We start from the raw sequence: 111,589 nt of genomic DNA on the forward strand, positions 1-111,589 counted from the left end.
TATTCTTGGATCCCTGCAGGTAGTTCGTAATAGCAACAAATACACAGGTGTTAACTTATTTGCATGTGTACCATAATTAAGATACACTCAAGTCCGAATATTTTCTATAGAAAACAAATTTGAATATCAATTCCAAACTTGAAAGAATATAGTTTTACTGCAGATATCGATACTATTGATAGCCTTGCGGTGCTGCATTCCACCGCTGCAGCACCAATGGGCTTCGGGTTCAATTCCTTTTACACAGGGTCCCTGCCTACGATAGAAGGCTTGTCCTATACCTATAGGCTTGTCGTCACCACCCGATCAACGTAGACAGTACCAGATAAAATCATAGAATAAAAATGGACATCGCTATCGCTCGGTGGGTAGTGGGAGTGCATTCAACAGCAAATCTATGTATGCCACGTGTCTCTCGATTGTAAATGACTATTGACTATATGACCGGGACCAACGTAGGCCCCGATATGACCCATATTTTAGCACCATTAAATAACAACAACTATTGGTGTATGAGGATTTGTGTCAACAAGTTGTAATTTACGGCAAATGCTTCAACTCGCTATCGCCACGTGTCGCGTGGTCAACATCCGGGAAATGCACGTTTAAAGACACCGTCTTTGGGCTTATACAATTAGAGTGAAACACGTAGCCGTGCCAACAATGTGAGAACGAGAAAAACCGAAAAAAGAGAAGTTATTATTTCTTACGTAGTGCTGTGAGTAGGTAATCCTTTTTCAGTTGCTATAGGTGTTGGGTCTTCCGTTATCGTATCTGAACTGTTCGTACTACGTATCTCATTTGTCATTTGTTGCAAAATAAGTTTAATAAAGCCTATCTCTAAGTCAGAACAAGAAGATTCACTTCTGAAACAGCGAAGTTAGATATAGGGCGAAAATGATGGCCTAAGAGAATAATCCCCCTAACGGCATTATTAAGGATCATTTGAACGGTTTACGTCATGAATGATTGAAGGATAGCTATTTAACACGGGTGTAGGTCTACAGATATATTGGTAGCATTTCGTTTAGCCACGGTATGTAATGTTGCTAAATATTGCGTAGCGATTGGTATGATTGATTTAATAGTGACACCACGCTTTTGAGACTTTGTGTCAGGCATTCATACCTAAACATATTTCTCGATAGGTTGCGATTGCGTTTAGTTGGTTTCTTTTCATGAGGCTGCATTTCAAATGATGCCGATCAGAATTAGGGTCTTTGTTTGTTTTCAAGTGACAAGAATTAATTTCGTGAGTATACACCTTCTGCTACTGACGTTTAGTTTCTCCCATTTTCGTCTATTCCTTTGGCATAGAATATTTCGAAATATCCGGTGCTATTTTTAGATCATGCAAAGAATAGAATTCACTTCCGCAAGTTCAGTTTTACAAACAGGGCACCGCGAGGAAATTATTTGCAGGCAACTGATTTACCAAGCGAAACTTGGTAAGTAACGACTGATATCCAGAGAACAGTTCGAAACAGTTGCAGAAACTTGCGCGGATGCTTCATTTTTGTGACTTAGTTTAAGGCAGTCAACCCCAATTTCAAGGAAAATGAAACATGCATATACAAGCGACTCCATTTTGTTTTCCGATATTGAGAAATATGCTTCAAGGAATGCTGTAGCTACAGTTGCATAGAAATGTTGACACAAAAAAGTATTCAAATATGATTTTGTTAATACGTTTCAATTAACACATGAACTGGATTTCACGAACATGCAATCTTCATCTGTTCCCACGTATATTTCCCCCTGGTAATTCGATGGTAGCGCCTGCACCTGCGTCCACCAGTTTTTAAAAATGCCGCGTGACTTTGCACAAGCTTAACCGCATGTTCTACTTCCAATGGATTCCCATGTTTCGTGTTTAATATATGATAATGGATATATGTTTAATGATTCCGACTTCACAAAACCGTGTTCTGAATACCGAGAAAAAGTCAATAATAGGCATGGTGTGAACGTGAGGTTCACGTTCGTGTTCTGTGTGTGTACCTCGGAAATTCAGAGGTTCACGTTCAAAAACGAACCTTGGTAGGTTCTGCACTGTGAACCTTTTGCCTGTACTACAATTTTCTCGTCATTATAACATCTTTGGTTGGTAGCATAACAATCAACACGAAACGAGCATGTAACTTGACAATCTCAACAATTTTACCTACTTTGTTACAGAAGTTTGAACAAAATATCAAGCTTAGCTGTTTGTGAATATTTAGCGACTCTCTGCTGTGAGCTTGACCCGCAATCACATAACATCGAGAGCGAAATACGGTACATGTAGGTAGTCAGCGAGTGATACTTATTCAACCAATCCATGAAATTGATATCGTCGTCTGATGTAAAAAATCTAGCAAGCGTATGGGGTCCATCTCGATTTCGAGACCGACCGAGTTCGTCTTCAGAATTCCTACCAAAGTGTTGGAGGTTTATCCAGGTTTATCTCGTCACCTCACGCGTGTAAGCGGTGTCTTACAAGAAGTCTAGAAGTGGGCCGTGCTATTAGTCGGCAGTTACGGAAAAAATGAATAATATCTGCCATATGGATACCACAAAACAAACGAAGTGATCTGCAGAACCGCGTACGCTCACTCGTATATATCAGTTTTATGTTGCTCAGAACTTTTATGAACAGGTATTAGTCGACGATATACTATAGTAGCACTATTATGTCATGGAAAGTCGGTGTGCATATAGTGCATCCATGGCATAACCGCGCGAAAACTTTTAAAAGTTAATGAATGAGTTCGGTCAATACCAATATCACTTGCATATATTGCGGGTCGCCTGTGTATGCCGCTGATGGACTCATTTGGAAAGGACAGGATCATTTTGTGCAAAGGTTTCATCGCCGACATCTTTCTGCAACTGAAGAATGGAAGTCGGATGTTGGACGACACGTTCTCTCATAATTACGAGTATATAGTCAGACTCAAATCCGTAAATTTTCAGGAGGGGGTGCTAAAAGCAAGAAATTGGGTGACAATAAATCGCGCGAAGTGCTAAGAAAAATACCAAGTGACTGGCCCCAGGTTTCGCCAATGCGTCGGAACTGATATTTACGTCATCAACAATCCAAATTTCGCGGTAAAGCTAATCGACTTTTTGGTTGGCCTTGCAAAATGCATTATACATTGCATGGGTAATTTATTACTTCATATTATAGTTAATTTCGGGAATTATCTCGCGGGTCACGGGTTGACCGCCCGTGGCCTATAGGAACGCGAAAACACTGTACTGTAAAACTGAAGCAAAGGTTGTGGAATAGAACGGAATATTATTGGTCTATTTCAGGGATCCACACGCCTGGTCTATTTTCAGTAATGCGCTGAATCCGTAATAAAGATGTCGTGAAATTCGACGCCACTTACCCAGGCGGCCCGGGTACAATTACCACCGACGGAGGTTTATCGGGGCTCCTCTTCCCCCTACGTCGCCGTTCTTACTGCGACAAAAAACAAACAGTGAAAGAAGAGATGAAAAATGTACTCAAGAAGAAGGCGAATGGTAAGAGCGTCTAAAATGGACCGAATAAAGATTAACATAAAAAACTGTGACATCGGGCACGAGGTCGACGTGGATGCAAGATTAAGAGACCGCAGCTGGTCGCTGACATAAATACACGCGCACATAAATGATATATTTACTCTCATGTTACACTATGTACAGCAGGGACGGGCAACATAGAGAACGCGACGCGATTTTAAGCGGCCCGCAGACACTTTCCGGTCTTACTTGATAATGTGGCCAGCGGGTTTACATGCACAATTTCACAGTTGCGAGCAAACATCTACGACCATGAACAATAACAAGACAGAGCTGCGTCCCAATCAAATTGGTCGACCACAGATGTCTCATTGACTTCAACAGCTAAGTACATTACGGTAATAAATTCATGGAATACTGTTTTGGTATGTTTGTTTTAAACTTGAAGTTTACAATACATACGATTTATTCCTTATATAGGTGGATAAATACGCGATTAATGTATAGATTTAGGAATCCGCGGCCCGTCAAGTACTTCATTCTCCCATATACGGCCTGCCGACTGGTGAAGTTACCAGCCCCTGATGTACAGTATGCCTGGCAGGGTCTGAAATAAGTCCACAACACCTTCTAATATTCTGGAGAGAAATATGAAGTTCAGCCGTGGTTCATACTGCATGCGTAAACGGATTTTTCAAAGTCAGTAGTTACAAATTTAGGATCACATATCTTAGGGTGGAGCGATATCTTTAGAATGAAGGAATAAGACTTAGCAATCTGCTATGACAATACCAATGTCTCTGTAGAAGAAAATCCAACGTCGATGGGGGTGAAGACGATTTTCCTCCATTTTAAACATAATCCAGTTCCCAACCTTATTTTGACTTCATGTATAATATATGTGCGTACGACAGAAGTACACGCAATGTCATATCACCAAGTCGTTCTTTAACTATGAATGCTATCAAAGATGTGCATGTATCAGAAAAATTATTGAGCTTATTCACGTCATAATAGGATGCTGTCCATGCTGTAATCGTGATTTGTAACCATAATTAAATACGACGATTACAACGTCTTCAACTGATCGTAATCCACTAATTTTGAAAAATCTAAAGTAGTCTCAATCGATAATTTCGCAAAAATAATCGATTGCTTAGTAACAGCATGATTACTCGACTTCATAGTTTTACAAGGACTATGACATAAACTGAAAAACGGATAGTGCGATGTATCATGTTATTGATTTGACAGTAGAAGTGTCGGATTTGTCAACATCTCTGCTCATGATTACATCATTAATATGACCAACGCATATCCATTGCGTTGGCACGAATTAACCGCACGTAGCCAAGTAGTAGCTATGCATTCGATTGCAAGATTGAGAAAATCACCGCTATGCCATATTCCTGGTCATCAACAGGTAGGCTACCACTACCTCGTATAAGGAGCTTAAAAATCCCCACCTTTTCTAGGTTTCAGATCGCCAGCGAAAAAAGCTGTGTAAATGAATATCTTGTGACGTAACAGCAAATTACTTCCCAATTTCCAAGAGTTAGCTTCCTTATGATAGAGTATCACTTAATTGTTATATTGTCTTCCAATATACATGTATTTTCAATGCTCAAGTCCAAGGAAGTCAAATGAATGTCATCATTATTACTTTTACTTTACTTTTACTATTACTTTTCATGTGATCGAAATCGATACACGTACTATTTGCAGCAATCACAATCTTATAGTCTCGCTTTTCAGAAGTAATCGTATAGTCGATTACATTGAAGCAGTATTAACCGCTACATCGTATTAGAATAAGGTGTATACTGTATATAGTAGTTCAAGTAGCACGCAAACATCAGGAATTATTCTCTGTTCCTATATCTCTATTCGCGCCTTTGTATTCGGAGATCAATCCGCATAAACATTGGTTTACGGCCCCGCGCAGTGTGAGTTATGTACATTAATACACGCATATGATCGTCAATAACATTTAGCATATATGCTTTTGGTGATCACTGAAATGGATTTTAACGAATATCACAATGTTACTATATATGCGTCTCGTAATAATAGCAAGGTGCATGCAGACAATATCCGTTAATCGAGATCCTCCTTCGTGCCAAATACTTCCGATGAATGCATCCAACTATTATGTATTTTTATCTGTGTTGTGTTGACTTTGTGGAATTTGTGATTTGCATGAGGATTTTCTCCCTAAACATACTCGCGAAGTTGACATCGTGAGCCTAATGGTTTTATGCTGGAATTTAGTTTCTCAATGGTTACCAAAATTATATCCCGAAATCCAGCACAATAATGAAAGGACTTGCGGATTCTGCTGCGCACTGTTACGCACTTTCCCTCGATTTGCAATCGATGCTGTGTCATTGATTATATATTGTCACCAAAGTTTTGGAAATTGCAACATGATCCAAACAGTACTTTGTTTTTTTTTTGCTTCCGTGATGTAATGTTATGTGTGTCTCGAATTGTTAGTAATTGCACGATGTAACTGATGGTGAATGCAGGAGTAGAATAACGATGGCTAATTTGAATTCAAATATATATTCTTCCAGAGCAGAGTGTGACGGTTTGATATAGACCTTCTTAATATCTGCGGGTACAGGTATCAAACTAGCGCCACGCAAGTGAGAACGTGAAACTGGAATAATGCTAGAGTATTGTGCGTAGAGGTCAAACGTTGGTGCGTCTACGCAGTACTATTCCAGCGTAGCGTTGCCAGTCGACTACGTCACGAGATGACGTTCACTTGCTCGCTAGCGGCAAGATACTACTTTCCTCATATAAATAGACTATACGTCCGGCTATGGACATCCGGTGATGGAACATAAAGGCAGTGGAGATGTAGTGAAAGTATCAATTCATCAATCGCAGTCCGAAGAGCAACAATTAATGGAATTAATATATCTTCTCACATTCGTTTACTTGGGATTTAGCACTGTCGAATCGGCGGCTATAAAAACCTGCAAAGAGAAAAGTATACGGTTCGAAGTCGCGACTGATAGAAGAATGTATCCATCTGTAAATGATGCAGGGGAGTTGGAGTTGATCCAGTCTCTGCCTGAGAAATGGTGCCGACTGCACACAGAAACGGAATCTGACGGTACTGAAGGATGGATGTTTACGCGTCTCATAGAGAAGGACGACCCAAGATGGGCATGGGCATTGACTGTCACAATGGACCATAAACTGGCCGCAGAACCACTCGACACATCAACGTTGATAGATGTACAGTCCAACACTGTGTGCAACAATCGCACATTATTTTATGTAGAAGATGAGAAAAGGAACCAAGATAAAAGATTCATTAAAACATGCGACGGAAAATACCTGGCAATATCCGAGACTGACCCTGACAATGTTTTCCAGTTTGTTGACAGCGCTCGAGATGCAACTCCAGTTGAAATTGAGTGACATCGTCACGAGCCAGAATACAGAGGCGGCACGCTATGGCGTGAGAGAAAATATTTCCATGTTTTATAGAGACTACAAAGTAATATATTTTACAATATTTATTATAACATGCACTGTAACAGCGATGACATTGTGCTATGCAAAACCTTTATAGTTCCTTATTTTTTCACGTGTGACTGTGCTTCTTTCCTCAAAATTTTATAATTTATGTATTTTACGGTTCAAATGCACATATTTACATATTTATTATTCTATTTATTCAATATCTTTAATATGAATATATATATATATTTCTTCCTATTTTATAAATTATTTATTATTTATAGAAGATTTATACGTTTATAAATTATGAATTTCTCATAAATACTAGTACACATTCGATTTATATGAATATTGTGTGAATTGAGATCATGTGTAAGTATTTTACGGTTCAAATGCACTTATTTACATATTTATTATTCTATTTATTCAATATATTTAATATGAATATATATATATTTCTTTCTATTTTATAAATTATTTATTATTTATAGAAGATTTATACGTTTATAAATTATGAATTTCTCATAAATACTAGTACACATTCGATTTATATGAATATTGTGCGAATTGAATTGAGATCATGTGCAGTGGCGAGATAGCGAGATAACACCAATGGGTGCCAAAAGCCTAGAGGTGGGCCGTGCCATAAGTCGGCAGTTACGAAAAATATGAAGAATATCGGCCTGGTGTAAATGACCATAGCAGTCGAAAAACACCATGAATACCCCAAAACAAACAAACAATTGAGATCATGTAGCGGCAGTTGAGAACATGGGCCTGGCATGTGTGAATTGCTGGTGTCGTGTTTGCTAGGATATTGTAGATGTGGCATTCGCGTAAATGATAATTGAAAATCCATGACAGTTCTAGGCAATTACGGGGTTGTAGGATGCGATCTCCAACAATTGGGGGAGTAAACGAGGGCCAGGCCGAATGACAGCGAAGAGAGTGAGAACATAACGAGAATGACTATGAGATAGGAAGTAATGGCATATTGAGTGTTTATCGCCACAACCGTTAATTCGCACTGTTTGACTCCGTTTATTCTCGATGATAGGCTGGATTTTTCTGAATGCAAATTGAACGTGTAAAATAATTTCCTCTTGCCACAACGCTCCTGAACCAGTAATTGGCAATCAGACCGCTGTCGTGGTTCTCGGCGTCGAAATTGGTACAAATATTGGATATTTGAGGCCAGTTTCAAGTCATTCTCTGCATAGTAAATGCTAACTGTTTCGTTGCAATTCACTTAATGACGACAATTGAAGACGTCGTGCCATTGCGACAGTTAGTTGCAATCTTTCGTCAAACGAATTTGAATCACATCTTCTTCGCAATCTTGGTTTGCAGCTTGTTACTGGCACGCTTTCACAACTCAGAGCAATCAAACAACCTTGTAGTCAAAGCACCTTACAGTCACCGCACGATACAAGTTACTGCATCGCTCAAGATACAAACCAATCATGTCGGGAGTTCTGGAAAAGGTTGATTTGAACGGAGTGTCTGGCACGTGTCCATTGTATTTAAAATACTCGTTTCCTAGGTAGTTAAGACACTGAAAGGAATTTTGTATTTTTAGCACAACACGCCGTTTCAGATAGACCTCACGTTGTGTGAATAAACCAGATTGACGTCATTACGAAATGTTCGTCATTTCATAGCAATGTTATATGGTACTGCCCATAATGCAAGTCATAATGATTGATGGCGATCGCTGTGATGCATTATTTTCCTGCGAATCTAACTAAACGCCTTTTCATACCCACGCAATTGAATGGTTTTGTACCTGAGAGACCCGTGTCTGTTATGTAACCACTATTCTTCTGAGGAACACTGCAAGCCTTCGGGAAACCTCAAATTTTCACTGAATCATAAAAAACTAAATCATACCACAATACACATCTAATACATTACCATAGATTAGTGATGTACAAAACAAACTGTGCATCAACAGAGTGGTAAAGAACAAAGCCATTAAAATATGATTGCATGCAAAACGAAAACAATATAATGAGTATTTATTGCAAATATGCTGTTACCTAGGGTTACCACACTTCCTCCTTTAAGAGGATTTCTCCTTCTTCAGGAAATTGAAAATGTCCCTCTTTTTGGCAAATCGTTTTCCTTCGCAGCTTTTACACCAAGGCTAATGGACAGGGTTAACTATAAACCGGCATAAATGATGCGAAATAAGTAGAACGGACGTTCGAGCGGGTCATTCGGGTATCGAATCATTGAGTTGACATGTTTTTTTTATTTTATTTATTTTTGTTTAGTCAGCACCATAGAGTTATCCCGAAAAGTAGGCAATGCGGGAATCGAGTCAAAGTGAAGACCTTTGTTTTTAACCAACACAACAAAATTCCCAGCAAATATTTCAAAATCAGCTGTTTTCAATTTTGGTAAACTAGCTTCTATGATTTATAAAAAAGTGTCCTCCTTCCCAGGTTGTAAAATATGGTAACCCCACTGCTACCTTTCAGATACCAGTTTAGAAATGCAAAAGGCTTGAGATCTTGGAAAGTGTCATCGTATCGCACGGTCGAAACGCAACAGCGTGATACCAATTGCTTAATTTCAAATGAGCATAAGGATATTGGAGATAAAATTGGAATCTCAGAAAGGAAGGGTTTCGATTTCGTACCCCTGCGTGGCCACTGCGCACAGCGCACCACAACAATAGTTACAATTCCACTGCTAATATCGCCTAATTGCCTGCAACGATGACTAAGACGGGCGCGTCATCACAGATCACATGTCTGATTTGAGCGTGTGACTTGACCTCCAGGGAACCCCTGAGACTGGCTCACGGAAACCCTGGGGTTCCCTGGAACATAGATTAACAACCTCTGTTCTATACACAAATTCCATTCTGAATGCGTGTAAAGAAGATAATGATGTTTATTGGAAAATATATCGCACACCAGTTTTTAAATAGAATTTCCGTGGTTCGCATTCATTTCAATCGCATCCTATCATCATAACTATTTATTAGGGATGGTGTGAACGTGAGGTTCATGTTCGCGTTCTGTGTGTGAACCCCAGAAATTTAGAGGTTTGCGTTCACAAACGAACCTTGGTAGGTTCTGCACTGTGAACGTTTTTTATATATTACGATTTTCACTTCATTATAACATCTTTGGTTGATATTTATTACATTTCAACTGCGGGCCACTACATATGCATGGCCCTGGAAGCATAAGAAATCAACGCTAAGCTTGCAAGCACCTTGACAATTGAAAAATTTTTACTTGCTTTGTCACAAAATTTTTGTCAAATATTTAGTCACTCTCTGCTGTGAGCTTGACCCGCAATCACACAACACCAAGAGTGAAATGCACTACATGTAGGTAGTCAGCGAATGATGCTTATTCAACCAATCAATGAAATTTATCTCGTAGTCTGATGTAAAAATTCTAGCAGGCGTACGGTGTCAATCTTGATTTCATATGTTTATTGCATCATGAAAACCAAATCCGTGCGATTGGTGTGTTGGCTAACTGCTGTATAACTTGTTAGTGGGGAAATATCGGTAGCAATTAAAGAAATCCGTTTTACACTCAATATCAACGTAGCAATACTTAGACGCGATATACATATAGCCCGTTCAGGCCTATACCGGTTCTGGTCGAAATTGTTGGCAAAGCGACGGAAGATATTGATTTTATGGGATTGGTATATCATCCGATTGCCCCAGTTGACACTATTGGCGATGTTTAAAACGTCAATATGTATTTCAGCATATTGGCATTATATGGCCCGATCGAGTCGTCGCTAGGTGTCGTGTACATTAATATAGGCTAACACTTCACTGAAATCTAGGGTTGAAATTAGCAATATGACGTCCCGTGACGTCATGAGGTTCACTTTCGCATTCACACGGAACCCTTTAAAAAGTTTCGCGTTCACACGGACCCGAACCTTACAGAAGTTCACATCATCCCTACTATTTGTGTTGAATAGGGGACCGTCTGACTTACCGGGATTACTGCTTTGATGGAGATTTAGGTTTCAATATCAATGACCTGCGATCTCGCATTCGCACAGTAATGAGCGTACAAATATATGCCGAAACATGGAATGTGGTATAAATCGAATATTGTTATCCGATTTATGGATACAGTTGTTCAAAATGATAACTATATTCGTGTACCCCCTTATGTAATGTTACTCACTATATATATCATGCAAAATGAAAGAAATACCTAAAAGTCATCCAATCAGCAAACGTGTTCTCATACGTATGTTCACAACTGCATTTGCATACTCTTCAGGCGAGCGCTGGAAGCAATTTGCGAACGGATATATATCCTCGCAAGCTGCTATGATTAGGCAAGAGCTATAGAACTAATAGTTACTAACTATATATCAAGTATCAGATTGTCAACGTCATAAGGTTTACGAGCATAGGCCGTCCGTGCTGTCATTGTCACGAATTCGCTGTTGCCTATATAAATATATTTGTGTTGTCTAAAATAGGTAGATGTCCTGTCCCCCTAAACTCGTCTTTGGCAAGGAGCGCTATCACAAGTATTAGTTCGTGCAAAATCACAGAATCACTTACAAAACACGCCTGGTTCAAAGACAAGTGTTAGGGGGAGTCGAGTCGCGTATTCGAATGGCTTGACTTGACCTGCGAAGCAAATTTTCAAGCCAATGTTCAAGTATTCTACTTCGCAAAGCATTCTGAATCTCTCAGCCGCACTAAAAGACCACTCATCGATACTAATCCTATATTCATATGATTACATTTACATTTTAGATATGGATAATTCTGTCAGCAGCCATATCGCGGACAAAACAGCTTCGAGATACCCTAAACTGCCGTCGTAAGGGCCTTGACTATAGCCAGTATATATACAACCAGTATGCATTGCATATGCATCAATTTCTAACTGAGGATTCGCGCAATTGAACATCGGTGTCTCACTAATGATGCCTGAGTCCGTCTTGGGCTATATGTGGGGTTGCGATTTACGAGCACCAGTAATGTGCTGAAGTCTTGGAATAAGCCCCGCAGTTTCGGAACTCAGTTGTTGAATTCGGACCCAAAACTGGAGGCTTATTGGGTGGATTTTGGAGGTAGCAAATGCATACAACACTAAAGGCACAAATGTTAAACAGTCACATGAGTGGTTGGTGATTAAAAAGTAATGTTTCACTAAGAAGTATAGCTGATCCTTGCTTGGACAAGTCGACAAAATTGACGGGTAACAAATTTCTCCTACATTATCAAACATTGTTTCTCGTACCCCTATGACTTCGGCACTGCCTACAGCCTCCATGCACCATCAGTCAATAAACATCGCATTAAATAAAATATACTATCACAAAGTATTTAGCATTGAGTATAGGTATTGAGTATATACTCCGCGAGCAATTTTCTCAGACACATAAATAACCAGTGACTCATATTCTCATAGTTGAGACACGTAACTAGATTTGACGCGGCCTCGCCAATATGCATATTGCATCCGTATCCGCACATTAGTTCAAGCGACACAGACTGAAAATGTTTGGTGATTCGAAATTGGCTCGAAATGGGAAATTTTGAGAGGACTTGACTTGACTCGAGTCATTTTGAGAATTCGCATGACTTGACTAACGATTTGGCGCATATTCATCAATTTAATGTAGGAGAAAACGCTTTCCCGAATTTTACTGAAGATGGAATACATCGCAAAATATATTATGTGCTGAAATATCGTGACGACATATCCATTGTTACGTCAAATGACAAACAAATTATTATTCCCGTGGATATACAGTACAATCGATGTCGTATAGACAAGGATAATGTAGAAGAAACCGCATCGCCCACTTAATCAGCAGTCTACGCCCAAATAAACGTCTTGTGTGTACTGTGTAGTGATCGCGTCATTTGCGTCGCAAGCATCATTGTACTCGTGCTTAGGCATAAGCGTAAAACGTGTCACTGTAGTCTGCAAGGTGAAACTCGTTAATCTATTGTAAACTACTATTTATAGCGAAGTGACTGTAACAGTTTTAACTACTTTATATGACTAACCTTACCGTTGGTGTTTTTCTTGGTCGCATTTATAAACCTGGCTTTTTGAAAATCGAAGTCATTTACTGTTAAATTCCAACCAAGACAAACACAGCATGGAATATGGAAAAGCAATTATGGTGGAAAATTGCACCTATAGTATGGAAGTTTTTCATTCAATTCCATATAAGGATCAGGCTGAAGATCCTAACTTTTTATCTGTGAATAGCATACCCAGCTCGCACAACTAGTAAAACAACAGTCCCATTCACCTCCGGCTGTCACCCACTCCTCCTCAGTCGCTACACATAGGCCGGCCAGAAGACAGGCCTTCGAAAACGAGGTCGGTCTGCGGCACGCATGCGAGGGAAAATCATAATTAGTTGTAATTTCTTCCATGCAGTGAGATATCTGCGATAATGATTTTCAACATTGGGGTCCTTTTTTTCTGGGGTTCGTGAACGTCCAATCTATTTTTCAGCTTCCCATGAGTAGATCTGATCAAAGGTGCTGGCCTTTCAGGCTGGAGCTTACCAAATCTGAAATTGGGGTACGACCATAGAAAAGTTGGGAACCACTGCATTAAGGAGACATGTTGCCCCTGAACGTAAAATTGACAGAGGTGGTCAGTAACGAAGTTCTTTTACCTTTTCGAAGTACTACTACTACTACTACTACTTCTACTTCGTAATATTTTGTGATCTACTTACGTTTCACTATTTTCAGATTGTCAAGTACAAGTATAGTTTAATCCTGCAATCATTAAGACATAGCCTGAAGAATTTCAGAGCTGTTTCACCGAGTAACAACGTTTAATTTTCATAAACGTTAAGTAAAGCCCTGAACTTTCGTCACGCTTCGTGAACAGTAGATATGGAGTGACAAATATGATTTCATGAAAGTATCGGTGAATATAATTTAGATAGTGGGTTGCGTGGTTCTGTTCACACTGGATTGTCGCCAATATGGCATATCTCATCACAGTAGATATGGTCCATGCCGTTTGAAACCACCGTTTCGCAATCTAGCATTTACCCAATGATGGTCAGTAACGAAGTACCTCTACTTTTTGAAGAACTCAAGTAGTTTTCTGCTCATTTCCTGTTACTTCTACTTCGTAATATTCTGTGATCTACTTACTTTTCGCTATGTTCAGTTTGTCAGTATAAGTCGTTTAATCCTCCGAACAGGAAGATAGCCTGAGAAATTTCGAGACTGTTTGCACGGAGTATCAACATTTAATTTTCATAAAAGTTCAATAAAGCCCAGAATTTTCGTCACGCTTCGCGCACAGTGAATAAGGTGTGTCCAGTATGATTTTACAAAAGTATCGGTGAATATAATTTAGGTATCGGGTTGCGTGATTCCGTTCACACCGCATTGTCGCCCGTATGAAATATTTCATCACAGTATATATGGCCCATCATAACGTTTAAGACTGATGTTTCGCAATCTAGCATTTACTTATCATATCGTAATCTAGCAGTCCATGGCGTGTCCTAATCTGGAAAAGTGGTCTCTGACTTTTTTTTTAGCTTTAGACCTGATTTAGCATACTACCTTTTTGTGATGTGGCGAGGTAGCGTTGTGGTATAATCCATAGCTGCTGCACCAATGGGTTGCGGGTCGGAGTCCGACCGAGGTCGGCTCCACAATTCCTATCTTAGCGTTGGATGTTTAGGTATATATACGCTCCTCCTCGCCACGTGATTCTTATAACAGTTGTCTTGTATAAAGCCTAGAAGTGGGCCGTACTACAAGTCGGTAAATACGGAGTCATAAATAAAGTATACCGGCCTGGTGTAAAATGACCAATGCAATCGAAACACAATGAATATCAAAACAACCAACCAGAAACTTTCTGGATTAGAGACATAAAATACATTTTCCGCTTTTCGAATTATGTATTTATATTTCACCTTCAATCCACAGTATCATACTTTGAGTTCTAATTAGTTTCAGTTCTTTTGTCTGGAGAACGTATGACGAAGTTTAAAAGCAATTGTAGTAATGGGTCTATTTTCCGAAAAATAGCTACACTAAATGGCATTTTTACGATCCGCCGTATTCTGATCAACGTATAGTAATCGCGTATCCGATCCAACTTCTCCGTATTTCTCTTCCACTATATTACACGGGCCCTACAATATGGGGGAGAGCGCCATCCCATGACATTCTCTAAAACGGCGTGTTCGAGTAAACAAATGCGATCACTATCGCATTTCCAATTGAATAGTGTATTCATATTGAAATGAACCCGACTATTCTCGGCTGACACACGCATTTCCATATCAATACTATCACATGCATCCCTTGATGTGGATGAATGCTTATGCTGCCGCAAATTGATATCTCGTGGGATGCATCAATATGAATCAAGCTCTATGCACTTTACGCATAACTCAATTTGCAGCTTTCGACAGTCCGTGCGGACAAATTACGACCTTTTTGATAACTTCTTACTTATATTGAGTAGATTTAAGTCAGTAAATTTTATTTCTACTTCAAGTAGTTTTAGGTTTCTTTTAAAAGTGCTATTTCTACTCGTACTTGACAGCACAAATTCCACCAGCCGAGGAACAGGATGCGCCCCGTGAAGAAATTTCGATTTGGGATCGTGTGTGTCTCATGAAGGGAATCTTTTATTTTAATTTAGCGTGATACGTTTGGCAGCTTGCAGTATCTTCTGGCTATATAGCAGACGTAAGGTCACAAAATAACAACACGCAACAAAGTAGTTATCTTAAACACGGTAATTATTACGTGCCGTAAATCAAAAATAAATAGCAATATATGCAATTCCCAATATTCTTGACAAAATTTAGTCACGAATTTGAAAAACTACTTCTAAACAATAAATACATTCTGACATGTCATATATTGAAACTCGAGCTTTTCGTGTTGTAGTGGGAAGGACCGTCGTAAAATGGGGGTATGGGCGAAGCTCCCAGGAGTTTGATTGGTCAGCCTATGGTGGGCTCAGACCAAGGTTTTGTGATGGGGGTTGACGAAGTGCTGTTTAGATCCTGGAAAACGGTATCAGTGTTCCGTCTTTATTGATTCATGGCGTAGTTTTCGCCCTTCAAATCAGATTCTGAACTGATGAACTTCCCGCATGATACCGACTTTTCGGAACATCGTACCTCCGCGCGCGTTTTGTCAAATTATCATCTAAGTGACAAAATGACGAAAACAACTAAATCTGTTTGGTAATTTAACTCGAGTCGCGGCGTACCTGCAAACCTCTCACGTCACACCAACGTGCCACGGACCATCGCTGGAAGAGCGCTGCATTAGGACTCGTGTGACCTCCATGATGACATATTTACATGTGATAATACGCCATTGGGATCAAAACAATTTCAGAGTTTTTCCCCTGCCCTACGACTCGATCTATTTAAAAAATTCGTCAGTATGGTGGTGGAGGTGGTGTTCTTGTTGTTTGTGGTATTCATGTTGCATTTCGACTGCAATGGTCAATTGGTCATTTACACCAGGCCGATAGTCTTTATTGTAATTCCGCCGCTGCCGACTTGTAGCCACTAGCCATGCACTATACAAACTGATATTCCACTATCTCTTCAATATACATATATTAGACATGTGGTAGTTTGTACAGATTGTTAACATAATGCTTCTTCCCAATTTTACTTGTCAAGTTTTGGTAGCAATTGCTCGCATTCCCGGAATTTCAAATATGTATGGATTCTATTGGCTTTTGGTTCAAGACTTCGTTGACCTAAACATTGCCGATTGTCAATTCACAGAAAATAACAACTACACAGAGGCTCATTAAGTGGAAATATCATTCTGGCTACTGTCATGCACTGCGAATGAAGGACAATCCTTGTTGTCAGGATTATGATAAATGTAAACTTGTGATGTATCAAGGCGTCAATATATAATGGCGGAAGCATCCTTCAAATTTGTGTAAACTCTCGGTTTCGCCCACTATGACGCAGTTGATTTGGGATTGATGTATTCCAAAAGTGAATACCGGGAACAGGAAGCGTACGCGACCTACATGGGAAAGCCGTAAAACGCAGTTACGATATTGATGAACTCTTAAGGCGTTCTTTGCTGTACTTGAGAGTTCGGAATCGGAAATTATAGAACGCACATTCATCGATCTCCATACTTCAACATCACTATAAAATTGAGTATCGACACTTCGGCAGTCACGACATTCACAGTTATCGGTATATACATATATGTCGTTGTTTATGTTTTCTCGTTTGATATGACCATATAAGGAATTTCGCATTTGTAAATGCATTAATTAATGACAGCGACTTAAAACTCGACTTCGTATATAGTGTTCCGTGTTTGGGAAATACTCAAGCACGGTTGCTCATAGCATGTTCCGTCTGTATAGGATGATGTAATTTAGGAAAAGCATGGGTGTTGTAATGAAGTTTCTGTTGTGTTGAATTCTAGCCAAAAGCAGCCGCCAATGATTCTTTTGTATATGCACTGCAGAAAACCCTGGATGTTATCTATGTATCTTTACGCAATCTGTTTCTTGGCATGGTTTCGCCACATCGCCCGGAGCTCATATTACATTAATTTGAATGGGCGGTTCATATTGTTGCGCCGCGTCAAGATGTCGGTACACGTCATATGCTACAGGCTACGCGCTAGCGTTCTGCACGGTTCCCCAGGGACAATTTCCATGCAATAAGTGAAATGGTTTGTGCAGGGATATCCCTGGGTTTGTGGTAATGAAAATAGAAAAGCGGTGCACTCCCATTCGAGTTTTTAATGTTTGCTGTGGCGAGATATACACGGGAGCCGTGTTGGATTAGTCTGGTGGTTTGACAAGGGGAGCCGGCTCCACGTGACATTCCTACCTTACGTCATATTGGTTACATATACAATTGCCAAAAAAAGAGATGACTGCATTCACCAAGATTTCCGTGACAAGTGATTAAAATATGATTGTAGAGTATATTCCCTACTTTATGCCAAAAATATAAACTAAAATGGAAAATGTAAATTAGATGAGACAAGGGTATCACAAACAGTAGCACGTGATTTAGGCTACATTATAATACAAAATCGTACTGTCGCGATGTTTGACCGGGATCCAATATAGCCAGGGCCTACTCACACGTTTGTTTGTGGTGTTGATGGTGTTTGTCGACTGCAACGGTCATTTACACCAGGCCGATATTTCTTATATTTTGATTCCGTAGCTGCCGACTTGTAGCACGGCCCACTTCTAGGCTTTTTAAGACACCGCCTACGCCTTCGTCAGAAATTCAGCGGCGCAGGAATTTCTGTGATGGGTGCGTGTATTTTGTGATATGCCGACCCGTCATGTGACGAAGGCACTCCTCGATTATCCTGAGGTTGAAATCGGGATATTGTCGGCTGAATTCGCATCTTCATCGTATAAAGTGCCACGAAGATGGCCTGTGCCACACCTTCATGGCCGAAGAGACCGTCGAACACTTTCTGATTGTGTGCCCAGTATATGCTTCTCAGAGACAATATTTGAAGAGTGCGGCCAGACGGAACCATGTCGACATGACAGTACGGGCCCTATTATCCAGTCCATATACAATTCAGACTGTTATTGAATTCGTATTAGCCTCCCGATTGATCTAATTTTTGCGGATATAATATTTTCGACGTGGTCTGGTGCACAAGACCTTAGTAGTTAAGCACCATTAACCCCACATACAACACACTCATGAGCCTAGAGATGGCTAGGAGGAGCCTAGATAAACCTCCAAAACCTAGGTAGGAATTCTGGAGTCGACCTCAGTTGGACTCGAACCCACAACCCATTGGTGTTGCAACTGTGGATTATACCACTACGTTATCTCGCCACGCCTAATCGCACGATTAGTGATTATATGATTTAAGAATTCTACCCAAACGTGGAAGTTGAAGACTTTTTCAAGTTAGGTTCGGGTTCGACTTTCAAACATATTTCGAGCTTGAATCGGTCCGAATGTCACTCGACTATGCAACGGTAGGAAAGTGTGTACGAGTTCCTCGGCGAAATCAGGCTGCAATCAGCCTTCGGCTTCGTGTAAAAATCCCAGGTCCCGATGGTACCTCTGAAACTAGATAGAATGATAATTCCACCAAATATTTTAGCTTTCATAGATCTACGTATAGATGCATACAGCCCAGCATTCGGTGGAATACCTAGGACCTTCACGTAATGCGTCACAACAGGCCTAAATGCTACGGTTTGAAGAATATAATCGACTACGCCTGCAGAATTTGGAGTAACGTCTCATGCGCTTGGAGTTTTGAGTTGATTCTTGTTTGCTCATGCAATTTCTAGCGATAATTATTTATATTTAGTAAGTAGTAACCATGCAGGTTAGAGATGATATTCAGAGGAAACGTAGCAAATATATTTATAATCTCAGACATTGATAAAGCAAACGGGAAACTGCTGCTTTCCCGTCTGGTTTTGGTGTAAGGATACTTATCTTCGATACAGGTTCACCACACGTTTGACTCCAGTCTCATGTTAATAGCCCACTCTATTTATGGTGCGCATGAAGCAAGCACGTCATCAACGTGATATTTTCCGATTTGAATATAGTGATATGTGATAGTATTGGTTAGTAATAATGTTATTCTTCAGATCACAGTGGTGCTTAGTCTTGTAGTATATATGCTTACATTGTTCCTTCAACTTTTGCCCTTCAGATCACTTGTCGCGTTGCGTGTTTAACTCAACTTCGGATGCTTCCGAGGTGGCGAGATAGGATTATTACTCACCCACAATTTTACTGACGTCAGTCAACGGTAGCCAATCTAAATCGCGCGCGCAATCGCTTGGTAACTTGCCAATGTCATGCATGTATACTAGGTAGAATAAAGCGGCACGTACGGTGATCGTGTGCCGCTTCTGTATTAAATCACCATGAGTTATAAATTTTCACGTAATACTAACAATATAATATAAACAAACTGTATTTATAAGTATACCAACGTTCAAGATATCTGCTTAACATCTGCGGCCTTGGATTCTTGGTTCGTATTTGATTCTTGGTTCAAATGGTGCAATACTGGCGTTTCCATAACTTCGAATCGAGTATCGGCTGTATCGCCCACTGCTCGAGCAAAGAGCTCATGTACCCCCCCCCCCCCACACACACACACAATGAGATTATTGGTAATCATTGAACCATTCAAGTTACCATCAAATAGAAATGAGCAGTATAACATCCGCATGTGTTTCAGTGAGAGCATGCTACATTTGGCAACTGATGAATCCGAACGAGTGCTTCGCGTTTCCACTTAGTTAGAATCTGCGACATTTCTGACCTCTATACCTTTCGTAACCTGCTGTAAGCCAGTGCTTCCCAACGAGTGGGTCGCGAACGCGAATAGGTGGGCCGCGAAGCCGTTTTAAATGTTACACTTTCGTATTCAATTTTCCAAATATTCCTAGCACTTTATATTCTCAAGATTAGAAAAGTAAATTCACATTCCCCTCCTCCAAATCAAATTGTTTTGCGCTCGTAAGCGCGACAGGCCACGTTGCCGTGCTCACAATAATTCGTGAGCCAGATTTTCGTCACAGTCATATTGATTGGAGCGAGAAATCTGACAGTGCGTTGTTGTGTATGCGTATGATTGAAATTCATTCTTTCCGCCAAACGCTTTTCGAACGTTGATCGGGAAATGCAGTAATCCAGCCCGATATGTCGTCATAATCAGCAAACAATTGCCGCAACACAAGCTATCCATAACCCCTTTGCGTTCAACGTATTAGAGACAATTGCTTACACATTGGATACGCGCTTTCTTGTCTGCTGTTGTTTGTGGTGTTCATTGTGTTCTTCTACTACAATGGTCACGGTCATTTACACCTGGCCGATATTCTTTATTATGATTCCGCATCAGACGGCTTGGAACACGGTCCATTTCCACCGCCTAAGCAAATCGGGTGACGAGGAGCCTAGATAAGCTTTTCACGTCTGTAATCATCTGTTACATGCAGGACGTTAACTGCCGCACCGCAACCCGTCAATTGGTGCATCGAGCTCGAAGAGGGGCCAAAATAATCCCACGAGTCAACATACATTGTGGACTATTTGTTTGGAGAATTATTAAACTTCTATCAAATTTTCTTCGCGTCGCGCGCGATTTGACATCTTTAGATGTCTTGGTTGTTTAATAGCGGTAGTGCGGTACCCATCTCCCTAATAAAATAATACGCATACTTTATAGAAATAGGCCTTTCGGTGTCGGCCATTACCGCGCCACGACATACTGTATGAAGTGTCGGCAAACATGCGACTCCGAGAAATATGCTGTCAGAAAGATCGACAATGAGAAAACCTCTGCCCAAAAGGATCGAAATCTTCGGTATACATATATCGCGAATAGTCCATTGACTATAGGTGCCTTAATGGCGCTCTCCAAATATTGATGTCGCCAAAAATTCATAGTAGCATATGCAATTGCCAATATCATTGACCGAATGCCATCATGAATTCTGAAAAATATTCATGCTAGGAGCGACCAGATAACTGTAACGCACTGACAACATAAAAACTGGCGCCCACGAGCAGTGGTTTAAATTTTAGTCGCGAAAGGGCGTCTCGTGGGTCGCGCAATGAAATTTGGATGAAAAGTGCGTCGCGAACTGAAGAAGGTTGGGAAGCACTGCTGTAAGTGAATCGAATTGAGGTCATATCAATCTCCCAGCGATGTCGATAGTCAGCGTCGTTTCAGCAATAATTGTTTGTTTCTTACAAATTGGGGTATCCAATGTCGAAGCAGAAGAAACTATCTTATCAATGAAATGGACACAGTGATATTTTATTGTTAATATTTTCCGATTACACTAATATTCTTCTCTCATTCTTAGCTCGCAACGGATGTATATTTGAATAAATAAAATTAAAATTATTATCAATTCCGCTACAATCTTTTCGCAACAACGAGGGTGAGGGTTGTTTTTGGCCACCGTTTGCGAATTTGAATCGCTATTTCTATGTTGGTCGATTCATATTCATAAATTCAATGTGTGTAAGCTGCATGCAGTATAGATTGGTATAACCCAGGATTGTAACAAGTCACAGGGCTCCGAGTCACAAGTCAATCTCACTTTTATAGTTTTGACTCGAGTCAAGTCGAGTCATTTTCTATTCACCTCCGAGTCAAGTCCGAATCCAAGTCAGCGAGGAGAGGGTCGAGTTCGAGTCATGGTATGATGACTCGAGTCCCAATCCAAGTAATTGCGTAGACTGCTCAGTTTCCAGATGAAGTCTTGTTAAATCCACTTTTTATAACTCTGTTTTTTTATATCGAATGGTTCGCATTTATAATATAATATTTTTCCTCACTTTTCGCAGTTTATGGTCGCATTTTCAAGTACCAGTACCGATAGACGAAATCCCAATAGCGAGGTTACTTTACTATTTTTCGTAAAGCTTTTTGGAGGTACAGAACTTCAATATATATATTTTACGAAATTACAATGAAATGTCGCTCTTGGCCGTCTGAATCTCGAGTCATATGACTTGGTTCGAGTCATGCGCAAGTTGAGTCAATACACAAATTGACTCGAGTCGAGTCGAGTCATTTCCGTATTTTGAGAAAATCACTCGAGTCAAGTCATCAGAAAATCATGACTCGAGTCAGACTGCAGAGAAAAAAATTATACGCCCTTATAGAAATACCAACTTGGAATCATGTGTTCCTCACGAAGGAAATTCGTTTCTGGTACGTTTGAGCGATTCCAATATCTTTCCACTATACTGACATTCCTGATGGGAGGTCAAGAAATAACAGCATGCGACAAAATGACTAATCACCATTGGCCCACCCGAAGATCAATCCGCATTTATAACTAGCCCTAAATTATTTAAAACACCCCTCCATCAACTCTACCGGAGAATCTGATCACATGGGATGCGAAAAGATAAATGTTTGATATATGTGAGACTACTAATATTAAGGACGAAATTCGTTCGTTAATCCCAGAATTTATTCACATGTCCAGTGACCAACTGACCACTCGTGATTTCGGTGCATAGGCCTATACATCAGGGGCGGGCAACATACGAACCGTGGGCCGGATCCGGCAAGCGACGGGATTTTGAGCGCCCCTCAGAGAGTTTCTGACCAGAAAGTGAAATTCTAATCTGAAAGCATTGACAAATTGTATGCGTCACAGAATCAATGCAAGTTTGCCAACCTGAGAGAGATGGTCATGAAACTACTTGTTCTGCTTGCATCGACCTACCTACATACGAGCGAGCGAACAATTTCGACCATAAACATTAACCGAATAAGGCTGCGTTCCAATATAAATACAACTGCTGTTCACGTGCAGTCTTTACCAAGGGTTTTTACACCCGTCATGCAGCCAGAGTTCAAAGAACTTGTTGACAACTTTGATCGACCACAGCGGCTTGATTGACCTCAACAGCTATTCAAGTACACTAGGTTGAAATTCATTAAATACCGTTATTGGTCTCTATATTGCTTTGAACTTGAAGTCTACATTAAATACGATATTTTCCTTGTATAGGCGGATAAATACGCGATTAATGTATCGATTCTATATTCCTGCCCGCCAATACTTCATTTTCCCATGTCAGGCCCGCCGACCGGAGACGTTGCCCGCTCCTGGCCTATATAGTATGCCTATATGGAAAGTAGATTAGCCCGGAGTTCACCGGAAATGGACAATTGGACATGGACACTGGACAATTTCACAAATAGGTATATTTGGTGCCTAGTTAGTGCATTACGGCTATGTCCCGGAATGCAACCGTTGGCTACATAAGTGATCGAAATGTGTCCGTGACTGGCCATCCCAGTTATAAATAAATTGAGTTCAAATTTGTTTTATTACAAATACAATTTTATTTACTTCCGTCGGACACTGTAAACAGGCGGAACGAGAAACATCGCCATAGTGTGTCGATATTAACGACATATACAGTTTATAATCGACGTCCACATCTATATATGTACGATGATAACTATGGAATTATGAAAAATAATAAGCGTGCGCGGATGACGGGTTACACTAGAAATGCTCTCCAACATTGATGAGGCATACTTGCGCTTGATGACGACTATGTAGTGTACAACGAAACAATAGCGGACCAAGTGCGATTGATAATTGGCTACTCTTGGCTTCTACAATGACCTCTATTTTCAGAATCCGTCCAGTGTCCATCGTATGAGAGATATACTCATAACCCCAAGAAACTAACGCAATGAAATCCGTTTAGGGAGAGAAGTAATTTCATGCGATTGCAAAAAGAAACATCAAAAGAAAGATCCAATCGCAGAGTAATAGGATATCGCAATCCCAATTATGCGATGTTCCCGTTCAATTTATATGCGCAGATATCAGCAATTTATCCTTTTCATGAGGGAAATTCTCAAAAGAGTCGGTCGATATACCCGATGTCGTGACCAGAGAATGCAGTTTCGAATTGAACCTATTTGTAATATCCTTCACTCACGACGACGAGATTTATGTATTTCAGTATGAGAAGTTGTCATCTGCGGTTGACTCACAAAAGTGTGCGACGCCTCTTTCCAATCCATGTTTTAAACTTAGTAGATTGATCATTTTTTTGTATTTTACCCGCCATCTCAACCGTGTAAGCGGTGTCCTATAAATGTCTAGAAGTGGGCCGCGCTGCAAGTCGGCAGCTACGGAATAAAAATGAAGAACATTGGCCTGGTCTAAATGACTATAGTAGTCGACAAACCCCATGAATACCTCAAAAAACAAACAAACAAACTTGAAATGGTTTTGAATTGTTCTGGAAATCAATACGTGTTCTTGATTACAGATTGGCGAAATCATATTTACATATGCTCCCGACACTCGACTATCATCGGTGACTATTCTTTGACCGCGCTCCATGCCATCCATCCATATTCAATGCTAACTCTTGAACTATTACAAACTGAAATCTAGTTAAACGAGGATTTTATGCCGCGAAAGAACAGCTGCTTCGCGTTTTGCTACGTGACTCATGGGATCAACCGGTCGGCGGTCGTATTCAAGGCTGTTGTTCGCTGCATGATTTGATGAAATCTAACTTGAGCGATGCAACCAAGTGTGCAGTATTGCCAAACCTTCCAAGAAACCACGTCGTGGACTTTGCTCGGTGGAGAATAAAGACCTGCAACTCGGATTGCTTCCCGTTTGAATATGTTTTGAGGTGTGTGCGAGTGCAAAGGTGTATTTAGGCAAGGTCCCTGTGAGACAATATAGGCAACGTTTATTATGTGTGATTCTGATTTCTTTTAACAAGACAAACCCACGTTCAACCAGCGAACGAAGATCCGTAAATTTGTAGAAAAATATATAATTTTTACAGATCGGGAAGAAGTCCATCGAATTCTATCGGCTCTGCGTACGATTCTTAACGTACGAATAGCGCAACAATGAAATTAATTTTTGCATTAGGGGTGTTTCTTATTATTGTCACTCATAATGACGCAGCACCAACCGATAAAGGTGAGAATTCAAACTGAGAGCGAAGTCGATTAGTTTTGTAATCAAATCTATACATTCCAGTTGACCTGCTTGCACCTGTGATGGGATTTTGGAATTCATTCTAGTAAGTATACAAAATGATAATGGGGTCGAAGTGGAAGAAATGAGATGAGATGAAATTTCCTATAGAACAGGGGTCACCAACCTTTTTGCAACCGAGGGCTACTTTTGCGTAATGATTGAAGCGGCGGGCTACTATTTACTCTAGGCTTACCATATTTTGGAAATGTAAAAAGAGGACATTTTTTCAGAAATTTCTGACATGCAAAACTGGAGAAGAATTCTCAAAAGTAAATTTTTCCCACTTCGTGATCGGTTGACTAAAAAAAAAATGTCTTCTTTTCGCTCAGAGCTAAAATCACCGCTTTTCCCTCCGAAATACCCGCCGGAGCTTCACTTCTGCGGTAATTTGCGGCATATCACTCGTAATTTCCTCTAAATCTGACCTAAATTTTCAAAAAAGAAGACAAAATCTCAAAAAAGAGGACAAAAGGGCGTCCTCCGAGGACACTTTCAAAAGAGTCAAAAAAGAGGACAAGTCCTCTTAAAAGAGCCTAATTTACTCCCGTCGTTTACCCGTACCACACTGAATTTCCGCTTTGATATTCATAGCACTGGCTATGACTGGACATCATGTTATCTGTTTCTATAGCAGTTAGTGGGAAGTCTAGCATTGTATGATATCAACTAGTGCGCTGTACTCTGGTATTTAACTTGATACTGCAATTCTGAGTGAGTGTTCCAGATGTGCATTAATTAGGCGTGTTTTGTGTTTGTTTTTGATGAAGTTCATGTCCGAAACGGCTGATTCACAACGATAAGTTGAACCATAGACGCTTGCAACCTTCATAGCTGCTGCGCATACACCACTGTACTTTTCCGTATCAACAATGCACCAAACGTTTGCTGCAGACTGAGGTGGAGGTCATTTTGCAGTGTTACAATTTCAATCTCCAACTGTTCAGCATCCAGAAATGACAAGATTTCATTATACCGGACAGCAGCAACGATTACAGAAAGTTAGAAACATGGTATATTAAACTGTGTTGAGTGTAACAGAAACAAGCTGTGCCAAAAGATGCAATACGTAATGGGTATTATACAGATATTGAAAATCTGCTAGTACTTCACGGCTATCCGACTCCGAATAGTAATATTGTTTACTACTTTGTCATTGTCCTGGTCGTCGAGCTATCGTAACGGAACCCCCCACCATTTCAAGAAGACCATGAACGGCATTCCGTCATGTCGCCTGTATATAGGCAATGCGCCATATCTTGAATTTCTGGTGATTCTATCACATATATATCCATATAGCCTATTACTAATTGTAATTGAAGATATTTTTATTTTTTTTTATATGTAAGTTACATGTTAGTGTGTTTTAAACAAGAATAGCTGAATCAATCAATCTATATAGGCCTATCTAAAAAGTCACTGGTAATAATCTGACGAATAGTAAATGCTGCTATTCCACCTATTTTTAGAATGGGCTCGCGGGCTACTCATCTTGTCCACGCGGGCTACCTGGTGCCCGCGGGCACCGGGTTGGTGACCCCTGCTATAGAATGTATTGCGTATAGACCAGGGTTGGGCAATTATTTTCCTCCGTGGGCCAAATGGGAAAAATAAATGCGTTGGCGGGCCGAGTGAAAAATTTAGCTATATTCTACAGCGTTTTTTAATTTTATTTCTAAATGACATTGTTAATAAATGCTGCTCAGTGAATGTGTCGATATTAGGTAATGAGAAAGATTGTTCACTAAACTTCGACTTCGCACCACCCTTCTGATGCTTTCACGTCTCGCAGTTCGAGAACCAACGAACTGAAATGTATATGCAATAGTACAAAGCTTATTTTCTTGGTCGCTGCCTTCCGAGCAGTGTGCAGCTTAAAAAGCCTTTATGTTGAGCGAAGCTTGCAGTTTTTCTGAACTTTGCCCTCCCTTGACCGAGTGTTTCGTGTTTTTGTCATAAGACCGACTTTAATTAAAATCCTTAATTTCGGCGACATGATCAGCAAAACTGAAAGGATGGGTTTACCCGTGACTCCAGTATGCGAATATTTAGTGCTCTAAATTCTAAATCTAAACCTTCTTTGAATTTCAGTTTTCGGCTTTCCTTTTTTGGCATACCCGTTAATCCTTTATGGGTGATAGATATGATGAGTCATATAGTAATCGCGAGTACTGATTGACTTGTTTTACGAATTAAGGATTTGGAAACATATCACGCCACAAATTGAAATAAACGCTGTATAATGCGTAATGTGACAATGTCAACAAGGAAGGTTCGAACTAAACTATATGGCAAGACTGATTTCTTGTGAACCAAATTTCTACTCATTCTTTGCCGCATTCCCTTTATTTTGAATGTGGATTACGCATGCCGGGTACATGCAGCGTAATCGTGACATATTAATGAACAGGCTTCAGAGTAAACGAATATCTTGTTCATTTGACCCCGCCTATAGTTTTAGTCATTCAAAAAGCAAGTTTTATGTTTTGAAATCCAAGCAACCTTTCGCGGGCCGGACAGAATGGCTTCGCAGGTCGCACTTTGTCCAGGTTATAGGTGTAGACCAGTGGTTCCCAACCTTTTTCGACTCATCGCCCCCTTTTGAAGCTCCATACCGATCATCGCCCCCCAAATATTGGGAACCGAAAAAATGAGTATACAAACTGGGATCACCGGCGAGTTGACTAATAACAAAAAAGTCAACTTTTCGGCTCGACGGCTCGAAATTATATTAGCTATACCCTATTTCAGGTACTGTTTGGTGAGTCACCGTATTTAGCCTAAACGCGCGAAGCGCGACAAATTTATATAATTCATGGTATAATTCATGGTCAATATGGCCGGGAATTGCATATATATTGCTATCAATTTTTTATCCTCTCTCTGCTCACGTAATCAGATTTACCGGTAGAGCTGAGTGTGGTGTGCTGGAAAAGGTAGGACCCCTAAATAATAATTAAACATCTTGGGGCGGACTCGTTGTTGTATGATGCTTTTTCGTGACCTCCTATATCTGCTATGTCAAAATATATGGAAATCGCTAAAACGTACCAAACTAAAAGACGCACATGATTTCAAATTGGTATTTCTTAACCGGAAAAAAAATGTTCTCTGCGGGATGGCATTTGTCCCGTAGGGTTCAGATCGCCAGGACATATGACAATAGTAAATTGCGCGCAGCGCAAAATTTTTTGAAAAAGTTGCATAAATTTCTAAACGGTCCTGACTCTATATAGCCGTTTTAACGCGCCATCGCCACGCTATCGCCCCTTCATTGTTTTCGCCCCCTATCGCCCCTTCGTCCGTTTTCGCCCCCTATCGCCCCCTTCGTTATTTTCGCCCCCCTAGACCGCCAAATCGCCCCCTGGGGGGCGATATCGCCCACGTTGGGAACCACTGGTGTAGACTGTAGGTAGATTATGGGAAATAATATTGATGGAATACTATATAGTGTGCTGGATTGATTGTTCAAGTTTGATCGCACACTGCAAATATATATGGTGAGGCAATAATGAATCTAGTGACCAACACCTACGGCGGAGATGTTAATCGTCTCGCATAGTTGTATAAGACTTCGCGCGAGGATTATCCCGAGTCGTCTGGTGAAACTTTGAATCCAGTAAAGTATAGGTTGCCACGGTTAACAGTTTTAATCAAACGATTAGCATTTTCCGGAAAAGCTAACTTTATGATCTCCGTCCTTAGAGGGGAATTCTGGGGTCGACCCGACTCGGGCACATCTCGATGAAGTCGCTACGCAGGGTTATGTTAATCGCTGTCTCAAATCGTTGGAATCTCAATAATAACATCGTTCGTTTCGTCTCAAACAGCAACAAAATCTCTCAATATTCCACGGCAACAGTGGAAACGGTCAAGGACTTGTATTCGGAACACGCTTCCGACACCGTCGACACGATCAAGACGACCTACCAGTCTCGGCGTGAAGAGGGAAGGAATGCGTTGACCGCTGCGGCTGTTGCCGCCAAAGATCTGATTCAGAATCACGCCGGGGAAGCGGTCCAGGAGCTTTCCGATACTTACACTGAAAATCTTGAATCCGCGAGAAGTCAGGCGAAAAGGAAAAGAAAAAGAAAGGGAAGGAAAGGAAGTAAAGGAAAGAAGCGACGAAGAAATAGAGAATAAAACTTTACATTATATATAGTTTTAGTTGACAAATATACATTCTCATCTCGTCATCACACCCGGGTTTTTGAATCATGTATCGCAATGTCCAAATCGCCGGGTTAGGATTTCAGTTATACTACATTCGGACCTGCCAACGTCGTAAATATCATGACTCTGAAGCTGTCAACGTATTGACGTAAATAAGTATAAAGTATGCTAACGTAAGGGTGATCTTATGTATCGAATTTTGTGCATTATTATGCTATTGCTTAATGCATGCGAAAACCGCTTTTTTGAGATAGGAACTGTTGAAATTTTCCATGCCTATTGCCCATTATGGTCACAGTATGTTGAAATATCGATGATCAATATATCTGTAACCATTTTCTCGCTTTTTACGTTACAATAAAGACCACCGATTTCGTCTGTGATTGCATAATCAAATCCCGGGTGGATGAATTTCTTTCAGGGATAATTAGTTCAGTGTACTTTGGATTAGGATCCAACCGTGATAGTAAATCCTTGGTGGCAACTGGTTGGGTATTGACAATCAAGTGAACGGGTCTCGGGATATCCAAAGCGGCATCAGTAATGATTTGTTAGTTACGTGGTGACGACATGAGCTAACTGACAGCTTCATTGAATTACTGCCGTTTGTCCAGGCAGCCTGCCTATCTTGTTTTCGTATTTGTAGTCGATCTGACAGTTTGACATACTACTAAAATGAACCGCAGACTACAGACTGCTCTTTGCTAACATTGCCGCGTCGTGTTGCTTACAACTGACCCGTCGAGTTCACTCAGAATCAATCTATAGCAGCGCCTCTACGTACAATCAGGACCGTAACTGCCGCACCCCAAACCCCCTAGAAGGGAGCCCAAAATTATTTCGTGAATTACCATGAATTATAGTTTTTTCTGGAAATTTAAACAACTTTTTCGCGATTTAATATTACCAAATATCTTGATTATTGGGTACCGTTCCCCAGGAAACATCCGCATGATGATGATCAAGATGATGATCATAATGAAATGAACATTTCGGCGTCTCCATTACTGCGCCACGACGCACTGAGACAAATGAAGTTTTAGGCCCGTGTAACATGTGACTCCGAGAAATTATATATGCATGTTTTCATTGTTTAGTTGTCCATAAGCGTTAAATGGCTGGAGCCTAATGTAGGCCTACCTGTCCTGGAAATCTGGACCCCACAAGACAAGTGACATACCGCAATGAAGAAATACCAATTTAAAATCGTGTGAGTCTTTTATTTTAGTGCGTTTGAGTGATTTCAATATCTCTTGACATAGCAGACCGAGATCACGAAATAACATAATGTAACGAAGTTATTATACCAACGGGTCCGCCCGAAGCTGTTTGATTTTTATTTACGGGCCCTAGATTTTTTCCAAGACACCTCCCTCAGCTCTACCGGTAAATCTGATTATGTAAGCAGAGACAGAATAAAAATTTGATAGCAATATACATGCATTTCCCGAAAATATTGACCGATTCATGAATTATAGTATCGATCGAAGCTGACTCACTACACGTTCGAGAGATCTCTCTGATAAGCAGGGGTCAAATGTACAAGCTGGTGGGGGTCTGGGGGGTGAAGGCCCCAGAAGTTTTGTTCATCACCTCGGTTAATATCGATTTTGATTCGTAGTGAGATAAGTCTTGTTTTCAAAACCTAATCCGGTTAACTCTTATCGGAGGACTTAAAAAAGGCCATCATAATATAAATGGCCCGCGCACTTTTCATAAATCTAGTGTGGCCCTCTGGCCGAAAAGATTGGCCGCCCCTGAAAAAGGCTGTTCGGGTACATAAGCAAATGTTTCTCCTCATTTAAACGTTGATAATCGATTTATTGATTACTTTTGGAGTAGAACAGAGTGGAGTTGACATGTGTTCCGCTTGCGATATCTGTCTGTAATGATTCTCGAGGAAACCAGCGCGAGAGCTCAAAAATATTGGATTGGTACTTTTTGCGAGATGTTTATAAATAGCGCATAGTACATCATTGCATCCGCGTAGCTAGGGTGTCTGGGGGGTCGCGTTTAAGAACTGCTGTGCTGGATGGTGGTCCGGTAACCTCGAGCCCTGATTAGTATTTAGCATTTCAAATACGTTACAGCCTTGTTCATCCTTATTTCAACATGCCAGAGGTGGACAACATACAGGCGTACGAAGTTAAACAATAATTATGCGGCCTTTAACATATAATTAAATTAGCGAGTGTTGGCGACCGTCAATATGCAATATGAATTTACAATTTGGTTCCCAAATCTTTGAGTGAATTTAAACTTGAAAATTTTGTTCACGCTTGGCGCGATTCGGGTGACTAGGATTTTTCTTTTTTAATATAATAGTGTCATATGAGTCCCACCGTACAAATGCGAACCACAAAGGAGTATGGCGCACCCCATCAAGAAACACCAAGTTGGAATCGTGTGCGTATGACGAATGAAGGTTTTTCTTGTACGTTTGGCCGCATCCAATACAATATATATTTCGAATATGCCATCAATCCTGATGGGAGGTCAAAAATAACAACATGCAACAAGGCGATTAATAAATATCGGAAGACGCATCATCATTCATTTTGTTCCCAAAATTTTCGAAGACACCCCATCCTTCAGCTCTGTCGTTTAATCCGATCACGTGGGCTAAGAGTGGATAAATATTTGGCAGTAACATATGAAACAACCAATATTATCAACGAAATAAATTTTCCAGATGTAAAAAATTTTCGCGCACCGCGTGACTAGAAATGGAATCCAGCAGGGTTGTAACCAAGTCACAAGGCTCCGAGTCAAAAGTCAATCTCACTTTTATAGTTTTGACTCGAGTCAAGTCGAGTAGTTTTCAATTCACCACCAAGTCAAGTCCCAGACCAAGTCAGCGAGCAGAGGGTTGATTCTGACATTTCTGAGTCATGCCATTATTATGACTCGAGTCCGAGTCCAAGTCATTCTGTTGACTGCTCATTTCCTGTTAAAGTCTTATTAAATCCAACTATTTGTAACTCTGTTTGGTGATATCTAATGGTTCGCATTTATTATAAACTAATTTTCCTCGCTTTTAGCAGTTTCGGGTCGCATTTTCAAGTACCAGGATCAATAGACGAAATCCCAATAGTGTGGTTACTTTACTATTCTTCGAAATTACAATGAAATGTCGATCTTGGCCGTATGAGTCTCGAGTCATATGACTTGGTTCGAATCATGCGCGTTGACTCGAGTCCAAGTCGAGTCAATAAGCAGATTTACTCGAGTCGAGTCATTTCCGTATTTTGAGAAAATGACTCGAGTCAATCGAGTCATCAGAAAATCGTGTCATCATGACTCGAGCCTTTACAACCCTGAAATCCAGATAACTTCTAATATTTATACTTGCGATTTTAGTGCATAGATGGTAAGCCTGCGGGGATGTTCTGCTGCTACAATTAAAAGCTTTTATATGCAAGGTATATCTTAAGAAATCAGTGATGGCACAAAGCACGACAAAGTCCCTCCGCGGTGCGAAGTTTCTAGGAGCCAATTTAACATGAGTATATGACGTCCAGATTGACCATAACGAGTCTCCACCGGAATGCGGCATTATGCTACAGTATATATGTAATCAAAGCACGGCCATGAATAACAAATAGATTGAACACCCCTGGATTAAGCTTACCATGCGCAATCAGTGAATTATCTGTTCAGGGGTGTACGTGTTTCGAGTAAACGCTAAAAGGGTGTACCACGACTAGGGCTGGGCACAATGATTCGAGTACTCGAATCTGAATCGAGTATTAATTTTAATGATTCGAGTCGAGTAGTAAAAGATGATTTTTTCGAGTACTGAAATTGTACGCTTCTCGCCACTGAACTAATACTGTTGCCCTACCTCGCCCAGACATTGCTTCATTGATCATTTGCTACCATCGTTTAATTTTTCTTCTATTTTTTTTTTTTTAACTACCGTAACATTTTTTACAGCCAGACTGTTTAGAGTCAAGTGTACCTGTTTGATGCTGGTGTGATCAGACTAGATGACCTTCACGGTCTTCTCGATCATTCCTATCTAATACCGAATACTGTGTATGCATATTTTCTGTACCACCACCACTGCCGTGTGTTATGTATTTTGGTTTGATGAAAATAAAGACTCTCTCTCTCTCTCTCTCTCTCAACGAAAATTATAGTTTCGATACTAATTTTCACTATTGAAGCCTTGAAACCTTGATCGGTCGTATCGTAGCATACGAAACATATAATACAAAGCTACGAACGTTATTGGAAATAGCACATTTCCGAAGTCATGATCATCTCACAACATTGTCACCAAGTGCAATGAAATCGGTATGGTCGAAAAAATACCAAAGTATTATTGATGTGATGGATAGTAGGCATTATATTCTTTGTGGTCGCATAAAAGGTACATAATTGAACTTTAATATATTACATTCTGTTATGACGTCATAATGAGTGATACTCGATTACTCGACTCGACTCGAAGCATAATACGTGATTCAGAATCGAATCACTCAGGTACTCGATTTTGCCCAGCCCTAACCACGACGAATAAATTTGAAGAGCACTGCTAACTGATTGTTGGATAATAATCTGACAAGCGAAGTGACACAATGCGATATCGAATTAGCAAACCGACGACGTAATGTGAACTGTGAGTCGTGTAGTTGGGAAGGTCAGCGTGTATCAGAGCAAATACAATCTCTTATTGATTTAGCTGTCATGTGTTTTCCGCCCATGCCTATACGTTGAATTGGGGATGTGTATAGTAATTTCTTACGAAAACCTCAGTATGAAGAGTGGTAATAAGATTAGAAACAAGTCGCCAATTGCATCAGCGACCGTTTGGGGCATGTATTTATAAATTTGACTCGAAAGGGCCACACCAACCATGAACCTCACCGCACGCCACTCGGTTAAGTTCATATCGCACCTGGTGCTGTATTTGCGTTATATTGACGTGAACTGTTTGTGTTAGTGATAATGGTATTGATTACACAATTCACAACCTGCTGCACTTTAGTTGCGGACAAACTCTGATGCAAGGGAAGGCGACTTCTTGAGCAAGCCTGATTCGCTGACGGGCATTAAAATGTCTCTGGAAGAAACTTCCCAAGCCTACAATCCCCCTGCTATACACACAGCTAGCTCAAAGGTCATTTTCCAAAATCCAATGGAGACAATAAATAATCAAACTGTGACGCAACGGGCATCCGAAACTGCATGCATAGCGTGAAATCGTTAAGACTCTTGGCCTGTGGTTATTTGATAACCAATACACTTATTCACACATGCTCCTTCCGATAAATATTTGCTAGTTGGTGGAATCTGGTGCAACGAGGATCCGATTTCAACGACCTTCGTACTCTTCCAATGTATTACAAAGACATTCGGATCCTCAGATACCTAATAAACAGGGAGTTGCTGCTCATAATTAGCATTCATCAACTTGCGTTCGAGATAAAGATAGCGTGTGGACTCAGAACTGATATTGTGACCTATGAAATTGGGATTTCCTTATATTTGCTTCAATGAATCCCGTAGAGATTCATGTTCTTGTATGAAAATATTCAAGAGTCACTGTGGTGTAGGACGATGTACCGCTATTAAGCAAAACATACTTTAGCCAATTAGTAGTCAGGTCGCTGTATTTTTCTATTGCGTGGTCGGGCTATGGTGAAGCTACGAATATGTGCAGGACAGACATTGCATTGTATGGTACGGTATAGTATACTGAATGCTTTCTGTATCTAACACGGAAATATGCAGATGTGTTATTGAAAAAATTCCCATACTTCCATATTCGACTACTTTTGTCGGCACCACGATGAATTTGCCACTGATCTTTTGTTTGCGCATCTTTATTAGGTTCCGCGTAAAGCTTACGAAGCCTTGGTCTATATTCATTTCATGAACCTCCATTTCACGTATTCATGGTACTTTCTTGCAGAAGGTGAAATTTTCGACCGACTTGTATTTAAAAGCTACTCGAAAATTCGTGTTTACAGCCACGTTGATTTACGTGTACTAAACGTCTGTTGACATATAATAGCTTTCTGTAGCAGCATGATCTAATGATCAATTTTCCCATGGTGATTACTGGTTTGTAAATTTCTTTAATGAGAATGAGTTTTGCAGTTGTCCTTCGTCTGTACCAATTATGATAATGAATCATCAAAGGACTTAAACACTCTACCAATACGATTGGAGTTGACGAAAGGCTTCGTTGCAATGCGATTCACTGCAGTATTGATAAAGTATTCTGTAACTCCGATTTTGAATTGCTTGGTAGCCTATTAAAGGATTGACTTACAATGCAAATGCATTACGCTGATCTAGCAAAGAATATAGGCCTACCACACCTTAAACCTTGATATTCGTGAGGGACAATTGCAATTAGATTAAGAGTCACTCAACATCAATTGTCCAACTATATTATTTTGTTTGCGGGAGACAGGGCAAACGTTGCTACATTGGTGCATAAAGTATTTGCGGAAGATAATATATGAAACAAGGACCTAGGATTATCTTCCCATCGGAGTTGGTTTAAGTAACAGTGCGTCCGAAATATTATTGTGCCAGAAAACGCATTATATTTATCACACTGAAGGTATTATAATACCTTCTATAGAAAGAAAGTATGGAAACTGTATCAACTATATGGTATAGAAGGATGTCAGTATGGTATGGAAAGTGTTAGCGAAATGTAGAATATGAAAATTGCTCGTTCCATACCATTATGCCATTTTCCTACCTGCACAATGCGAATAACCCCAACTGATCTTCGCAGGAAAGGTCGTTTGCTAATATCTCTAACGAGTTATTTTATTGCGGTACTGCAAGGAAGATGAAATCCTACATCGCTATCTGCCTCATTGTCATTTTGGCCATTGCAGCCGTAGAGTGCTCACCTGCAGCGGGTAAGTCTAACTGTACAAGTGCACTTTCACAATTTGCAAATGGATCAACGTGCAGGCATTTGTTGTTTCCTATAGTCTTCGTTTCTGTTATAATATTTCAGGCAATAACGATGCCTTGATTCTGTTGGTCTGCTGTTCGATTTTTCCTAACAGTAAACTATCTGCGCAAACAACGCAATTCGAACAATAAATAGAATTGAGGTGTAATGTGGTTCATGCCCCTGACTTTTTGTATGCATTTATAGAGACAATTGCAGCCGAATACGGATCATGCTGGAGTTTTTGTACAGTATCTATGCCGCTATTTATATTATATGCTTATCATTTAGGCGCGCCGGACTGGGGGGAATGGATGTCTTCTGTAAAGACGTACGCGACGTAAGTGATTACTGATAGTCCAGAAGATTTCAATTATAGCACTATGTTTCGATAGGCCTGGTAGAATTATCATTGTCAGATTTGTTAAATATCCAATTCTCTTCTCAGTGCTGTTGCCCAAACCGGGAAGACATACGGCACGGCAGCGATTGAGAAGGTCAAGGAGGGCTGGGCCGGAGTGACCACGACTTTCAATGGTCACTTGGCGAGTAATCAAGAGTAATTCCAATGGACTGCAAACCGAAAGGGTCAAGACATATTTCAAACTGACGTCTTCTTCATTGTATTCTGTAATTTTGAAATTTATTACAGTATTTTTTCGGTATTGAACAAGTTATCGCATTTTACCGGCCCAATAAACTTTTCAATTAGAAATAACATTCTTTCGAATTCGGGATAAGCATCGCAGAACTTTCGACAGGTTAAACAATTTTAGCGTAGCATGAATTCATAACTTTGGAAAGGTTGAACTGCGGCCCATATTTGACTGCGTATTTTGGAGATGAAAATAATTTAGAATGAAACATATTATTAAAAAAGCACGTGGATCTGGAACTACAAATATTTACAGCCAATCTTCACTCAATGCCCTTAAAACCGACAAGAAATATTAACACTAATTCTACATACTTAAGTATCGTCAATGGTGACCCCCTTCTCAAAGGACTCCGCATGGAGAAGTCCAACAATTGGCCACCAATCGGCAGTATCATTGTTACTCCTGCCAATATATTTGAATTTGGAACCACTGTATGGTCGGAAATTTGACCATGTGTGGATTACATTCGAATTTGATCTACGACTTTCGGGTGTAATTTGATTTGAAATTGAACTTTGAAGCTAAATTCTAGAACAGGGCTTGGAGCAGCTACCATGAATTGTGCGTTATCTGTCTGCAGGGATGGGCAAAACCTAGGACCAGAGTGATTCGATTTCAAATCGAGTGTTACGCTCCGATTCGAGTGTTCGAGTATCACTCATTATGAAGTCAAAACAGTATGGATGACTTGGAAAGCTCAAATATGTGACTTTAATGTTATCACAAAATGACAGTTACACAACAACGAAGATAATTTGGTATTTTTCGGCCATGTCTATGCTTTAGATGAGAGGTGTCAACCATACGGACCGTCAGACGGTTTCATCCGACCCTCGAAGCAATTTTGAGTAGATTGGAAAATGTTTGTATTATCCAGCAGCCAGCACATATCTAACATATGTTTAGAATTTCAGTCAGAAATACACCCATTATATAATCCCCCAAGACAGCAAATGTTATAACGTACGTTTTGGTCGTTGCCTAGCTCAAACGATAGTTCGTTATATTTATTTGATTAGAGTTTTGGCTGTAACAATTTTAGGCTTGTCGAGTAGCTTGCCAACTCAAATTGAGTCTACCACCTCACTTTCTTTGCTTCCTATAATCCGAGCCTTCCCCTGAGACCCGGTCAAATGTAACTCAACAAATTACAGAATAGGATAACAAATTTACTACATAGAAAGATCACGTCAACGTCGAGGCAATAGTCACAATAGCGGTTACCAACAGTTAACTCTCTAGGCTCTTAAACTTGCAATCTAAATCAATAAAATACAATCACCTGAATGATGGCCGAAACTTACAATACTTATACAATACAAATAATGCCCTATGGTACATCATATCCCTAAATTTAGCCTAACTTCAATCACCGATCCAACGATATTACAAGCAACAAAGCGACTAAACTTCAACAAGTGGCTATCAAGACACGAGGGGAAAATCCAACCAGAGAGGGCACTACTAAGCTGTGAGGCTCACAATCACTTGACCATTTCTCGTGCTACAAATGTCGAGTATGTTCATTGTTCATAGGCCACATTATAACCACCCAACAGCGGTCTTATGGTCACCATTCTAGTCACCATTAGGAACCAAGTCGCTAACATTGATACCCAATTCCGGAAAAACAAAAACCGCACACTGATTTCAGAGGCTTATGAAAAATATTTGCTAGTTGGTGGAATCTGGTGCAACGAGGATCCGATTTCAACGACCTTCGTACTCTTCCAATGTATTACAAAGACATTCGGATCCTCAGATACCTAATAAACAGGGAGTTGCTGCTCATAATTAGCATTCATCAACTTGCGTTCGAGATAAAGATAGCGTGTGGACTCAGAACTGATATTGTGACCTATGAAATTGGGATTTCCTTATATTTGCTTCAATGAATCCCGTAGAGATTCATGTTCTTGTATGAAAATATTCAAGAGTCACTGTGGTGTAGGACGATGTACCGCTATTAAGCAAAACATACTTTAGCCAATTAGTAGTCAGGTCGCTGTATTTTTCTATTGCGTGGTCGGGCTATGGTGAAGCTACGAATATGTGCAGGACAGACATTGCATTGTATGGTACGGTATAGTATACTGAATGCTTTCTGTATCTAACACGGAAATATGCAGATGTGTTATTGAAAAAATTCCCATACTTCCATATTCGACTACTTTTGTCGGCACCACGATGAATTTGCCACTGATCTTTTGTTTGCGCATCTTTATTAGGTTCCGCGTAAAGCTTACGAAGCCTTGGTCTATATTCATTTCATGAACCTCCATTTCACGTATTCATGGTACTTTCTTGCAGAAGGTGAAATTTTCGACCGACTTGTATTTAAAAGCTACTCGAAAATTCGTGTTTACAGCCACGTTGATTTACGTGTACTAAACGTCTGTTGACATATAATAGCTTTCTGTAGCAGCATGATCTAATGATCAATTTTCCCATGGTGATTACTGGTTTGTAAATTTCTTTAATGAGAATGAGTTTTGCAGTTGTCCTTCGTCTGTACCAATTATGATAATGAATCATCAAAGGACTTAAACACTCTACCAATACGATTGGAGTTGACGAAAGGCTTCGTTGCAATGCGATTCACTGCAGTATTGATAAAGTATTCTGTAACTCCGATTTTGAATTGCTTGGTAGCCTATTAAAGGATTGACTTACAATGCAAATGCATTACGCTGATCTAGCAAAGAATATAGGCCTACCACACCTTAAACCTTGATATTCGTGAGGGACAATTGCAATTAGATTAAGAGTCACTCAACATCAATTGTCCAACTATATTATTTTGTTTGCGGGAGACAGGGCAAACGTTGCTACATTGGTGCATAAAGTATTTGCGGAAGATAATATATGAAACAAGGACCTAGGATTATCTTCCCATCGGAGTTGGTTTAAGTAACAGTGCGTCCGAAATATTATTGTGCCAGAAAACGCATTATATTTATCACACTGAAGGTATTATAATACCTTCTATAGAAAGAAAGTATGGAAACTGTATCAACTATATGGTATAGAAGGATGTCAGTATGGTATGGAAAGTGTTAGCGAAATGTAGAATATGAAAATTGCTCGTTCCATACCATTATGCCATTTTCCTACCTGCACAATGCGAATAACCCCAACTGATCTTCGCAGGAAAGGTCGTTTGCTAATATCTCTAACGAGTTATTTTATTGCGGTACTGCAAGGAAGATGAAATCCTACATCGCTATCTGCCTCATTGTCATTTTGGCCATTGCAGCCGTAGAGTGCTCACCTGCAGCGGGTAAGTCTAACTGTACAAGTGCACTTTCACAATTTGCAAATGGATCAACGTGCAGGCATTTGTTGTTTCCTATAGTCTTCGTTTCTGTTATAATATTTCAGGCAATAACGATGCCTTGATTCTGTTGGTCTGCTGTTCGATTTTTCCTAACAGTAAACTATCTGCGCAAACAACGCAATTCGAACAATAAATAGAATTGAGGTGTAATGTGGTTCATGCCCCTGACTTTTTGTATGCATTTATAGAGACAATTGCAGCCGAATACGGATCATGCTGGAGTTTTTGTACAGTATCTATGCCGCTATTTATATTATATGCTTATCATTTAGGCGCGCCGGACTGGGGGGAATGGATGTCTTCTGTAAAGACGTACGCGACGTAAGTGATTACTGATAGTCCAGAAGATTTCAATTATAGCACTATGTTTCGATAGGCCTGGTAGAATTATCATTGTCAGATTTGTTAAATATCCAATTCTCTTCTCAGTGCTGTTGCCCAAACCGGGAAGACATACGGCACGGCAGCGATTGAGAAGGTCAAGGAGGGCTGGGCCGGAGTGACCACGACTTTCAATGGTCACTTGGCGAGTAATCAAGAGTAATTCCAATGGACTGCAAACCGAAAGGGTCAAGACATATTTCAAACTGACGTCTTCTTCATTGTATTCTGTAATTTTGAAATTTATTACAGTATTTTTTCGGTATTGAACAAGTTATCGCATTTTACCGGCCCAATAAACTTTTCAATTAGAAATAACATTCTTTCGAATTCGGGATAAGCATCGCAGAACTTTCGACAGGTTAAACAATTTTAGCGTAGCATGAATTCATAACTTTGGAAAGGTTGAACTGCGGCCCATATTTGACTGCGTATTTTGGAGATGAAAATAATTTAGAATGAAACATATTATTAAAAAAGCACGTGGATCTGGAACTACAAATATTTACAGCCAATCTTCACTCAATGCCCTTAAAACCGACAAGAAATATTAACACTAATTCTACATACTTAAGTATCGTCAATGGTGACCCCCTTCTCAAAGGACTCCGCATGGAGAAGTCCAACAATTGGCCACCAATCGGCAGTATCATTGTTACTCCTGCCAATATATTTGAATTTGGAACCACTGTATGGTCGGAAATTTGACCATGTGTGGATTACATTCGAATTTGATCTACGACTTTCGGGTGTAATTTGATTTGAAATTGAACTTTGAAGCTAAATTCTAGAACAGGGCTTGGAGCAGCTACCATGAATTGTGCGTTATCTGTCTGCAGGGATGGGCAAAACCTAGGACCAGAGTGATTCGATTTCAAATCGAGTGTTACGCTCCGATTCGAGTGTTCGAGTATCACTCATTATGAAGTCAAAACAGTATGGATGACTTGGAAAGCTCAAATATGTGACTTTAATGTTATCACAAAATGACAGTTACACAACAACGAAGATAATTTGGTATTTTTCGGCCATGTCTATGCTTTAGATGAGAGGTGTCAACCATACGGACCGTCAGACGGTTTCATCCGACCCTCGAAGCAATTTTGAGTAGATTGGAAAATGTTTGTATTATCCAGCAGCCAGCACATATCTAACATATGTTTAGAATTTCAGTCAGAAATACACCCATTATATAATCCCCCAAGACAGCAAATGTTATAACGTACGTTTTGGTCGTTGCCTAGCTCAAACGATAGTTCGTTATATTTATTTGATTAGAGTTTTGGCTGTAACAATTTTAGGCTTGTCGAGTAGCTTGCCAACTCAAATTGAGTCTACCACCTCACTTTCTTTGCTTCCTATAATCCGAGCCTTCCCCTGAGACCCGGTCAAATGTAACTCAACAAATTACAGAATAGGATAACAAATTTACTACATAGAAAGATCACGTCAACGTCGAGGCAATAGTCACAATAGCGGTTACCAACAGTTAACTCTCTAGGCTCTTAAACTTGCAATCTAAATCAATAAAATACAATCACCTGAATGATGGCCGAAACTTACAATACTTATACAATACAAATAATGCCCTATGGTACATCATATCCCTAAATTTAGCCTAACTTCAATCACCGATCCAACGATATTACAAGCAACAAAGCGACTAAACTTCAACAAGTGGCTATCAAGACACGAGGGGAAAATCCAACCAGAGAGGGCACTACTAAGCTGTGAGGCTCACAATCACTTGACCATTTCTCGTGCTACAAATGTCGAGTATGTTCATTGTTCATAGGCCACATTATAACCACCCAACAGCGGTCTTATGGTCACCATTCTAGTCACCATTAGGAACCAAGTCGCTAACATTGATACCCAATTCCGGAAAAACAAAAACCGCACACTGATTTCAGAGGCTTATGAAAAATGGACCAAAAAGCAGTTCGTCGCACAAGCGAAAACGCCAATGCGAAACCGTTATACGCAGGTAGTATTGACAATAAATTAGTCACAAAAATATAATTGAAATATCTGTTGTCGCAGTGCTGCATCAGTTTCGCCTTAACAGGCTCCCTGCCTCCACAGAAATCCGAATCATGATTTACAATTCATGAACCAAATCCCAACGTTCGCGTTTACAGCTAATCTCCTGTATACTATTCCTCACAACACATGCCACATACTCAGGGCTAACGCCAGACTACGACTAAAACAAAGGAAGATCAGAACTATGCCAACCTATGTCGTCGTTAGAGCCACTGTTTTAGCGGTTTATGACTGTATTCAACCTGTCAATCATCGTACTATTGTTAATTCCGTTCTTTGCGAATAATGGTGTTACTAAAATAGAACCCCTACCCAGTACCCTATCATCCGTAGGCTAATATGATGTAATAGAGAGAGAGAGTCTTTTAGAGAGAGTCTTTATTTTTCATCAAACCAAATACATAACACTCGGCAGTGGTGGTGGTACAGAAAATATGCATGCACAGTATTCGGTATTAGATAGGAATGATCGATAAGACCGTGAGGGTCATCTAGTCTGACTATCATGCATCCAGGCTTGTGACAAACAAGGGCATAGATTATGAGGTAACATTTTGGAATAATTTGGCCAATCTGACCTGCGCGCGATCTGAAAGTTTGAATCCGGCCCGGGACGCAAGTTGAATTCGACACCCCTGCTTTTGATGATGGGATGGTTTCAGGGCTCCCACGGCGAGAGGAATGCATCAAAACTATAATTGTTGTTGATTAAATAACTCTTGGTGAAAAGGATTGCATAAATTTCAGTACTCGAAAACACATATCTGATATCTCACTGTTGGACTAGAATCGTTACAATTAATACTGTATTCGTATCGTCGAGAATCGCTCTTGCTTCCGCGCACTGTGCTGTCTGTACTTCTCAGTTGCCATCATATATTCCAGAGAGCCATAGTTTCGAGTGTTGGAAGGTGTGTCGTGACAGTAGCTGACCAGAAAACAGTTTTAGCTTTACCCGGCCTTCACTGTCGAATAATTTCGTGAGTAAAAGTGCCCGTCCCTTGAAGTCCGTTGTTCAATCCAGTTATGTGTTCAAAGAGATCAACTAAAACAACGTCAGATCTGAAAGCCATTCGGAATTTCTGTGTTGAGGATACTCTTCATCTTTCCCTCTCATCTCCAAAAACAGTAATATTAACAGCAAGTATATAATGGGGGATTGCGACAGACTGTGGCCGCGGATTAGATTATCATGTAAGACTGGAAACTGTCTGCGGGTCGGGTCCGACCCGCGGGCCGTATGTTGCGTTTCCCGCCTCTCCACTATGCCCCGATAGAATAGCCTTTTTTACTCGTTCGCCACTCTATTTGTATTGACCGATGCAACATGATTGCGAATTGTCGCGTTGCGCATAACCATTCTTCATTTATTACAAAGAACGATCAAAAGGCATCGCCTCATTGAATGAATATAAATTCTGAATTTTGCTAATTTCGTGTACTTTCAAACAAGAGCCGTTGCGCGTACGCTCATCGCGGGTAAATTTATTGATTGTGTTTAGTGAAAGCTTAGCATGCATGTGCAGAGTTGGTCATTATCTGTAATCAGGTACAGACAGAAGTAACGCCTAAAATATCCGTCTTCTGATATATACTATCCTTATTTTTCTTTTTGTAGCACCAAAAAACGGTGTCTCGATAATTTCCGCATGATGCCATGGCGGGGTATTAAAGCTTGTTGTGAAATATGCAAGACGGGCGTGATGCATCTCGGAAATTCTTTGATGTCACATTGATTTGATACCTTGTGCGATCCTACTATTTACATTCTCTAGGTCAGTGGTTCTTAACCTGGGCTCCAGCGACCCCATGGGATCGCATGGGATCATCGCTCTATCAATCAAATATACCGGACCTAATGTATGGAACAGTATGTCGTCGGCTATCAGTCAGTCATCGAGCATGTACAATGTACATGTACACTTTTCAAGTCGATATACAAGCAATTTCTGCTTAAGAAAACTCCTAGTCGTTTCGGCATCTTCCTATCATTCATTGTATTGCAGTCTTGTGATGTTTCGAAGTGATAAAATTTTATGAATAAACTTGAACTTAAACTTGAACACGAACTCCCCAAATTGATCGTCAAAGTTGCTTTTGGTGATGTAACGGATAGTAGACGGATGAAAGATATTGAACGCGGCCTCGTTGAGGTCATCTTTGTCAACGGAAGCAGGATGTCTGCTGAAGCGATGAGATTCAGCAGGTAGTAGCCTATATGCGTTGTTGAGATAATAAGCAGCCGATATAATTGTTGTCACTTATTTTAGCAGATAGAACAAACGGGAATATGTCTTTGTCAGGCACATCCGAGTACAAGTGATAAATTAAAGACCTTGAAGGACAGAGACCAACGGCTGTTAGAGTATGAGTTCGATCTGCTTTTAAGAATATCTATATTTATATCACCCATAATGAAACAGATCTTTTTTGCACTGTTGATTTTATCCTCGGTGAATTCAGCGATTATATTTTTGCCATTAGGATGGCGTGCGACGAGAAAGGATTTGTGTTTTGCCGATTGGGTGGTCAATTTCTAGCCACAATTCTTCGCTTTGATCAATATTCAGTCTGTATTCCGAACAGTTTGTAAGAAATGTCATCATCTACGTATACACCAACTCCGCCGTAGGTTTCGGGCGCTGGCGTATATTCGAAGGTATAGTCCGATATATTTACATTCTCTGAGGATTCATTCGGCAAATTGCGTGCGACGCTTCGGCATGCGATAATTGGGCATGCGAGATACGACACATGAGCAAGAGCATGAGTATGTGGGTTAAATTACGGGTTAGGAATGGATTAGGGTTGGATTTATGGTTGGGTTAGGGTTAGACTTGGGGTTGGGGTAAGTTTTTGGGTTATACAGTCACATGCTGAAGTGGCGCATGCTGAATAAGTGTCCCGTGCTGAACTGTCGTTTTCCAGTGTGTCGCATGCTCATATGTCGGGTAACCCTATTATTTTTACTACTGTCCCTAAATTATGGGAGGCGCCAGACTTGAGCAATTTATGAAAAGAGGCGCTGCGCTGGACTGAAAATGGTTAATAAACACTGCTTTGATTTGGTGGAAAATTTTTTTAAACTGATGGTTATGATGACCTTCAAAGAAAGCAAACCAGAATTCTAGCATTATAAATCGACGCTTCCGAAAAATGTAAATCCGGATCCAGTGTGTTTAAGAAAACTTGAAATGCGAATCCTTATCCTAAGTTATCCTGTGAACTGCGAAGGTCGATGAACTTGAACATAGCCACTGCCCACTGTGCCCAGCACATTCCTCCAAATAAATCCAAGACCGAAATTTTCGGAATTATTCCGGATAGAACTGAGCATCGACGCTCCCGGTAAAATCCCCATCAATGAAATGTTTACGATGAGCGTCAGTCCTGTTTTGGGGTGATTAGTTAGATCTGGGTTTTCGCTATCTAGACTTCGCATCGGTATATTATGGCGGGTGATGCACAATTTGGGAAGTCATCCTCGCCAATTATTACACTGAATGTTGGAGGGACAAGGTAAGCAATCTTCAATGGATTATTTGTTGATGAACTGAACTGTATGTATTCATTTCACACTAGGTATTGTACGTCACGCGAGACATTGACTTGGATCCCTGACTCGTTTTTCAGCAGGTAAGTCATTTTGTTGAGCGCGGTTGTTCACAGACAGTTTTTACTGACCGATGGTTAGCGTCTGATTAACTTGTATTAGGCTCAGGCCATCTATGTGAGAAGGGGTTAGCTCGGGACCTCGGGTTTGGTTACGGTAGCTATCGTTATGATTAGTGTCTCAAGTCTCAAGTGTCGATTACTTCAGACTATTGTCGACTTGTGTTAGGTTACTTTGGGTTAAGCTAAGGGAGAGTCCAGTGCGATCACCCTGAAATCAATATTATTCAGCTGAAATGTCTATGAACAGCCAAAGAAGCACATTTCATTATGATAAAAGTATTTTGGACAGACCGACAAATTATCTTTTTACAGCCTTTTGAGTGGCAGGATCCCATCATTGAAAGATGAAACCGGTGCAGTAAGTATGTTTTTGATTTGATTTTCGCTTTCCATATTGCACTACAAGATTGACGTAATTGAAGATGCGAAGTAGTCGAAACGGAATAGTGAAATTATCCGAGAATGTCTAGAATTAGATCTATCAACCTCATACTCTCCTTGATACACCTCTGCCCGTTATCGTGATGCTGAGTGATAACTCAAAACATTGACTTTTCAAGTTCCTATACATCAATTTACCAAGCTATCACCTGTTTTACAGATATTTGTGGACAGAGATCCATTGTTATTTCGTCCAATTTTGAATTTTATGCGTTCAAAAGAATTGGATATACGCGGCATAGATGTGGAATCCCTTCGTCATGAGGCTGAGTTTTACGGTATCATTCCATTAGGTCGGCTATGTGGCATTTTTTCCGTGGTTGGTACTGTCTGTATAAAATTCTACCTATTTTTTTAGTCTCGCGTCTGTCGGTTTGCGCCGAGCTGGATCACTCTGGATGCGGAAATGTGCTTTTTCACGGTATGATAGAAAAGCCAGTCTTCCCCGTTCCAACCAATCGACCACAGCCTCCGATTGCCAATGCGTATCAAGTACCGAGGATGAACCCTCCGTCCCAAAACGAAGATATTACTAGAAATTTGCTATCGGTTCCCAAGGACATTGAAGCTGGTAAGCATATGGTCTCTTTCCTAGATTCGTTCATTCTATTCATGTGATATGACTACAATTGTTGAAGAAAAGTGCCATAGTGTGTTTTAATCCACCCCCTGTATTTGATACTGAATGATTTGGTGCAACATGATTTGTAGTGACTCTTGTTACCGTCTTTATGAAACATTTCACATCTGTATTTTCTGAAAAAAGAAATGGACGCTTATCGCTAGACGTCTAAATATTTGATTAGGCCTACTTGACTGCAAATGAAATCAACCAACTTCGTTAACACAGTCAGTTGTTTGATTCGAATAAGGTTGCTTTCACATGACATATGAAACATGTTGAATCATCCGTTACTAGATGTATACTATCAAAATTTAATTGGTTCAACATTGGTTTTGTGGCGTGGCTAACAGAGGGCTTTGACTGATGCATAATGATCAAGCAATTCTCTAAATATTCCTAACTACTGCATTCTTGAACGCTCAGTAATTTCATTATTTTTTCCAGATCAGCTCATTCAAGACACTAGAAAAGTTCTCATCATAACTGGGCACAACAGCTGGATAGCTGTAGCTTACGCGCACTGTGTTGTCTGCTATAAAGTGAAAGATAATTGCGGCTGGCAGCAAGTGTTTATCAGCCCCTACCTCGACAGTGTCGTGGAGCGTGTCGCCATCAATGCAAAAGTTCAAGGCATGGCGCCGGACTCCAAATCTAGGATGATAGCTGTGGGATATTCTTGCCATATTCGACTGTGGAGCTTCCAGGATGAGCTTGTATCAAATGAAATTGGTGGGTTGCTTGCCTATTTGTTAACTTCTAGTGGTCAATTTGTTAGAGCCCAAGAGCCGCATTTTGTTTAGTGTTGCTGCAAAGAGCCTAACCATTATGTCAGCTAAAATGACAACTACCTAACCCTCCTCACACTGATAAGGCTCCATCTCTTCGTACCACCAAGACCATGAACACCTATCGCCAATGTTCACCGTGTTTGTTTTCGGTGAATGTTTCCCATGACCATTAATTTGCAATGCTCCCTGTTAATACATCATGTATTGACTTGCGTCATGTTGATACTCAAAGGTTAGGAACTTTAATATAGGTATTTGCCTCATTAAGAGAATATTGATAGTGAATGTAACGAGGCATTGGTGGCTGAGAATTGTAAAATTAAAATCGATTGAAGAGTCACATGAAGAGGTTGGTCAGCTGTCTTCTAGAGATTACCATTCAATATAATTTGTATTTTGATAAGTGATTATATCCTGTTTGTTTTGCAGTCTCCAAACTGATAAAAGCATTTTGCGCACAAAAATCTCTCTTTGGTAGCTTCAGTAGCAAATTCTAATGGTCTGTACAAACTCAAAGTTTGTTAACCTGTACGTATCACGCTAAATTAGCAGCGGTACGAATACAAATCACAGGCATTAAATAGAATATTCAAATATTGCCAGGAAAGAAATTGGGCCTTGATCTCAATGCTGTCTTATAGTAGAATATCTCAGAATTTCCCCAATACGTCATTGATAAAACAAGTCTACAAGGAATATTGAACATTTCAGTCAGAGTTGAGGTGACAAGCTCCAAGCTCATTATATATTAATAGTAATAATTAGTAATATTGCAGTTCCGAATGGTTTCGGTAAAATACTCACCTTATTACAATTCTTACACGGAAATTTATGTATCCTTTTGACAGGGGTATTCAATCTGCAGTCTACCGTAGACTCGTTGTTTTTCATTGGGAGTCAGCTCGTCGCTCTCAGTGGCCGAGGGGGAAGGGTCGGCGTTTGGAACGCAGTGTCTCAGCACTGGCAGGCGCAGGATGTGGTTCCTATCACGAGCCACGACACGGCCGGATCGTTCTTGTTGCTCGGTGGGGAGAACGGCGGCATTTACTATACTGGTACGTGTCACAGAAGTACCACCTACCTCTGGAGGGGTTTTCAGCCTTTTCACACTTGAAATTACTCCAGTATTATGGAAACTGTAGGCCAATATATGTTTCGAAATTTGTCGCTTATTGTACTGTCTTTAGTCATTTTGTGTTGATCGCAATGAGAATCTTCAGATTTTTAACGTAGCCACCTTCTATTGACTACTAAAGTATACGTCACTATATCTACTCCTTGAAACTACTTACTCAAGTAATTTAGAGACCCCATGTCTACTTCTAGTTGAGCAGTTTTCACTTATCTTGTAAATCGCTACTTATACTTGTATTTGGGTGGGAATTTATATCAGTGCTGGCTACTTTGACCACCTCTGGATAGCACATACAATAGCCTAGCTGGACAGTGTTACAAGTCGATGCTGATTTAATTCGGGTTAGTTCCGATTTGACTTGCTCAAAACCTTGCGAATTCTGATGGAATGATGGTTTTACTACCTGCTACCTGCATGCTACTTCTTTCATGAGAATTGTGGGTGTCTTGAATTCCTTGTCAATTCAATAGACGTCATCTCGATTTACCTCTTTTACTTGCAGACATGCAGAAATTTCCGCTCCGGTTGAAAGACAACGATCTCCTGATAACGGAGCTGTATCACGACTCTTCGAACGACGCCATTACTGCGTTGAGCGTCTATCTCACACCGAAAGTACAGAGTGAGTCAATTTTTGAAATGGCGGTTATATAATTGTCCAGTTAAGATGTTGACTTTACTTTAATTCTACGATCAGGAAAATTTTGTCGACAGTCTATCACAGCACAGATCAATGTGACAAAAGTTAACCTGCCTTTGTAGCCGGATTGATTAGCCTGCATTTTGAGTTTGCTGGATCGAATTTTTGACTCACCAACTGCGTCAGTGCTCTGTGCCTGTTGATTTTTCGGATACCGCTGTAGGATATTTCTGATTGAGTGTGGGATGCAATACCCACCTATTTTAACATTTTGGATCATTCAGTTCAGTTAGATGTATTGATAAATTTATTATTTCAAAACAACACGAGATTACAGTAGAATGATAAGATAGAACGGAGTCGAAGCGAATTGAAGTAGCCATCTAATGAAACACCCACCTTTGCCTGGAACACATACAGTACAGTTGATGTGGGAATTGGTTTAGTTGGATTTTTCCTTTCCCATCATTATATCGGCAATGTATAGTCTTTTTTAATGGATGGAATTGAAAATATAAATAATTCCAAATTCTTGAAATCAGACTGTGCAATGTGCATATAAACAAAATCTTGGTAACTCTACCACTTTTGACTGACCCAAATTTGGTACATCATAAGTTTACACGTGTACTGAATTTTTATCTATGACGCAGACGCTTTGGCTGGGAACTGGATTGAGGTCGCCTACGGTACTGCATCCGGCACTGTGAGAGTGATCGTGCAACATCCGGAGCTGGTCGGGCAGGGATTTCAGCTTTTTCAAACGTTTTCGGTGCACTTGAGTCCGGTGACCAAAGTCATGCTTTCCGAAAAGCATCTGGTGTCAGGTGAATGTCCGAAGGTTTTTTTCGAGTCATGATCCGCTCCGGTACGGTCAGGGGTGGTCAATAACAAAGTACTTCTACTCTTTTCGAGTTCTCAAGTATGTGGGTTGTGTTATTAGACTACTTCCAGAACTTTGTGTATTAATGGTCATACCACCAAATATGACTATTGATGTACAAAATCCTCTACTAGCAGAAAATATTCGGGTTTATTTCAATATGAATATAATAGTCAATTGCATATTGCAGTTCAGTAGCTCCAATAGTCTTAACATATTTGGATATAATCATCAATTTCCCCTCTCAGTGAAGCAGGAAAGTTGAATGAACTGAGACACAAAGCCTGGTAAAAATACTGACAGCAATACAGTAATGAAGGAACGGCTTCCGTTGTTGACAACGTGACCTTATGTGCAGCGGTGTATGCCAATTTGACTAAAGCACACAGTGCTGATACTGATGTACTCGTACATAAATAATGATGAAGAGTTTGTCCCCTATTGTGTAACTGAAGAAGCAGCCCGTATTGTCTGGATTCGAATGTAAAATAGGAATAAGTCCTGATCATGTTGGCTAGTGTGTTGCTGGCAATGTTTGCGTTGACTTTGATTTATTTGCAGTGTGCTCGGACAACAATCACGTACGCACTTGGAAGGTCACGAGATTTCGCGGCATGATATCGACCCAGCCCGGATCCATGCCTCTGGCCTCGTTTAAAGTGGTGTCGTTGGACGCGGAGCACCTGTTGCGTGAGTCGGCCTTTGGTGCTGTTTGGTAAATCCTGCGTAGGCTTGCACGAGTAATAATTGTGTATGAATGAGGAAAGGCATTGAGTCATGGCGAATTTCCTTTGAGGTGACGCGGTGTCTGGTTTCGTTTGTTGAAACCGCTTCCGTTTGTTGTTGGCGGCCAGAAAAATTTCACATCAGCTATTGATGCTGACACTGTTCTAAGGCGCCACTACTGATAAACTAGCCTAAATCTGCTTTTAGTCTATGAAGTCCTAGATCAGAGGTCTCAAACACGCGGGCCGCATGCGGCCCTCGAGATCATTTTGTGCGGCCCGCGTGGGCATTTTGGATTTTGAAATTTTCGACAATATCCATCTGCCACATATCTTTTTTTAGATTTGAGAACTTAAAAATCGTTTTAAAACTACTCCAAAAACCTGAAACTACTCATCAAACTTCCCTTTCAAAAGTTACCATGCGGTGAAAGATCATCTATTACGTCACATCACCTGATTATGATGGTAAAACATTAGCCGTTGATGATTTGTGACTGAAAATGGTGATTTGGACTTGTACGCGACTTTTGTAGAATTACTCGAACTCGGGCTGAAGGGGTGATAATATAAAAATGAATCCAGTTAAGTTAGGTCAAACGTTACAATCATAGAAGGACTTGAAATGCCGTGACTTGGTACAACCACAGACGCAACAAACTATCAGACTGTTATGGGAAATAGTAATATATCAAAAGGTCGTAGCTTGCGTTTCGTATCGTATTTAGCTATCTATGCAGGGCGGTATGGCAACCATTGGAAGTCTGTAGAGATAGTTGCATCTCGCGTCATCTTGGGTCTCTTTATCCATCGCTAATCAAAGGTGGCGAGTAAAGTAGTGGCAGGGCAGTGTGGTACGCTGCCCAGGTGTATCACAAATGGATTCTTTGGCGATTGGACATTTCTATTGCTGTGGTACATTAATCATTATATTCAATTTGTTATTGATCTGTTCCAATAATCGAAGGTAAATCTAACGTTGATGTAATTTGACTTTGGTAATGTCATGATCAATATCATAGTTATCAGGATTAGGCTGTAGGCCTACTGCTCCAATGCTCTGATATCAGATCAATCTTTGTTAAATTCTAAAATATTCTACCTATTATTGTGGCACGTCAAATGTCCGCCAGTTGCAAAATTATAACGCGGCAGATTTTAGGATATTACGAATATTCAACTTACGATGCATTTGCACTCTCGTATGGTGTCGATAACTAATTATTTTGACAAACTAGGCCAAGTAGCCTGCTACAACAATTTTTTTCGCGCCAGGCGTGAATTCATAATAGTAATCACATTTTCACGATGTGTGTGGAATGCCAAGTCTGCAAGGTACCGTCAAATAAGGCCTACTTGGAAATACATTGAATACTGGTGCTGCGGCTCGCGACGCCATCAGAAACTTGGAAATTGGCCCGCGAGCACATTTGAGTTTGAGACCTCTGTCCTAGATGTAGGCTTTGTGTGTTCATAATATACGCAGTCGGTAGCACGAGCCTTTTGCTGCCAAATACCGAATACAGGAGACCTCGTGTTCTCTGCAATCTACGCAATACTTAAATTACAATTCAGGTGTATTTTTCACCACGATAATTTGGAATGGCGTAATAAAAGACTGGTACAGACTTACAGCGACTTAAAACCTTTTTTTGTTACATTACTGATTTGGTCTCCTTTTGTAAAAAGTTCCCAAGCCTTACATTGCTGATCTTTGTCTTGCATAGACATATGGTGTTTATCTACTGATATTTATATATGTACTGTTTAAGCCCTTGGTATAGTTCAGTACGTAAGTTAGTCATTACATCTGACCCAACCACATAAAGCTGAGCAGTACTGCTGGAATCTCATTAGTATTCATGGCATGCGCTTTCTTTCCTCGATATGCATTTATCGACATGCAAACAGGGTGGACCTGACTTTGATTCAGTATCCAATAACCAGGAGCTTACAATGCCGAATCCAACACAGGCATACAACGACCATTCGTCAATACCCATAACCGTGGGTGCAACATAGGGGAACGCAATAATTACCGAAGTCATGATGACAAACATAACAATGGTGAAGAACCAACTTACACACGTCCCATGCGGCGTTTGCTTAATTACAAGCCTGTATATTGCCAGATTACGAGATGAGAGAAGTCTGGAATGTCGATTTGTGCTAAATGCGAATGTGTTAATTCGCTATGAAGTGTAAATAGCAATTCCTCGAAAACATCGGCGAAATTTTAAACCCCGTCATCGCGACGTTCGTTTACAGTTTCCTGTTTTGTTTCTAGCCGTTGATATGACCGATTAGATTTGACAAGAGCGTTACTTACTGACTCTGCGCAATCTCGTTGCAGGGAGCTACGGCACCGGCAACGATATAGGGCCGCACGGAGAGAGGGAAGAGGAGCAAGTGTTCATACAGAAGGTTGTTCCCGTCTCCGACAGGCTCTACGTCCGTCTGTCGTCGTCGGGCGAAAGGTAAACAAACCCAGTGTTGGTCTGACAAGAAGTACTTCTGTTTTTTCGAAGTGCTACTTGCACTATTTACTAAACTGGTTAGTTTTTAGACTATTATTACTTCTACTTCGACAGTTTTGTAGGCAAACCTACTCACTGTTTGCATTCCAATTCTGAGATGTTTTGGAAATCGCAACTTATACTTGTGATGGAGTAGAATTTTACTTCTACTTGAACTCGAGTAGCAATGCTCACTACTTCGGACCATCTAACCGCGGTTTTGCGTCGTTGCAGGGTGACCGAGATTGTATCTGTCGACGGGACAATGATCACTTGCCATTGTTTACACGAGTGCGAGGGCTCCACGCGTATGGGCTCGCGTCCGCGGCGGTACCTGTTCACCGGACACAGCAACGGCGCCATACAGATCTGGGACATGACCACTGCGCTGGAGAAGACCGTCAAGGAACCGGGTCGGTGTTAATACTCCAGTAGTAGAAGTAGAAGTAACAGTGTCTATTATAAGTGGAAGTAGCCATTTTAAGAGGTGTCAAAACTACCTCGAGTTGGAGCGGAAGATTAAAGCTCTGAAAGTAGGTATATAGTTCCAAAAAGTAGATTTGGTCGAGAGGCTGCGTAATTTTTTAGCAGTTGATCGAAGGCCGCTACTTTCGAAGTTACAAGATGCGTGTTCTGGTTCAAATAGGCACCATCTTCAAACATGTATTCAGTCGCCGTTACGCAGACGCTATTTTGAGCTGTCCTTATGAGAATTTCACTTGTAAACTTATCCCCAAACTACTTTGTACTTTACAAAATCCAAAGTGTTCAAAGTTAGTAGTTTTTGCCTAAAAAACATAGGTCGAAGCATTAGTATTTTGAGAACAGGATCGCTTGAGTGAGTTGTGCAAGCGCGAAAAAGCTACTTGAATGCCCCGAAAAAGTAGTGGTAGGCATACTTCGTTGGCTGCTACTTTGGGTTTGATACCAACATTTGTGTTTTGCGAACGGGCAGCTGTCGGCGGGCCTTCCGTGGAGGAAATTTTGAAGCTGTTGAATCATTGTGACGTGTCGAGGTCGATGTCGCCTTCGATGAGTCCGGCATCGTCGCTTTTGGATAAATTGCTGCTGCGCAGTTCCAACACCAGCCTGGACAGCACAAATACGATCACTTCCAATACGGACACGTAAGTATATTTGATTCTGGGGTCGCGTCGGCACCCGCATCGCTGCACAATGTTGAGCAGTAGGGCACAAAGACACGAGTTCGAGTTCAGTGTTAATTGTAATGACCGGAGTCAATTATATATCCTACATATCACGAATAAGATTTTGTCAACGAAAAGTATAGTTTCAATACTCGAAAAGACTATTGGACGTACAGAACTTCAGTATGCAATTGAATAATAAATTGTCATATTGAAATAAACTGGAATATTTTCGACTGACACTCGTCAGTGGAAATCTTCGGCAACTAGGAGAGAATTCTAAAGGAGTTGGTATATCAACTGTCGTATCACCAATTATGACATCACATACATGGAATTTCGAAATCTATGCGAACAGAGCTCAATGTACCGTTTGTAGATGATATATGAACCCTTTATGTTGGTTTCAATGCTTTGCACTCAATACATCTAAAACATGTCGCATGGGGCTCCTAATATTCATGGAACGCAATTTTTTCCAAGTAGTGATAAGAGCGTCATGATGGTCACAAAGCTCTACGGAAGCAGTCATGGTCCGGAACAAGGAAATTAGTTATGATGACATGTTACTGTCAACGTTTTCCTTGTGCCCGTAAAAAAGGTACACAATTCAATTTTTGAGTCACGATTATCCGACAACCGTCGGAAATGACGGAGTGTAAAGTGTGTCGATCGCGCTAATAGCATTCGTCTCGATGCGCGTAAAGTCCTTTTGATCAACTATATCTCCGCAGGGCTGGAGCGGCACAAGGAGGCAAGGCATCCGAGGCGTCTGCTAGCCACGATTGTGGCGCATGCGGCGGGCCTGAAGAAAACGCCTCTAGCGTCTCGGACACTCCATTCCGAAGACAGCCGTCCGTGCTACACAAACGAAACATATCGGCCTCGAGTTTCTCCCTATCCGCCGCGTCCCCGGCAGGGGGCGTACCTCTCCCGGGGCACTCGGCCCCGCCGGCCCCTGACGATGAAGCGCAGAAGAAAAACGCGCCCGCTAAAGCGAAGAAAGAGAAAATAGCCGAGGCCTTCTCTTTCGGCCGCAAAGGATCCTCTTTAAAAAAGAAACACCAGCGTAGCCTGTCCTCGTCTAGTCAGCAGAGCGATTGCGAGGACTCCCCGCCGCCTGTGCCGGTGCTGCGGCGGCACATGAGCCTTAAATCTGGCGAGAAGCCGCCCAGCGCGGTTCAGAACGAGCGCATGTCGTTTCCGAACATACACACGATGTGGCGAGCGCCTAACTTCGCTAGCGAGGAAGAAACGCGGCCGAGCAGAGATGAGGAGAAAACACAGCGGCCTACAACCGCGAGAAACAACTCTTACAAGTCTTCCATTCAGAATTCGTTGGTGACTGAACTTATGGCGACGCAAAAGGCCGGTAACAAAGCCGCGGACGCTGACGCGGATTCACAAGCGTAACGCGCGGCAGCTCGCATCAGCGCGCGTCTCTCGTGAGAATTCGAGAGAGATTCGAACCGTGGCGTCGTGATGACTTTATGACGTCGCAAAGGAAGAGATGTACGTCCAACTCGCTACCGACCACTTTTCTCTATAATAGATAACTAACCTACGGTTAGATGCGCAACACACGGCCGTCAGATTCGGATTATAATATAGATTTTGTTAAGAATTGCGACAGTAGTTTTCGTTCAAGACAAGCTTTGATAAATTTTGCGCTCTGGTCGCAAGCTACAAGACTGCCACATTTTTCCACATGCTGCGAGAATATTGGTATCAGCATCAAGTTGCCCAACCGAGTCACATGTTTCGGATCTATCCGTAATCTGAGTTATCTATCTTCGCAAGAATTCGGGAAGGATTATATATGATCGTTGGTCACTGTGGTAGAGTATCCGTATTTTCGCAGAGCGTTTCTATAACGCAGTACGTTAACAGTTAGTGGCGAAGAAATATTTCTACTGCCGCGCTATGGCGATTGGCAGGGTTTGTTTCCTAATATCAACGGGTTTTATCACAATCCTGTGAAAATATCGATTTTCGCCCCTTTTCCTATGGTGCTGAGCGACTCCGAACCAAGAAATTGAATATCGGTCTATATTCCATTTGACATTCCGAAGAGGAGTTCGAAAATAGTATTAGAGCCCCTTGTCTCGTTGCAAACTCGTTCGTGCAGTCTTGGCCGTGTTTCTGAAGTTTGGCCTTCCGTTAATCGAGGCACCCGCCCGTCTAAATACTGATGAGCATGGCGTGCTATTAACTATGCTCTTTCGAATCATTTTCATTATCCACTCAGTATTCTCTTCTGATTCACCATTTTTCGCGTTTGTGAATGATAGCATACGGTATTCATGGGTTTTTTCAAGTATGAAATACTTTGTACCATCGTGTATTGACCTGATTTGTTGATGTCGAGGCGGAGGGTGACAGGTCCCTGCTGAACTAAATATATTTTAGTGCTATGATAACAGGGCTGGTAACTACCTATTTCTACCCAAGTTCTTGAGAAATCTGATCGACTATGCATGACTTAGTCGAGTAGTTTTGGTGTAAGGCTAGGCCTACTCACAATTCTTCTATTCTTGGAGCCAAGTTCGTAGAAAGGAATTTTCCGGTAGATTGGTATCATTTTGTCAGGGAAGCAGACACGGTTGCGGTGCAATGTGACTCTTATCATATTTATGGGGTTTGGTTTCGAAATTGCGTTTATTTTAGCTCTGATCGGTACCAACTACGTGGTAGGATTTGCAAATCTGTCGGTTAGCACGGTCAAGAAATTGAAGCGGCGTTGCAATAGTATTGATATACTTGAATAGTCTGGATATATAGAGGTGGTCCAGGTGGTTCTCAACCTTTTTGTCTTCACGGACCCTCCTCCCCCCCCCACACACACGCAGTTTTAGTTCAAATTAAACTCTATTATCGTACTACCGTCATCTGTTCTGTGAAAATATTAACTGAACAGGCCAGTGATAAAAAAGCAGCAAAATGACCTCTGTTGAAAATATCACCATACTATTTATGCAGAAATTGGAAAGACTTTTACTATTTCAAAGCGAATTCTGTAGCTGCATTTCTTGAAATATGCGCCCACGTCTAGAAAATCCCTGCCTTCGATTTGATGTGAACGAGTGCCGAAAATCCATTTCCTCAAAGATAGGTGATGGCGAATACACGTAACTCTTCCGACCACGCCTTTGGGTATGATCGCGACATATATGGCACCAACACAACTCCCAGCCTAGTCATTTCTATATCTAGCTGTCCATATTGAAGTTGTTATTCTGGAATAGCGGTTATGTATATCTCAGGAGCAAATGGATTACTGCAAAAAGTATTTCAATTTCCCCCTTAAAAAATCTCTAAAGAGTAATAGGACTATTTGTCTGTATCAGTAGGCTATAGGCAATTTGAAAATAAAATGAGTTCGCACAGTCGAATATTTCATGACATTCTGTTCATTTGATTCCTGAAGTTTTAGCAGTTACCAGGCGAAATTGCTTCGAGATTTCTCTAATTTAAAACAAAATTTTAGGTCATCAACCATTTTACAAATTCGAAGGTTTCGCGGACCCCCTGAAAATGATTCGAAGACCCCTGTTGAGAACCACTGATATAGAGTATTGAGCCGTTTTTACTTGGATGGAGTGGCAACTTGGAAACGGATGTGATCGATGGTTGAGGGGGGTAATATTCTGGATACGGGTTTAATGTTCTTACATATGCTGACCTAATTCGAATCGTTATGTATGGTGACTGGAGCTTCTGAATCTTCAGGCGCACCAAGGGTTATATATGCTTCGAGGCACAATCCGTGCAATAGCAGTTATTCCAGTATTTATATAGCGTGCTGTTTCGAAAGTAAGCGGGCCCTGTCGATTGTGTAACGCAGGCTCTTGATATATCCTGGTGTGATTTGAAGTGTATTTGGCTGTGTACACTTCTGCGCATTCGAAACCGCGGATGGATTGTGTGTTATTTACTCGTGTTCATGGGCGCCGTATTGAATCATTTCGCCGAAAGCGATGTTGTTCATATGGCTAGACTTCGAAAAAGATTCATTTCAGGCTATAGGCCTCTACCCCATAGTGACTTGAGATATGTTATGATCGCGTGGTTAGTTCTACAGTTTACAATAGATTTGAAATGTGCTAAATATACTATATAGTGCAATCTCGTATAATTTAGCAAATTTCTTTCTACAAACCATCGTCAGTAGTTTGTTCGCAAAATGCAGCACAGTAGATAGCTTGGTTAGCAGCCAAGAAAGGGTATATTTTAGCATATTTTTCGCGTCCTATGTACTGTACAGTGTACACTTTTGGACAGGGTAGCAGGTAACTCAATAAAACAAAACTACCTAATACTGTGCTACTCAAATTTCATATCAGTATCCACGGTAACGGCTGATTCGTCCATCTGACTAAACAATCACTCGTAGTTTCGAGGACTGGAAAGTACCCAGAGTTGTGAATGCGATTCACGCCGATTGTAAACAGTCCCTGACCCAATATATGGGACTTGCTGAACGGAATTGGGGTTTCTGATGTGATAAAGTTAATACGTCCGGAGTAGCCTAATTCAACGTTCCCTTTGGTTATAGAGGATTTTATAGGGTCACATCTATAGTTTACGGGGAACTATAATATTATTTGCATACGGTTCATCTGTCGTCACATTCTGTTTATGTTGTCAATTCACAGCAGTACTGTGTCTGTTTTAAGGAACGCCGCACCTAAATCGTAATAAGATGGAGGCATTCAAGCTGCATAAGCCTTCAAGCCATTTTCATCCTCCTCGTAAAGCATTGGCCGTTGAGGCTTGCGATGGCTTGCTCTAAATATAAAACCAAATTTGCCTGGTGATGAATACATAAAATGAAAAATGAAATGAAGACCAGTTCTTTCCATATAACACTACAACGTATAACGTTATGTCCTATTATGTATCTCAATTGCAACAGAATAACATATGCAATGAATCGGAATATCCTCGGCTGACGCTGGTCAAGGATAGGCTAATCGTCAGCAACGAATACAGATATTAAAATTTTATACCGAGAGTGGGTAGGGTATGAAGGGAGGGCTGTCAACTTCAAGTAGTGTTTGAGAATACGATCTCTTGAGGGTAGACCTATTCGTCATTGCGGTCTTAATTATAGAATTATTACCAGTTTGTCTCGGATCTGAGATCGCCCTGCCCTGTATACATTTCGTGCGAGTACTCAGACTTGATAATATCGAACCTGAATACTAACATGGCGGATGTATCCATGATCGTCGATAATTGTATAGATGGGTATTGGCAAATAATGCCTACCGTTGCAAAATATACAAAGCCCTCTTTTCTTTGTGGCCAGATTTGAATGAAAATCGGAACCATAGAATATGTGACGAGAAAGCGCAGCATTGTATCCGCTATGGCTATGTCACTCGTGTTATTCCAATACCTAACAACAGTACAAATCAATTTCGTCGGACAGGTTTCATAGTCAGAAGGCAGCATTCACGAGACTGTAAGGGGTGTAAGCGTTGTAAAAGCTTTTGTTGGACGCCAGACAATTCATGGTGATGTAGCCTTCTATGTATCTTTTGAAATTCGTAATGAATGGGTATTGTTTATATAATATTGGTAAATGATATGAGAGTAAGATCATATGGGTATTGCCAGCATAGGAATAGATTAGGAAATGATGTATAGGAGCATGTGTCTGGGCTTTGCGTTATTCAGAGTTTATCGATAACTTAGTTCATAGCAATCCCCTTTTCGATACGGTTTCGTCGAACTTTTTAGAGTATTGCGATACCAAACCGAAACAGAAGTAGCGATGTCGACGTAACTAGCCGCTGGTTGGACTACGAGGCATAAAATGGGCTGCGGTGGTAGTAAAAGTGACCCTGTCGCAAGTAAAGGACCCCTGTATCATCATGTGCCGGTGAGTACCCATATTTAATAAGTTTCAGTAATTAGTGAAATGCAAACTTTATAGTTCCCACGTGAACGTGTATAGAACTTTCAGGGCTGTGGAGTCGGTAAATTTTACCACCGACTCCGGCTCCGACTCCGACTCCACACATTTTCAATATACCGACTCTGACTCCGACTCCTGAGTCTATAAACGTACCGACTCCGACTCCTGGGTCTTTAAACGTACCGACTCCGACTCCAGCGATATTACCAATTTACTTCGATAATTTTATGCCACATTGTCGGTTGAATGACTATCATACAACCATTAAACATATGCAAATATATGATTAACGGCGGCATGCTAAATTGTTTCATTGTGACACAGCTCTAATTTCCACTATGCAATTAACATGAAAGAAAGATTTGCTAAATATCCTTCCTTTTTCAAGTTTTTATAACATGGACTCTCTAATATCGTGAAATGTATGAATCATTCAAATATGGCAAATATCAAATCCTGTACAATAAAAATGTAGATAAAAATCCAAGTGTAGCTCTTGTGTATGAGTCAGCAACTAATAAAGAGATTGAACTTACTAATTTTGTCATTACACACTATACTGATTACAAGCAGACACACTCTTACTACTAATTGACATTGGTCATAAATGGAATTTAGTTAAGTAGTAGGGATGGGGTGAACCTCTGAAAGGTTCAGGTTCGTGTGAACGCGAACCTTTTTGAAAGGTTCTGTGTGAACACGAACGTGAACCTCGTGACGTCACGTGACGTCATATTGCTAATTCCAACCCTTTCTTTCAATGAAGTGATAGCCTAATATGCCCTATATTAATGTACACGATACCTAGCGAAGATTCGGCCCACATAATGTCACAATGCTGAAGTACATATCGGCGTTTTAAACGTCGCTAAATGTATCAACCGCGGTAATCAACGGATATAATAATTGCATAAAATCAGTACATTCCGTCGCTTTGCCAACAATTTCGACGAGGACTTACCAAGGAATATAAGCTTACGCCTTAACGGTCTTAGCCAGACCGGACAATGTGTTCGGAGTCTAAGTATTGCTACATTGATATTGAGCAGATTGTACAACGGGTTTCTATACTCGCTACCGATACCGCAAACAACAAGTTATGCAGCAGTAGCACGCACCTTAATCGCACGGATTTGGTTTTAATGATACAGTAAAGATATGAAGTCAAGATTGACCCAGTACGACCGTTCGATTTTTTACATCAAAAGATGATATCAATGTCATTGATTGGTTGACTAAGCATCATTCGCTGACTACGTATATCGATTGCGGGTCAGGCTCACAGCAGAGAGTCACTAAATATTCACAAACGGAAAGCTGGATATTCCGAGAAAATTTTTGCAACAAAGCAAGTAAAACTTTTAAGGTTGTAGAGGTGCATGGTGCATGGTGCATGCTCGTTTAGTGTTGATTTTTTATGCTGTCAGCACCATGCATGGAGTGGCCCGCAGTTGAAATGCAATAAATTTTAGCCAAAGATCTTATAATGGAGTGAAAATTACAATTTACCAAAAGGTTCACAGTGCAGAACCTACCAAGGTTCTGTTGTGAACGCGAACCTCTAAATTTCCGAGGTTCACACACAGAACGCGAACGTGAACCTCACGTTCACACCATCCCTATTAAGTAGTCAAAGACCATAGCCTATGTCTAGTCTACATGTACTTAATCAAGTATTCAAAGATTGGGACTTGCAGTCTTTCTTAATCATTTGTTCGACCCAAACAGCTAAGCTACACTACAAATATTTTTAATTTTGTCAAGTGGGAAGCATCGTTTGGTCATATTAACATCATTTTTACAATTTTATAAAACCAGCCGATGCGTTTGCTCTGTCACAGTATCATGGTATAATTCCAAAAATTGCATCAATTTTGACTGCATCATGAAAACGCATATTGCGATTTTCTTCCCCTCTGCAACTTAGTTGTAATTTGCAAGTAATTTCTAATTTTATCTATATCAGGGATGGGCAACTTTTTCGGCCTAAGGGACACATGAGATTTATGAACCATTGCGAACGATACGAACCATATATATATAATTTTCAGAAGGGAGCTCAAATACTGAATGCAAGAAATCTATTGACAACGAATCATGCGAAGTACCGAGAAAAAATTCAAGTTCAATAAATCTGCTATGAAATATTATTCTACTTTATGGTCATATACGAAGATCTGGGATGAATGTGGCTTGCCCCTGGATACGTCAATGTGTCAGAACTGTTGTTTTAGTCATCATCAAATTTCGCGGTCATGCTAATCAAATTTTGGTTGGCCTTGCAATTTTATCTGATGTCATAAATAATTTCGAGAATTACCTCGGAGGCCACACCTAACCTTCTCGTGTGCCAAATTTGGCCTGCGTGCCACGGGCTGGCCGCACCTGATCTGTATGGTTATTAATAACAGTGATTGGTGGTAAATAAAAATTCGATTGAAAATTCTTTGAAAGCAAATGTTTTCATGATAGAGAAGTTGGAGTCGGAGTCGGAGTCGAAGTCAGGGTCATTCTCACAAACTCCGACTCCGACTCCAGTGAGTATTTTCCCCACGACTCCGACTCCGACTCCAGCTATTATAGTTTTCACGACTCCGACTCCGACTCCATCAAGCGAAAACTACCCAGACTCCGACTCCACCGACTCCGACACAGCCCTAATAGAACAAGACTTGGATTTCACCAGTTGACCAGCATATTAGTCAGAGTAGTTTCGACCGACCGACCAACCAATCACCCAATTCTATCATATCACTACTTAGATTTGTTGTCGACCCCCGACTTGGGCGAGACTCCTGAAATGCATTAGTATTGATTCTTTCTGTGTTCAGGTCGGAAGCTACTCATCCCACCAGGGTCAGATCGCGACTGAAACTAGTACAACTAACCGCAATGTCGATGTTGGAAGTGATAACTCAAGGACTGGACCATATGTGTTTCATTCAAATGGAGTCAGCGTGAGTCACTATTACGGATAAGCAAGACTCTATACCTATACTATGGACGAAACTCGCTATTCTACTGAATTCCGCCATTTTCATTTAAAGGCACTGCATTCTATCTGACCTTCACATCCAGGCCTGTAATTAGGTATTGACTCATATTCGCTCGAACATTATAGCATGCGGCTCACAAATAATTCCAAACCTGGTTTCGATGGGATTCTCATGCAACTCGGTTTCCTATTACGATCTGGATAAACCTTTTAAATCTATTGGCATGCTTATCTGAGTAGCCATGGACTCAACATTGGAATAATCAATGATAGTATATAGGTCTCTAATACTGATACTTTATTGAATTACTCAAGTATAGGTTATGTTTAGGTACAATTGGTATTATTACTGAAGTGGTTTTTTTTCCCACTCCATTCCAAGTTCCAATTGCGACTAACTTTTTGTCAAATGGGTTAATTTTATGGTCATTGAAGCATTTATATATTAATCATACTCAAGTCGCAAATTGTGCAATTAGTTCTACGTTAGGAGCATCAATATATCTTCCCGGGATTTCTCTTTCTCCAACGTGGTACGTCTATACATCTCTACACTTTTCCATCTGCCTGATGGATCACAAGAAGCACTAGCCTCTAGATTTTACTGGCAATTCTTCTGCAAATTAAATATGTATTAATACTGTCTTGTTTTCTTTCTTCCAGGCAGGATACGCGACTAATGCTGCAGCTAACAATAATCGATATTCTGATGGCCTTCCCCACCCTAAACCACCAACGTCAACCAGAGAAGAGTTGTTGGAAGGAAAACAAAATGTATTACAAAAAATAGACCAGCATGCTATGCAGGTGAGGTTGCGGATTATTAACAGTGAATCTGTACTCGATACTTGAATCTCTTACCCAGGTAAACTTCGACAGCACCGTAACACAGAATTTAGGACAATTTACTACCGAACCCCTCATTCCGAAGGATGTCGTTACTGAAACGCAAACGACACGTGTCATTCAAAGTGATGGCAGTGAAAATCAGGTGGCTAGCGTATTTCGTCGAATTAATTGGTATGAAGTATCATGAAACGCAATTCACATATACATGTCTCGCGGTCAGTCGATAGAGTTGCATTCAAAACAAGAGGTGTTTTAAAAACACATTTAAAAACTGTTTTAAACTAATGCCATTTCAATGAAAAAAATTCAGAAGGTGTATAATTATCTCGTAATTGTGTAAATATTGTCGAAAAGACAGAGCGACGGAATATTGTTGTTATTTATTTGTGTTTTTTATTCTTCTGCTATCCAACAATTATTGACTATCCACTATCGCAGCCTTTAAACCTGGGTGCCCTTTTCACTGCTTTTTTATAACATTTTATAACGTTTTTTTTAAATCATCGATTTATATGGTTGGCGTATAGAGATTCTCTATCTATCTATCTATCCATCTATCTATCTATCTATCTATCTATCTATCTGTCTATCTATCTATCTATCTATCTATCTATCTATCTATCTATCTATCTATCTATCTATCTATCTATCTATCTATCTATCTATCTGTCTATCTATCTATCTGTCTGTCTGTCTGTCTGTCTGTCTGTCTGTCTGTCTGTCTGTCTGTCCGTCCGTCCGTCCGTCCGTCCGTCCGTCCGTCCGTCCGTCCGTCCGTCCGTCCGTCCGTCCGTCCGTCCGTCCGTCCGTCCGTCCGTCCGTCCGTCCGTCCGTCCGTCCGTCCGTCCGTCCGTCCGTCCGTCCGTCCGTCCGTCCGTCCGTCCGTCCGTCCGTCCGTCCGTCCGTCCGTCTGTCCGTCTGTCCGTCTGTCTGTCTGATCTATCTATCTATCTATCTATCTATCATGAACATTATTTTTGCTATCTTTAGAATTCGTCTTCTTTGGTCGAATGCGTTTCATCTTCACAACATCCCCACAACCTCACTCCTCATGCTGAATCTCACAGTGAGAGCGATGGTGCTGGCGCCCTATTGGACCGAACGAACTCCGGGCGTTATGTCAGTCAAGGCTATAATACCGAATCTGAAAATACCAATGGCTCGCCACAGGATGACGCTGCGGACGTTAGACTCGCAACCAAGTCTGCGGTTTTTCCTGTTTCTTCGGCATTAGGTACCGTGGATATATATTACATATTTTCCACTCATTGATTTATCAACGCTATCCATTAGTAACTAACTTCCTGAGCCTGGCATCCTGACTATCTACTTAAATATGGAAATCTGCAAAAAGTTGCCGAAGCCTGTTGTACATTGATATAATCATCATGTGTAACATCAGGCCTATCGTGGTGCTTATTTATAACTAGATCAAAACGATAGCGGACAAGATAGCGCGGATGCGGCAGAGATGTTATTAGAGAAATACAAGAAAGACAAAGAAATGTAAGTCCAGGATGTACTGTCCACGGGGACGCTTGAATAACGTGCATCCGTTGGCGAACTTCTTTTCAGACAAGACCATCTAATGAAAGCCGATAAGATGAGGCAAAATGCCACATTGCAAGAAAAGTTGGCGAAAAGGAGAGAAAAGAAGAAGCGCGCGCTAGAGCAAGGAATGAACACCACAGCGGCGAATCCCGCTGTAGGAATAGGTGCGGCCAACGAAGATGGAATCATCGGCGAAAGACCAAACAGAGAAAGCGCGCAAGAACCTGATAAGATTGATGTAAGTTGGTATAAGTCACTTATATCAATTCTTACAATTACCAACCACGCATATCGTCTACTTAAATGAATACCGAAGTAAAACTACCTCTCAGTCCTCTCTGAGGCGGTCAAAGTTGGCATCTTTAGTGCGCACGTAGAAGTAGGACTAACGTCGTAAATTTCGACTCAAGCACAGGCAGAAGTAGTAATTTCCAAGTAAGTAAACACAAAGTATTGTAGGTATAGTTTTGTCGAAAAAAATGAAAACTGTTAAGTTAGGGATACCATATGTCCCCTTTTAGTAGCATTTGTTCTCTTTTTCAATAAAAGTAAAATGTTCTCCGAGGACGCCCAAATGTCCTATTTTTTCGCATGCCGTCCCAGTTTTTGCTATGAGTTTTTGGCGATTAGACAGCGTAGACTAAAAAGGATCAATCCGACACAAACTACACGTGAATACGGTTGTTTTTCCTGGAACTGCCGGGAAGGTTGGCTAAGAAAAAGCCTGTTATTGAAAGATGAGAAAAGTGTCGTCTTTTTTGGATGTGAAAGCGTGGGAGCCCAGGTTGAGAAGTACGCTATAGTATTAACCGCTTGATTCAGTACTGCAACTATACAAAACCTACTTGAGTATACAACGAAAAGTAGAAAGACTTAATTGCTAATCACATCTTTCAATTTTTGACGACTCAGGTTACTACTGATGTAGCTGCTGTTGTTGTCGGTGAACGTCAGTTCGTCAATGCACAAGACTCCATTGCGTTGGCAGATGATACCCGACCAGTTGGCGACGTCAGTGCGAGCCAGGACAAACATACGGCGGTCATGGCAGAACCAGCACCTCTTCCAGCTGCCCCAGAGACGCGGAAGGAAGCTATTTATCGGTATACAAACCGAATGCGTATGACTCTACCTATACTGTAAACATAAGCCGATTTCCACCATTGCGTAAGGTGCAAATCATGTAGTTGGTACCTTCTGGTGCCAAGTTTTCCTTTCATATCCGTCCACTGGGTGAAAATATGTCGAATACACCAATTCTTATAAGATGTATCCACTTGGTGACTGCCTCTGTTGACGTTTATTATCCCAAGAAGGCAAAACAGGTGGTACAGTATACCTAGAACCCACTATACTCCTAGGATATATCTCATTTGGATTTCGTTTTCAGTCATTGGAATGGGTGTGAAACAGGGTTGTAATGACTCGAGTCATGACTCGACTCGAGTCAGACTCGAGTCACGATTTTCTGTTGACTCGACTTGACTCGAGTCATTTTCTCAAAATACGGAAATGACTCGACTCGACTCGAGTCAATATGTGTATTGACTCGACTTGGACTCGAGTCATTGCGCATGACTCGAACCAAGTCATATGACTCGGGACTCAGACGGCCAAGATCGACATTTCATTGTAATTTCGAAGAATAGTGTAGCAACCACCCTATTGGGGCTTCGTCTATTGGTACTGGTACTTGAAAATGCGACCAGAAACTATTAAAAGTGAGGAAAATTAGTATATTATAAATGCGAACCATTCGATATCACCGAATAGGGTTATAACAGTGGGTTTAACAAGACTTTAACTGGAAACTGAGTGGTCAACACAATGACTTGGACTCGGACTCGAGTCATTATCCCATGACTCGGACTCGAACCTCTGCTCGATGACTTGGACTCGGACTTGACTCGGGGCGAATTGAAAATGACTCGACTTGACTCGAGTCAAAACTGTAAAAGTGAGATTGACTTGTGAGTTGTGACTCGGAGCCTTGTGACTTGGTTACAACCCTGGTGTGAAAGCAAAATTTGGCACCAGAAAGTGCTGATCGCTTGGTTTGCGCGCTATATGCTATGGTGGAAATGTGGTGAATACGCCCATCTTCCAACCATGTGTTTACAGTGCTTATGACTCCATAGCAATACGTACTAGGTTTCAATTAATAGAAATTAAATTTGAGTTCGGGTGATTTTATGAAAACAAATGTGTGGTTAGCTATTACATTTTCAAAGTGATGGTTGTGCTCGATGCTGACTCGATTAATGTTGCAGCAACGAAAACAATATCGAGCTATTCAAAGACTTGGAGGACTTCGCGGTGAACATGGAACAGATTTCCTCTCCACGCACGACTTTTGCTTTACTAATGGAAGAGCTGTTAATAAACCAATTGTCCGATCTAGAGAAGGTATTGCCTCGCGGTTCATAAGACAAACCCGTAATGTAATTTTCAATGGAAGTTGCTGGCTTGAATATCCAATTACAGCAAGACATCTCGAACATTTTTTCTCTTCAAGGTCCGAATATTGTTTCACTGGATAACAAAACAAGATCTCAACACCATCAACTTCCCGAGTAATCTCGACGAAGATACTCCGATGGGTTTTCTACATGCCATCAAATTTCACGGGAAATCGTATTCAGAACTGTTTTCGCGCTTGTGCAGGTAGTTAACTACATTATAATACTATTTTGCTCATGGATCGTATATGCGATTTAGGTCATGAAGTGGCATCGGCGAATTGTAGTCACTCTACCTGTCCTTCCCGACCCATGCAACTTTCCAGGCGAAGTGATATTACGTGTTGTGACAATTTCGCCTACAAATGTGATGCAAACCTTTTCCAAAGCTACTGTCTTACTTTTCAAAATCCAAAGTATAAAAAATAAGTATAACCTGAGAACCATAGCGGCCTAACTTTACACGATCCACTTTCATATGTCGAAACACTTTTTTTTTATTGAATGATGTTGTGTTTTATTTTAGTGCGGCGGGTTTGCATGCGAAGGTTATACAAGGTTACGTGAAGGGCGTTGGGTACATTCCCGAATACAAATTCAAGAACGAAGACGATCCTTTTAGGGGAAATTGGAACGCTGTGCTCATTAACGGACAGTGGCGATTAATTGATACTCACTGGGGAGCAAGGCATATTTTAGGTATGTTTGATAAGCCGTAATAGCAGTATTATTATTAGGCTTTGTCAAGGGTACAGGACACGTATGCAATCAGGGCTAAAATTGATTGCGTCATTTACCCTTGTCATGTCAGGTGAGTAAACCCGGGGATCATTGCCCCCAATTCTACATCGGAGTTTATGACTGAGAAGCCCAATTGCAAGCACTGCATAGCCTATCCATTATAATCCCTATAGGTCGGTAATCCGCTACTTCGCTCCTGGGCTCGTTTTAGGCACGATCAATGCTCCCAAAGCTGCCGAGGATAGAGACGCGCTTTATTTAAGACAATTATTAATGTTCTGTTCATTGCAGAGGACGAGGATAGCTTGGTCGTTCAACAAACCACAATATACCGATACGAAGAGCACTATTTTCTGACCAATCCGGATCAACTGATCATGACTCATTTTCCGTACGAGAGTTCTTGGCAGCTTCTTCAGCGTCCAATAACATTGGATCAATTTCAGGTTTCATTAATCGTTCTTTTTACAGCTATATTGAATGTTTTAATGAGATATACAACGTAAGGTTAATTCTAACGAATGGCAGAGGATTTGCTTCATTTGGTGGGTGGAAATTTGTATTTTTCTATCGTAGGCAACGGGGGTTCAATGTGCGCACTGTGCAGTATATCCGGGGTAAGCGGACTAACCAAGGCGAACGCATGGATTAACCCCAATGAATGGAAATTCTATTATAAATTGCATGTACAAAAATTTGGAATTCGAATCCATTTTAACGTTCAACAATCAGAATTCCATCTGACCAAGTTCAAAATGTTGGAATCCTCTTTTTCAAATCCAAATCCATGCCCCTCTGCATGCAATCAGTACATCTGTCAATAGCAATCTCCTGTACCACGTTACAAGAATCGCACAATTTAGATTTTAGAATCTACTTGAAAAAATCCTACACATTTAGGACACTGTGAAACTATGGCCGCTGTATTACAAAATGAAACTGACGCTAATCTCCCCGGTGACCGGTCTCGTGACTACGTCATCAGACGGCACCGCAGAATTCCGGTTCCACACGACTGATTTCACAAGAAAAGACGGCGAGTTGAAATGTGAATTGAGAACGAAAGACAGACAGCGTAAGGTCGGGGACAAATCTCTAGACCTCTACACGTTCCATTACAGAGATGGCGACCTGGAGGTGAGCTAACTTTTATTGGTTGTTTTGCGATGTCATCAATTGGATCTAAGTGGCCCGCGAGGTAATTCTCGAAATTATTCATAATATCAAAAACTAAATTACCCAGGTATATCATTGAGAACTTGCAAGGCTAGCCAAAATTTTTATTATCCTGACCACGAAATAAGGGATGTTGGTGATTATAGTTCCGACGCATTTGCGTATCCAGGGGCCAGCCACATTTTTCGTAGATCTTCTTATATGACCACGAAGTAGAATACTTCGTGGCAGATTTAGTTGAGTTGATATTTGCCTTAGCCCTTCGCGCTATTTATTGTCACTCGAATACTTGATTTCAGTATATTGGTACCCCATCCTGAAAATTAAAAATGCGCCCTATTCACAGAATTGAGTCCAGCTATATTCGCAGATTTAGTTGAGTTGATATTTGCCTTAGCGCTTCGTGCTATTTATAGTCACTCGATTACTTGATTTTAGTATATTGGTACCCCCTCCTGAAAATTAAAAATACGCCCAATTTACAGAATTGAGTCTAGCTATATTCGCAACTATGAGAGAACGTGTCGTTCCACGTGCGACTTCGCGTCTACATTCTCAGGAAGATCGTCCGCGATGAAGCCTTGGCACAAATTGATAGACGCATGTTGGCCGAAATCTTCGATATTGATATGTCCAGGCCCCGAATAACTTGGTCCTTGTAAAATGAGCCCATCGGTATACAGAGGCGACCTGCAATATATGCAAGTACCATTATTATCGACCGAGTGCATTCATTAACTTTAAATAAAATCGCGCTTCGCGCGGGTATGTCGTTAATATACACTAGGTTTTAGTGACATAATTGATATCGATTTCGATGCGTTGTGATATAAGACTTCTTTTCACCGTTACCAAATCCAACTCGCTCTTATTGAACGACTACTAAAAGGTCATCAATATTCAAGTGGCCCGCGTAATGATTGTTAAATATAATGTGGCCCTTTGACTGAAAAGGTTGGCTATGCGATGCTCATCAATAGTACATGTTCTTGACGTGGCTGTTTCCACGTTCCTCAAAGTTGAATTCTCAATCCACAGTTTGCTCAATGTATATATATTTTGGTACATACGTCGTCAGTATAGGTTTCGTCATATTAGACTCACCTCGTAATTACAATATCTCGTAATTTGTATGTTCCACACTCATTTTGATGAGGTACCAGTGCGGTATTTTTTTCAACTGTGACAATAACAGTCCACTCCACTCTTCTGTGTTGAACTTTCTTCTCTAGACTTGTAGTCTGGTCTTATTCACTATAAGTTCTCAATGTGACTTGTACGCTGATGAACTAAATTGAACCACGTTACCGGTCAGCTAATTTTCTAGGTCTTCCGTGTTTTCTGTCCCGCCGTTGGCGACTACATTCTCAAAATCTTCGGTCATTCCAACAAGTTTTCAGAGGACAAAAATTTCACCAATGTCGCGATATTCCAAATCAACTGCCCGAAGCTCAAACCCACAAAACCGAAAGTGAAAAATCCAAGCGACATCAGACCCGACGAGTTGATCGCACCGTTCCCGCAAGCGCACCAGCCCTGGGGGCCGCCTGGTTCGCACGGAGATGTTCGTATTCTCGCAGTCAGCCACACCGGACCGATTATTTCTTGCGACAGGGGCGGAGAAGCTACTCTTGTCCTGAAAATAATCGGGGAAAAAACACCGAAATTTTTGCAGCAAATGTACGAAGCCGATGGTAAACGTAATGATGAAAAGGAAGCAATTTCCAATCGGGCCGTGAGCTTTATAACGTCTACTTCAAACGACGATATACTGGTGGTGTTTCGAATGCGTACTCCCGGTAAAGGTATCTATAGCCTCAACCTCTTTGCTCAAACCGTGTCCGATGACAGTTACAACGGTTTTTGCAATTATCTGATCGCATCACAAGCGCAGACCGAAATGCTCCCCGAATATCCAGACATTACTAACGGAGTTTTGGGAGCAAGTAAAGATCTGTGCAGGCAATTAGATATTTCTCCAGTGTCCACACCACCACTCTCCATCAGAGAAATCCAAAATTATACAGCTGACACAGGAAATGCGTGGATGGATGGAGAAAACGACGCTTACGTCTCGTTTGATCATGCCCATCCCCTCGTCACGATTGCGCAGTTAGAAGGTGCGGACAACGTGGACTTGAGCGGGAGCGTGCTGGTGCAAGACACTGGTAACAAAACCTTAGTGGTGATTAGACCGCCAAAGAAAACTCGTACCATGCTCGAAGTCGGGGCTAAAATCTTTGTAGCCTTGGCAAATCAGTCAAGCAACATTCCCGTGGCTTTACAGGCTATTGTTACGTGTCGCAAAGCGGATTCAGCGAAGTTACCGCAGTCGCCCGTGAAACGATGGGGTCCTGATAAATCAGCCGCTGACTACGGTCTCTCTCTTCGTTGCGTATCGAATACATCGCCTTTATTTAACCCTTCATTTTCACATGAGGAATATGATCCGTCGCCTTGTAGACTATTCACTTCGGGAGACTACATCGTAGCGAAATTTGCATTGAATCAGCGCCTCAAGCTCAGACCTTTACTGTCTTTGCTCGACCAGTCAGGAACTAGTCAGCAACTTGGAGATGAGAATGCATTCACTTTGGAAAATAATGAAAACGAATACACAGTGGCGATATCGATACCATCGCCCGGTAACTATAACATCACCCTGCTAGGCACCTCCGGCACTAAATCCGAGGAATATTACCCGCTTTATTTCATGTTAATTCAAGCTAATGCAGCGACCAACGGTCCCTCCATGCCGCGGCCTTACCCATTGTGGATGACAAATATGTGTCAACTCCGTTATCCCCGCAACAAGAACCTCAAACGAAACACCGCCAACAAAGTCAGCGTGAAGCTGGCTCGGCGCAGTGAAAGTCAAGACCTTCAACCTTTTCCGAAAGTCGTGCTACTGACTGACCAGTCCCAGGCTGTGCACCCGAACCATACTGATCCGATATCTTTCACGTACGAGTGGGATTACGTACCGGGGCCGGGAGAAAAAGTGCTCAGCTTGGTTGCGCAAAAGGATGACACGGATAATTCATATAGCTATGTGCTGCAGTTTGAAGTCGTCGACTGACTGTTACAGACTTTCGGACGAAAAGTCTGTATGACTGACACGAATAAACTTTTGTGCTTTATTCTCGCTTCAATAACTTTGCACTTGACCGCGCCACACTGTCGTAAATTTTGTAGTACTCATTTTATATCCTGAAAGTCGATTAGCACGATACTGAGTGATTATCAGGACAAGCATTTATTTGTGAAGAGCAGAAGCGTATTTTGATACATTTTATTGTCTGCATAGATCGAATAATAATAATAGTCTATACAGCTCCCTGTAATAGGCGGCTTCCGTGCGTCCTAGTAGTACCGAGATGATCCACGGTGGGTTGGTCCCTTTACTGCAATCATCTCTATCATGATTTTGGCAGCGTATGGTATTTTACTTACCTCCACTGAAGATCTGGCAGGGTAAGGCTTTTTGAAATCTATAGACAGATGTTTTAAATTCATACCGTTATCGATATTTGCTACCAGTGCCAGCGTCCGGAACAGACATTTCGTTACCGACCGTTTCCGATAGTTTGGAGAAGAATTGGGGTCAAAATTATGTTGACAACAATAAGTGAGCTACCATTACACAAAATAATGTGGGAGAAATGGCAAAGGAATAACGAAACACTAATCGCCCCTGGCGTAAAATCTAATTGCAGACAACTGAATTCAGGAAAATTCAGGATCGAACCACTCGCGAAGTAATCTATTTACGAAACGAAATCATTTTATATAAAATTGGCAGAGATATTTCAATGTCATAACTAAATGCTAAATACTTCACCACTCTATAGGCCTACTCACATTTTTTGTACACCTTGTTCACTTCCGGAAGATCCGTTATGTTGGTGATGAAAATTGTAACTTTAACCACTAAAATATGAGATGGGTCATAAATACAAGGCGTCGGTAGACATAAGCTCTAATAATGACTCGCATGAATTAACAATAAAAGTACAAGTGAAGAACATCCCGAATTTAAATTGGTTCGGAAAAATGTTGTAGACGATGAGAATGTCTATAGAAAGGGATTCAGATTGGACATCATGAGGTAGATGCTGTTATTTCGCTGTAGCGGATTTAGCTGTAGCGAGAATTGGCATATATTACAAGTTGCTAGCAAATATGGCAATGACAATACTCTCGAGCCAGAAGGTAGGGATATCTGTCAGAGGGCAGGCAATAGGCGTACTCAGCGACTTTCACGTATAGAGATAGTTTCAATCGAGAGGATTGAGTTGAAATGAAAGTTTGCGGGGGTTATTTGATTCTCAATTTCGGCTGCCAAATAAGTCTCGCATTTCGCATGGCATTGGCGAATAGCAAGAGCTCACACTCGCATAAACCTCACTATCCAATTATTATTAGTCTTACCGTTGTCAAATGTCATTCCTGCGGCCCTCACAATTGCCAGAGAGTTTTTCAATGCCTAAAAAGCGTAGAATATGGTTAACTGGTGAATATGGGTTATCAGTGTCGCAAGTGCTTTGCAATCTATAAGGTACAAAACCATTATTCCAAGGGATGTTATAATGCAAAAATCAGATTATACCATAACAATAGCGGGTTAACTTAGAATCGTTACCTCCACAAGGGAGAGTTTTTCATTGGCCGGGGGTCCGGTGTCCAGTCGACTGGTGGCATGTTGGTAATTCCGATTGGACTATACGTAATATACGCCCTCATACATTCTTGTTTGCGTTTCAGGTAGGCCTAGGACTGATCAAACGTGGCCGAGTACCACCGGACAGAATATAGCAGAATCAACGGTAACTAGCCAGACGGAGAAATTCTTGTGTACTCTTAATGGCGGGCTCAATTCATTTCCTGTGACGCATGGACGATTAGTAATCGTTTGTTACCATATCTAATCAAGACCCGCGCTTGTTTGATTGATTTTATCGATCTTCCGTCTGAATCAGCTTCAGGAGTCGATATCGCTTTAGGTTGACGAAGTTCCAGCGCGCAGTGGTTTGAGTTCACGGCAGTTCATTGCCATGGTAGTTTTTTAATTTCGGGACTTCGGGTTTTCCTTTTAGTGTCGTGTTACCGCGCTGTTTCATCACATATAGGTGGCTATGTTCTCATGATGCACTTTGTTCTCGATTGTCATGATTTTCCTCGAATGTGTTCAAGGAAGCAAAATAAATGTAATCGTGAATAATCATGATTAATTTTCAATATAATCGTGAACGTTATCTACTACTTCGGGATTTTGCTTTGAGCTTGATCGCCCGTTGCAGAAGTAATCGCAATCGATTATATCGATGCAGTGATTGCCTCATGTGTGACCCAAAGCTAATTTCGACCAATAAATGTCTCATACCCGAGTTGCTTGACCCACTGTGGTTGTTGAGACCATCTTCCCAGTCACGGGCGAGGTTCCAATGGTGCCAGTGACGTACAGAGTCTCGCCCGCTTGGATTCCTTGACTGTGAGGTGGGTGAAGTAGGTCAGTGAATTCGTTCGAAAACATTTGTTGTAAGTAGGTATAGTAAAGATTCGAATATCGACCCACACACGACAGAACGATGTCAGAGACAGTATACGTATAAGCAGACCTAACAATAGGTCTGCGGCTTATATAGATCATATCCGCACGCTGCACAATACCCGTAAAGTCGTTGGCGCCACCGCAGTTACGATTGGAAATGAGCTGATAAATATTGGATGTATAATCAGCATTTCAGGAAGACGGGGTTTCGATTTCGAAACACAACCTCCCATGCGTACATCACTGCATATGAGGTAACACCAGGCGCCTGTGCCTGTAGTCAATGATGCCCAAGACGGTGTGTCATTGCGAATCATATGTACAAGTTGAGTGTGTGTCTTGGCCTGCAGCAGCGGAACGCCTGAGACTGGCATGGAGACATCTGTTAAGAACCCCTATAGCTAAACGCAGCGTAATGTACACGTAGCATATCCCGAAAAGCAGACCGATGATTACCTGTAAGGCGCTGCGGGCGCGGGTGAGAGCTTTGTGGAAATTTCCCTACGCTGGTATTGCAACGCCAAGTAGTATATCACCAAAGACCGCACCCAATGCGAGATATACCCCATATTTGAAGCTAGTCAACTCGCTGAAAAAATAATTCAGTCCCTGGCAAGGTCGCAACTTCGTGTGGATTTGGCATGCCACCTCCCTGTACTTATACGAATTTCTCTTCGCGCGGAAGCAGGAAGCGGAACGGTTCCAAACTGGGAGTTAAAACATAATGCATGACCCGTTTGCGGAAATTCCTATGCGGCTAGTCCAGCACGTTGTATAACGGCTTCCTGTATGATCCGGCAAAGCTGAAAATCCCTTGTGTCGGCGTCGAGATAGTGATTTCATTTACGACTCTTCTTCTATTCGAGATGATGCATTAGAATTAGGGATGTGTTGAAATGAAACAAGAATTGAAATTGACCGTTTTTAAAACGTGTTTTATTGTTATTTTTTAAGTATGACCATGACCACCTATTTGATAATAATCAAAACACTTTAAAGTATAATAAGCGGTTCGTTTATATGCGCGTGCCTTTTCAAAAAGGTTTGTTTTTCAAACAGATTTGAATGCAACCATATTTGCTTTATCGGTTGCTCACGATACATACATAGGCCTACAGCCATTGGTGGCCGTTGATTTAATCAAAAACCTTGCCCGCCTATTCTGTTTACGTCTAATACGGTTGAGACTATATTTTAAATTGCTAATGTACTTCACGATGTTTAATGTTATTATAAAAGATATCCGATTAAAGATGTCTAGATTTGTGAAAGACGTGATCTGGTTATAATCCGATTAATATAACAATGTAGGATGACATATTGTTTTGCAGCTCGTATTCTCCAAATTTCTAATCCCCCCCCACCACGTATTTACATAATACTAAAATCCTGAATTTAAATCTCATGCTGAATCAACGGTGCAAAGTGATGTTATGCGGATGTAATTCATAAAGCAGAAATCTTCAATCAAATCAATTCGTACAGTCCGAATATGTTTTATTTCATTTCTAACCCAAATCACGCACTCGGTATTCAAAACTATGCCGTTCATTTCCGATTAAGTTAATAACTGATCCCGCGTCCGTTTCCAACTGCAATCATCTCTATCATGATTCTGGCATCGTACGGTATTCTCGACACCTCCACCGAAGATCTGGCGGGATAGGGTTTTTGGAAAACTGGAAAAGGAGCGAAATACGTTACATGTAGGTAGTCAGCTAATGATGCTTATTCAACCAATCAATGAAATTGACATCGTTGTCTGATGTAAAAAATCTAGTAGGCGTACGGGGTCAATCATGATTTCGTATGTAGGCTGCGATTGGGTGTTGGATACTGCTGTTTAACTCTTTAATGGGGTAACATCGGTAGCAAATATAGAAAACCGTTTTACACTCCGCTCAATATAAACGTAGCAAGACTCAGACGCCGAATACTTTGTCCGGTCTGGCCTACACCGTCAAGGCGTAAGCTTATATTTCTTCGCAAGTCATCGTCGAAATTGTTGGCAAAGCGACGGAAGATATCGATTTTATGGGATTATTATGTCATTTGATTGCTCCAGTTGATAAATTTGGCGACGCCTAAAACGTCAATATGTACTTCAGCATTGTGGCATTATGTGGCCCGAATCGTCGCTCGGTATCGTATACATTAATATAGGGGTATGGGCTATAACTCCACGGAGGGTTGGAATTAGCAATATGAGGTTTGCGTTCACACAGAACCTTTCAAAAAGGTTCGCGTTCACACGAACCTGAACGTTTCAGAGGTTCACACCATCCCGAATATATAGCTTGAGAATGATTTTGGCGAGAATATTTGTTACACAAAGCGGACATACGTATAGGCTAGTCGTGAATTTGACGGACGACAGCCACAACGCAGAAACTCAAATTTATTTTTGTTGACCAAGAAAACTTGCGGGTGCGTTGTTTACTTACAAGTTTTGTAGACGTTATTCACTGCCGGAAGATCGTTCAGGTTAGTAATGAAAATTGTGACTTTGGTAACTGCAAGAAAAGTAGGTGGTGAAACTGTCATGTCGCCAAGTATATTTCAAGCTCATTATCTAATCATCAAGTATGGGCATGGTGTCGGGTGGCATATTCCACGGATGCAACACCTCGATAATGCCGATAAAGTTTACGCTTCCATTCTTCCTTCCAACTGTGCATGTGTCTGAGTCCGACTCTAACTGCGACAGTTATTTTCGGTGATTCATCAACACACAATGCCTGAACTGATGTTCCAGTCATTGTACGTACAGTCGTACGATGTAGATGTAGAGCATTCAATGCTTATCGTGATTAGGTAGCGGCGATTTAACAGCCACGCACTTGCGAAATCGGGAAATCAAATTTCAAACGGGCTGTTTACAAAAGGAAGTCATGTGCTTAGTTTTGGCGCTTACTCCGATACGCAACTGTTACGCAGATACTTTTCTCCGAAACTCACACATCTGCCGAAATATCGCTGGAACACAGCGCATGATCTTGAGGATGCTGTCATCAATTGTTTCGGTTGGAAAATACAGGAAAAACAGTTCCGTGTTTTGGAGTAGATCACAATATTACTCATGAACACCACTTACCGTCGCTAAATGTCATTCCAGCGGCCTGAAGAATCGCTAGAGAATTCATCAAAGCCTGTAAATAAACCGATTTGTATAGTGAACGCAATAGATAGAGCATTTTTGAATATTTGATATCCTGTTCACGGTTTGGTTTGTATACCCGAGTCTTTGCCCATCCTGTTAAAAATGCCCAGTCCTATCACTAAACAATTTGATATAGCTTCTAAATTCGCTTGACTAGCATGTTGCTTACATTAGTGTTTCTTTATTTAATAGCTATAAGTTGGTAGCATACGGGATGGCACAGACATGAAGTTACAATGCTGATTCAAAGACTTCAAACTGGGTTGTAACCAAGTCACAAGGTTCCGAGTCACAATTCAATCTCACTTTTATAGTTTTGACTCGAGTCAAGTCGAGTCATTTTCAATTCACCACCTAGTCAAGTTCGAGTCCAAGTCACGGAAGGGAGTGTCGAGTCCAAGTCGTCGTGTGGACTTGTCAGTTCCGAGTTAATGCCATGTGAAACCCACTTTTTACAACTCTGCTTGGTGATATTGAATGACTCGCATTCATAATATACTAATTTTCCTCACGTTTAACAGTTTCTGGTAGAATTTTCAATTACCACTACTGATAGACTGCTTCCGAGTTCTGATTATGAACGTGACCGGCCTCACTGAGACATTTATCCTACTTCGTCCATCAAATTCAAAGTGAGTTTGACACCCTTGAACTGTAAAGCCTGCTCATTTTCTTTTTGCGAATGCTAATCTGTAAATTATCAAGGTTCTTGCACGAGCGATTTCTTCTGCAATATTATTTCGCCTTAACCAAAGCCTTGACGGAAGTTACACAGGACGATAGAATTGTGAAAATTCGAACGTCATACGGATATAACATCCAGATCACATTATTTAATACATGTTAACATTCTGCGTGTGCCAAAATTATCTATATACTCTCTCCTACCCGGCGTGCTTGCTCCACCGTGCCGCCAGGTACCATCAGTCCAGTGGACGGGGAAGTGCCTATTGTCCCAGTTACGTAGACGGTCTGGCCAACCTGTATAGCTTGACTGAAATGAAATTTCAATTTTACTAACTAATACACGCAGAGAGAGAGAAAGAGAGACATGTCATATTCACTGTTCATTAGGGCTCTTCAAAAATGACTTATTTTCTCAAATAGCACTGGCTACTTGATAAAATTGTTAGGTTACCTAATTTAAGCCTACACACAAAATTTGGTTCAATTCCAACCAGTAGCCGCATTGCTACAGGAGAAGAAAGTTTCTATTTATTACATAAAAATAAATAACAAAAAATTTGAAAATTTTCTATTCACCCGATGAAAGTGTTAGGTTGTCTATAGAAACGATGTTCACAAAATTTGGTTCAATTCCAACCAGTGGAAGCGGAGTTATTGCCGTCGAAAAATTTGAAATATGAAGAAAATAGTATTTACGGTGACCAATTCTTTAATTATTTATTATCGTGGTGCTCACCGTAAATACTATTTTATTCAAATCCAAATTTTTCGACGGCAATAACTCCGCTTTTACTGGTTGGAATTGAACCAAATTTGGTGAACATCGTTTCTATAGACAACCTAACACTTTCATCGGGTGAATAGAAAATTTTCAAATTTTTCGTTATTTATTTTTATATAATAAATAGAAACTTTCTTCCCCTGTAGCAATGCGGCTACTGGTTGGAATAGAACCAAATTTGGTGTGTAGGCTTAAATTAGGTAACCTAACAATTTTATCAAGTAGCCAGTGCGATTTGAGAAAAAAAGTCATTTTTGAAGAGCCCTACTGTTCATACTTGAAAGAGTGTTTTAGTTCCATTGCAACCTCGCCGTTTTTGTCTACTAACTATAACAGGTGTCACGTAGGTGCTATAATTCTTCAGTCACCAAATATAAGGTGTATGTCCTGTCCAGCTGTAAAACTTCTACTTATGATAGATGTGCCGACACTCCCAGTGATAAAATGGTGAAGTATAGACGTCAAAGTGGTAAAGATTACCTGTAAGGGGCTGCGGGAGCAGGCGAATTCGACGTAACTATTTCAACTTTTCGGTATTGAGTTGCTAGTAGTGACAGCACGATTGCTTGAACCCAACTTCTCAACGTTGGTGTCATAGTTTCGCCGTGATTTCACTGCCCAGTCTATTCCACTTTTCAAAACTACTGCAAAAATTATTATGAGCGCCCATCCGCTGTTTCTGGTCTCTATATACTTTCAAGGCATATCCAGGAGGAATCATGAGATCAATTTGATTCACTACGAAACTTAAAACAATGCGATCCTGCGCGGGACATCCGCTTTTAATCATCACGCTTGCGTTGTTTACTATCTTGGACCAGGTTGCGTGCACCAGGAATGTAATTCGTGATCAGAACCGGTGTGTTTTGAGAAGTCAGACTTCATTGCATTTTCAATCTTCCAATAGCGTGCGATATTTTGCAAGATTTTTTTAGCAATAGATATTTTCTTTTCCGAAACCGACTATCATTATTATGTCTAATTGCTGGAAAACTATATCCTCGCAAAGCTTGATCTTATGTCGAAGCCTCAAGTCGTTTTCGAAGCGTCTTGGTCTTGGCAGTGTATGGCCCAGTGCACGTCTAGCCAATATGCCTAATTGCCCACTAATATCAGCTGATTCTCGCTCCATGGAGTGCTATTGCCATCGAGATGCCGTATCAGCCAATGAGGAATAGTGATGTTGGGCACAGCAGAATAGATTATTTCGTAGAGCAACAACAACTATATTTTTATGCTGAAATTAATTTTAGCAATTCAAAATGCTTTACGAAGCGTTTTCCGGAAATCTTAAATCAGGCCGGGGGCTGCGTGTTGGTGCTTCTATACCAATACCTAGAAAACCATTACCGAGAACGGACATTACCGAGAATGGACACCCCCAAGAATGAACATTAACGAGAATGGCCAATGCCAAGAATCTAACTTACTGAGACAGTCGTCGAGAATTTTATACCTGACAATCGTCACCGAATGTGAAACGCCGTGATGCACATCACACGACCTGTTCATATGCATAACATACCTGCATTGCATACATTGCATACACTTACAGCCAGACTGTTTAGAGTCAAGTGTACCTGTTTGATGCTGGTGTGATCAGACTAGATGACCTTCACGGTCTTATCGATCATTCCTATACTGTGCATGTGCAGTTGTGCATGCATATTTTCTGTACCACCACCACTGCCGTGTGTTATGTATTTTGGTTTGATGAAAATAAAGACTCTCTCTCTCTCTCTCTCTCTCTCTCTCTTTCTCTCTCTCTTTCTCTCTCTCTCTCTCTTTCTCTCTCTCTCTCTCTCTCTCTCTCTCTCTCTCTCTCTCTCTCTCTCTCATTGCATTCTCGGTAATGTCAAGTCTCGGTGGTGTCCATTCTCGGTAATGTCTATTCTCGGTGGTGTCCATTCTCGGTCAAGGCATTCTCAGTAAGAGTTTTCTCGGCATTGACCGGGCACCCGTGTAACACGAGAAATGGTCCGTTTTGTACATGAACCATCACGCTCACTGGTGCTCATGGTGACGACTTTGTCCTCGTGGTTTCAGCTGAGCATAGTGCTCCTAGAACACTATGGTTTCAGAGGCATTCTCCTTCCAGTCGTTTGCTTATTCATGGGATTCAGTGTTTGTATCTTATTTGAGCTAGGAATTAGGGAGAATAGGTTGTAATTTGACATTGTTCTGTTGATTCACTTGATTGTATTGTTAATGTATTTAGATATAAGATTAACCTAAGGAGTTGACCCTTTTTAACCTGTTGCGACTATTCCTTAAATTGGCGTGAACTTTAGTTAGCCATTAAATTACTTTCCTATCTGTAAACCAGTGGTTTATATCGACAGGGTTTCAAGGGTAGATCTTGATAGGTATGAAGTGATTACAAGAAAGGTAGGGTTGCGACCGAGTTGGTAAACTTCTCAACTATCCAAACTTCATATAGCCAAATATCCAATCCAAATATAACTTACGGTCGTTATCTAGGCAACGACTAAACGTACGTTACAACCAATGTTCCCTCTAATTTTTGACGAGTCTGCGCACGCTCACCAACTCACTGCGCAGACCCTTGGAAATCGGTGCGTAACGACCAAAAATAAAGTCACCACTTCGGATTCTTTGTGCGCAACTTAGATTTTCTGTGCGCAGAGACCGCGAAAGCACTGCGCATTTGCGCACGTGCGCAGCTTAGAGGGAACATTGGTTACAACCCGCGCTGAAGATCCCTGTTTTATAGTATATTGAAACACACGCAATCGCATATGCGGCCGTAATAGTTCACGATAGTAAATTTGCAAAATTTGCGCACATACAGAATTGCAGTGTCCTCTGTACAGAGCAGCGATGAAAAAGGGAGTATTGCGGGTCGAAATCGACAGTAAATCACAGGTACAGAGTAGAAATTAAATTATACAAAGTCTTTCGGAGGTAAAATCATGTAATTTGTTATATCTTACATACAAGACGCCACGAGCTGCCTTCATTCGATTGATATCAAAAAGATTAACAACGCGAATTTGCCATACATCGATCCGTGTAATAAACGTTCTGGACTTTTGATTTCATCGTGTTTGACGTCCGGATGGACGTTAGATAACACTAACCGGAATCACGAGGGAATTGTAGCTACGCGCAAGAGGAAGGAATAACGTCGCACATTGAATCTCGCGACCCCACGCAACTATAACTGCTCGCCGGAACACGTGCAGTGCACGTTTCTGACGGAAGTCTTTATAATAGCATAACCAGGCACTATGATGCTGAGTAATCGCGCTCAGAAAAGGCTAATGTAATTGAGTTTCGGCGAACTCCGGGCACCAGATAAATTCCAACTCGGTATAATCTAAGATTCTCGTACATTGTCAAATGCTTTATTTTATATGTTCTGCCAGTTTGGTGGAAAACTCCAATATAATCAAATATAATCGAAATCACGTATCCTATATATAGTTCTTTGTCTCCATTCGATGATTTCGATTGCACAATGATTCCGATTATTGAAATGATACGCTTCGTGCCATTAACAGTTACTTCCTGAACGAAAATCATAGTTTCAATAGTATTTTCCAACGTTGAAGCCTTGGATTGACGATGTACGATGTTCCGGGGCCTACGAATATCGTAGGCTCGGATGTTCTTTTGAATTCTCTGCTAGTTGCTGACGAGTGTCAGCCGAAAATATTCGGGTTCATTTCAATATGAATATACTATTCAATGGTCGAAAGACGTTAGCCTTCAGAGTCCCCTATTATTTTACAGCAGACCTGCGCAGTGCGCAAAGTACGGTCCGCGATGCGATTTTGAGTTGACCCGCCGGCGAAAAGTAGCCTGGAATTTAGAACATAAAGGCTCTTTTTGAAAACTGCCCAAAATGCACACAATGCACACAGCTCGGGGCGAAGACCAGCTTTGTAATGATGTCCCAAATACCTTTAGGCATCTCAATAAAATAAGGGGGTATGGGGGTTAAAGTGATTGAAATGAGTTGAGAATGATTCATGTTCCGCATTGTTTTGGCTAATGACACTGAATGAAAAAATGATATTGTTTGTAAATTAACCCTCGCTTTTTTATTGCCTGACTTTAACTCACCCACTTCTAACAGCTTGCGTTAACAGTGTAATTCACTTTTGTCTAGTTAGAAATAAAATACGCCACGGAATATAATTTAAACTTTTGGCTCGGTCCGCTAACCTATTTTTGGTCTCATTTGGCCCGCCTGGAAATGTAATTGCCCAGTGCCCACCCCTGATTTACAGTATATCAGTGTACACAAGACTTCGTTAGATTTGCAATCGGGTCTACAATACTTACAGCCGCATGGCTTAACATCGACGACACCGCGAAGTGGTGTTCGCTCACACCACCACGAACCCTGATAACGCGGTCTCGGCACCATTTCAACTAGGCTAGAATTTAGATCTTGTGAAGATCAACAATGTTGGTGGTATGAGATCATACTCAATACTCGCGGTACCATAACATATATTATTGCGTCTCAGCAGACTACTCAGTGCTCATTGCTCAAACTGATGATGGATTAATTTATCCAATATTCCCCACACACCGTCTTATGACATTCAGGTCAGTATCCAAAATAGTTGTGTAGGCCTATATAGCGCGCAGATGCAATTCTGCCTGTGATTGATACTTTTCTATGGAGTGAATAATTCCTACAATGTGCAATATTTTGGGAGACTAATATGCTAGAGTAAGTTTTTTAAATGGGGGTTTACACCTCTACTGTAGGCATAAAGTTTAATCGAAGTTCTAACTTCTAATTCATTGATATTCACCTCGTCTATTCTTTATATCGGTATTCGGTGTAGGGACGGAGGCGCCCCCTAGCGTTTAAATATCATATTTAATAGTATATTGTGCACAAATCGTTACAGGCAAATTTTATCAAATATATATGTTGGGGCAGTATGTAGGTTGTTGATACTTCTCTGTTAGTATTTGTCATGTACAAATAGAGGCGTTGAAATGCTCAACCTGTATACGTTTTCAGTATATAATGTTCGTGCATAATATCTAGAGGGTTGCATTTAAAACAAACGGTGTTTTGAAACACTTTGTTTAAACCATGTTTTAAACAGTGTTTTAAAAAAACTTTTGTTGTTGTAAAATTATGCCATAATTGCGTAAATACTTTCCAAAAAACATGTTGTATGAGCCTACGGACTATTACCACCCGATATAGCCGACGTATATCGATATGGGATGGTTGGAACCCTCAAAATAGTCTGTTCAACAGCCCAGCAATAGTACAGATATTTCGTCAAAGGAGCTATATTTACCCTATATTTTCAATTGCCAATGTCAATCCGCTATGGCGTCACAATTGAATATTCGTGACGTCGCAGCTTAAAAAATGTTTTAAATAAGGGCCTCGTTTTAAACATGTTTGTTTTAAATTGATTTTTGTTTGAAATACAACCCTAATTTATACATTGTGTAAGCGGTGCCTTATAAAAGCCTAGAAATGGGCCGTGCTACAAGTCGGTAAATACGGAATTAAAAATAAAGAATATCAGCCTGATGTAAAACTACCAATGTGGTCGAAACACCATGAATATCAAACAAGCAAACAATAGCATTGTGATTAAGTAGGACTTTGCAAATTTAGGCTATCTACTTAGAGACAGGATAATCCAAACATGCTTTCAACGTGCCAGCAGTTTTCCGGTCTATACTGAGCCTGGAAAGCTTCAAATTCTAACTGAATCAACCCTGCACATCGACATGCCTCTCGTTTGGAACCACTGCTGTATTGCGTTCAGTATATGCGAAATTCTGGAACTTCCTTATAATCAACCAACCCCATATAATAGTGCATGTCGAAAATAAATCTCAAGTCACTTGTCGTTGTCCACGATGACACTATCGCGACAAAACATCTTTAAGCGAACTTCAACTAAAATAGTATAATACTTTGGAGCTGGTATGTCCTTTTATAATATATATTGAAACACATGCTACACCCATGTAAACCTATTTCACACAAAATTAAGAACATACATGTGAATAGACTGATTTGACCTCGTATATGCGAACACACACGCCTACTGACAGAGCCACGTTTACATTGCTTCCTCGTGTGTGTGCCTAATACACGATGGTACTCCTTCCAGTCCCAACAGCTATCATCTCTATCATCACTTTTGCAGAGGAGGGTAATTTCGTAACCTCCACCGAAGATCTGGCAGGATAGGGCTTTCGGAAAGCTGTGAAAGTACAAGGCAATTCGTGTCATTCATTCAACAAGCCATATAGGCTTTACACAAATCTAGGATATGATATAGCTGTATATTATGATATAGAATAGGAATGAATTGTCGAAGTTGAGTTGAATATACTACACGCCGAAGAAAGACATAGCTGGAATTGTAACGAAATCACGTCATAGGTATTTTGTGATGTAATATGTCCGTTTGTTTGTTTGTTTTGTGGTATTCATGGTGTTTGTCGACTACTATGGCCATTTACACCTGGCCGATATTCTTCATTATTTTCCGTAACTGCCGACTGATAGCACCGTCCACCTCTAGGCTTTTTGTAAGACACCGCTTACGCGGATGAGGTGGCGAGGAGGAGCCTAGGTAAACCTCCAACACTTAGGTATCGGAATTCTGAAGTCGAACTCGGTAATATGTCCGTCGTACTGAGCAGTGTTGAGATCAAGTCACTACATTCGAGTCACAAGTCATGTCGACACATTGACTCGAGTCAACTCGAGTCACAAATTCGTGTCGAATGTTCGAAGTTCGAAGCATGATTCGAGTATAGGACACTATGATTCAAGTCATTGCATTTTGTAAGATGATACGGATTGAGTAACTATTAATTTTGAGTCGATTACTGAATATATCGAGCTGATTGTATCATCAACGGCGCGTCGTATGTCTCACACATACGTATAATTGATAAATTACGACGGTTGTTGTTGTTGTCGTAGTTGTATATATCTAACTACGTCGGGAACTAACAGCCAAATAGATGGTAGAATATGAACCCGCGGAAAGTTGAAACAAATTCGTATGACACAATACACAATCCATCTAGACATCTGTACAATACACTTCAAGTGCACGAGGTTCACTAAGGTAAGCACTGAGTAGTGTATAGAGCAGAAATCCACGGTATAGATAGAATACTACCAGTCTACGACAACGTAAGCTAGAATCATTTCGTTTGCGGTCAATTTATTTGTGACATATTGACGGAGGGTCAGTAAAACCAGGCTGAGTAATGGTTGAATGACACCGATATCAGCGTGCCGAGAGACACCGATTACTTGATGACTTGAAATTGACTCGAAAATTTTGTTTCGAGTCACGAATCCATCCACATTGTCAAAGTCAAGTCATTTTAAAAAGTTGACTCGAATCGTCCCAACTTTGTCTTTTGGCATGCACGAGATGAGTATACTATACTTGTTCCAGGCAATCTTACAGTTAGTTTCATTGTTGGCTACATAATTTCACTAGATATGCGCCAAACGTATTTGATAATGCATTTATAATATCCAATACTCACACGTTGCGTAGACTGCGTTCACTCCCGGAAGATCGTCAATATTCGTTATGAAAATGGTGACCTTAACAACTAAATCGAAACTCATTGTTACCATAATATATCAGTAATCAGTCAAACTAGGAACTTGATGCCGCGAGTAGCACGGTAGCGTTATCGAGAGTTAATTTATTCCTGACATTTCATGTCATGAATTGCAATGAGTGACTTTATCAACTACCAGTGTTGGCGGCCAGCGCGCGACTCGCGTGCCCGGATTTTGAACGTCCTGATATATATGGTTCACAGTTCCCGATGAAATTCAGCACTCAAAATCCCGTACGCCTAACTACATGCGGAATGCTGCCGATTTTTAAAATGCTCACCATTATCGAAGGTCATGCCGGCAGCTTGGACAATAGCCAAAGAGTTTTGCAATGCCTAAAATGAAATATTCATAATGTAAGGATTATGCAGTCAAAATCTTGGTGGTCCGCAGCATGCGTGGGCTAATGAATTGCTACATACGTCAACAAGGCTCGTTGTCAATGAGAGCCCGTAGTTCAGAATGTGTCTATCGATATATACATTGTATTTTGCATCCTGATTACTTCTATTGGTAGAGAGAGGTAGTAAAAAACGAATGAACCGGCTGTGACCAAATAATCTCTTTCGGAAAAAGTGAGCAATGGCCAATATCGGTATGAAAACACCTGGCTTTCAATTATTATGGGCCCTGAATTAACAGAGTGTCCGCTACACTGCTACAGGATACTAGACTGCATATTCTATCGAAGCAAACTCTCTTTTTTACCAACCCGACGAGCTTGGTTCGCCGTGTCATGTGCAACCAGTCGTCCTGTTATTGGAGATGTTCCGATGGTCCCAGTTACGTAGAGCGTTTCGCCGATTTTGATGGCCTGACTGTTATGCAAAAAATCTTTAGTACAACCTCATTTGTATTAATCTAATGTTGCAATTATCCATCCGCGTGACTAATAGTATTGATAGGAGTTTCATGTATGTATGTAGGACCGTTGACTAATTTCGCTATGCCGATACCACAATAAATGTAGATTTTCTTGATTTCACGAGAGATAACTGTCCTCCATAGTTTTCATCAAAACACAAATCCTTGAACCCATCTATTCCCTGAATATTATACTTATAAGTATTTGTATACACATGTCCCAGAACAACCCTTTTCTTGAATGATTGCATCCATTTTTCTATAGCGGACCATGCAAAGACAAACAATTTGTATACGTCGTATTAGTCGCCGAAGTGGGTGAACCCACTATAAAAGCGGCGTAGCAAAGGCTCAACTCTCGGTAACGTCGATCAAAATTCCAGATATAGTCACTAATGGGATGGGAGATGGGCAACCTTCTAAGCCAGATCTGGGCAAAGTGCGGCCTGCGGAGCTATTCTGTGCGGCCCGCGAAAAGTTCCTTGGAATTCAAAACATAAAACCTACTTTTTAATGTTGCTGCGTGGACTAAAACCAAACTAAACCGCAAATTCATTTACTTTGATGCCTGTCCATTATTGTGCGGCGATTTGGCTGCCTATATACATCCCTCGCATGCGTAATCCAGATTCGAAGTAAAGTCAATGTAGCAGAATATGCTGTAACAATCAAAGTCACAAGAAGTCACAAAACCTTCTTTGTTGCCATTGTCACATTACGCATTACACGACATGTGCTTCAAATTGTTACGTTTCCAAATCCCTAATTCGTAAAACAAGTCAATCAGTGCCCGTGATTACTACGAGTCATGATGACCCATAAAGGATGAATGGACAATTGGACATGTCAAAACAATAAAGCCGAAAGCTGAAATTCCAAGAAGGTTGTTGTTGTTTGTGGTAGGCTATTCATGGTGTTTGTCGACTACTATGGTAATTGGTCATTTACACCAGGCCAAGCTTCATCATTTCTACTCCGTAGATGCCGACTTGTAGCACGGCTCACTTCTAGGCTTTTATAAGACACCGCTTACACGGATGAGATGGCAAGAAGGAGCCTAGGACCTGGGACGGACTCGAACCTGCAACCAATTGGTGTCACACCTGTGGATTATACCTCTGCGCTATCTCGCCACATTTAAATAGGGTTGGGAGCACTAAATATTTGTTTAAGGGAGTCAGTCATATACCCGTCTTTTTAGGAGTTAGTACCGAGCAGGTCGCCGTGTTTAAGAAGTATACATAATGTAGGTCGGTTTTATGACGAAACACGAAGACATAAACTCGATCAAGGGAGGGCGAATTTCAGAAGAACTGCAAGCCCAACAACAGGGCTATTTCGCCAAGCTGTGCACAGTCTGCACACTGCTCGGAAGGCAGCGGCCCAGACAATAAGATTTGTAGTAGGCCTGTCCCAGACACATTCTATAGTGTCTTGATACAAAAACGCGGACAGGGGTTTAATGAGAATTCAAAATATATCATGTTTAACATTGTTTGGAAATATGACGGCAAATAAATATTATATTTCGGGAATTATTCGTCACTTTCTCATTCCCTAATATCATCACATACACTGATCAGCATTTATTAACAGTGTAATTCACTGCTTTGAATTTAGAAATAAAATTAATACGCTGGAAAATACAGCTAAGATTTTTGACTCGGCCCGCTAGCGTATTTTCTGCTTCTCATTTGGCCCGCGGAGAAGAAGAATTGCCCACCCCTTTCAAGCACTGCAGGCCGTATGAATTGCGTGACATTTAGTTTCGTAACCATTATACGTTGCACATATGACGAGTGGCAGAATGGGAGGCGAAAATAACGTAAACGCGATGTCATCAAGTGGAATGGAGGAATACTGATCATAAGTTACACTTTTATTACCGCAATTTATCAAAGAGCCATATTATATCATCAAAAGAGCCATATGTTCCCGAACCCTGGTATGGTATACAGCATCATTCTTCTGCATGCTTCTTAGCATAGGCTATATCGGCTGCTGCGAACATGAGTTACCTGTACGGGGCCACTGGTGCAGGAGAATACGGTGTGGATATCTCCTGTCGCTGGTACTGCGTTGCCAAAATTGACATCACTAATGAATACACCCAATGTTTCCAGGCAGGCGTCATTTCAGTCCAGTGAGAGGTTTGCTCCACGAATGTTGTCCGCACACCAAAAGAATAAAGATATATCTCCCGAATCGATAGAACCACCGAGGTTTATATTTCGTACATCACGTGCTTTCCGAAACCAAAATAAATGGCCCCCATGGTGGAATTCCCGGCTTGTGTGTATAGGTAATTCGCAGCGACACTTAAATTCTCTTGATGCAGCGGCTTAGGAGCTAGTAACGAAAAATACCAACAATTCTGGCTTGTTCCTAACTCTACTTCTGGCTAATTACATAATCCCTATCTTATTTCCCTTATTCAGCCTGGTTATCATGTAATTTCGACGATCAAGTGGAGTTGAGGGCTACTTACTCTTCCCAAAGGTAGCGGATACTGATGCAGTCTCTTTACCACCAGTATTTCCTCACTCCGCGTCATATCTCAAGCATATAGTAATAGCATATATTTTGTTAGAATATTGAGGCTTAAAGTCGCTTTCAAAGTGTTTGCGCAGTTTCACATCACCGCAACTTCCTTGTTTTCACCCGAAAGTATCTGATTAATTTCAGTTCAGAACATTTTATACTTTTACTCATATCAAGTTAATATACCCAATATGACGCAATGCGCTAAACGGCGTTGTTCCATACTGGCCTATAAAACTATAATAAAGTGTAATATCCACCGTAATTGATAAATTACATGAATATAATTTATTAATCTTTCAGTCATAAGGTGGCATTTAACACAGAGATCTATTTCTCATATTTTCACTCTCGACTTAGGTGGTTTTGGCGTATGGACTCGAGGGTGTTTTTCCATCCGTATTAGACAGCACGTTTTAGATTGAATTCATTGAAAATGATGTAAACAAGCGTTTCGAAGGTGCTTTGCTTGAAAACGTCTACCTGTTACAGAGGAAGGCTTGCAATAACTTGCGATAATTCACGGCGGCGTCAATGTATAATTCGGCAAACAATTTGAATACTGACCATTGGGCAACTCTTTATACGTCAACGTCGTCGCTGTGCTCATAGCGTCTTTACAAAATGAAGCCCATAGAAAGACCCGATCAAAGATGAATGCAAGGAAAATAATGAAAAGATAGAGAGCCCAAAAATAAAGTTACAGATCGAATACTGCTATATCGGGAATTAGGCTTAGATGGATGCCAGATATACAGACGGCATACTTGGCCGCAATGTGCCATGAGTATCGCCATCGCGTTGCGTACAATGTGTGTCTTGAGCGGATAGAAACAAAGACGCTGATTGATTCAATGAACTTGATTTAATTTGATTGATTTAATAAACTCGTGGTCTTTCTCTTTTTAGTTTAAAGGTCTTTGACTCAATCATTATAAAGCTGCAAAAACCGATCCTCAGTCGCCATAAGTAACATCTCTACACGCTGGGAATCTTCCATCGGTGTTGTTTTGTCATTCGGCTGTTTTACAGCTGATTTTGTGTGTGTTGTACCGTAACCGTGCGTTGTTTACTGCCGTTCGCGACTCTGTGTACTTGTCCTTATTACGTCACAACGACAAAATTATTCTATATTTGGAACTTTGTTAACCTCATTTACTGGCGTTGGCTCCTGAAGAGAGCCAGTCGACAAGCTTCAAGTGGAATAAATTTGGAAATATGAACGTATTGTTTGCTGCAATATTGAACTTGCAATGTTTCGCGATTTGAATTCCTGCAAGGCACATACTTCATGGAAAAATTACATTTATAATACATTTATTATAACTATGGAAGACCTCATCAAGAATTGCCCGTAAAGTAGGAGTCCTCTTTTCTCGATAAAAGGAAAGCGTCCTCCGATGACGTCCAAATCTCCTCTTTTCCGCTGCCCTTTTTTTTGCTTTCAACGGCCTTCGTAGGCGATTAAACAGCGAAAAAAGGTTTCAATTCGCACAATCTACTCGTGGTCGTGGATCGTGGATACAGGGTTTTTCCGGCCTTTGTACTTTTCCGCGATCCGAATAATCTGTTTGAATGTGTGAATTACCTGTATTTATGACAGCTATGGTAACTTATTCGCCTGTATAACCACCACACTCGATGCTAAGAAAAAAATAGTGTCCTCTTTTTGGGTTCGAAAAATATGGTAAGCCTACCGTAAAGCGTCTTGGTATGTACGAAAACTGTACAGTAAAGAGCTGTTCAAAAATAACTTTTTTTCTGGACTCCAGCCATTCACTGATTAAATTGTCAGGTTACCCTAAAAACGCTGTGCACTAAATTTGGTTCAATTCTAACAAGTATAAGCGTCCGCAGATCCAATTAAAAATTTTAATATATTATGGAAATTAAAAAAGAAAGCAAATTTTTTTGTCCCATGAAATTGTTGAGTTGTCTTCAAAGACAACGCAAAACAAATTTGACTCAATTCCATCTAGTAGAAGCGGAGTTATTTGAGTTTTTTGTTGATAATTTCGAATTATTATCCTTGATTGGTGAATAATCCGAGATTTATTTTTGAACAACCCTTGTACACTGTACAGTGTACATTGCACAGTTTGTACGCTGGTGAGTACCGGGACATAAATATTCAACCCTCAATATTCAACCGAAGTAGCAGTTAGCATCTGCGAAAATGTAGGGTTGTTACAATATAGGTCGCATATAAAACGTTTGGAGATAACTGAATGGCGAAAGAAGAGCACATTAAAATAGTGTTTCGGCCTCCAGAAAATTAATGGAACTACACTCGATTCTCAAGTCAAGGCAAATAACGCTTCAGATATGCTTCCACGTTTCAATATTACATTCATGCGACTGTAATCTGCTATGTGCCAATCGCCATTGGCCAGATAGGCCTATCGTGAATCTCGTTTATGAAGACCGGCTATATGCTGGCGAACATGTATCGGGGGTCTCGACATGTCCGTATTGGATGTTTTTATATCTGCGATTATCTCACATCCTTCTAAATCAGTGGTTCCCAACCTGTGGTACGCGTACCACTAGTGGTACGCGGAGGTCACTCAGGTGGTACGCGAGTAGATTCTGTTTTTTTTCGACTGAAGGGAGTAACTAGTTCAGGTGAGGTTGATTTTGAGTTTTTAGAAGCCGTAGTCTCATGCTGTTCCCCATCAGCTGCTAATTTTCCCTTATACGTGGGAATGCGAGCAAGGATTTTCATCCCTGATGACTATCAAGTCGAAGAAACGAAACCGACATGTTGCGCCCATACATGATTTTCGATGCGCTGTGAGCCAACGTATACACGCATCGACAAGCTGGTGGTAAATAAACAAATGCAGCCATCGCATTAAATAAATTGACTTTTGAATGTGTGTTTTTATTTCATTATGTTGTTCTTCTTGTGACTGATGGTGAAAAAACAATTCCATACATCTCATCAACCCTGGGTGATAATGCCTAGTTCAGGTGTGTCAAACTCAAATTACATCGCGGGCCGGATCGAAGTCACGAAGTCGCTCGCGGGCCGGACCAGTCAACGGAATCCAAAATGTTGCCCCTTGCCATTGCTTCTCGCTGGAATACTTTATTATCAAGCATATATAGATAATACACGGATCGTATGGGTTTCATTCTAGCGAGTCGCAACACCATTATTTGCGAGCAATGAATCCAATGGGAAGAGGGAGTTTTTGTGCGGCCGTAGACACGCAATTCAATTAGTATGTGTTGGCGGCTGTCGACATGCAATTCGAATTTACGAATTGACTCCCGATTTCTTGAAAGATTTTAATTAATCTTTAAATTTTCTTCGCGCTGGGCGCGATTCAATGCGACTACATTTTTCGATTTCAATATAGTAGCACCCTTTGCAATCAGAGCCCCACAATACAGATGCGAACATCAATGGAAAATGATGCGCCTCACGTGGAAATATCAGCTCGGAATCGTGTGCTCATCACTATTATAACAATCCTGATGGGAGGTCAAGAAATAACAGCTTGCTACAAAGTTACTAATACCAATTGGCCCACCCGACGGTGCATCATAATTTATATGGCGCAGTTGGTTAAACACTGCAGTCACGACAGCAATGGACGTTGGTTCGAATCCCGGTTCTGATTAACTTCTATGTGTCGGAGGTTTCTCTGGGCTCCTCATCGCCGACCTCACGACTAAGGTAGTGCATTGAAAAGCCCAGAATGAATGTGAGCCGTGCTACAAGTCGGCAGCAATGACCACGATGGGGACGCATGGGAGCGAGAGGGAATGAAGAATGACAGCGAGAGAGATTGAAGGATGTTCCCAAGATTACAAAAAAGCAAAGACCTCTGAACATTATGAAATTCGTGTCGTGGAGCGCAACGCCTAAAAAGGCGATAAGCTCCACTGTGTTGTGCCCATTAATACAATACAATACAACTGTCAACGCGGACTTTGTAATGGCCTAGTTTAACAGAATTTGTCAATACACCTCGCATAGGTCAAATACGTGAGTATGACGTCATAAATCGTGGAAACGCGCGCAACTTATATAGGTGGTACGCGAGCACTACATAAAACCTCAAAAATGGTACGTGGGTGGAAAAAGGTTGGGAACCACTGTTCTAAATATATGAATTGTTGGCATTTGGGATTTGCTTTCTTGCGTCGGGGAGCCGTTGTCATAAATATGACACCTCTGTCCGTAGTACGCATTTCACGTGCGACGGGCGTGTTATGGATGAGGATTGCATCGTTTGTGGTGGTTACTTGGCATTTATTGTGTTTCGACATCAATTTTCACCACACATAAGGCTGATATTGCTATTTATTTTTCCTGGTCTGCAGACTAGGGAGGGATGGTGTGAACCCCTGAAAGGTTCAGGTTCGTGTGAACGCGAACCTTTATGAAAGGTTCTGTATGAACGCGAACGTGAACCACACGACGTCACGTGAACCTCATGACGTCACGTGACGTCATATTGCTAATTCCAACCCAGCATCTCAGTGAAGTGATATATGTTAATGTACACGATATACCTAGCGATGACTATGGGCTACATAAATGCCACAATGCTGAACTACATAACTGACTTTTTAAACGTCGCCAAATGTATCAACCGAAGCCATCAAATTATATGATAATCCCATAAAATCAATATCTTCCGTCACTTTGCCAACAATTTCGACGAGGACTTGCAAGGGAATATAAGCCGGACAATGTATTCGGCGTCTGAGTGTTGTTACGTTCATATTGAGCAGACTGTAAAACGGGCTTTACCCCATTTATGATACAATAAGCGTTTGAAATCGAGATGGACCCGGTACGCTTGCTAGACTTTTTACATCAGACAACGATATCAAGTTAATTGATTGGAAAGGAAAGGACGCAGTTTAATTTTGTCCTTGATGTTTTTGCGGCATATACACCAGCTCATGATATACATACACACGATCTGTACATCTACCTACATACGCATACCACGAGCGTATGATGTGCAATGTGCATATGCCGCCGGACAGGGAAGGTGCAGATATAGCCTTGCACTACCCGTCCATCATGCTATCCCAGCATGAGCGCCAAACGGGGAAGTCATTGATACCAGTGTTACTAATCAGGTCTTTGGTCTGACCCAGCTGGGGGTCGAACCCACGACCTAATACCGATCAAGAAGCCGGACGCATCACCATTACGCTATCTTGTCGGTTACGATACCAACGGTATCAATTTCATTGATTGGTTGAATAAGCATCATTCGCTGACTACCTACATGTAGCGTATTTCTCTCTTGATGTTGTGTGATTCCGAGTCAAGCTCACAGCAGAGAGTCACTAAATATTCACAAACAGAAAGCTGGATGATTCGTGCAAACTTTTGTAACAAAGCAATTAAAATTTTTGAGATAGTCAAGGTATATGCACGTTTAGTGTTTTTTTTTATGTTGCCAGCGCCTTGCATATAGTGGCCCGCAGTTGAAAGCAATAAATTTCAACCAAAGATGTTCTAGTGACGTGAAAATTGTAATATATGAAGACGGTTCACAGTGCACAACTTACCAAGGTTCGTTTGAGAGAGAGAGTCTTTATTTTCATCGAACCAAAATACATAACAAACGGCAGTGATGGTGGTGCAGAAAATATGCGTGCACAGTATTCGGTATTAGATAGGAATGATCGATAAGACCGTGAAGGTCATCTAGTCTGATCACACCAGCATCAAACAGGTACACTTGACTCTGAACAGTCTGGCTGTAAAGAAATGTTTAGTTAAAGGAAAATAGAAAAAAAATTAAACAATGGTGGCAAATGATCAATGAAGCAATGTCTGGGCGAGGTAGGGCAACAGTGTTAGTGTAACGACAAGAGGTGATCAAGTAGGGCTTTTTTGAATCTATTATAAGGCAATTCACGGACATGTGGTGGTGGTTGTGAACGCGAACCTCTAAATTTCCGAGGTTCACACACAGAACGCGAACGTGAAACTCTCGTTCACGTCATCCCTACTACAGATTATCACGGCGTACTTTCGTTCCAGGTTTTCTTAAGACACTGATTATGCATATCGAATGAGGGCCCTAGAATCTACGCTAGTCGTCATGTACCAATGTACCATTGCGTTTGGTCAAAATAGGTTTAGAAGCATGCCAGTGAGTACAATTGTTGCAATGATGGAATAGGCACGACTTGTTCAAGCTTGTGTCATTTGTATAATTTTAGGGATGGTGTGAACCTCTGAAAGGTTCAGGTTCGTGTGAACGCGAACCTTTGTGAAAGGTTCTGTGCGAACGCGAACGTGAACCTCATGACGTCACATGACGTCATATTGCTAATTCCAACCCTGCATTTTAGTGAAATGATAGCCTATATTATTGTAAACGAAAGCCAGCGACGACTCGGCCCACATAATGCCACAATGCTGAAGTACATATTGACGTTTTAAGCATCGCCAAATGTATCAACTGGGGAAATCAAATGATTTAATACTCCCATAAAATCAATATCTTCCGTCGCTTCGCCAAAAATTTCGACGAGGACTTGCAAGGGAATTTAAGCTTATACGTCGTAACGGTCTAGGCCAGACCGGACAGTGTATTCGTAGTCTGAGTATTGCAACGTTTATATTGAGCAAAGTGTTAAATGGGTTTCCATACTTGCTACCGATATAATCGCATTAACAAGTTATACAGCAGTAGCCAACACCCCAATCGCACGGATTTGGTTTTTATGATACAATCAACATAAAATCAAGATTGGCTCCCTACGCCTGCTAGATATTTTACATAAAACAACGATATCAACTTCATTGATTAGTAGAGTAAGCATCATTCGCTGACTATACCTACAATCCTACATGTACTGTATTTCGCTATTGATGTTGTGTAACAATGGAAGTAAAACCTTTCGAGATTGTCAAGGTGCATGCTCGTTTAATGTTGACTTTTTATGCTGCCAGCGTCATGCATATATAGTGGCCCGTAGTTGAAATGCAATAATTTTCAACCAAAAATGTCATAATGAAGTGGAAATTATAATATATGAAAAAGGTTCACAGTGCAGAACCTACCAAGGTTCGTTTGTGAACGTGAACTCTGAATTTCTGAGGTTCACTCACAGAACGCGAACGTGAACCTCACGCTCATACCATCCCTAATAATTGGGCTACGAATATGTTCACTAGGGCTCTTCAAAAATGACTTTTTTTTCTCAAATTGTACTGGCTACTTGATAAAATTGTTAGGTTACCTAATTTAGGCCTACACACAAAATTTGGTTCAATTCCAGCCAGTAACCGCTTTGCTACAGGAGACGAAAGTTTCTATTTATTATATAAAAATAAATATTAAAATTTTTTAAACTTTTCTGTTCACCCCATGAAAGTGTTAGGCTGTCTATAGAAACTATGCTCACCTAATTTGGTTCAATTCCAACCAGTGGAAGCGGAATTATTGCGGAACATTTCAAGTTGGAAATGAGGTCGCGACCATAAAAGGTTGGAAATCATCAGATATGCAACCTGCTGGTGAATTTTATAGTAGCCTAATATATGGAAGATTCAACATTATTGACAGAATTCATTCATAAAATTTAACAACCAGATGATATAGTATACGTGCCCAAGACGTTACATCGATTACCCAATGGTAGGCCCAAGATCGGTGCTTTTTTGGAGGGAGGAAGGGGGCTGGAACAATGTTGTTTCGGACCTGGTTAAAGAACACAACTAGATAGCCGCACCGACCTAACAGTATAGCAGGGCTGTCAAACTCAATCCCGACTGGCCAGACACGGTCCGCCAGACGATTTCATCCGACCCGTGAGGAAATCCATTGCAGACCATTGCAAGTAGCAATCACAAGAGCTCACATTACATATGACATAATTCATGACCTATGTTTCACTCTATTCTTGTATACTGTCGATGGGCAATGCTTTGCTAGTGTGACGTCATATTGACCGACAATGTGTAATACCTCATTTGTAAATGCGCTAGTGGGCGCTATAGAGTGTCCGGAATTTGCTTCACAAAAATATGGTAACCCTATTCTACGATGTCCAGATGCATTTGTACTCTCTCTCGCGTGGTGCCTACAACTAAATATACATCAACTATGCCAAGTACAGCAACAATTTTATTCAAATATTTTTAATTGTGATTTTTTCCGAGCCAGGCGTGAATTCACAATAGTAAATCACATTTTCAAGATGCGTGTGGAGTGTTAGTCTGCAAGGTCCCGTTAAATAAGGCCTACTCGGAAAGACATTGATTTCCCCTATTATTTGTGCTGCGGCCCGCGGCGCTATCAAAAAGTAGGAAATTGGCCCGCGAGCACATTTGAGTTTGAGACCTCTGGCCTAGGCCAAGGTGGGTGTCTGATTCCATCGACTACTCCAAGTCGCTTCGACAACTTCCTATCTTTTCATTGTATCGCATTTTTGAGGTGTATTGAACTGATAAAAATTGCTAATAAACCAACGATGATGATTTTGACATCCTGGCTACGCAACTGTTATTGATAATGACCTGACCGGTATCACAATACACACATTGATGGCACTCGATCGCGAAACAGAGAAAAGTGTTGTCGGACAGGAATGAGAAACTGAAATCGAGTATATGTGGATCATATTCGTATTGCGTTTGTTCTACTATATGAAATGTTGTTGAACAAAAATTTCTATCAAGCAGTCCACCGATATGATGTGGTCACCTCTGCAATATCGTTTTCAAGATCACTTTGTGCTTTCTGTGCGATCTCCGCGTTGTCGAGATCCGGATATGTATGACATGCGCTGAAATGATAGGAGATGATCAATGTTGCACATGGTCAATAATATCATTCAACTGTGACGTGACCTCGGATAGTGAAATACGCATGCGGTCCTTTCCATTAAACCGTCATCAAGAATTGTAAACATGTTAGCGAAATATTCAGATACGGGGCATTACCTTCGGTATGGGGAGTAATGGGATAATTAGATTTTTTAATAACACTTAACATTTTGGTTTTCATAACAGCCGTTAAAACATGAAGAAACAATTACCCGGTGAAGACGATTCCGCTTGAGTTCAGTTTCCCAGCAACAGCTGTAACAAAAACCTAAAAGAAATATGACTCATGAGATTGGAGACGCACAATCAAAAATGATTCCAAATCGTAATGGGCATCATTATCTTGCTGTAACTACTTTCATGGATCAAAACGAAATAGACTTATTCCTGCATGCCGTCAACATCTGACTGTACTACAAGCAAACGTATTTCTATCCCGTTCTCTAACCCCGTAAAGATCATAACAGTCGCTTGTCGAACGGAGACACAGGCCCCGCATGAAGGCGTCGAAACGCGGCATGGGTTTGGTACAGTAATGTATGTGAACTGGAATGAAAAGAATAATGAGAATTTGGGATAATTCTGGGATTAAGATGATCACTGACCCCATTTATTCAACCACTTAAGAGTAGGCCTGCTATACCTGATAGGCTGATACACACCCGGAGAGACAGACCTATCTGATGCATGCGCGACCCCAAATATATTCGGCTAGCAACTTGTAGAAAAGTCTCAAAGAGGAATTTGTACCCACATGCATGAAACAGTACGAATACATCATAAATCTATACACTCACCTATAAATATCATGATCAAAACCGCGAGCGCAAATAGCACTGTAGAAATGATGAAAACATAACTGATCGCTCTGTTAATTATGTTCATGTCGTGGGAAACGTCCAGAAATTTCTTAGGAAACCTTTCAAATGTCTCACGGATTTCGTCATTGATATCATTCTGGTTGGTCACCATCACGAGTACAATATCGTGAGCTGTATATCTATAGAATAATCAAGAATTAATGTATAAAAGGAACACAACTTAGTGTGGAATACACTCGAATCATATGCACTACAATCATTTGACAGTCCTGTCATGCATTGTTTTTGAGCTTAACAACAATCTCGTTATTCGAACCAAGCTACCTGCAAATTACTGCCAATACTGCTAGTGTACTTAATCACTTGGTCTCGGTGTAACATAACTTAGCGACTAACTGAAACGAGCCGCCAACTTCGGACTAGATTTGATCGATCCAGGCATGCAGCCTATTATATGACGCGCGAATACCTAAATACCAGGACGCAGTTTAATTTTGTCCTTGATGTTTTTGCGGCATATACACCAGCTCATGATATACATACACACGATCTGTACATCTACCTACATACGCATACCACGAGCGTATGATGTGCAATGTGCATATGCCGCCGGACAGGGAAGGTGCAGATATAGCCTTGCACTACCCGTCCATCATGCTATCCCAGCATGAGCGCCAAACGGGGAAGTCATTGATACCAGTGTTACTAATCAGGTCTTTGGTCTGACCCAGCTGGGGGTCGAACCCACGACCTAATACCGATCAAGAAGCCGGACGCATCACCATTACGCTATCTTGTCGGTTACGATACCAACGGTATCAATTTCATTGATTGGTTGAATAAGCATCATTCGCTGACTACCTACATGTAGCGTATTTCTCTCTTGATGTTGTGTGATTCCGAGTCAAGCTCACAGCAGAGAGTCACTAAATATTCACAAACAGAAAGCTGGATGATTCGTGCAAACTTTTGTAACAAAGCAATTAAAATTTTTGAGATAGTCAAGGTATATGCACGTTTAGTGTTTTTTTTTTATGTTGCCAGCGCCTTGCATATAGTGGCCCGCAGTTGAAAGCAATAAATTTCAACCAAAGATGTTCTAGTGACGTGAAAATTGTAATATATGAAGACGGTTCACAGTGCACAACTTACCAAGGTTCGTTTGAGAGAGAGAGTCTTTATTTTCATCGAACCAAAATACATAACAAACGGCAGTGATGGTGGTGCAGAAAATATGCGTGCACAGTATTCGGTATTAGATAGGAATGATCGATAAGACCGTGAAGGTCATCTAGTCTGATCACACCAGCATCAAACAGGTACACTTGACTCTGAACAGTCTGGCTGTAAAGAAATGTTTAGTTAAAGGAAAATAGAAAAAAAATTAAACAATGGTGGCAAATGATCAATGAAGCAATGTCTGGGCGAGGTAGGGCAACAGTGTTAGTGTAACGACAAGAGGTGATCAAGTAGGGCTTTTTTGAATCTATTATAAGGCAATTCACGGACATGTGGTGGTGGTTGTGAACGCGAACCTCTAAATTTCCGAGGTTCACACACAGAACGCGAACGTGAAACTCTCGTTCACGTCATCCCTACTACAGATTATCACGGCGTACTTTCGTTCCAGGTTTTCTTAAGACACTGATTATGCATATCGAATGAGGGCCCTAGAATCTACGCTAGTCGTCATGTACCAATGTACCATTGCGTTTGGTCAAAATAGGTTTAGAAGCATGCCAGTGAGTACAATTGTTGCAATGATGGAATAGGCACGACTTGTTCAAGCTTGTGTCATTTGTATAATTTTAGGGATGGTGTGAACCTCTGAAAGGTTCAGGTTCGTGTGAACGCGAACCTTTGTGAAAGGTTCTGTGCGAACGCGAACGTGAACCTCATGACGTCACATGACGTCATATTGCTAATTCCAACCCTGCATTTTAGTGAAATGATAGCCTATATTATTGTAAACGAAAGCCAGCGACGACTCGGCCCACATAATGCCACAATGCTGAAGTACATATTGACGTTTTAAGCATCGCCAAATGTATCAACTGGGGAAATCAAATGATTTAATACTCCCATAAAATCAATATCTTCCGTCGCTTCGCCAAAAATTTCGACGAGGACTTGCAAGGGAATTTAAGCTTATACGTCGTAACGGTCTAGGCCAGACCGGACAGTGTATTCGTAGTCTGAGTATTGCAACGTTTATATTGAGCAAAGTGTTAAATGGGTTTCCATACTTGCTACCGATATAATCGCATTAACAAGTTATACAGCAGTAGCCAACACCCCAATCGCACGGATTTGGTTTTTATGATACAATCAACATAAAATCAAGATTGGCTCCCTACGCCTGCTAGATATTTTACATAAAACAACGATATCAACTTCATTGATTAGTAGAGTAAGCATCATTCGCTGACTATACCTACAATCCTACATGTACTGTATTTCGCTATTGATGTTGTGTAACAATGCAAGTAAAACCTTTCGAGATTGTCAAGGTGCATGCTCGTTTAATGTTGACTTTTTATGCTGCCAGCGTCATGCATATATAGTGGCCCGTAGTTGAAATGCAATAATTTTCAACCAAAAATGTCATAATGAAGTGGAAATTATAATATATGAAAAAGGTTCACAGTGCAGAACCTACCAAGGTTCGTTTGTGAACGTGAACTCTGAATTTCTGAGGTTCACTCACAGAACGCGAACGTGAACCTCACGCTCATACCATCCCTAATAATTGGGCTACGAATATGTTCACTAGGGCTCTTCAAAAATGACTTTTTTTTCTCAAATTGTACTGGCTACTTGATAAAATTGTTAGGTTACCTAATTTAGGCCTACACACAAAATTTGGTTCAATTCCAGCCAGTAACCGCTTTGCTACAGGAGACGAAAGTTTCTATTTATTATATAAAAATAAATATTAAAATTTTTTAAACTTTTCTGTTCACCCCATGAAAGTGTTAGGCTGTCTATAGAAACTATGCTCACCTAATTTGGTTCAATTCCAACCAGTGGAAGCGGAATTATTGCGGAACATTTCAAGTTGGAAATGAGGTCGCGACCATAAAAGGTTGGAAATCATCAGATATGCAACCTGCTGGTGAATTTTATAGTAGCCTAATATATGGAAGATTCAACATTATTGACAGAATTCATTCATAAAATTTAACAACCAGATGATATAGTATACGTGCCCAAGACGTTACATCGATTACCCAATGGTAGGCCCAAGATCGGTGCTTTTTTGGAGGGAGGAAGGGGGCTGGAACAATGTTGTTTCGGACCTGGTTAAAGAACACAACTAGATAGCCGCACCGACCTAACAGTATAGCAGGGCTGTCAAACTCAATCCCGACTGGCCAGACACGGTCCGCCAGACGATTTCATCCGACCCGTGAGGAAATCCATTGCAGACCATTGCAAGTAGCAATCACAAGAGCTCACATTACATATGACATAATTCATGACCTATGTTTCACTCTATTCTTGTATACTGTCGATGGGCAATGCTTTGCTAGTGTGACGTCATATTGACCGACAATGTGTAATACCTCATTTGTAAATGCGCTAGTGGGCGCTATAGAGTGTCCGGAATTTGCTTCACAAAAATATGGTAACCCTATTCTACGATGTCCAGATGCATTTGTACTCTCTCTCGCGTGGTGCCTACAACTAAATATACATCAACTATGCCAAGTACAGCAACAATTTTATTCAAATATTTTTAATTGTGATTTTTTCCGAGCCAGGCGTGAATTCACAATAGTAAATCACATTTTCAAGATGCGTGTGGAGTGTTAGTCTGCAAGGTCCCGTTAAATAAGGCCTACTCGGAAAGACATTGATTTCCCCTATTATTTGTGCTGCGGCCCGCGGCGCTATCAAAAAGTAGGAAATTGGCCCGCGAGCACATTTGAGTTTGAGACCTCTGGCCTAGGCCAAGGTGGGTGTCTGATTCCATCGACTACTCCAAGTCGCTTCGACAACTTCCTATCTTTTCATTGTATCGCATTTTTGAGGTGTATTGAACTGATAAAAATTGCTAATAAACCAACGATGATGATTTTGACATCCTGGCTACGCAACTGTTATTGATAATGACCTGACCGGTATCACAATACACACATTGATGGCACTCGATCGCGAAACAGAGAAAAGTGTTGTCGGACAGGAATGAGAAACTGAAATCGAGTATATGTGGATCATATTCGTATTGCGTTTGTTCTACTATATGAAATGTTGTTGAACAAAAATTTCTATCAAGCAGTCCACCGATATGATGTGGTCACCTCTGCAATATCGTTTTCAAGATCACTTTGTGCTTTCTGTGCGATCTCCGCGTTGTCGAGATCCGGATATGTATGACATGCGCTGAAATGATAGGAGATGATCAATGTTGCACATGGTCAATAATATCATTCAACTGTGACGTGACCTCAGATAGTGAAATACGCATGCGGTCCTTTCCATTAAACCGTCATCAAGAATTGTAAACATGTTAGCGAAATATTCAGATACGGGGCATTACCTTCGGTATGGGGAGTAATGGGATAATTAGATTTTTTAATAACACTTAACATTTTGGTTTTCATAACAGCCGTTAAAACATGAAGAAACAATTACCCGGTGAAGACGATTCCGCTTGAGTTCAGTTTCCCAGCAACAGCTGTAACAAAAACCTAAAAGAAATATGACTCATGAGATTGGAGACGCACAATCAAAAATGATTCCAAATCGTAATGGGCATCATTATCTTGCTGTAACTACTTTCATGGATCAAAACGAAATAGACTTATTCCTGCATGCCGTCAACATCTGACTGTACTACAAGCAAACGTATTTCTATCCCGTTCTCTAACCCCGTAAAGATCATAACAGTCGCTTGTCGAACGGAGACACAGGCCCCGCATGAAGGCGTCGAAACGCGGCATGGGTTTGGTACAGTAATGTATGTGAACTGGAATGAAAAGAATAATGAGAATTTGGGATAATTCTGGGATTAAGATGATCACTGACCCCATTTATTCAACCACTTAAGAGTAGGCCTGCTATACCTGATAGGCTGATACACACCCGGAGAGACAGACCTATCTGATGCATGCGCGACCCCAAATATATTCGGCTAGCAACTTGTAGAAAAGTCTCAAAGAGGAATTTGTACCCACATGCATGAAACAGTACGAATACATCATAAATCTATACACTCACCTATAAATATCATGATCAAAACCGCGAGCGCAAATAGCACTGTAGAAATGATGAAAACATAACTGATCGCTCTGTTAATTATGTTCATGTCGTGGGAAACGTCCAGAAATTTCTTAGGAAACCTTTCAAATGTCTCACGGATTTCGTCATTGATATCATTCTGGTTGGTCACCATCACGAGTACAATATCGTGAGCTGTATATCTATAGAATAATCAAGAATTAATGTATAAAAGGAACACAACTTAGTGTGGAATACACTCGAATCATATGCACTACAATCATTTGACAGTCCTGTCATGCATTGTTTTTGAGCTTAACAACAATCTCGTTATTCGAACCAAGCTACCTGCAAATTACTGCCAATACTGCTAGTGTACTTAATCACTTGGTCTCGGTGTAACATAACTTAGCGACTAACTGAAACGAGCCGCCAACTTCGGACTAGATTTGATCGATCCAGGCATGCAGCCTATTATATGACGCGCGAATACCTAAATACCAGGACGCAGTTTAATTTTGTCCTTGATGTTTTTGCGGCATATACACCAGCTCATGATATACATACACACGATCTGTACATCTACCTACATACGCATACCACGAGCGTATGATGTGCAATGTGCATATGCCGCCGGACAGGGAAGGTGCAGATATAGCCTTGCACTACCCGTCCATCATGCTATCCCAGCATGAGCGCCAAACGGGGAAGTCATTGATACCAGTGTTACTAATCAGGTCTTTGGTCTGACCCAGCTGGGGGTCGAACCCACGACCTAATACCGATCAAGAAGCCGGACGCATCACCATTACGCTATCTTGTCGGTTACGATACCAACGGTATCAATTTCATTGATTGGTTGAATAAGCATCATTCGCTGACTACCTACATGTAGCGTATTTCTCTCTTGATGTTGTGTGATTCCGAGTCAAGCTCACAGCAGAGAGTCACTAAATATTCACAAACAGAAAGCTGGATGATTCGTGCAAACTTTTGTAACAAAGCAATTAAAATTTTTGAGATAGTCAAGGTATATGCACGTTTAGTGTTTTTTTTTTATGTTGCCAGCGCCTTGCATATAGTGGCCCGCAGTTGAAAGCAATAAATTTCAACCAAAGATGTTCTAGTGACGTGAAAATTGTAATATATGAAGACGGTTCACAGTGCACAACTTACCAAGGTTCGTTTGAGAGAGAGAGTCTTTATTTTCATCGAACCAAAATACATAACAAACGGCAGTGATGGTGGTGCAGAAAATATGCGTGCACAGTATTCGGTATTAGATAGGAATGATCGATAAGACCGTGAAGGTCATCTAGTCTGATCACACCAGCATCAAACAGGTACACTTGACTCTGAACAGTCTGGCTGTAAAGAAATGTTTAGTTAAAGGAAAATAGAAAAAAAATTAAACAATGGTGGCAAATGATCAATGAAGCAATGTCTGGGCGAGGTAGGGCAACAGTGTTAGTGTAACGACAAGAGGTGATCAAGTAGGGCTTTTTTGAATCTATTATAAGGCAATTCACGGACATGTGGTGGTGGTTGTGAACGCGAACCTCTAAATTTCCGAGGTTCACACACAGAACGCGAACGTGAAACTCTCGTTCACGTCATCCCTACTACAGATTATCACGGCGTACTTTCGTTCCAGGTTTTCTTAAGACACTGATTATGCATATCGAATGAGGGCCCTAGAATCTACGCTAGTCGTCATGTACCAATGTACCATTGCGTTTGGTCAAAATAGGTTTAGAAGCATGCCAGTGAGTACAATTGTTGCAATGATGGAATAGGCACGACTTGTTCAAGCTTGTGTCATTTGTATAATTTTAGGGATGGTGTGAACCTCTGAAAGGTTCAGGTTCGTGTGAACGCGAACCTTTGTGAAAGGTTCTGTGCGAACGCGAACGTGAACCTCATGACGTCACATGACGTCATATTGCTAATTCCAACCCTGCATTTTAGTGAAATGATAGCCTATATTATTGTAAACGAAAGCCAGCGACGACTCGGCCCACATAATGCCACAATGCTGAAGTACATATTGACGTTTTAAGCATCGCCAAATGTATCAACTGGGGAAATCAAATGATTTAATACTCCCATAAAATCAATATCTTCCGTCGCTTCGCCAAAAATTTCGACGAGGACTTGCAAGGGAATTTAAGCTTATACGTCGTAACGGTCTAGGCCAGACCGGACAGTGTATTCGTAGTCTGAGTATTGCAACGTTTATATTGAGCAAAGTGTTAAATGGGTTTCCATACTTGCTACCGATATAATCGCATTAACAAGTTATACAGCAGTAGCCAACACCCCAATCGCACGGATTTGGTTTTTATGATACAATCAACATAAAATCAAGATTGGCTCCCTACGCCTGCTAGATATTTTACATAAAACAACGATATCAACTTCATTGATTAGTAGAGTAAGCATCATTCGCTGACTATACCTACAATCCTACATGTACTGTATTTCGCTATTGATGTTGTGTAACAATGCAAGTAAAACCTTTCGAGATTGTCAAGGTGCATGCTCGTTTAATGTTGACTTTTTATGCTGCCAGCGTCATGCATATATAGTGGCCCGTAGTTGAAATGCAATAATTTTCAACCAAAAATGTCATAATGAAGTGGAAATTATAATATATGAAAAAGGTTCACAGTGCAGAACCTACCAAGGTTCGTTTGTGAACGTGAACTCTGAATTTCTGAGGTTCACTCACAGAACGCGAACGTGAACCTCACGCTCATACCATCCCTAATAATTGGGCTACGAATATGTTCACTAGGGCTCTTCAAAAATGACTTTTTTTTCTCAAATTGTACTGGCTACTTGATAAAATTGTTAGGTTACCTAATTTAGGCCTACACACAAAATTTGGTTCAATTCCAGCCAGTAACCGCTTTGCTACAGGAGACGAAAGTTTCTATTTATTATATAAAAATAAATATTAAAATTTTTTAAACTTTTCTGTTCACCCCATGAAAGTGTTAGGCTGTCTATAGAAACTATGCTCACCTAATTTGGTTCAATTCCAACCAGTGGAAGCGGAATTATTGCGGAACATTTCAAGTTGGAAATGAGGTCGCGACCATAAAAGGTTGGAAATCATCAGATATGCAACCTGCTGGTGAATTTTATAGTAGCCTAATATATGGAAGATTCAACATTATTGACAGAATTCATTCATAAAATTTAACAACCAGATGATATAGTATACGTGCCCAAGACGTTACATCGATTACCCAATGGTAGGCCCAAGATCGGTGCTTTTTTGGAGGGAGGAAGGGGGCTGGAACAATGTTGTTTCGGACCTGGTTAAAGAACACAACTAGATAGCCGCACCGACCTAACAGTATAGCAGGGCTGTCAAACTCAATCCCGACTGGCCAGACACGGTCCGCCAGACGATTTCATCCGACCCGTGAGGAAATCCATTGCAGACCATTGCAAGTAGCAATCACAAGAGCTCACATTACATATGACATAATTCATGACCTATGTTTCACTCTATTCTTGTATACTGTCGATGGGCAATGCTTTGCTAGTGTGACGTCATATTGACCGACAATGTGTAATACCTCATTTGTAAATGCGCTAGTGGGCGCTATAGAGTGTCCGGAATTTGCTTCACAAAAATATGGTAACCCTATTCTACGATGTCCAGATGCATTTGTACTCTCTCTCGCGTGGTGCCTACAACTAAATATACATCAACTATGCCAAGTACAGCAACAATTTTATTCAAATATTTTTAATTGTGATTTTTTCCGAGCCAGGCGTGAATTCACAATAGTAAATCACATTTTCAAGATGCGTGTGGAGTGTTAGTCTGCAAGGTCCCGTTAAATAAGGCCTACTCGGAAAGACATTGATTTCCCCTATTATTTGTGCTGCGGCCCGCGGCGCTATCAAAAAGTAGGAAATTGGCCCGCGAGCACATTTGAGTTTGAGACCTCTGGCCTAGGCCAAGGTGGGTGTCTGATTCCATCGACTACTCCAAGTCGCTTCGACAACTTCCTATCTTTTCATTGTATCGCATTTTTGAGGTGTATTGAACTGATAAAAATTGCTAATAAACCAACGATGATGATTTTGACATCCTGGCTACGCAACTGTTATTGATAATGACCTGACCGGTATCACAATACACACATTGATGGCACTCGATCGCGAAACAGAGAAAAGTGTTGTCGGACAGGAATGAGAAACTGAAA

General features: G+C 40.9%; 6 protein-coding genes and 2 long non-coding RNA genes across 11 annotated transcripts; 5 read left to right on the forward strand and 3 right to left on the reverse strand.

The window, feature by feature from the left end:
- The first annotated feature begins 25,038 nt into the window (after positions 1-25,038).
- LOC145449201 (uncharacterized) lies at positions 25,039-29,727 on the forward strand. Its single transcript, XM_080327681.1, has 4 exons — positions 25,039-25,149; positions 25,309-25,448; positions 25,509-25,551; positions 29,336-29,727. Exons 2-4 carry the CDS (start codon positions 25,376-25,378, stop codon positions 29,646-29,648), a joined length of 429 nt encoding a protein of 142 aa, XP_080183807.1. The 5' UTR covers positions 25,039-25,149; positions 25,309-25,375; the 3' UTR covers positions 29,649-29,727.
- Positions 29,728-36,408: 6,681 nt separating this feature from the next.
- Positions 36,409-37,324, forward strand: LOC145449202 (uncharacterized). The gene is made up of 3 exons (XR_013918169.1): positions 36,409-36,568; positions 36,898-36,946; positions 37,055-37,324. It is a non-coding gene; the product is annotated as an uncharacterized LOC145449202 (long non-coding RNA).
- Positions 37,325-40,385: 3,061 nt separating this feature from the next.
- LOC145449203 (uncharacterized) lies at positions 40,386-41,301 on the forward strand. The gene is made up of 3 exons (XR_013918170.1): positions 40,386-40,545; positions 40,875-40,923; positions 41,032-41,301. It is a non-coding gene; the product is annotated as an uncharacterized LOC145449203 (long non-coding RNA).
- A 4,642-nt stretch (positions 41,302-45,943) lies between these two features.
- LOC145449060 (SH3KBP1-binding protein 1-like) lies at positions 45,944-57,947 on the forward strand. Its single transcript, XM_080327527.1, has 14 exons — positions 45,944-46,548; positions 46,612-46,665; positions 47,017-47,062; positions 47,306-47,438; positions 47,504-47,716; positions 48,215-48,499; positions 49,407-49,613; positions 50,196-50,315; positions 50,987-51,160; positions 51,778-51,906; positions 54,295-54,418; positions 54,692-54,870; positions 55,413-55,584; positions 56,340-57,947. The coding sequence occupies exons 1-14, from the start codon at positions 46,481-46,483 to the stop codon at positions 57,016-57,018; spliced, it is 2,583 nt and encodes an 860-aa protein (XP_080183653.1). The 5' UTR covers positions 45,944-46,480; the 3' UTR covers positions 57,019-57,947.
- Positions 57,948-60,799: 2,852 nt separating this feature from the next.
- Positions 60,800-74,643, forward strand: LOC145449059 (uncharacterized). Of its 3 annotated transcripts, none has more exons than XM_080327524.1 (14): positions 60,800-61,492; positions 64,360-64,479; positions 65,187-65,330; positions 65,389-65,514; positions 66,363-66,606; positions 66,803-66,878; positions 66,948-67,161; positions 67,836-68,026; positions 69,194-69,329; positions 69,439-69,587; positions 69,909-70,081; positions 70,415-70,569; positions 71,024-71,260; positions 72,627-74,643. In XM_080327524.1, exons 1-14 carry the CDS (start codon positions 61,427-61,429, stop codon positions 74,376-74,378), a joined length of 3,783 nt encoding a protein of 1,260 aa, XP_080183650.1. In that variant the 5' UTR covers positions 60,800-61,426; the 3' UTR covers positions 74,379-74,643. The 3 variants fall into 3 exon arrangements, with proteins under 3 accessions (XP_080183650.1, XP_080183651.1, XP_080183649.1); XM_080327523.1 differs by having other exon boundaries at positions 60,806-61,492; positions 64,360-64,485; XM_080327525.1 differs by lacking the exons at positions 65,187-65,330; positions 65,389-65,514 and having other exon boundaries at positions 60,801-61,492; positions 64,360-64,485.
- LOC145449061 (2-iminobutanoate/2-iminopropanoate deaminase-like) lies at positions 74,537-77,470 on the reverse strand. Its single transcript, XM_080327528.1, has 5 exons — positions 77,307-77,470; positions 76,683-76,788; positions 75,731-75,785; positions 75,161-75,229; positions 74,537-74,790 (listed from the first exon to the last, which is right to left on the reverse strand). The coding sequence occupies exons 1-5, from the start codon at positions 77,417-77,419 to the stop codon at positions 74,663-74,665; spliced, it is 471 nt and encodes a 156-aa protein (XP_080183654.1). The 5' UTR covers positions 77,420-77,470; the 3' UTR covers positions 74,537-74,662.
- Positions 77,471-78,276: 806 nt separating this feature from the next.
- On the reverse strand, positions 78,277-82,152 carry LOC145449063 (2-iminobutanoate/2-iminopropanoate deaminase-like). 2 transcript variants are annotated; one of them, XM_080327530.1, is made up of 5 exons: positions 81,959-82,148; positions 80,899-81,004; positions 79,945-79,999; positions 79,295-79,363; positions 78,277-78,529 (listed from the first exon to the last, which is right to left on the reverse strand). In XM_080327530.1, the coding sequence occupies exons 1-5, from the start codon at positions 82,072-82,074 to the stop codon at positions 78,414-78,416; spliced, it is 462 nt and encodes a 153-aa protein (XP_080183656.1). In that variant the 5' UTR covers positions 82,075-82,148; the 3' UTR covers positions 78,277-78,413. The 2 variants fall into 2 exon arrangements, with proteins under 2 accessions (XP_080183656.1, XP_080183657.1); XM_080327531.1 differs by lacking the exon at positions 79,295-79,363 and having other exon boundaries at positions 81,959-82,152.
- A 5,270-nt stretch (positions 82,153-87,422) lies between these two features.
- LOC145449062 (2-iminobutanoate/2-iminopropanoate deaminase-like) lies at positions 87,423-92,174 on the reverse strand. Its single transcript, XM_080327529.1, has 5 exons — positions 91,979-92,174; positions 89,809-89,914; positions 89,377-89,431; positions 89,015-89,083; positions 87,423-87,702 (listed from the first exon to the last, which is right to left on the reverse strand). The coding sequence occupies exons 1-5, from the start codon at positions 92,092-92,094 to the stop codon at positions 87,584-87,586; spliced, it is 465 nt and encodes a 154-aa protein (XP_080183655.1). The 5' UTR covers positions 92,095-92,174; the 3' UTR covers positions 87,423-87,583.
- Between the last annotated feature and the right edge of the window lie 19,415 nt (positions 92,175-111,589).

The sequence above is a fragment of the Botryllus schlosseri genome, chromosome 10 (assembly GCF_051294905.1).
Source record: "Botryllus schlosseri isolate E-star chromosome 10, Bs_hap1, whole genome shotgun sequence".
Classification (NCBI taxonomy): domain Eukaryota; kingdom Metazoa; phylum Chordata; class Ascidiacea; order Stolidobranchia; family Styelidae; genus Botryllus; species Botryllus schlosseri.

Coding starts and splice junctions, on each gene's coding strand:
- LOC145449201 (XM_080327681.1), top strand. CDS start 25,376: ATGAAATTAATTTTTGCATTAGGGGTGTTTCTTATTATTGTCACTCAT. Junction 25,449..25,508: donor CGCAGCACCAACCGATAAAG/GTGAGAATTCAA, acceptor TATACATTCCAG/TTGACCTGCTTGCACCTGTG. Junction 25,552..29,335: donor GGATTTTGGAATTCATTCTA/GTAAGTATACAA, acceptor CGTCTCAAACAG/CAACAAAATCTCTCAATATT.
- LOC145449060 (XM_080327527.1), top strand. CDS start 46,481: ATGGCGGGTGATGCACAATTTGGGAAGTCATCCTCGCCAATTATTACA. Junction 47,717..48,214: donor TCCCAAGGACATTGAAGCTG/GTAAGCATATGG, acceptor TATTTTTTCCAG/ATCAGCTCATTCAAGACACT. Junction 49,614..50,195: donor CGGCGGCATTTACTATACTG/GTACGTGTCACA, acceptor TTTTACTTGCAG/ACATGCAGAAATTTCCGCTC.
- LOC145449061 (XM_080327528.1), bottom strand. CDS start 77,419: ATGGGGTATATCTCGCATTGGGTGCGGTCTTTGGTGATATACTACTTG. Junction 75,786..76,682: donor CAGTGGGTCAAGCAACTCGG/GTATGAGACATT, acceptor TACGCTTTTTAG/GCATTGAAAAACTCTCTGGC. Junction 74,791..75,160: donor GAACAAGGTGTACAAAAAAT/GTGAGTAGGCCT, acceptor ATCTGTCTATAG/ATTTCAAAAAGCCTTACCCT.
- LOC145449059 (XM_080327523.1), top strand. CDS start 61,427: ATGGGCTGCGGTGGTAGTAAAAGTGACCCTGTCGCAAGTAAAGGACCC. Junction 67,162..67,835: donor AAGAACCTGATAAGATTGAT/GTAAGTTGGTAT, acceptor TTGACGACTCAG/GTTACTACTGATGTAGCTGC. Junction 69,588..69,908: donor CTGTTTTCGCGCTTGTGCAG/GTAGTTAACTAC, acceptor GTTTTATTTTAG/TGCGGCGGGTTTGCATGCGA.
- LOC145449062 (XM_080327529.1), bottom strand. CDS start 92,094: ATGACGCCTGCCTGGAAACATTGGGTGTATTCATTAGTGATGTCAATT. Junction 89,084..89,376: donor CGGCATGACCTTCGATAATG/GTGAGCATTTTA, acceptor GTTTCGATTTAG/TTGTTAAGGTCACCATTTTC. Junction 87,703..89,014: donor GAACGCAGTCTACGCAACGT/GTGAGTATTGGA, acceptor GTACTTTCACAG/CTTTCCGAAAGCCCTATCCT.
- LOC145449063 (XM_080327530.1), bottom strand. CDS start 82,074: ATGACACCAACGTTGAGAAGTTGGGTTCAAGCAATCGTGCTGTCACTA. Junction 81,005..81,958: donor GCTCCCGCAGCCCCTTACAG/GTAATCTTTACC, acceptor ATTTCATTTCAG/TCAAGCTATACAGGTTGGCC. Junction 79,364..79,944: donor TGGAATGACATTTAGCGACG/GTAAGTGGTGTT, acceptor CTTTTCTTGCAG/TTACCAAAGTCACAATTTTC.